This window comes from Salvia hispanica, chromosome 2 (assembly GCF_023119035.1).
Source record: "Salvia hispanica cultivar TCC Black 2014 chromosome 2, UniMelb_Shisp_WGS_1.0, whole genome shotgun sequence".
Classification (NCBI taxonomy): Eukaryota; Viridiplantae; Streptophyta; class Magnoliopsida; order Lamiales; family Lamiaceae; genus Salvia; species Salvia hispanica.
Genome location: NC_062966.1, coordinates 28,567,135 through 28,708,410, shown reverse-complemented (window position 1 = coordinate 28,708,410; position 141,276 = coordinate 28,567,135). Strand labels below are relative to the sequence as shown.

The following is a 141,276-nucleotide window of genomic DNA, read 5'->3' as shown; positions in this document are numbered from 1 at the left end:
TAGCACCAGCACAATCCGTAATAAATTTTTGGTGTACTGGATCAAGTTGACGATTTAATCTCATGAACTTCTGGTGTTGTACCAAAACCATGGGGTGGTTGTGTTCTTCGTTCAAGTGTTGAATGACATAACCACGGTCAGAATCGAATTTGAATGCAACCCGAGCATTACATCCACATTTTTTCGATTTACGTCGTCGTTTGGGTTGTTCATCGCTAAATTTATGCTCACCTTCTCTGTTACACACCATGTAAAACCATATGGTGAGATCATCAACCTTCTTTGAACCGTTCTTCCTTGTGTCAAAATTGACACGGCGCCCATAGTTCTCGTAGAACTCAATGGCGTTGTCCAATGTGGGGAAGCTACGGCCAACAAAAGGTTTATGCTCTATAGGGCATTCTGGTGTATTTAAATCTGAAATAATTCATAATCAAAACACACATAAAAACTAACGATGAAGTAAAGACAAGTTTCCATCTACTGGATTTAGAATGATAATAGGTCATAATAGGATGAAATCGCGGCATACAACAAGTTCAATTGTCTTATACGAAAATGGGTCATACTAAACACAAATCGAAGCATAGCGGAAAAATCGATCAAATAATATAGGTGAAAAGATTCATACAACAGAAGACAATGTCAGTTCATAAAAACAAATATATAAATTGGAGCAACACAAACAAATGAAAATAAAAACAATAACCATAACTTGTATTATCAAGAACGTCATCGGAGTATGATCAATTATCTACGTGATAAGTAGAATGGGTGTCGGATTCCATCGACGATGATATAGAATTGAAAATGGAACAGATTAATCTGGAACACGATTGGAGTTGGGATCTGCCAACGACGATGATATAGAATTGAGAATGGAACAGATTAATCTGGAACAAGTATAATGGAAGTTTGATGGTACAGTGGCCGAAGAAGATGAAGATACGAAGGAGATGATTTGTTAGTGGAACAAGTATAATGGAATGTTAACTCATAATCACGCATATGATTTGTTAGTGGAAAGAGAAATTGCAAGATTATAGGAGTTGACATAATAATCGAGATGTAGCTAATGACTTTAGTAACCTTATTGGTTTTTTAGTGAATAAAATAATAAGATTTAGTGAATTAATTGAGCCATTAGATGTTTTAATCTCAAGATGATCTCGTCAGATCCTAAGGCTGAAAGTTGGCCTGTATTTCTTTATTTAAAGTCATTTTTGTTTTGATCAAAATCCTATATATATATATATATATATATATATATAGGATTTTGATCAAAACAAGAATTGGTTTAAATAAAGAAATCAAGGCCGAATCTGGTCCTTAGGATTAGTTCAGATCATCTTAAGATTATACGATCCAATGGCTATATTAATGTCTTAAATATTATTATTCTAATCTCTAATAATCCTCTAAGGTTATTTATGTCATATCATCTAAACGTCTGTTATGCAATTCCTATAATTTTGCCTCTCACTAACAAATCATATGCGTGAGTGATGAATTATCATTCCTAACTTCTACTCTTTCATATCTTCCATATTCATCAGACGATCTTCCATTCATCTTCCATTAATCTTAATTCCAAGGAGATTTATTATTCTTGTGCAATTAGTGTCCAGGTTTTGTCGTTGTGTCGTGTTCTAGATCAATCTGTTTCATTTTCAATTTTATACCATCATCGTTGGCAAATCCCATATATACTGCAAGTTAATACTCTATACCATCGTTTCTCATATCATTTTTCATTTCAGCCGGCGGTCATAATCCTAACCTACAAATATGGCATCCGACACACATTCTACTTCGCACGTAGATAATCAATCATACTCCGTTCTTGAGAATACATGTTATGGTTATATTTTTTATTTTCAATTTTTTGTTATGCTCTGATTCATATTTTTGTATTTTTGACTGTCATTGTCTTCTGTTTTATGAATCTTTTCACCTATATTATCTATCTGATCGATTTTTCTATTATGCTTCGATTTGTGTTTAGTATGACCGATTTTCATGGAAGATAGTTTGTACGCGTTTTATGCCGCGATTTGTCTTTATTATGATCTATTATCATTCTAAATCCAGTAGATGGAAACTTGTCTTTACTTCATCGTTAGTTTTTAGGAGTGTTCTAATTATGAATTATAACAGATTTAAATACACCATAATGCCCTTTAGAGCTTAAATCATTTGTTGGTCATAGCTTCTCAACATTGGACAACGCCATTGAGTTTGAAATCTCCTCTAGTTAAGGTTGTTCATGTTGTCCAATGCCAAGATGTAGCAACGCATGTTTATGTTGCTGAGAAGAAGAAGGCACAAACAATTTTGTTGGGAGAGATTTTGGGTTTGTACCAAGCTGTATGTGTCGATATTGATCAAATTCATGAGCTGACATCTATAGTTCGTGAAGCAAGACAACAGATTTTCGTCGACGGCGTAGTAACGTTTACAGCCCAAAAGAAGAAACTAATTGAAGAAATTATGAAGTTTGATACCATGTATTTTGTTTTTGAAGTAACGACAGTTTAAGTTTTTTTTTAGTCCATTTTATTTGCAATGTCACGTTGTTTGAAATTACTCAATTCATTCAGATTTGTATTATGCATTCTGGTACTCAGTAGTTGTTTGTCATGACTTGAATATGGGATTATTATGACTCAATTTACCCATAAGTTTCCATGACCCAAATATGCATCTAGTATGACCCAAAAGAATAGATGATGTTTTGGGTATTATAACATTATTCTTGTACTCAGTAGTTTTATGTCATGTCTCGAATATTCGATTATTATGACTCAATTTACCCATATGTTTCTATGACTCAAATATTCGTTAGTATGACCCAAAAACATAGATGATGTTTTTAATATGTTTAAAACATGAGAACAATCGTGTATTTGGTTTTTTTTTAATATGTTCAAAACATGAGAATATTCTTCGGTCACACTAATATTCAGTTTATTTGATACAAACATTTTGATCAAATTGTATGAGACATTCTGGTACTCAGTAGTTTTATGCCATGCCTCAAATGTTGGTATATTATGACACAAATTAACTTAACAATGCTATGACACAAATATTCATTTACTATGACCCAATGTATCGAGTAATGCTCATCACTTGGGCTATCATCTACAAGAAACAAGAGGAAAGCATTCCAAGGTCATTGTAATGGAAGTTTATCTCATCTTACAAATAATATATAGTAACAATGACATCCAGAGGACATATAAACATGATTTAAAAAAGAGAATTACAAGCTCTAAACATCGTTTCATTAAAATAGTGGTAATCTAAACATCCTTTCGGTGCTTTTGGGATCGGCGGTATCTTCTTCTTCACGTCGTTATCTGATACACTACGCGACATCCAACCAATTGAAGTGAAAATTTTGCCAGATTTTGTCAATTTTAAGTCAATCGTTGTACGAAATCATACTAACCTTTTCCGTCATGCCTCGCCGATCCAGATGCTCGAGTGTCGACCATTGTTGAAGTAGGCTTTTGGATCACCCTCCTCGTCGATTTCAGAATCGTATTAGTATGACATAACGTTACTATCAATTATCTTTGCCCACTTTTGCCTCCAAATTCGATGGATCAAGACGAGGTTAATACTCTTCAATAAACAACAACAGTGTAGTTGAGATAAAATCACAATCAAATCAAGTCATGATTTATTTTGTCTAACATTTTCCACAATTAGTAACATCTCTTGCATTTGCTACCCCTTTTTCACTTTTTGCAGTTTTTTTTTGTGATGCTGTACATGAAGCATCAATAATTTAGTGTTTAACATTTACACAAACAAAGCAGATTATGAAAAAACACACGAACAAAAAACAGAGTGCACAAAAAAGAACTAAAATTTCATTCCTTCAAATAATAACCCAGATAATGTAGTCGACATACCTTCTAGTCTTTAGGTTTTACCGGTGCCTTCTTCTTCCCAATATTTCGTTCATGGACTAGGTTACAGCCAACCATTGGAATTGAATTCTGGGTCATATTTGAGTTGAGTTTCGGTCAAATTGTAAAAAAAAAAAAAAACTTACAAACCTTTTCCATCATGTGTCGCGGTTCCAGAAGATCTTGTGTCCACCATGGTTGAAGAAGACGCTCTACAAATCGTGCTCGTCAAGTATGGGTTTAAAGTCGATTTTGATGCCCAGACGGATCCTTCGTCGCCGAAAATATAGTTTGAGTTTAGTAGGGTTTGGGTGATTTTGACGCAGAGACGATTTGGGGGATTTTGATTCTAGTCTGTAGGGTTTGCTGATTTAGTGATGTATTTTTGGTGAGAGAGAGGAATTGAATGGCGTGGGAATCGAAGAATCAACTTAATAGCGTGTGGAGTAATAATCCCAATTAATCCGCTCTTAAAAAACGGAAGCACGGTTCATTATATTTTTGATCCCTAAATTACCCTTACATGACACAGATCGCTCCTATTATGACCCACAGAAAACGTTGACCAATCCAGATCGTGGCCATTCATATCCAGATAATCTCCAAATCTAACGGTGGGTATATGGTCTGTATTTCTATACTTAGGGGCTTATTTTGATAGATGAAAACCCTATATATATATATATAGGGTTTTGTTAGGTTGAGATTATTTAGCTAAATTGAGAAATGAGATGCAATATGGGTCACTAATCCACAAGATTAACAAAATGTCAACAAATACCACATTATGTCAACAAGGGGGTATAATTGTCTTTTCATTAAATTGTGTTTGAAATCATTTTCTAAAATCATCTCTAAAACTCTAGCCGCAAAGTCTTCAAATCTTCAACATTCAAATCTTCAAATCTTCAACATTCAAATGTTCAAATGTTCAAATCTTCGAATCTTCAACATTCAAATATTCAAATCTTCAACATTCAAATCTTCAACATTCAAATCTTCAAATCTTCAACATTCAATAAAATAACACTTATAATTCACATATCAATACCGAGAATATCGAATGTCAACAACACGTATTAAAATGTCAACAACTAAAAAATAACACTTAAAATTCACATATCAATACCGAGAATATCGAATGTCAACAACTCGTATTAAAATGTCAACAACTAACAAATAACACTTACTATTCACATGTCAATATCGAAAATATCGAATGTCAACAACTCGTATTAAAATGTCCATAACTGACAAATAACACTTATAATTCACATATCAATAGCGAGAATATCGAATGTCAACAACTCGTATTAAAATGTCAACAACTAACAAATAACACTTATAATTCACATATCAATAGCGAGAATATCGAATGTCAACAACAAACATTATTTATGTCAACTACAATGTCAACAACAAACTTTATTTATGTCAACTACGATGTCAACAACTTCATTTATGTCAACTATTATGTCAACAACAAATATTTTCATGTCAACGACGTATATTATTTATGTCAACAACAATGTTTTACTTATAATTCATGTCAACAACAATGTTTTACATATAATTTATGTCAACAACATTTTTCATAAAATTTATACCAACGATCTATATAATTCATGTCAACAACAAACGTTATTATGTCAACGAGCTATATAATTCATGTAAAAAATAAACATTTTCATGCCAACAACTTATATAATTTATGTCAATAATACTATTTTAGGCAATATCACAAACACCTTATCTACACAACTCAAAAATTCCAGCAACATAATCTAATTAAAAACTGCATTCATATATTTCACAAATTTCATCGTACAATTAAACACACGCAAATTTAAATCTACAAATATTGACAAACACCAAACCCAGCATGGCTCCGAACAAATACACAAAAAATACAACCTAAACTCAACCCTTCTCACCATCACCCACAACTCCATCTCATCCACAACTCCCACACCTTCCACAACATGACTCTCCACATCTTTCTCCACCACCAATCACACTATTTCTATTCAATTTTTACAGTAAACAAACACTTCATTTATTGCTCAACATATGAACACAACAATCACTTATTATCTCTTTGCATCATCAACAATCATATACCACAAAAGTAGATTCTCTTTGCATATGTCAACAACTAAAAAATAACACTTATAATTCACATATCAATACCGTGAATATCGAATGTCAACAACTCGTATTAAAATGTCAACAACTCACAAAATAACACTTATAATTCACATATCAATAGCGAGAATATCGAATGTCAACAACTCGCATTAAAATGTCAACAACTAACAAATAACACTTATAATTCACATATCAATACCGAGAATATCGAATGTCAACAACTCGTATTAAAATGTCAACAACTAAAAAATAACACTTATAATTTACATATCAACTACGATGTCAACAACAAACATTATTCATGTCAACTACGATGTCAACAGCAAACATTATTCATGTCACCAACAAACGTTATTTATGTCAACTATTGTGTCAACAACAACATTTTACAAATAGTTAATGTCAATAACAAATATTTTCATGTCAAAGACCTATATTATTTATGTCAACAACAATGTTTTACATATAATTCATGTCAACAACATTTTTCATAAAATTTATGCCAACGACCTATATAATTTATGTCAACAACAAACGTTATTATATCAACATCTCATATTAAAATGTCAACAACTAACAAATAACACTTATAATTCACATATCAATAGGCAGAATATCAAATGTCAACAACTCGTATTAAAATAACAGTCTTTCTGCTCGTACACGTACTCCTGCGCCGATTTATTCAGCAGCATCACAAAGATCGAGTGATTCAGCAGGAATTTCTTCAAAATAACAGCAGGAATTTTCAGCTCTAAACTAAAATTTAAAAAACATTGCTATTTATTATAACTTTCGATGGTTGAGAATCGGAGAAGCAACTGAAAAGGGGAAAAATTCCTAATTCACTGGTTAGGAGTATCTAAGATCATAACCACACAAGCAATAATTTCATCGATCGATTGAAAATTCTCAAACACAAAATCAAAATAAAAAATGAGGAATCATGTGGATGCAAAATTAAACATGAACTCCACATTTGAAATCAATTTCGGCTGGAGAACGTCACCTTATCACCGGTGGTGGCGGCTTCCTTCTTCGACGCCGTAAATGAACTCTTATCTTTTCTCTTATCCTGATTAATTTGTTGTTGCCTACTCTATAGACTGCAGAAACAATATCAATAAACACAAAAAAAATATTAAGATGATCATCAATTGAATATAGATATATGTGATTCGGATTAGTAGATCGCGAATTTAAAAAGTGATTATTTGATTAAAAGTGAAGTAAACTGTACCTGCACATGAAGATATCGTGGCCAGGGATGAGGCGGCTGTTGCAGAAGGAGCAAACCCTCAGAAAACTAGCATAGATTTCCTTGGTGGCATGAGCAGGAGCCAATTCAGCAGCCTTGAACTTCTTACTCTCTGTTTCCTGAAAACATCCAGCTTCGTCTTGAACTGAATCATCGATGACTTTCTCACACTGAAAAGCATCTTCTTCGAATCCGTGCTCTCTCCTCTGAAAGCCTCCCTTCTCCTATGCGCCGTCAGCAGCTGCACCGTCCAGATTTAGATCTCATCAATTGATTCACAATCGATCAATCCAGATTTAGATTTTATCGATCCAGATCTAGAATGGATCAATTGATCCAATCGAAATGTTTGATCGATTGATTTAGAAAATTGAGATTTAGATTTGATGAATTGATCCAAACGAAATGATCGAGGTATAGATATGATCGATTGATTCAGAAGAAGATTGAGATTTAGATATTTGATGAATTGATTGGAGATTTACCTTCTGCTGGAAGGTGATGATAGAGTTGCCGGCGGCGTCGAGCAAGATGCGGCGGTCGTGGAGGCTGAAGACTTTGCCTCTGATCTTCGAGCGCGGACTGCAGCTCCAACAATCTACCGGCGAGATCGAATTTCTCGTCCTTGACGAGGCGACAGAGCTCTCAAGTGGACTGATCGACCACCGCCACAGAGGCGCAGCAGAGGCAGTGGCTAACGGTGGTGGCTCCGGTGGCGGAGGGCGGTGCGGAGTGAAATTTGTCGAAGATTGGATCCAAACTCCGTCGATTCTACCTCCGTCTTCCCCGCCCCGTTGACCGGCGCCGGATCCTCCTCCTCTCTGGTGCATCACACGGTGGCGCCGACTGTTTTGATCTCCCTCCCTGAGAAGGCTCAGATCCAGGCCACGCCGGCGGTGGTGTCGACGGCGAACATGTGCTCAGCGTGTGGGAAGAAGGTCGGGTTGCCCTTGTCCATCTACATTGATCAGAATTGATCGATTCAGTGAGATTTGGATTTTGATTTTGATTCTAGAGAGAGAGTACCTTTTTGGATTTGGGGAGGTGGAGAGTGAGCGGCGTTTCTCGGCTTCTGGAGGCAGGTTTTGAAATCAAATTACCATTATGCCCTTTCATAATAAATTAATCTAAAATTAAAAATCTGGACCACTCATTTAATAAAAATGAGTGGCTGATATTGCATCTCATTTTTCAATTAGCATAAAAAATCTCAATTGATCACAATCCTATATATATATATATAGGGTTTTCATCTACCAAAAGAAGTCCCTAAGTACAGAAATACAGACCATATATGAACCGTTAGATTTGGAGATTAATGGCCATGATTTGGAATGACTCATCATCTTTGTTGGGTCATAATAAGACGGATTTGTGTCATGTGAGGGGCAAATTAGGAATCAAACAAATTAGGAACCGTCACCTACTGTTTTAATGGGCGGATTTTATGGGATTTATTAATATTGACAGCAATCTACATTTTCATTTCCTACGCTAGATATTAGGTGAGAGAGAGAAAAGGTTTATCATTTCTTCAAAGCAAATAACACAAAATCATTCACTCCTAAACAAAAAAACCCCAGTAATTTATTTCACACGCTTCAACGAAATCGGCGATATCTCTCAACAGCGACGCTTCTTTAGCGATGACGACCACTCGCTCTGCCGGAGAAGGGATCGTGGATGGTAAAGGTTATTAAACATTCTAATAATTTCTATTTTTAGTTTTGGGTCAAAATTAATTCACGATTTCTGGTATTTTTATTCGCTATCCATAAGTTTATGAAAGGATGAAGGTGAACAAGAAAGAAACACAAAACAACCTCCGAAAAATGGTATTTGGCCACCTAGATTTGGGTCATTTCGGTGTCGATCGTTTGGATTTTTAAATTTTGCCCTAATTTTCTAACCTTGTTGTGTTTCGAATAGCCGCTCAATCTGGTTGGCGAACTTTGAAGAACAATTGAGAGGGAATCATTAATGGCAAAGGCGAGGCCTAAGCAAATATGAATGGTCCTGAAAAAGATACTTACCGATATGTCTTTTTCAGTAATGGAGAAATGTGAACTAAACTTTAATATTTTTTGTTGGAAATGGGTAACAGAATTACCTAAGAATGTCTCTCAAAAATTTCATTTCATATACATGAAACGTATTAGGTCATATATGTAACAGTTTTGTGTCATGTTTACAAACTGTTATTGTTTCTATAAGTTGCATTCAATTTGGAATCACCTAAAATAAATGTATGGTCACTGATTAGCATTGGAATAGTTTTATGGGTTATGTAGTATAGCAATATATGAATTAGGTCATGTTTGTATCACTTTTATGTCATAAGTGAAATATATGAATTAGGGCATGTTTGTATCACTTTTATGTCATAAGTGAGTGAAATGTTTATTTTCTCAGATGGAAGTCAACATGGGTGAGAGAAGGCTATTGGAATTGTGGACTATCGACTAGATATAAGGGCGTGCTTCAGTATTTAAGAGCTAAAAACTATTGTGTTGAAGTTAGCTGAAAATAATCACAGCTCCCTTTCCAATAAAACATTGACATCCAAAAATTATGCAACGGACAACAAGAAAATGATGATCGATGTTGAAAAGATGGTAGCAAGCTACAAAGCTTTTGTAATGGCCATGTCATAAATTTTGGATTTAAAGTATGTTTCATTGATATAATTATGTGCGTATTTAACATATGGATTTTCAAACATTTTATTTCATCAATGGGTGATACTTTAAAATGACATTGGATTTTATTGTTTCTTCAAATTAGATTTTCATATGAATTATTTTTCAGACTCTATGACCAAGATAAAATATGATGGTTGTTTGATCTCTTCTAAAAAGTAAAAACACAGTATAAGATGACTCTATGTCATACTTCGTAGATGTTAGAGTCATTTTTGAGCAAAAAAGATAAAAATAAAAATCATTAACTTGTGAGAAAAAATTGATTATGTAAATTAGCAGTTCATGTCATAATATATGCATGTAAAAGTCATAATGAGCATAATCAGGAAAAAAAATAATAGTATCTGAGAATTCATACATTGGGTCATAATAAATGAATATTTGGGTCATAGCATCGTATGGTCAATTTGTGTTATAATAAACCAACATTTCGGTCATTATATAATAGAATGTTCATACAAATGCCAAAACCATGGGGTGGTTGTGTTCTTCGTTCAAATGTTGAATGACATAACCACGGCCAGAATCGAATTTGAATGCAACCGAGCATTACATCCACATTTTTTCGATGTCGTCGTTTGAGTTGTTGATCGCTAAATTTCTGTTCACCTTCTCTGTTACACACCATGTAAAACCATATGGTGAGATCATCAACCTTCTTTGAACCGTTCTTCCTTATGTCAAAACCAACACGACAACCATAGTTCTCGTAAAATTCAATGGCGTTGTCCAATGTGGGGAAGCTACGACCAACAAAAGGTTTAAGCTCTATAGGGCATTCTGGTGTATTTAAATCTGTAATAATTCATAATCAGAACACACCTAAAAACTAATGATGATGAAGTAAAGACAAGTTTCCATCTACTGGATTTAGAATGATAATAGGTCATAATAGGATGAAATCGCGGCATTCAACAATTATAACTGTCTTATACGGAAATGGGTCATACTAAACACAAATCGAAGCATAGCGGAAAAATCAATCAAATGAAGACCATGACAGACACAGATACAAATATATGAATTGGAGCATAACAAACAAATGAAGTAGAAAACAATAACCATAACCTGTATTCTCAAGAATGTCATCGGAGTATGATTGATTATCTACGTGCGAAGTAGAATGTGTATCGGATTCCATTTTTGGTGTTAGGATTTGCCAATGACGATGATATATAATTGAAAATGGAACATATTAATATGGAACACGCTTGGAGTTGGGATCTGCCAACGATGATGATATAGAATTGAGAATAGAACAAAATAATCTGGAACAAGTATAATGGAAGTTTGACGGTACAGTGGCTGAAGAAGATGAACATACGAAGGAGATGAAGTTGAGGAATGTTAAATCATAATTCACGCATATGATTTGTTAGTGGAAAGAGAAATTGCAAGATTATAGGAGTTGCCATAACAATCGAGATGTAGCTAATGACTCTAGTAACCTTATTGGATTTTTAGTGAACAAAATAATAAGATTTAGTGAATTAATTGAGCCATTAGATGTTTTAATTACAAGATGATCTCGCCAGATCCTAAGGCTGAAAGTTGGCCTGTATTTCTTTATTTAAAACCATTTTTGTTTTGAACAAAATCATATATATATATATATATAGGTTTGTGTTAAAATGACAACTCCTCTTAAAATGACACCGTGACACCAATTATACAAGCAATATTATAAACGCTACACAACAATATTCAATACGGTAGATAGCAATCTATAGATTGCTATCTAGCGTGTTGGATATTGCTGTTCAAGAAAAATTGTTGTATAAAGACCAGCAAATTGTTGCCCGTCTTTTTTGGGGGTCTTTTTTTTGCCACGCGGCAGCTTATTAGATACCCAATCCCCTGTACCAAAGGAACGGTCAATCATATACTCCCTCTCTCCCACAATAAAAGTCTAGTTTTGTTTCTGTCCATTCTATAATAAGAGTTCTATTTCACTTTTACCATAAGTAGACCACATACTCCACCAACTTATTCCACTCACATTTTATTACTCCTCCATCCCACATTACTTGAAACATTTCTTTTCGCCACGGGATTTAAGAAAAGTTGTGTTTAGTGTAATTAAATAAAGTAGAGGAGGGAATAAAGTAAGAGAAAGAAGAGAGAGTAAAGTTAAAGAAATAATAAAGTAAGTGTGATTAGATGTTTTGTTTTTCGCCAAAAAGAGAAATGACTCAAGTAACTTGGGACAATCCAAAAAGGAATACGACTCAAGTAACTTGGGACGGAGAGAGTATAAAACTAATATACATAAGTGGGACCCATATTTCACTAATGTATTCAACTCACTTTTTCTTATACCTGTCTCCATAAAATGAGTATACTTTCTCAAGCAATCCACCACAATAAATATAACGGACTTGCCACAAAGTTTTAATTTGAATTGTTAAAGTAGTGTAGCCAATGCTGATCAATTATGTTCACTTGTGAAATTTTGTGTTTTTCTATTTATCTTTCTCTCTCCAATGTGGCATGAAGCTCTACATATAAATCTAGAGATATAGTATTGGTGAAGTGGTGATATTTTGATTAAGAATGTATGTGAATTTCACAATTTAATTTTATCTATGATTTGTTTTGGTGATATTTATTTCCATATAATATTAGATTTGATTTGGTAATATTTATTTCATACTACTCCTCAATCAAAAATACAGAAATAAAATAGTGAAATTAGCTCTATAATCCTAATAAAATCTCCTCAATCTTTATCATTATTTTTTAAATATTTCATACAAACTAGTAATATTTATATTCCAACTACAAATCATTGTTATTACGGTTCTATAGACAAATTTTCAAAGAGAAAATTCATATATATTATTTACCTTATTATATTACTTAGTATTTACTTGAGTAAAAGCCAAAATTGGTCCTGAACATATGGCCATTTTGGTTTTTAGTCCAAAACATTATCTTTTGAATTTTTTGGTCCTAAACATATGGAAATTTTATCATTTTGGTCTTGGACTAACTGTTCCGTAAAAAACTAACGGTCAACTGGTTTAATCCCGATTTTGACGAAATTAAACTTTTAATTATGATTTTTAACTCCCTAATTAATTCCCTAATTATTTTTATAAATATTTTTATAAAATTAAAATTAAATAATATATAAAAATTGCTCCCACTAAAACACAAAACACGATAAAAATTGCTCCCACTAAAATTAGAACTGCCGTGGCGATTTCCAGTCGGAGGAGGCAGATTTTGAGTCGAGGGACCGGATGTATTTTCATCCGAAGGAGCTCCATGCCTGTGTAGATCCTCCTTCCTCTTCTCGAACTTCCACTGTGAGTCGCGAGGCAGCGTGTTCAATAGACAAATTTTCAAAAAGAAAATTCATATATATCATTTTACCTTATTATATTACTTAGTATTTACTTCTTTAAACTAATAGTACTAGTATATTTTCAATCAAAGGGGAGAGATCAATTGCTAACTCATCATTTAATTGCTAACTACAACTAATTTAAGGCCATAAGATTTTAGAAAACGTGTGGTCTACAATTTGCCACGTGTAATTTTTATTTTTATTAATTAAATTGAAAATGATTAAAAAAAACTCCAAATTAGGGTTTTTGATGAAAATGTGAATATAGTGTTTCGAAAATATCAACACAATGCTTTGAGAATGTCAACACAATTTAGGTTTGACATTGTATATGCTTTATATTGACATATTATCTTAGCTGCATTGACATTAACCTGTGTACGAAAAATACGAAAATTCTAGATTTTTTTTTCAAATTTTGACGTCGGAACATATGCATGTAGTATATTGTTGGAATCCTTATAAAATTATCTTTAATATGATATATGTTATATGAATTTAAAGTTTTGGGATTTCTTTTAAAAGTTAGTTATAACTAACTTGACATTAATACCCCTATTGATATTTTTTGGAATTAATCATATGGCCTTATTGACGTTTTTTTTTATCGTATTGACATTTTGTGGTTGATGATCTAGGTCTTTAATTTGAATATTTAATGGCTAGTTGTAGTTAGCAATTAAGCATTGAGTTAGCAATATAACACTCCCCTTAAATCAAATGCATGATTTACGGTTCCAACTAAAAATCACGATTCTATATAAAATCATTTAAATTCTTTTCACACTCCATAATCCATTAATTTGTCTTATTAAATATTTCCTCTCAATAAAAATGGCTGCGTGTTCTGTAACACACTAAATCTAGAATTTTTCCGGCAGAGACGACTGCTACCATCTTCGGCGCTTTATTAATTGGTAATATGTTTTTTGTTTTTCATCTGGCAGTTTTGTATCTCTCTGTTTTAGTAATTGTTAATATGTTTTTTGTTTTTCGAAATTTCTTAGTAATGAGTTAGGGTTTTAGCTTAGCCCAAAATCAATTTTGCAAGTGTAAATAGTTATTGAAATCACAAAGTTTGGTCAAAATCTGGTGTATCCCACAAAGCTTGAAATCCACTAATTAAATCACGTTTTTTCTAGTTTATCCCATTTGTCAAATTTTAGGTGGAATTTTTATTGACATGGATTGAGATTTAAATCACTAAAAAGATGTGTGGATAATCCTATATCTTAAAGTTGACTTGAAATTTAAAGATGGATTTCAATGTAGAGATGCAAAGATTCCACCTAAAATTCGACAAATGGGATGAATTATAAAAGTTGAAACTTAATGATTTAATTAGCGGATTTTAATCTTTAAGGGTAGACCAGATTTTGACCAAACTTGGTGATTTAAATGGCTATTTACCCATTTTGTAATTACCATTGTTTTTTTTCTAGCGTGAAATGAAGAAGACAGCAAAATCCGAAATAGGGGAAGACTTGTTTCGAAATCTACCATCTGAAATCGTATCAGATATCCTATCACGACTCGATGTTCGTACTGCTATGAGTGGCAAGTGTGTTTGTAAGTCATGGCTCGATCTGCTCACTACACCTGAGTTTGTCAAGTCCCATCTTTCTAAATCCGTCCCATGCCTCACTATAACCGAGCTTAATCTTAAATTGAAATCAGTGACGTACAAAATGGTGATTGAGCTCGATTTCAACTGTGATTGGCATCGTTTGAATACAGTCTTCCACTTTGATCTCCCTTTTCGCATACTAAGTCATTGTTCAATCAATGGTTTGATATTTTTGAAAAACAACCTTGATTGTATCCTGTGCAATCCAATCACTCGTGAATATATAAAGCTTCCTTGTCCTAGACAGCCTTCCACCGTAACTAAATGGGAGATTTATGGATTTGGAGTGAGCAGAATGAGTGGCCAGTATAAGTTGGTTAGGACTTCCGTGCTACAAAGACCTCCGCATTTAAATTTTGTTGAATCTGAGTGCCAAGTATACACTCTTGGAACTGGATTGTGGAGAAGAATCGGCGAATGTGGCCAATTTGAACATCTTGTGGAAAATTCAGTGATGGCACTTGTTTGTGGAAATCTTCATTGGTGGTGGAAAGGTACAGGTGCTTTAGTCCCCACACAAATTTCTCATCTTGATCTTGAAACAGAATCTTTTGGTGCTATTTCATGTCCTTCTAGTGATGATGGTTACAAAGAAAGGTGCCTATCTAGTCTAAGGGGTTGCCTATGTGTTTGCGACAATAGGAATCTGGTGATTGATATATGGGTGATGACGGAATATGGAGATGAGAAATCTTGGACAAAACAGTTCAGAATGCTCAAAGATAATGTTTGGGGTAGTTTAAAACAACTTGACTCTATTCAAGTTTACAGAAATGGTGATATGTTAATGACACGTAGAACGGGTAAGCTGTTATACCACTCCAGCAACACTAAAACTGTTAAACAAGTTAAGTTTGATTCCGACTACAAACTTATCTACCAGATTAGGCTTTACACTCCGAGCTTTCTTTCTCTCAAGACTTTTGCTACCGAAAATGTAAGAGCGTTTACAATGGAGTTGGGAGGGGGAGGCGCGCCCGGTGAGGCGCCGCTGCGTTTATTATAATTATATCTGATTTTTGCAGCTTTCTCTCATGATATGAAAAGCCATATAAGATGGAGACTGGTGTGAGAGTATTTTAGTTTTAGTTATTACTGTATTTGAATTACTTGTTTTAATCAATTTGCCTGTCCTTTTTTAATGTTTATTGCTCTACTTGACTTAAGGGCTTAGCATGCTTTTGATTACTCTATAGTGATAATTTATAATTTTGATAGTCATAAAAATTGATACCCACCTAATTGATTGAATGAATATTCATAAATTTCGGTTTATATGGTGTTGTAATACTTAGTTGTCAATGAAGAGTATTAGAGCATCGGTAACAGTGCCCGATTCAACAGGACGGGACACCGTTTATTAAAAAAATTGATCCACCTAATTGATTGAATGAATATTCATTAATTTCGTTTTATATGGTGTTGTGATATTTAGTCCTCAAGTGGATACTAACTCCCACTCCTTTGCTACTCTACCACGTCAATTGTAGTGAAAAACTAATAACTTTATTTATTCTTGCATGCTCTATCCATGCATAAAAAATTGACAAGTTTTACCATTTTAGATCGTCTATTAAAATTAGACTAATTAGTTTAAAAATAGAAAGTTTTTAACAAATATTGATCCTACACATCATTCTAAATATGCATCCAACAATTCACTAACACTACTTTCACCATATTTTTCCTGTATCTCTTATTTTACCAATTATGTATTAAAACTCGTGTCATTTACAACTTTGTCTATTTTTTTTTGGACGGATGGAGTATTAATTAATAAATTTTCATTTATTCTATGTTAATTATACTCATTTTTATAAACTAAACTTAAGAAATTTTTGGGCCTACCGACACAAGCAGAGCAGAGAAGATAAAAGGAAAATAAAATATTTAATGAATAAAAAAAACTTTATTTCAATTGAAAAAGATAAAAGTAAAAACTGTAATTGGAGAACTTTAAATTTCATCACATTTCGACACAAGCAGAGCAGAGACGAGACGACTACCCATCTTCATCGCTGCAGCGGTACCATTTTGTTTCTTGCCTTACTGAATTTACTTAATTAATTTTTAATTACTGAAGTTTTTATTTTTTAATATAATGAGATGTAAATAAGTTTTGAAGGAAATATATTGTAGGGTAGATTCCCTAAACAGAAATTGATACATTCCTAAATAAATAAAAGTGGGCGTGTCAAAGTTTTTTCGTTGTTTATGATATTGATGAATGTAAGTGGTGGTTTAATATTAATCAACTTTGAGAAACGCATAGCTAACATTTAAATTAGTGGTTGATCATATTTTTCTTGATGTTGGACTTCCCATCTTCTTGATATCATATCCGATTTGAAATAATACAGTTTCATACTAATATTTCTTTTGTTGATCATATTTTCCTTCACATCTTCTTGATATTATTCTATCCGATTTGAAATCATACAACTGTTTGGGTCTAAATAGGGAATACTTTTTCATTTCTAAGTCTTACGTTTGGATAATTTTAACCAAAATTTAGTAAAATTCTAACAACCACAGCATATATACCAAAGAACATGTGCCAGTAAAACCCAAATTATTAAACTCATAGCTTCAAGATCAAAACAACCCAAACAATGAAAAGATCTCTCGCTAAAAATTTGAGATGCCATTAGTTGCGTTGGAATATTTTAAAAAGAAAAATGTTTTAGAGACATAATGTCTCCGAGCCATAATGCCATAATGAGGTTAAAATTATAATCTTATACTATATTATATTTTTAATTAAATCTACCATTTTTTACATCAATCTTTTTGCCCTTACATCTTAAATAAGGATGTGGTAGCTTAATTATGGAATATATATAAATGTGAAAGATATGATTTAAAATTAAAATATATACCTAAAGAAGTAGAATATTAGAGAAATGGGAGATTTATTCATAAATATTTTATTCAACGTAATGTTCCAAAACTAAGGGAATAAATTATGAGATTTGAACTTAATGAATAAATTATTAATTCATTTTATAAAAATACTAATCCTATATTATTTTCTTCTTTTTTCTTATATAAAATATTAGAGTTTTAAGCTCCATTCAGTATATCATTAAATAAATTAATAATAATAATAATAATAATAATTGACTTTATAATTTTTATTATACTACTTCTTTCCTTTCCAAAATTTTAATTTATTTAAATTTTTTATTCTTAGAACATTGCAATCGAACTTTTTATAAATAAATAATTACAAGGCATTTTCTCTTTTGCTTTATAAATAATTGAGTTATTAGCTCAATTCACTATATCATGAAATAAAATTAAGAAAATATGTATAATATATTAATACTAATTGGGTGTAGCTTTTTTTATATCATACTTACTATTCTAAATTATTCAATTTTAAAAATTTAATTTATTCAAATTTTTAATTTTTGAAAAATTATTGTCGAAACTTAGTCAAAATAAATACAATACTAATTGAATTTATTATTTTTATTTTATGTATTTTATAATATTAGTACTCTAGTTTGATTTTTGAGTATTTATTTTTATGTTATTCCTATGTAAAATATATAATATACTCTATTGAATTTCACCGTTAGCTTTATTATTTATTATAGAAATTAGATCACCCCCTAATGATTAGGGCTGGGGAAAAATACCGAAAAATGATATATCGCTCGTATCGTATTGAAAAATATCAAAAAATTATCGAATTTTCGATATGATACGATATTGTATCGTAAGTTTTCGATACGATAACGATATGAATTTCCTTATATCGCGATATATCGTTTTATATCGAAAATACTATATATATCGAAAATTTTCGATATATATCGAAATTTTCGATATATATCGATATTTAACGATATATCGAATTTCGGTACGATATATCGAAATATCGATACGATAACGATATGAAATTTTTTTATATCGAAATTCGATATATCGAAACTTTTGATACGATAACGGTATGAAATTCTTTCATATCGATATTTTCGATACAATACACGATACAATGTTTTCGATACGATATATCGTATCGACCCACCCCTACTAATGATCATGCTAATTGATTTTATCCAAAAATAGCGTTTGGTTATATTTTTCCACATATAAAATATAATTATGGCATAAAGACATGAGAGTATTATGGCATGATGACATTATGTCTCTAAATCACTACTCTTTTAAAAATTCATAAATTAGAGAGGCAAATAAAAATTTCCTTAAATTAGAAATATATTAAAAATTGTTTCCCATAATAACTTAAATCAAAGAAACATTATATATTACGTCCCAAAATTACTTAAATTAGAGGAGAATTGAAAATTGCATCCCAAAATTTCAAAAGCAATTTAAAATAGGAATAAAACAATATAAACATTAACATTGCGTCCCATCATAGCCTCTGCCTTCATCCACCCCATCTCCGCCGCCGTTCCTTCACCGTGATCCACCGCCGGTAACGATCGCCTTCCCTGTGTTATCCAAACATCTCCGCCACTTAAGCAAAACGCTTATTCACTAAGCTTATGGAGAAAAAGGTGAAATTTTTCATTCTCGATTGGATTGGTGTGTTGAGATCGTTTTTGTTGTGTTTGGCATCATAAATGTTAAAACGATTGAGATGAATCGATTCAATTCGGGAAATCGAGCTTGATCTCATGTTTCAATTATAATTGATTTCGTCAGATGAATTAGGTTCAATTCGTTCAATCAGGTTCAATCAGGTCGAGCTTAATCTCATGTATCAATTTTTGGGAATACAATATGATGCTTCAATTGTCTGATCTACAATTTTTTATTCAAGTTATGTAATCATAATTTGTATAATAATTCAATGGATATTCCTCTTGCAAAAGGAGACATGTCAAAATTGTGGAGTTTCTCATTAAACATGGTGCTAGAATTGGTTTAAAATACTGAGGAATTCGCTAAGTTGCACTTTGCAGCTCTAAAAGGTAAGTTATTTTGAAAGACTTTGGTAATATTGTTATATGCTCTATTGTTTCATTGTTTGACATGATAGGGAGCTTATATACTTATTTATGAACTAACTTTCTTAAATCATTAGATTTGCGAATGTGAATAATAGTTTGATTTGTTTAGATATCAAGTTTGGTGATTTAGTTAATCATACTGATATGATATTGAGTTTTTGTACTCCCTCTGTCCCGCTACAAGTGAGGCGCTCCAAATCGGACATTGTTTTGCAAAAATAATAATAAATAGTTAGAGTAGAGATAAAGTAAAGTAAGTAAGATAATAATGTATGAACGACTCTCTTCTATATTATTATCTATCTTACTTTAATTTTTTTCAATTCTAACTATTTATTATTATCTTCATAAAAACACGGCCAGAAAGAAACGCCTCACTTGTAGTGGGACAGAGGAAGTAGTAACTTATGTGTTATGATACATTTCTTATATCAACCTATGATGTAATCTCGTGAGATTAATCCCTTCATTGCTTTCCATTTCGCAGCCAATTTTTTTATTCCTAAAATCAATTTTATAATTACCACTATTTTTTTTCTAGTGTGCAATGAAGAAGGCAGCAAAATCCAAAATAGGGGAAGACTTGTTCCAATATCTACCATCAGAAATCATATTAGATATCCTCTCACGACTCGATGTTCGTACCACTAAGAGTGGCAAGTGCGTTTGTAAGTCATGGCTCGATTTGCTCACTAACACCCGAGTTTGTCAAGTCCCATCTTTCTAAATCCGTCCCATGCCTCACTATAACTGAGCTTAATCTTAAATTGAATTCAGTGACACACAAAATGGTGATTGAGCTCGATCTCAACTGATTGGCATCGTTTGAATACAGCCTTTGACTTTGATCTCCCTTTTCAAATGCCAATTCATTGTTCAATCAATGGTTTGATATTTTTGAATAACGACCTTGATCATATCCTGTGCAATCCAGTCACTCGTGAGTATATCAAGCTTCCTTGTCCTAGACAACCTTCCACTATAACTAAATGGGAGATTTATGGATTTGGAGTGAGCAGAATGAGTGGCCAGTATAAGCTGGTTAGGATTTCCGCGCTACAGACACCTCCGAATTTGTATTCTGGTGAATCTGAGTGCCAAGTATACACTCTTGGCACGGGACATGTGGAGAAGAATCGGCAAATGTGGCCAATTTGAACATCTTGTGGAAAATTCAGTGATGGCACTTGTTTGTGGAAATCTTCATTGGTGGTGGAAAGGTACGGGTGCTTTAGTCCCCACACAAATTTCTCGTCTTGATCTTGAAACAGAATCTTTTAGTACCATTTCCGGTCCTCCTAGTGATGATGGTTACAAAGAAAGGTGCCTATCTAGTTTAAGGGGTTGCCTATGTGTATGCGACAATTGGAATCGGGTGATTGATATATGGGTGATGAAGGAATATGGAGATGAGAAATCTTGGACAAAACAGTTTAGCATGCTCAAAGATAATTTTTGGGGTAGTTTAAAACCACTTGACCCCATTGAAGTTTACAGAAATGGTGATATGTTAATGTCACGTAGAACAGGTAAGCCGTTATACTACTCCAGCAACACTAAAACGGTTAAACAAGTAAAATTTGATTCACGCGACAAACATGCCTACCAAATTAGGTTTTACACTCTGAGCTTTGTTTCTCTCAAGACTTTTGCTACCGAAAATGTAAGAGCATTTACAATGGAGTTGGGAGGGGCGCCTCCTTAGGAGAATATCAGCCTCCAATGGCCATATATATCTGATTTTTGCAGCTTTCTCTCAAAGCTATATATTAGATGGAGAATGTTGTGAGAGTATTTTAGTTTTGGTTATTATGTTTATTTTAATTACTTGTTTGATATCCCAAAAACAACTTGTGCTACGTCATAAGGACATCCCACTGCACAATAGCAGACATCCCCAAGGACATCCCGGCGGACAAAAACAATATCAAAATTCACAAATTCACAAATATGCAATTTACGGAATTAAAATTTCGACACGGATACGAGGAAAATGCAACTATTTTATTTCAAAAACCAAAATCGGAAATCGGGATGTCCGCTGCATCACCACAATAGTGGACGTCACGACGGACGACCCGACGGACATCCGTGCTCAGCCGCAAATGAGCTCTCGTCCTCCCCCGACTTCTGTGTCCGCCTCAAACATCGCAATAGCGGATGTCCCGTGCGGACGACACGCTCGCCAGTCGGAAGTCCGCCAGGACATCCGCTATTGCGGATGCTCTTATATTGTGTTGTGATACTTAGTCATCAAGTGGATACAAAGTCCCACTCCTTTACCACTCTACCACATCAATTGTAGTGACAAAAATAATAACTTTATTTATTCTTATATAGTCCATTTGTCCATAAAAGTAGATAAATTTTACCATTTTGGGATGTCTATTAAAATTGGACTAAGTCTAAAAATAGAAAATTTCAAACAAATACTGATCCTACACATCATTCTAAATATGGACGCAACAGTCCACTAATAATACTTCTACCATATTTTTCCTCCATCTTACTTTACCAAATATACATCATTTACCACTTTGTATATTTTTTTTGACGACTATGTTAACTATACTTATTTTTGTAAACTAAAATTAAGAAATTTTTGGGCCTACCGACCATGATTTTATTTACGTAATTTTCAATATTTAGGATTCAAATTATTTAGTTTTTAATTTTTATGATTTAAATTATATAAATTTTTAACTTTTAGGAATTTGTAATGTTTTTTAAATTTTTTTAAATGAAGTTTAATCAATAAATATATCCAATATGTCATATGTTACTCGCATTTTTTTTAATATTTTGATGTCTTAAACTACTTCATTATTTTTATTTTAAGTACGAATTAGGGCCCTTTTTTTAATTTACTTCTATTAGAGTTAATTAAGTGTATCCTTATTAATTTATCTCATTATACTTAAACACTAAAAACTTAATCACAAATTTACGACCTAAAAAATGCGAGTAACATAGGACGTGAGAGTATTAATATGATAATAAAATATGAAATACTACCTCCGTCGCTTAAAAATAGAACAATTCAATTTTTGTCGGTCCCTTAAAAACACAAACTTTCTATTTTGAAACTACTTCTACTATTTTATCTCTTTACTCATACTTCACCAATTGTGTATTAAAACTCGCACCGTTTCAAAAGTTTCTATTTTTCAAGGACAGGGGAAGTACTCCCTTCATCCATGAGACTGGCATAAGTTTTAAGAAATTTTTTAACTTTATAAAATAAAATGGATAGAAAAAGTTAGTAGAATGTGAGATCTACTTTATATATTCCTTTTGGGCCACTCTAAGAGAACCATTTTCCTTTTTGTGATGTCCCACTCTAAATAATAATCCCCCCGTCTCAATTAAGTCGAGTCGTATTCCTTTTTGGGATGTCCCAACTAAGTTGAGTCATTTTCCTTTTTGACAAAAAACAAAATATATAATCATTCTTACCTTATTTCATCACCTATTTTACTCTCTCTTTATTTCTCCTATTTTATTCCTCTCTTTTACTTTTCAACACAATATCTTAATCTTTGTGCCCAAAAGATTTGTCTCAACTTAATTGGGACGGAGATGGAGTACTGCATTTCTAGTTCTAAAATCTCGTGCCGATCTAAAATGTTCCAATTAGAGTGAGACGAATTGAGTATTGATTTTATAAAGAAATATGAGTAGAATCAATTAGTAGAATATGAGGTCCACTTATCAAACCTTCTAAATATGAAGTGAAACATTTCTTGGTGGATAAAAAAAAAAAGGAAAAAGAAATATTTAATGAAAAAAAAACAAAAACTTTATTTCAATTGAAAAAGATAAACGTAAAAACTGTTTTTTTCGAAATTTCTTAGTAAATTGTTGCTTGTTTTGCTCAGTACTTGGAATATAGTAGCATCCATATATCTATTTTGTTTCTTGCCGTACTGAATTTGCTGAATTAATTTTTCGTGTGATGAGTTAGGGTTTGAGCTTAGCCCTAAATTCAATTTTAAAATTACCACTTTTTTTTTCTAGTGTGAAATGAAGAATGCAGAAAAATCCGAATTAGGGGAAGATTTGTTGCTAAATATACCATCAGAAATCGTATTAAATATCCTCTCACGGCTCGATGCTCGCACCGCCACGAGGGGCAAGTGTGTTTGTAAGCCATGGCTCGATCTGCTCACGACACCCGAGTTTGTCAAGTCCCATCTTTCTAATTCTCTCCCATGTCTCGTTGTACGTATTCAAAAAATCAAGGAATTAGAGATGGAAAAAATCGTGGATGGGCTTGTTGATCTCAATCGTTTGAATACATTATTCCACTTTGAGCTCCCTTTTCGCATGCTAACTCATAGTTCAATCAATGGTTTGATATTTTTGAAAAACGACATGGATCGTGTCGTGTGCAATCCAATCACTCGTGAATATATCAAGCTTCCTTGTCCTAGACGGCCTTTCTGTAAAACTACATTTGAGATTTATGGATTTGGAGTGAGCAGATTGAGTGGCCAATACAAGGTGGTTAGGATTTCCGAAGAAAGACCGCTACAAACACCTCCTCCCCATCAATATTATAGTGAATCTGAGTGCCAAGTATACACTCTTGGCACTGGACTGTGGAGAAGAATCAGCAAATGTGACGAGCTCCAACATTATGATGGAAATGCAGTGATGGCACTCTTTTGCGGAAAACTTCATTAGTGGTGGAAAAATACGGGCGCTTTAATCCCCACACAAATTTCTCGCCTTGATCTTGAAACAGAATTTTTTAGTACCATTTCGGGTCCTCCTTGTGATGATAGTTACAAAGACAGGAGCATATCTAGTTTAAGGGGCTGCCTATGTGTATGCGACGGCTGGAATCCGGTGTTTTATATATGGGTGATGAAGGAATATGGAGATGAGAAATCTTGGACAAAAGAGTTAAGGATGCTCGTGGATAACTATTTGGGTTGTTTAAGACAACTTGATCCCATTGAAGTTTTCGAAAATGGTGATATGTTCATGTCACGTAGAACGGGTCAGCTATTACACTACTCCAGCAACACTAAAACTGTTCGAAAAATTGATGATGATCTAATTGATTCGGACGATAAGATTTTCTACCAGATGAGGCTTTACACCCCGAGCTTTCTTTCTCTCAAGTCTTTTGCTACTGAAAATGTAAAGAGTGTTTACAATGGAGTTGGGAGGGGGAGGTGGCGCGGCCACCACCCCCCTCCGTTGGTGCTGGCTGGGCCGGGACAGGGGACGGGAGTCGACGGGTCATGGGTCTCTGTTGTGGCATCGCGATGGCCGCTCACTACGCCCGTTGCGGGAAGGCACACCATGACAGGAATAGGGTTTTCGTGCTTTAAATGTGGGGAGAGAGTGTCCATTGTGGGAGTTGTGTTCTGAGACAGAAAAATAGGAGAATGATAACGTGGTGGGAGTCTTGGCTTAGGGAGAAGCCTAAAGTTCATTATGATTTGTGACTATTTCTTAGAGAAAAACCCCATTTACCAAATCTGATTTTAGGTAGCTTCATTCGTGATATGAATATCAACATATTTGATAGAGATGGTGTAATAGTATTTTAGTACTCCTAGTTATTAGTTTATTTTGATTACTTGTTTCAATCAATTTGCCTTTCTTTTTCTTTTTTTTTATGTTTGTTGCTTCACTTGACTTGAGGGGTTGGCATGTTTTTAATTACTCTGAAGTTTTTTATTTTTTAATATAATGGGATGTAAATAAGATTTTTGGTTGTTTATGATATTGATGAATGTAAGTTGTTAATTTCTTTGTAAGTTGTAATTTCTATTCTTACAATTGGATAATTTTAACCAAAATTTAGTAAAATTCTAACAACCACAGTATATATACCTAAGAACAAGTGAACCATATAGCCCAAATTATTAAACTCATAGCTTCAAGATCAAAACAATACAAGCAATAAAAGGACCTCTTACCAAAAAAATGAAGTGTATGTAATAGTTTCAACTTTGACAATAACATAAAAAGCATATGCCACACTACCTTGTTCATGCAACGTCTTCGTTATGTATCAATGGCTCGGGTGCTCTTGTTCGAAGGCATCCTCATCTTGATTCATCTTGAGCGAGGGCATCCTTGTAGTTTAACTGGACGAGGTGATACTCAAACGGAATCTTTAATCTCCCATTATACGAAAAATCTACAGCGTTAGGTCTTTAGGGTCCTCGATTATCTTGGCCAGGGTTTGCAAGAAGGCTGCCAGATCAGCACCATATATCACGCGATGATCTGCTGTTACATTTACCTAGCAGAGTCGAGAAGTTCTTAGTTTAGGTTAATCACATTTAAAGTTTCAATATAACTGGATATCACGAGCGTGATCTTACCTGCATCTGAGTTTTCAGTCCGATCCGGCCATCCTTTGTACCAACAAGAGACGGTTCAGAAGCACCGACAGCCATGATTGCACCCTATGGAAATCACATATATGGTTCGTTATTTCCTAATATGGTGCAGCAAAATGATATTTCTACGGGCAACACAATAAATTCTTTCTCGAATTATGTATGAAAAGCTTACAGTTCCCGGTGGCAAAATAGCATCAAAACGATCCACGCCAAACATTCCGAGGTTAGACAGTGTGAAAGTTCCTGTGAAGCAATGAGACAGCCATGGTAAGTGTAAATCAACTGCAACGAGCGGATTTCAACCAATGAGGTTAACAAGTTACCCGAATTATATTCTTGGGGCTGGAGCTGCTTCGCTCGTGCCTTATCAACCAATTCCTTCCACTTTCTCGATAATGAATAAATATCAATCTAAGACGAAAGGGGACGACAAAAAGGATGAGCAAAAGTGAAAGAAGACAGCCAACACAAAAAACTGTCCAGGAAACTTGATAAAAGACAAGAGAGTATTATGGACCTTGTCAGCATCTTGAAGTACTGGTGTGATCAAACCACCGTCTATGGCTACTGCTACTGCAATGTTGATATGACTGTTATACGTAAAGCTCTTTCCGTCTCTGCAGCTGGAGTTCACAACAGGGTGCTGGACCAGAGCAAGTGCCGTTGCCTTGGCTAGCAATGCTGTCATAGTCACTCCTTTAGACTTGATCTGATAAGGAATCGGGAAATATTACAACAAGCCATACAATCTGATCCACAAAACCGAGAAAACAAGCATTTCTAAGAAGCAAACCCTATTGAAATTACACCAATTCGATCAATTCCCAAACCGATTTTGTCTATGCTGCAAATTATTCCCTCTTGTGTCATTTTCATAAAACTTGTTTCTTCAACAAAAAGCAAATGAGATCATGTCTTATATCATCTATATAACTGCTCAGTCTTATACTAACTTCAACAAACTTATCTAATCCATCAAAAACTGAAAAGACAAGCATTCCTTTGAAGCAAACCTATTGAACAACACCAATTCGATCCATTCCCAAACCAATTTTGTCAAGGTCAAAAGAACTGCAAATTATCGTAACCCTGAAACTCATTTCTTCAATAAAACTGCAAACGAGGTCATGTTTTATATTGTCTATATAAACTTCTAAGCATTTCATCACACATTTTCTCAAGAACTCCTACTAAACTTCTAAATACTCTTCGGCTCTTCCTCTTATTCAATTTACGAACTGAGTTAAGCTCCTATTCACATAGAAATTATCTAAAACCTCCACAAAATCGAAACTTTAATAGTAATTCACCAAGAATTGATCTAAAACCTCCACAAAATTGAAACTTTAATAGTAATTCACCGAGAAAACGAAAAACTAAGCAATGAAATGAAACACCATTACCTTCTTGTATAAAGCATCAAGAGCATCTGTTGTGAAAGTATACCCCACTCTGAATGTCGGCACGGCCAAGCTCTCAACCATGTTCCTACTCACAGCACTCTGCATCGTCGTGAATGGCACCACGGAGCCCAATTCCACGCCACTCGGTGTAGCCACCGCAGCTGCAGCAGCCACCGTGGCAACCTCATTCACAGCAGCCTCCACATCCTTAGCCACCACTCTCCCATTTGGCCCGCTCCCAACAATTCCCTTCAAATCCACCCCCAAATCCTTCGCCAGCTTCTTCGCGTAAGGCGACGCCACCACCCTCTTCCCCCCTTCAGACGCCGGATGCACAGCCGACCCCACAGCAGCCGAATTGCTGCTGACACTAGCTACAGCAGCAGAAACTGGGCTCGGCATTTCATCAAGCACCGTCGGGGCATCGTTGCTGCCAGCAGCGGCGGAGGCTGCTGAAGGGGCGGGAGAAGACGACCTTTTCGATTGGGCGAGGGCGATTTCTTCCTCAGTCTCGGCGAGGAAAGCGATGGTGGATCCAACCGCAGCTGAGAGGCCCTCGTCGACGACAATGGCGGCCAAGTACCCATCGTAAAACGACTCCACGTCCATATCCGCCTTGTCGGACTCAACCACGACGACTGATTCGCCCTTAGCAAGCTTATCCCCTTCCGATTTGACCCAAGACACGATCTTTCCCTCCGTCATCGTGGAGCTGAGCGCCGGCATGAAGATTTCGCGGATCTTGGATTGAATCAGATGGGCCTTTCGGGGGAGGTGGGCGGCGCCGCCAAGGCGGCGGCGGAGGGCGGGACGAGCGGTGGGGACGAAGGAAGTGTGGAGAAGGTGGGAATGAGCCATGGTTTTAGTGAGAGAGAATTGGGGAGAAGGCAGAGAATGTGTTTGATGAAATGGGTGTTAGAGTATTTGCTGTGAAGAGGGAAAAGAAGAGGGAAAAAAAGAGGGTATTTTTCTTGAATTCATCGAAGGAAAGGAGGCGGATATTCCTAAGCTCAACTAACTTTACCGGTAATGTCAAGAAATAATGAAGAGAGTGTGTAATCTGTGTGTTCATTTTTTATTTTTTAATTGCAATTTATTTTATTTTGTTCATTAATACTCTCTCTGTCGGCGAATAGGAGTCATGTTTTGTCATTTTAGTCCATCCGCGATTAGGAGTCCCAGATCATTATTACTATAAATGGTAAGGAGTCATACATTCTACTAACTCATTGCACTCATATATCATTTAAAACTAATACACACAAGTGGGACCCACATTCCACTTATTTTCTTCCATCCATCTGTGTCGGATGGAAATGAGACTCCTATTCGCGGACGGAAATTGTAGGTTGAGTGTGAAGTAGATTATGGTTTACCTAACTTTAACTTTTGGGTTAGAGCATATGAACTATTCATAACATCTTTTTTATTCCGATAATTGATTGATTATAATCGAATAACCAATGAAAACATTAGGTAATGATCATGTTAGTTTCTAATTTAGACTATGGTCTCTAATTCAAAACTTGGTGCTCTACAAAAGTATTCCATGAGCATTAATGAGTTGATGAAATGAAACTCCAATACACAATTGATGTAGTAATTGAGAAACTAGAGCAAAATTTGAAACATTTGTAACCGTAGAAGGTACAAAGTTGCACGGTTGCACCTCCTTTTACTCGACCACGATGGGAGTGAAAACAGAACTACGAGTATTTTCTATCCTATTCTGCTGTAATTTTATAATTGGTTAATCGACAAATTAATTCGAATTATTAACCGAATCGACTGATTACTTAGTGTTAATGTTTCTAAGCACTTTTGTATTTATAAATAATATTTTATATTTCTATTAAATATTATTGTTTTCAATAAATTTGAGGATTATGAAAGTTTTTCATTTCATAGCTTTAATCATATGATTAATTTTATAAATCAAGTTTAATTTTTATTTTGTGTTAAAAAATACCTCACTCAATAAGTAGTGAATTTTTTTTTGTGTCAAAGAAAATAATACGAACATAGAAGATGAAAAGACCTTCTTTTGAAAGGCATAGTAAAGGGCTCTTTTCAAACATGCTATGAATCTCATTTAGGTTCGAAATTGTGCTTGATATACTAGTTTCACGAACTTATAAAATTGAATTATCAAAAATGTTTCACTCAAAAGTGGCTAAACCTAGATGACACATTTTAATATTCAACTTAAAAGAATTGATCATGACACAAGAAAATGAGGAATTTAAGCCCACCAAGCAGGCGCAGCAAGTACCATGAAATAAAAGACGTATCAGAGTATACAATTCCTAATTGGATTTGTCAAACCAAATTCAATTTTTTTTTATAAATATAGGTTTAATATATAAATTGTCTAGTACGAAAAATATGGCACCATATGACTACCCCAACTTGAATATAATGTGAATTTAATTGGATTGCTTTGAAAATTAAAACGCACGTGGATAAATAAATAAACATGCCTATGAAAACTCCAAAGTGGCACTTTCATTTTGATTTTTATTCCGAAAATAAAATCTCGAAAAGGGTTTTCGATATTCTTGATGAAATCTTATCCACCGACAGAATATTTCTTTTTACCTTCGAAAAATAGAATACATTTTCTCATGTAATACTATGAACTTGTTAAAATGAATATTTAGTCGATAGAGTAAATGAACTTGCAATGATAGTGGAGTACTATTAGTTTGAAAGTTTGCGTAGTACTGGAATATGTAAAAAAAAATCAATTTAAATTGTTAGAAATTTGGAACGTGAATCCTATTTTTTTTAAAAAAATTATGAAAATTATGTGGTTACAAGACTAAGCTAGAAATTTTATATGCATTGGTGTCAAACAATAATGCTTTGGTTTTTGGATGTTTTTGTTCATCCCAACTCTTTTAAGCATCACCGGTCCCATTCATTAGAATTTTTGGTATCACCCTATTTATTTTCAAATGTCCCTTTATGCGAACTTTGGCTTCATGCCAATTCATATGTTGGATCCGACATGGTGCAATTACAAAAAAAACTTTTAATTAACTGATAACAGTATATGATGGCAGACGTTTCACTGTATTAAACCCTACAAATCATATTATCGAATCGAACTATTGTACAAGAATTGTAGCTCAAAATAAAATAAATTGATGAGAGTTACTTGAATAAACACATAGATTTGGACTTAACATTATTCCATCATTTCAAATTCCCAACGAAGTCAATGGTCGCAATCAAAAGAGAAAAAGTCTTGATCATATTGTATTAAATTCATCCGACTTAAATGAAGTCGTTTTCAACCCCCACTTGTATTATTCTAATACATACAAGCTGTGTTTAATTTTCTTTTAATGATCAAATTTACCTTAATTTTTTAGTGATTTTTCTTTCTATTTTTGATTAAGTTAATTTACTTCATATTTTGTAACTTTGTCAACCATATCCCAGTAATTTCATTTTATTAATTCTAGTTTAACCTATGCAATTTGAATTAAATTTATTATTGGAACTGTCAAAGATATGACACGGTCTCCAAATAAATTTAATGTCAAAATTATAGAAAAGACTTTATATTTACAAGAATCGATGGAGAGAGTGAGATTTAGAGAAGCATCCAGGTTGGTTGGAAGATACCCACTCCCAACTCAAAGTCAAGATCGCAATAATTCAACTTTTTAATACACAAAATTACACTAAAATAGAGGCAAAGTATGAATAGATTAATTAAATGAAACTAGCAAATAGTTAAAAAGAGTAAAGATTCTCAATTTCGATTTCAGAAAATTTTTAATAATCCGGATATTTTTCAGATAATGTGTCCAATCAATTACAATTACAAGCAATGACAAATTAAAAATTCTCAATTTCAATTAAAAAAAAAAATCAATAATTCAAATATTTATCAGATAACGTGTTCAACCAATTACAATTACAGAATAAATATCCAAAATAACTAAATTTATAATCGATTTACAGAGCCCAAAGAGTGGTAGCAAGTGGTAAAAATAAATAAATAAATAAATAAATGGTGTATTAATTTATTGAGCCAAAAAATATAAAATTTGTGCAAGAAATTAAGTAATGAATTGACATCCATGGTGAGAGATGAGATGGTGATATATATATATGGATTGACTTTCAACTTAGAAAGGATCTTTCTCAATTTGCATCTGCCTTCTCTTTAATCTAGTGAGTTTCTATCTATTTTTAGCTGTCTTGATTTTGTTGGATCACTGCTTTTCTGCTACTCCTTTTTGGGTTCTTGATTTTATGCTTTGATTCAATTGCTCTTGAATTTTATGCTTTGAATTTTCTTGATTTGTTAGCTTTGATTCTTGAATTGCTTTGCTCTGAGCTGAATCCCCTGATTTGATCGAAAAAGGAATTAGGATGTGACTCTGAGTTCTCTGAGAATGTTGGGAACTAATAAAAAAATAATCTTTTTCTTATTTAGAGAATAAATATATGAAATCTGTTTTTCTATGTTTTGTTTGGTGATTTGGGATTTCTTGTAGTTGAGAAAAGAAACAATGAAAAACAGAGATCCTTAATTTCCTCTTATTAAGTTGAAGCAAATTTACTTCTATTGGTGTTTATCTTATAGCTTGGCAGTAGAAATCAATGATTGAATAAGTAATATAAGTTCCTAATTACAAATTGATAGAATATTATTTGGATTTAGCAGAATGATTTACTTTCTCTTTATCTGGTTTTGCTGAGGGAGCTGATTTTAGGTCATTTTGATTCTAATTGGGGATAATTTGTCAAACATGGTAAAGATGCAAGCTTGATTTGTGGATAACACCCTTCACTAGGTAGAGATTATTAGTTTTTCTCGAAGCTCTTCTCGTTCGTGTCGTTCCCCATCAATTCGAAATCTATTTGCTTCCAACTATCTGCATCTTTGAAAGGCTTGAAATTCATGCTGCTGTGGTTGTGGAAAGTCGTTGAGGCGTGCTTGTCGTGTATGCTATTCATCGCCGTGTTGGTTTTTGGTTTGTTTATCACCTGACTTCTGCTAAAGCTTTTGCACCTTTCCTACTATGATTGCAGATTTAGTATCTCACGTTGCGAATTCTAAACTTAATATGGACCCCGACGAGAGGCTATGTGCAGAAACGTGGGCAAAGTCTTCATCGGGTCATGAATCACTCAACACGGATACAAATAACCGAACGTTCACAGATTTTGATAGACACCACCCGAAGTGGGAAGAATCCTCGTTCAATGGCTGCGTTGTAAGGACTTCAGGCCAACAATTTTCTGGTTTCGAAGGGTCATTTGCGTCTGACGTTGATAGCCAGAGGCAAAAGAAGGATCTTCATGGTAAGCAGATACCCGAGGCTCATGGGTCGGGTAATATGCAGAATTGGGATCCGAGCGCCATGCTGAACAATCTCTCATTTTTGGAGAAGAAGATTCATCAGCTGCAGGATTTGGTCCAGTTAGTTGTCGGGCGCAGAGGCCAAGCTATGAACCAAGCTGACGAGATCTTGGTTCAGCAACAGCAGCTTATCACGGCTGATCTCACCTCGATTATAGTTCAGCTGATATCCACCGCAGGGAGCCTTCTCCCGTCTTTGAAGAACTCCGAGAGTTTGGCAAGCCAGCTCGGCCAATTTGGTGGGATCACGACTGACAATGTTGTCCATAACAAGATGGAGGAACGCCATGATCCAACGGGCGTTTCTGAGGATCATGAAATGAAGAGCGATGACGATGCTGAGGAAGGAGAGAATCTCCCTCCTGGCTCGTATGAAATCCTGCAGCTCGAGAAGGAGGAGATTCTTGCGCCTCACACCCATTTCTGCACGATCTGCGGGAAGGGGTTCAAGAGAGACGCCAATCTACGGATGCACATGAGAGGCCATGGAGACGAGTACAAGACTCCGGCAGCCCTAGCCAAGCCCCATAAGGAATCGAGCTCGGATCCGATCTTCATCAAGAGGTACTCCTGCCCTTACGTCGGCTGCAAGCGCAACAAGGATCACAAGAAGTTTCAGCCTCTTAAGACGATCTTGTGCGTGAAGAACCACTACAAGAGAACCCACTGCGACAAGAACTACACCTGCAGCCGCTGCCATGCGAAGAAATTCTCGGTCATTGCAGATCTGAAAACGCACGAGAAGCATTGTGGGAGAGACAAGTGGCTTTGCTCGTGTGGCACGACCTTCTCTAGGAAGGATAAGCTCTTCGGCCACATTGCCCTCTTTCAAGGCCACACCCCGGCCATCCCTCACGAAGGAGCCGGACCGTCTGATCAAGGGCAAAGCAAGAGTGAAGCAACAAATAAAGTCGAGCAACTGGACTTCAACTCGTGTCAAGGTTTAATGGAGGTAGAAAGGTCCCGAGACGACCCATCAAACTATTTCTCGCCTTTGGGTTTTGACACGAGTAGTATGGCCGGATTTCAAGAATTCCCCCGACCTCTATTTGAGGATGCAGAGAGCTCCTTCTCGTTCTTTCTCTCTGGTTCTGGCAACTACTCTCCGAAGAATGGAAGGTACGCTGCTCCAAACGATCTTGAATGAGCCGTTCTCATTCTCGGTTAACGTAGCTTTAAGTACTGTGTATCAATGTGTTATTTCTTTGACATCAAATAAATCTTTCTGTAGAATTATTTCCATGGTGATCTACCAATTCTGCTCTTTTCATCAATGAGAAAAGCATTTAAATTCATAATTTTGCAGATTCTTGTAATTATATGTATAAAAATGCTTTGTGACAACAGATCAAAGTAAAACTTCCATTTCCTTATATCTATTACGAAAATATAGTAACATACATTGAGCAATTGAGAAGCACTCAAATTTAGGGCATAAACTCTCAGCAGCCTAAGCTCTCATCTGTCTGAAATTGGAGTTGTGCAGCAGTATCAGCTTCAAACCTTTAGCTCCGTCTCCCGATCTTGTGGCCTTCTTCATGGGGCTCGGGTAGTATTTCTCCTTAAGGACTGGTGCGAAATTCTCTTGGAGAGCTGTCGGAATACAAGAACCTCGCTGAGAAAGGGTTGACAAGACTGGTGCGAAATTCTCTTGCTGTTTCGCAGATGACACCCTGCAACGGATCATAATCAGTTGGACGCGTTTGCAAGCTCAAACAGACTGTTTAAAGGAACTGTATATAGATAGAGACGCGCTTACCTCGGCCATGGCTTTGATCTTTAAAGTGACATCATCGCTGAGAAGGACAAGTCGCCGGTCCATTGCTTGCTTAAAGAAGAGAGCAGATTCGAGGATGTGGTCTGCAGCGGTTGGAGTGACGATTTCTTGCAGAGTATAGGGAGAGAAGGGGACTGAGCCAACAGAGAATGCACATTTTTCCTCGCTTAACCAGCGGGCAGAGGCAGCAGCAGGCGGAGTTGGTGGGACGAGCCTGCTCTCCTCTGCTGAGCTCTGCACGTGAGTCCAACACGTTGTTGAAGCCATACATTCTTCAATCCATTGCAGCGCAGAAGAAGCCTCTGTCATCCTTGATAGGAAACTAGCACGCCTCACCATGCAGTCGAGCTCCCTCAAAACTGAGATTCAGAAGAGAAATGCATAATTCATCTAAATCGAAGAAAAGTTTCATTTTTACAAAGGAGAATGCTGGATCAAATCATACCGATTCTTGGAATGACCAACGAAGTTCCTCGGAGACCTCTCAACAGCTGCAGCTCTCTCCTCGACTTCTTGTTCAGCAGACAACCAGTGTCTACTACAATAATCCACCTGTTCCCACTCGCCTTGGAGTGATCAACACATGTTCCTTCTCTCTCCGTGCATTCACGAACTGGAGGTGTCGGTGTGGACTTATCATCACCGCTGGAAACCACAGGCAGCGGAAGAAAAGGTTCCCTTTCTGCTGCCTTGAAATCACAATGGCTTTTGGAAGCTGATTTCAGTTCCTGTAGAATAACGCGACGATCTATCTTCAAGGGCTAAGGTTTATGCAAGTTCGAACGCCTAACTTCTCGAGAGATCCCAACATTCTTGATGGACTTAAGCAGATGGTTGTTCGGAGTCATGTTCTCCTTGTCTGAAGTAAAACTTTCATAGTCTGAGACTGATTCACTCTTCAAAGCCTGGTCGAATTTCGATCCCAGGGATCTAACTAGACAGGAATCGGGGGAGGCGTTCTCCTTCTTCGGGGTGAAGTTCTCTTCATCCTTATTCTGACTAGAACCACATTGATCTTTCACCATTGGTTTATTCACACGATCTTCATAGAGAAGTGATCTGACCTGCGTGCTCATATGAATGCTCGTGCAGGCCGCCTTGGTTCTGCTGGTTCTGATTTCACCAAATGTTCATACCTAACCTTTTCTCCGAGTTGATCTCAGAAGCCTCCACGATTTCCGTCAATGGAATGCGGCCTTGCTGACTGCTGTAGAATTCATTCTCATCGTTGCATATCTCAGACGGACTGACAACCTCCACTTCATCTTCTGGCCGTGGAGTCGTTGTTGCCTCGTCACATATCGGCCGAACCTCCATAGTTTCACCTAGATCATTCCCTTCATTATCCTGAAATTCAAAATGCATAATGCATAAAAGATTAAATCTTGACATTTACAAAAAAAACCACATCCCTAAACCCAACCATATTACATGATCTCTCACCTCTTCTGCTTCTTCATCACCAGAAAATGATGCATCCAACGACAACAGCTGACCACCGGAGATTTCATTTTCATCATTGAACATTTATATGATTTATATCATTGAACATTTTCATCATCCAACAGCTGACCAACGGATGAAATGAAAGTGAGGTTGCAAAAGAAGAGGGAAACTGAAGTAGTTGGGTGTATGATTTATTATTCAAAGTTAGGCGATAGGCATTTAACTCTATTTATTATTTACGAAATAATTTATAATATTTTATATGCGTGCTATAATGATTGAGATCGTCTCATAAATCAATTAAAACAGTAATCAACAGTAGCATCAAAGTTATTCAAAATTGACAATATTCGGTTGAACAGATTCAGCTGCACAGCCTACACTAATCCATAATTTTTAAAAAATAATGCGAAAACCTGAACAAGCATATCATCGATCAAGTTATGTGCAGTGAATAGCGATTTCTCAAATACAAATGCAGCAAACAACCAGCACTTCCAAATATCCACTACAGCATTACTCAGGCAGCCACAATTACTCAACAACGCCAGAAAACGAAACAAATTCGAGCTCTCTACTTTACAAAAATTCGAGGCAAATAGCTAACCTGAAACGCGTTCAGTGGCGGTAGCTGAAGAGCTGAGTCCGGCGACGGTGGTGGAAACTGGAAAGCGGGCCGGGGGTGTCGGATTTGGCGGTATCCACCGGCGCCGACTGAAGTACTGTGAATTGAAAGCTCCATTTTTTCAATGGATCGAATATATCTGTCGGTGACCCGACCCGACCCGACCGGATTGGGAAATGGGGTATATGGAATATTTACAAACAAAGGCCCAAAACCTTGATAATAATAGGCCTACTGCAAATTCCTATCATATTTTAACCAGTGTAAATTTTAGTTTTATTTTCTTAGTGCGAAGCACTTTGTCTAATTATGTTCGACTAAAAATGATAGTAGTATGAGTAATTTTTTATGAAAGTGTTGATAGATACGGTCTCCTTTACTCAAGTACTTATAATGATATGTTCATAACAAAAGTACTAGCTATGGTCTAGTATGTAATATTAATATGTTCATAATACTAGCTAATTTTTATTTATAAGTATGGATAACTCTTCTCCTTATCAGGTTTTTAAAGAGGATAAGTTACTAATAACTAATATTGTATGGGCTGGTAGTAGAGCGGGTCCAAATTGAGAATGAGTTTCTTTAATCCTACAAATGGAAGTCCGATGTTTATTCAAACCCACATCGATGATGGATCTCTTGTCTCTAGTCTTGTCTATCTCACGTTTGAAAGTCCTATGTATTCCAGCTCACACATGCGCTGGAGCGTGTTAAAGTGAGTGACCCATTTCTAAAACTCCCTCGGTCCCACTTTAACTCGCACGCGATACCAAGTACCACTAGTTTATAAATTCATTAGAGGCCACAATTCTTCAGTTAGCTCATCACAATCAAGCAATACGGTTGTTCTCGCTGCGGTCATCACACGGCATATAGTGTTTGTTTTTATGTGAACATATAATTGTATTTTGATAAATGCTTTACATTTTGAAATTTGAAAGTTACAAGTTTGGAATTGAATTAAACGCATTTTGTTATTTTGACCCATTTAATATAATTAACACATTTTTTTTCTTTTATTTCTATTTTATATACTCTAATTAGTTGAGCTTTGTAGTTATTATCAAGACTATTATTGTATTACCTAATTAGGGTATATATTATTGTATTACCTAATTAGGGTATATAATTGTTTTTTAGAATTTATTATCACTTTTAACAAATAATTTTTTTGAAAAGGTTTATTACATAAAAATTGATTGTTAGAGTTGAAAAAGTCTAAAGTAGGATATATAATTCTGATTTTTTTTTGTCATTTTCAGAATTATTACTATCAAATATGATGTGTTATAATATACTAATAACTTCTCAACGTATATTTTGGTCAGATAATTAAGTATGTATTTTAATTACTACTACTATATAGATTGATGCATTATGTGTGGTGTAGAGCTATATTGAAGTAGTCTTGAAAGCATATAAATTGTATTCATGCATGCCATTGCGTTGACTTCACTCACCCGAAACAGACTCGACCTTTGTTTGTGGAAAATTCATAATAAAACAAACGATGATATTATAGCTACCATACAACTAAAAGAAGTTGATAGATTGAAAGCTAAATATGAATATCTTATTCACTCACAATAAATTTAGTTTTTAACGTACAAATTACAGCTTAAGTACATGTACACCTATTGCTAGGAGTATAATGATCCTACCAACTAAACTACCATTTGTTGCCATAAGATTAATTAGATTTGGGTAGGATACTTGTCCTTTTTAACTAATCTAATATATATAATTGGACCCATATTTTCTTGATAGGAGTATTATTTTTTTACTAAAGTCCATAAGTCCTAGATAAACATTAAATGTGTTAGCTTCTTGTTATAATCATATGTTTTCTTTCATATTTAACGATTCAATCATAAATTAACGCTAAACCACGAGTTAAATATGGACCAAAAACTAACACAGTTAAAATGTGTAGGTCCAAATAGGTGTCTTGTGATGTACGAGACCAATTTTGGACTTTAAATTGCGACTTACTATTAATTTTTGACAGAACCGCAAAACATGGACAAAAACATATTATTAAGAAGAGTAAAGGTCAATTTTGGTCCTAAACATATGACCAAAATACAAATTATGTCCAAAACATTCACTTTATGAAAATTGGGTCCATAACAAATGAAATCTTTGTCAAAGTGGTTAATTTTTTACGGTTCCGTCAAAAAACTAACGGTCATGCCACTGTGTAATTAGCGTCGAACGATAGTTTTTTGACGGAACTGTCAAAAAAATGACCACTTTGACAAAGATTTCATTTGTTTATGGACCTGTTTTTCAAAAAGTGAATGTTTTGGACCAAATTCGTATTTTGGTCATATGTTTAGGACCAAAATTGACCTTTACTCTATTAAGAACCAAACATTTTTTAGAGCAATACTAGCCAATTATGGACTTTAGTCCATATATAGTCATTTCCATATCCACTACAGTTACACAAAAAATCTATCACATGAAACCATCCATGGAGATTTGCATGTTTTATTTTGGTGTTTTGTTGTTGATGTCAAGCTACTTATCCCTCACCTCTTCCACATCACACTTCAATCTCACCACCGATCAATACGCTCTCACTATTTTGAAAAACTCCTTTGTTTCCGATCCTAATGCCATCTTGCATAAAAATTGGTCAATTCACACTCCCATTTGTGGATGGATTGGTGTGTCTTGTGGCATCAAACACCAAAGGGTTACTGCCCTAAACCTCTCAAGCTTCGAGCTCCAAGGCACCATCCCTCTGCATCTTGGAAACTTAACGTTTCTTCGGGTTTTAGACATCAGCTCCAACAGTTTCACGGGCGTCTTGCCATCTGAGCTGTCTAAGCTGCGACGTTTAGAACTGATAAACGTCGCAGCTAACAACTTCACCGGAGAGATACCACCATGGTTCGGAGCCTTATCCCAGCTCCGACACGTGGATTTGAACAACAACAGCTTCTCCGGCAGAATCCCTTCTTCTTTATTCAATATTTCGAGGCTTCAGAGTCTGAATATGAGCCTCAATCTTCTCGATGGAAGCATCCCAAACAACATATGCAATATTACTTCAAGATTAAGAGAATTCAATGCCTATAAGAACCAACTTGAAGGGGAAATTCCAAGAAATATAGGCAAATGCAAAGAGCTTGAGGTGCTGCAATTGCAAAACAATAGTTTCAACGGCGATATACCGAGTGAAATTGGAAGTTTGAGTATGCTCAAGATTTTGTATCTAGGGGAAAACGAATTCAAAGGTATATCGCAATTAATTCTTTAAATACACTCTTTTGTTTCACATGACTATATGATTTAAATGCAATTTCATGCATAAATCGTTTGATGATTTGATGTTTTCAGGTGGAATACCAGAGCAATTTGGCAACCTCACTTCTCTGAGAGTGCTACACCTTGGGTATAATCACTTGACAGGCATGTTTTCGAATTGAATAAAACACCAAAGAATTTTATTTGATGTTTAATTAAGTTTTACCGAGATTGGCTTTTTTAGTATTCATCAGTACCTTTGATATAATGACTTTTATGTCTCATATAGAAAATCAGCTAAAATTTATTTAAATTAAGTTACTAATTTTGCATATTTATAAACTTTTTTTAAAAACTTCTGTTTTTCGCAGCTCAGTTCCTCTTTCGTATTAATGCGTAGTTGTGTACCTCTCACATTAAGGGTCTTCACAAAATTACATTTTAAAATTTTGAGCAAAAATCGATTTTAAACCTATTACAAATCCAGTATGTTATTCTTGTTGTGAGGGCAAACAATTCCCACATTAGAAAATGAACAAGAGTTACAAGCATGTAAATGGGCTACTGCAACTCTATTAGTATTAGGCCTTTTGGGGAGTACCCCAAGAGCAAAACCGTGAGAACTTTGCCCAAAGCGGACAATATCATACTAATGTGGAGTTCGGGTGTACGCCACCAATCCCCAACACTCGTAAATATATATTTAATAGCCAAAGTCACAATATTTTCAGGCAATTTATTGATTTATTATGATTTTATGAATCGTTTTTAATGTTTTCAGGACTTTATGGATTGGACTTTATTTGTGTTTTCATGATTTTGTAACATTTTAGTTAATCGAAAGTTTTGACTCTCTAACTATTAAGTGAATAAAATTTATATACTCCCTCTGGCCTATTATAAATAAATAATTTATTATTGAATGAAATTTAAGAAAAACAATATTTATTGTGATTATTAATTTTTTTTACACAAGATTTAAGAAAAACAATATTTATTGTGTTTAGTGTAAAAAAATAAAGTAAGAGAGATAAAAGAGTACTCCATTCGTCCAATAATAGATGACATAATTAGAAGATGACACAAAATTTAGGAGATGTTATTTTATGTGTTAAGTGGAAAGAGAAAATATTATATTTATATTAACGTGAGAGAGAACCTTTTCAAATAAAAGAAATGTGACATCTTTTATGAGACAAAGTAAAAAAAAAAACGGGTGACATCTATTATGGAACGCGGGAAGTATTAAATATGAGAAATAAAATAATAGAAAATAAATACGTTATTTTTAAAAAATAAAATAAAAACTAATCATTTATAATTGAATATAAAGAGTATATAATGGACACAATATTTTTTCAATTCTCAGCAAATTACAAGATTGCCCAACTTTTTGGCTAAAGCAAAACGTTTAAACGTTTTAGTGCTTTTACTGTCTATCATCTTATTTTGATCATGCCCTCCGCCAGCATAGAAAAGGGGGTACAATTGAACCCCAAATCAGTTAATATTACTAACATAGTATTGAGATCAATATTAAAAAACTCATTGGTGGTGCATTGGATGTCGTGGTCTCTACTCTAAGTGGATATCTAAGTTCTATTCTTCCTTGTCTCATCCGTCTATGTTCCTATTTTTCTATAGTTTATCGTTCTGTGTCTCTATTTTTGTATAATTATCTGCTGTAGATTTGTTTTTAAGTTATTTTTTTTATGTTCTTTCTTTGTTACTATTTTGTGGTAGTTTATATTTAGTATATAATTTATTTTACCTTATTTATATTTTAATGTACTATTATTTTTGATAGGTTGTATGTTTATTTATTATACAATTTGTACTCCAATTTAAAATGTTTGGATCCGCCACTGTCCGTACTGCGATCAGATTCCAATTATGTGGTAATTTGACGATTTCAGGTGGAATATCAAAGCAAGTTGGGAATCTCACTTCTCTGATAAAGCTAGTCCTTGCAGATAATCACTTCACAGGCATGTGTTAGTTGAATAAATATAATATTGCTTCTCTTCACTATAATCTGACATATTATATCATTTTGAGTTTGTTGTAGTTTAATACTCTCTCCGTCCCAGAAATTTGTCACCTATTTCCGATTTCGTCTAACCCTAAAAATTTATCACCTTTCACTTTTACCATTTTTCGTAGTGGACCCTACATTCCAGTAACTCATTCATACTCACATTTTATTATAAAACTAATATATAAAAGTATGACCCATGTTAAGGTTATTTCCCTCAACGAATATCGACGGCGATGCTCGTCGACCTAAAGTAACGACCGACGCCCTTCGTGAAGGGACGAGCAACGGAAGCGTGCGTGTAAAATATCAATTCAATTAAATCAAATAATCAAGATCTATTTAGTCGATTATTTAGACAAATTCTATTCGCGCAATTATTATATGTATCATACTCATAACTCAAATAAATCATGCTTTAAATTAATTAAAACCTAAAACATGCTTTTCTACGGTTCAACTATTTTACCTTGATGATTCTCCAAAGAATCGAAGATAGGTAACGCCTTCTCCATGTGAAGATCTTCAGTATTAAACCACAGATCTTCTGTCTGTTTCCCGGACTGTAAAATGATATCAGGGTGGACGAATCTCACCAGTGTACTAGGACTTAAATAAAGAAGACGGTAAACCTATCTCACGGAGGAGAGAAAAATCGCCCCTTTTCTATGTAGAGAAGGGTACGAAAATTTTGGAAGGAAACAAGTGTGTTTTCTGTCTCCTTTATTCTCCTATTTATATTAAGTCACATATTGGGCCCAAACAGAGATCTATGGAAGGCTTTGGATATGGCCTCCTCCAATTAGCTGTTATCTAATTAAATTGCACCCCTACTTAATATAAGCTTTTAATTGGAATATTACAAGCAGCCACTACAGAAGTAATATTGCACTCCCCATCCAAATCCGAAATTATAAGTAATCCGGGATTCCGTTGCTTGTTATTTATTTCTCACGCTTAAGATAGAAACAACCATTAATTAATTAATGTTTGCTATGGACTTAATTAATTAATATCTTATTAACTCCAACTAGCTAGGTTCCGAATAATAAAACCTTATTTCAAGCTCCTCTTGGGGATGTTATGAAACGAGACTCACATCGCGCACGATTCAATATAATAGCAATTCTAGCACCGCTAGATATTAATCACCACTACCCAATATATCAGGCTTATTGGGTTGCGAAAAACCCGCACCATTTGGTAAGTCAAAGTAGTGCATAATCAATTCCGTATTCTCAATGCTAACGTACATTGATTAAGAAATAATAATTATCAAGACCTCGTCTTTCAGTAGATAGCATAAAGACACGTCTCGCTGGTAGATCCAATTCAGTGCTATACCACACCAACGTCTACTTATTTCAATAAGGCTTAGAAATAATCGGACTGAAATTGCAACTTTTCACGATAGGTAGTCTAAGCCTATCTAGGTTGTGAAATACTTCTTTTTCTTTATTCAGAACTGACCGTGTTACCTTAAAGTGGGCGTCGCCCACAACCGGTCTACTAAAACAAAGACTTAGACTTTGTTAAGTTACTTATACATTTAATCATGTAATAAACATCCAATAAATGTAAAATATAACAACATTATGATAAAAATAATCTGTTATTCATTGGAAAATAAAATAAGAGTTTTAACAGTATTCAATCACTCGAAAGGTGATTTATAGTATACAAACTCTAACACTTCGTTGGGTCGTCGGTGATAGAAGGCGGTTGTGCGCGGGAGATCCTCCCGTCGGGCAGCGACAATCCTAGGTTTGTGGTATTTGCTTGTCTCGCAAGTTTAGGGCAAAAATATGTAATTCTTATTCAATGAATTCCTTTCTCACAAAATCCCTATTTATATATCTAAGGATCCTAGGGTTGGTTCGACCTCCTAATCATCTAGGGAAAGAACCAACAATGAAAACCCGAAACATAGTTTATAATTGCGCTCGACTCTAATTGGCAATAAAATAAATAATAAAAGTAATTAATAAATATAACTACTTTGGAACGTAGTCACCGAATCTATTCGGTTGACGTGTGTTCCGCTTTGGTTTAGTCTTCGCAATAGACGCCGGAGCTTGCGCCGACATGACTTGCGCCTCTGTTGATGTGCTCGCCGCTTCGCTGGCTGCTTCCTCGTCAAGCTCCTCCTCTACCGGCGTGGTTTGGATGACTTCCTGTCGTTGAGGCGTATCAACTCCCTCCCCGATAGAAACCTCCTTGTCCTCAAGGAGCACATTTGGAAATTTATGACGGACTACTTCTAGAGGTTCCTAAGTTGGCGACTCTGACCCATCTAACCACCGAACTAACATATGCTCCTTCGGTTTGCCGTTATGCCATAACACACGCGTGTCCAACACTCGCACCGGGTAAACTAGTCTGTCGCCGACGAACTCTGTCGGAAAACTCACCACTGGTTCCTCGTCCTCCACAGCTACAAACAGTCGCAGCAAACTAATGTGAAACACATTATGAATCCAGCATCCCTCCGGAAGATAACCGGGCCGATGCAGTAAATGACCTCAAAAGGACCATAAAAACGACGTGACAGCTTCGCAGAGAGGGGGTGTACCACCGAATATTGCCTGTAAGGCTGCAACTTCAACCGCACCATGTCGCCCACCTTAAATTCCACATGGCGACGATGCTTGTTAGCACTCTCACGCATTCTTTGCTGCGCTCTCTCCAGATTGCGGCGCAACTGTACCAGTAACTCGCCGTGTTGATGAATTAACTCAGTGGCTGACGTTGGAGTAGTGGCTGATGGTGGCGCAAAAATCAATGGTGGCGGTTCCCTACCATACAACGCCTTAAACGAGGACATTTTCAACCCTTCGCGATAAAGCAATTTAGGGCCAGTTCCGCCAATGGAATGAAATTCGCCCACTTACATGGCTGATCTGCCGTAAATGCTCTCAAATATTGTTCGAGAACCCTATTTCTCACCTCCGTCTGCCCGTCCGATTGTGGATGATACGTTGTCGATAAATTTAATTTTGTTCCACTTAGGCGCATAATGTCCTCCCAAACTTTATTCAAAAATATCGGATCTCGACCGGAAACCAGTTTCTTAGGAAATCCATGGTGACGAACCACCACATTAATAAACAAGTGCGTTACCCTCAATGCGTCGAAGCTTGCCCTCAAATGGGCAAAATGTGCGTACTTCGACAACCTATCCACCACGACCATAATAGTAGTGTAACCTCGCAACGGGGGTAAAACTGTGATAAAGTCCATCGATACTTCCTCCCTTACCTGCGACGGAACCGGTAGCGGTTGCAGTAGCCCGGCGGGCTTCTGAGTTGAGTACTTGGTCGTTTGGCAGGTGACGCAAGCCTCGACAAACTGTTTCACCTCCTTCCGCATATTGGGCCAATAAAAACTTGCTGCCACCAGCCTGAAAGTGCGGAGGAAACCCGGATGTCCGGCTGCCGGAGAGCAGTGATACTCTTGCATTATTGGGCTGCGAGCCAAGCATCTTGAGCCCACAAAAATTCTCCGCTTGTGATAAACTAACCCGTCCATAAAGGACAAGTGTGGTGAATCCTTGCCTTCCCGAATGGATCCTGTGATCTCCCGCATTTCTGGCAAGGACTTTGTCTTGTTTCGCAACACTTCTAGCAGCTATGGTACCGGATGCGCAGCTGCCGTTAGTAGAGCGCAATCGTTCAACCCGGCGTTCGCATCCTCGGCTGCCAACAATTCCTCACCGAACCGTGTACCGAACCGGGCGTCTTCACGTCGCGAGAGCGCGTCTGCTGCACGGTTCGTACTCCCCTTCTTGTACTCGATCTTGAACTTATAGCCCATGAGCTTTCAAACATAGAGTAGTTGATATGGGGTCTGCACGACCTGCAGGAGCAACTCTTTCAAACTCTTCTGGTCGCTCCTAATAACGAATTCGCGGCCCAACAAATATTGGCGCCATATTTGAATGGCCTCCACAATAATACTCCCTTCGTCCCGGCTAAGATGACACATTGCTTAGCCGGCACGGGATTTAGGAGTTATTAGTTAAAGTGTTTAATTGAAGAGAGAGAATGTGGGTGGAAGTATTAAAGTAGAGAGATAAAGAAAGATGAATATTTTAATAGGAGTGAGAAAAAGTGGTTGAGTGTATTTATTGGAGAGAGAAGGTTACCAAAAAAGGAAATGTGTCATCTTAGTTGGGACAGACTAAAATGGAAAACGTGTCATCTTAAGCGGGACGGAGGGAGTATATAACTCTTTGTGGTATTTAGACGCGACACGGCGTCGAGGACCCAACCTTCTGCTAAAATAGGCGATAGGATGGTTGTCTTGAATGAGAACCGCCCCAATCCCCACATCAGATGCATCAGTTTCGACGTAAAAAGTCTTCTCGAAATCTGGTAAACGCAGAATTGGTGCCGTGGACATGGTCGTTTTTAGATTTTCGAACCCCTCATCGGCCGCTGCTGACCACTCAAAAGCATCTTTCTTGAGCAAATCCGTGAGTGGTGCGGCAATCAGCGCATACCGCGAAACAAAACGCCGGTAATAACCTGTCAACCACAAGAATCCACGCAGTTGCTTTACGTTTTCCGGCTTCGGCCAAGTTGTCATAGCAACTAACTTTGTCGGATCAAGTGTCCCAAATACTCAACCGTCGACTTGCAGAACGAACTCTTAGATAATTTCACAAAAAACTTGTTGTCGCGAAGGATAGTTAATACTGCTGCTAAATGTTGGCTGTGGAGTTCCTCATCTGGATTGTATACGAGAATGTCGTCAAAGAACACGATTACACACTTTCGCAGCATCGGTTGAAAAATCGCGTTCATGGCTTCCTGAAAAGTAGATGGTGCATTCGTCAATCCAAATGGCATCACCAGAAACTCGAAGTGGCCCTCATGGGTTCGAAATGCCGTTTTAAAAATGTCTTCATCATGCATTCGGATTTGGTGGTATCCCGCGCGTAGATCCAGTTTCATGAAGACCCTTGCCATGCCCAATTCGTTAAAAAGTTCATCCTGTTAGAGTTTGTAAACTAGAAATCACCTTTCGAGTGATTGAATACTGTTAAAAATCCTATTTTATTTTTCAAATGAATAAACAGACTATTTTTGTCATAATGTTGTTATGTTTTACATTTAATAGATGTTTATTGCATATTTAAATGTATAAGTAACTTAACAAAGTCTAAGTCTTTATTTTAGTAGACCGGTTGTGGGCGTCGTCCACTTTAAGGTAACACGGCCAGTTCTAAACAAAGAAAAAGAATAATTTCACAACCTAGATAGGCTTAGACTACCTATCGTGAAAGGTTGCAATGTCAGTCCGATTATTTCTAAGCCTTACTGAAATAAGATGACGTTGGTGTGGTATAGCACTGAATGGATCTAACAGCGAGACAGTCTTTATGCTATCTACTGAAAGACGAGGTCTCGTAAATTATTTCTCAATCAATGTACGTTAGCATTGAGCATACGGTATTGATTATGCACCACTTTGACTTACCAAATGGTGCGGGTTTTTCGCAACCCAATAAGCCTGGTATATTGGGTAGTGGTGATTAATATCTAGTGGTGCTAGGATTGCTATTATGTTGAATCGTGCGCGAGGTGAGTCTCGTTTGATAACATCCTCAAGAGAAGCTTGAAATAAGGTTTTATTATTCGGAACCTAGCTAGTTGGAGTTTAATTACTCTATGAATAATAAATAAGATTTTCTTGCTGAGTCCTCTCTTGGAATAAATAAGATATTAATTAATTAAGTCCATAGCAGACAATAATTAATTAATGGATGTTTCTATCTTAAGCGCGGGAAATAAATATAAAGTATTGGAAACCCGAAGTACTTGTAATTTCGGATTTGGATGGGGAGTGCAGTATTACTTCTATAGTGGCTGCTCGTAATATTCTAATTTTTAGCTTATATTAAATTGGGTTTAATTTAATTAGTAAAAAGCTAATTGGATGAGCCCATATCCAAAGCCTTCCATAGATCCCGACCCAATATGTGACTTATTATAAATAGGAGAATAAAGGAGACAGAAAATACACTTAATTGTATTCTCAAATTTTCGGTCCCCCCTAGTCCTAGGAGTGGTCGAATTCTTCTCCTCCGTGGGAAAGGATTTCTGTCTTCTCTATTTAAGTCCTAGTGCGCTGGTGAGATCAGCCCACCCTGATATCAGTTCACAGTCCGGGAACCAGATTCAGAAGATCCGTGGTCTTGTACTAAAGTTCTTCACGTGGAGAAGGCGCTAGCTATCTTCGATTCTTTGGAGAATCATCAAGGTATAATGGCTAAACCTTAGAAAAACATGTTTTAGGTTTCAATTAATTTAAAGCATGTTATTATTTGAGTTATGAGCATGATACATGTGATAATTACGCGGATAGAATTTGTCTAAATAATCCGCTAAATAGATCTGAATTATTATGTAATTGATTTATGTGAGCGCTTCCGCTGTCAGTCCCTTCACATCCGCAGTTGCATGGGAAATGGTCCGGCATTGTCTAATTATTCAAAGCTCGGTAATCGATGCAGAACCTGAAGGTGCCATCTTTCTTGCGAATCAGCAACACTGGTGATGAGAATGGATTGTTACTTCGTTGGATGATACCCTGTTCCAACATTTCGCTAACTTGCCTCTCTATCTCGTTATTTTGGAAGTATGGGTAGCGATACAGACGAACGTTAATGGGGCGTGTTCCTAGAAACAGTGGACACGTTGATCAAATGGGCGACTAGGAGGCATTCCGGCCGGAATGCTGAAAACCGTCCGGAAATCCCCCAAAACGGCAGCTACGCCCGCGGGTAGACCCTCTGGAAATTCGTCGTTGCTGCCTTGTGATGGTGTTGCTACCGCCGGTTCCAATAACACAATCTCATAACACTCTTGCGTAGGGATTAGCGAGGATAAGGACTGTAGGGATACCCGACGCGTCGGTGGATGAATGCCTTTCAGAAGAATCGGCTTGTCCTCATGTTTGAACTCTACCTGCAAAATCAGCTGTGACCTTACCCAAAGATTCTAACCAGTCCATCCCCAAAATAATGTCGTGGCCATGCACCGGCAGAATATGAAGGTCAATCTTAAAAATAGTGCCATGTACTTCGAGTGATGTCTGCTTCGATGTGTGAGTACACAATAGCGCCTCGCCGTTTCCTACGTACACCCGAAACGAAGTGATGGGTGAGACCGGAAGGTGAAGTCGTTCCGCGATTGCCGGGTGCATGAAGTCCCTATCACTTCCTGTATCAATCAATATACACACTTCACAATCTTGTATTAGCCCCACAACCTTTAATGGTCTCGAACGATGGCCCGCATCCATCGCGTTGATATGTTATATATCCGCATACACAGTTTCGTACAACCTCTGTTCCACCAATCAACCAACGTCCTAATACTTTTCATCGTCCTCATCTGCGTAGCATAATAAACGCTGCTTGCATACATGGCCAACGATCCATTTTTTCGGGCAATGCCAAGGCGTGAACGTTCCACTTTCTCTGCCGGTGAGACTCAGATTCTTGGCAAATGCGGTTGTTCTGGGGCTCAGTTCGCCGATCCTGTGGTACTGCACCCGGGGTAACTGTATGCGAGTTTGGCTGTGCTGCTGAGAATCCAGACTATCCTCGAGTATCGCGTTGCTGCCATGTGCGATGATTATTATTTGTCGTTTGCTGTGACGATCTATCGGGCTGTGTTGCCGCGAACTCCAAGGTCAGCGCCATCGCTTCAGCGAGGGAGGACGGCCGATGCAGCCTCAAACACTCCTGCAAATCCGGTTTGAGGCCGGCGACAAACAGGGTGAACAGCTCGGACTCCAGTATCCCCTGAATCAGAGGCGGACATATGCAGTGCCATGGGGGTCCCATGGAACCCCCAACATTTATATGTTTTACTATATATATTTTAGGTTCATGCGTTAGTGCAAGTGGCTGAGAATCCAGCCTTCAACTTTTGAGGTTTAGGGTCGAATCTTGTTAGGGCCACAGTTTCTTCACTATGTTTCCCATTAGATTTTTTTTATTTTGTCAACTCTACCTTTTTCTTCAAATAGACAAGCTAATAGTTTTAAATTATACACACTACGCAATAATTATTTTATTTTATTAACACTTACCATTTTTCAACTACTTTTAACGATTATATGTATAAGTAGTTATTGTCATCACCCTTTTAATATTCTGCAACTGTTAATACTCACTTTGTTCAATAGTAGTGGATGCATTTTTTTCCAGCATGGAGATTAAAAAAGATTGTATTGAATAATTTAAATAAACGAATAATACAACACGAAATGAAAAAGGTTGAGAGATGAAGAGAGAATAAAGTAAGAGAAAGTACAGTTAAGTGAGAAAAAATATGTGACTTTTACTAAAAAGAGAAATGACTTCACTACTTTGGAACGTACCAAAATGACAAAATAACTATACTACTATGGAACTGAGGGAATAGTAATTTGGACCCCCAGAGTCGAAATCCTGCGTCCGCCACTGCCCTGAATTCAATTTTGTTTAAGTATTTCTCGAATGTGTCGTGATAGTCCGCTACTAATCTTGTTTGTGTAAGTTTTGCCAGTAGACCAAAATAATTTTGAAAACTCTGTGGGTCAAAGTGATGCCATACATCCTCCAGAAACTCCTGCCATGTGGCGAAATCATTGTCTGCACAATAATTGAAAACCCATTCCGAGGCAGGTGGGTTAAATAGATAGCATGACTGCGTAATGTAAACGATGGGCCTGAGGCATCATAACGTGATCGAAGTAGTACTTAACTCTGGAGATCCAATTCGCGGAATCGGAGCCATCGAACCTTGGCAGTGCCATCTTCACCTTATAGGGTTTATCTTACCCCGATGCATGTGGGTTGAAACGCGAAGGAGGGTCCCAACACGACGCCTGACGGTTGATTGGCTAATCGTAACCTCCAAATTGATGACGATTATTATGAGCCTCCGGTGGATCTCAACACGACGACATCCGCTCCCTTTGCTCGCGGTGACCCCAGTCGTCTGAATGATGATCGCGCGGCCCATAACTAGGGTTCCTGTTTCGTAAACCCTTCTCCAAAACTCTCATCCGACGGGCTTCCTCACCATCCGAATCTTCCGCGTCATCAATCCCTTATCATATATCTTGGAAGCGTGTAGCGGTTGGGTCAATATTATCGAACTTGCGATCCGTCTCCTCCCTCCAAGATTCAAACTTATCCAATCTATCCAATACACGATCTAACTTTCCCCCAATAGAGTCATCTGTTATCTGATCATCCGTAGGTCGGCCAATCACCACCCCATTGTCCTGATTAGCACGGTTGAAACCCCCTTGATCGCGACGCCCCTTGGGGTAGTTGCGACCTGACGATCCATTCAAAAAAGTATCCGGCCGGGGCGCCCAGGCCGATTTTTCCGTTATTGTAGTAACGCTTCATGAGTACACAGGTGAAAGCACCAGATGTTAAGGTTATTTCCCTCAACGAAGATCAACGGCGATGCTCGTCGACCTAAAGTAACGACTGGCGCCCTTCGTTGGGTCGACGGTGATAGAAGGCGGCTGTGCGCGGGAGATCTTCCCGTCGGGCAGCGGCAATTCTAGGTTTATGGTATTTGCTTGTCTTGCAAGTTTAGGGCAAAAATATGTACTCCCTCCGTCCCATTAAATATGCAACATTTGCTTTTCGGCACGAGATTTTATGTAGCGTTGTTTTGTAAGTTAATGAAGAGAGAGTAAAGTAAGAGAGAAGAAAAAAGTAGAGAGAGTATTGTTTCCATTTTTAGAAACATTTTATTTTTAATGGGACAGACCAAAAAGGAAAACGTTTCATTTCTAGCGGGACAGAGGCAGTAATTCTTATTCAATGAAACAAAAGCCCTATTTATATATCTAAGGACCACCCTAGGGTTTGTTCGATCTCCTAATCATCTCGGGAAAGAACCAACAAAGAAAACTCGAAACGGAGCTTATAATTACGTTCGACTCTAATTGGAAATAAAATAAATAAAACTAATATCCAAAATGAATTACTCAAAATAAATAATAAAACTAATTAATAAATATAACTACTTTGGAACGTAGTCACCGAATCTATTCGTTTGACGTACGTTCCGCTTTGGTTTAGTCTTCGCAATGGACGTCGGAGCTTGCGCCGACGTGACCTGCGCCCCCGTCGATGTGCTCGTTGCTTCGCTGGCTGCTTCCTCGTCAAGCTCCTCCTCTACCGGCGTGGTTTGGATGACTTCCTGTCGTTGAGGCGGATCAACCCACATGCCACCAACTTTTTCAACCCACTTTCTATTACATTTCTTAAAACATGTGTCGAGTCAAATGGTGACGAATTATTAGGGACAGAGGGAGTACTATTTTTAATAAGTGGACATCATACTCTACTAATTCATTATAATTAAAATAAAATGAAAAGTAAAAGAGAGAATAATATAGAAGAGAGTCTATTCTACATTATTCTCTCTCTTATTTTGTTTTTCTCCCCATATAACTACTCCATTTATTAACATTTTCACAAAACACGTGCAAAAAAAAGAGTGTCATTTACACCAAGACGGATGGACTATTATACAATTAATATATACTGGTATGACATATCGACTAACTTTTTCAATCATTTTTTCTATAAAATTAAACAATAATGATCTTATTCTAACCATTCTCATTCCCATTAAATTTTATGTTTTCAATTCTGTGTTATATGTCAGGTAAATTACCAGAAGGACTATTTAATTTCGCTTGGCTGAGTTTGCTTGCTGTTCCAATGAATTCCCTATCTGATGCTATTCCACCACTCATCTTCAACATATCAACCTTGCAAACATTAGACCTTTCATACAATCAGTTTTCAGGTACCCTTCCTTCAAACATGGGACTATCACTTCCCAATCTCCAAGTCCTTGCTTTACAAAGCAACAAACTCACCGGCCCCATTCCTGCCTCTATCAACAATGCTACTCAGCTTCATATCTTAAACTTGCAAGTGAATTCATTCAGTGGCTCCATTCCCAGTTTTCCTAGTTTAAGGCTCTTAACCATGTTTGTACTCAGCAAAAATAACTTGAGTGCAACCCCGGAAATGAAATTTCTCTCATCATTAACTAATTCCCAGCACCTAAAGGTTATTGAAATAACAGGAAATCCACTACTGGGTTGTGTTCTACCAAATTCCATAGGAAATCTATCCAAGTCCCTTGAGGCTTTCTTGGCGCACAACACAAGTATGAAAGGTGCCATTCCTTCTCAAATAGGAAACTTGACCAATTTGATAGCTTTACTTCTAAGTGAGAATCAGTTGAGTGGACCAATTCCGACAACAATAGGAAATTTGCAGAAACTTGGGAGATTATCCCTTTTTCTGAATCAGTTGCAAGGATCTATCCCGCTCGATCTTTGTCAGATGAGTGAGTTAGCAGAGGTGTACATTGGCGACAATGAGCTCGAAGGTCCAATACCAGAATGTTTGGGAGGAATGCAATCGCTGAGAGTTATTCGCTTTGACTCAAACAAGTTGAATTCCACCATACCTTCCAATTTCTGGAATCTCAGAGACCTCATCTTTCTAAACTTGTCCACAAACTATTTGAGCGGTCAGATCTCACCCCAAATTGGAAAATTGGAGGTAATCAACAATGTAGATTTCTCGTTTAATCAATTTTCCGGTGATATTCCCAGCTCAATCGACCGTTGCCAATCATTAGAATATCTAAATTTGTCGAATAATAACATCGGTGGTTCCATGCCTCAATCACTGGGAAATATGAAAGGCTTGACAACACTGGAATTATCTAATAACAGTCTTACTGGATTAATACCCAAATCATTACAAGATCTCAAATTCTTGGAGTATTTCAATGTGTCATACAACAGATTGGAAGGGGAAATTCCAAATGGGAGCTGTTTTTCCAGATTTACTGCTCAATCATTTGTGCACAACTCAGCTCTTTGTGGTCCAACAAGATTTGAAGTGCCGCCTTGTCCAGAAGTTGATGGAGGATCAAAATCAAAGGGTGTTGCTCGATTAATGAAGTACATTATGCCTCCTCTCGTTTCAGCTATGGCTGCAGTTATCATTGTAGTTATTCTCATAAGACGATGCAAGCCTGTGAAAGTGAAAATTCCAGTTTCGACTTCGTTGGGTAATCCTTGGAGAAAAATCCCATACATTGAACTATCGAGAGCAACAAATTCCTTTAGTGAGACAAATCTACTTGGGAGAGGAAGCTTTGGCTCAGTGTTTAGAGGGGTATTTGATGATGGACTGGATTTTGCGGTGAAAGTGTTCAATATAGAGTTGGAAGGAGGTAACAAGAGCTTTGAAACTGAAAGTAGAATACTAAGCACCATTCGGCACAGGAACTTAGTTCGAGTTATTGGTTGTTGCACCAACATGGATTTCAAGGCTTTGGTTCTTCAGTTCATGCCGAATGAGAGTTTGGAGAAATGGTTATACTCGGATAACTATTGTGGAGATATTGTACAATTGTTGAACATCTCAATCGATGTTGCTTTAGCTCTGGAGTACCTTCATCACGGGAACACGTTCCCCATTGTGCATTGTGATATAAAGCCGGGCAATGTGTTGCTCGATGAAGATATGACTGCTCGTGTTGCTGATTTTGGTATTGCAAAGCTCTTTGATGAGGGGGATGCAATGATCCACACTAAAACACTTGCTACAATCGGCTACGCAGCACCAGGTGATGTTTTTATAAGATCATATAAGAATATAATTTTCTTTACTATGTATGTTTGTATATATGTATTTTCACATGAATTGTTTTTTTATAATCGTAAACTTGTGATTAGAGTATGGGTCGGAAGGAAAAGTTTCCATGAGTGCTGATGTGTACAGTTTTGGGATAATGCTGTTGGAGATGTTTACAAGAAAGAAGCCAACAGATGATATGTTTGGTGGGGAAATGAGCTTGAAGGAGTGGGTGACTGAATCATTACAAGCCAATGACATCTATCAAGTATTAGCCCCTGCTTTGCTTCCGGAACAAGATCGAAATTTCGATATGAAGATGAATTGGATGACATCGGTGTTTGAATTAGCAATGAAATGTTTGGCCATTTCACCCTACGAAAGAATCAACATGATTGAAGTAACAGCCACACTAAAGAAGATCAAAGCAAAAGTTGCAACGAGGGTGACCATAAGGTTTCATCACCATGCTTTGTGATGAGATGAGGATTTTGTTACAAATGGTTGATGGTAGCCGTTTCCATTTTTAGATGTTCTTTGTAAGTGAGTCGAGCGTGTGATAAGCTCCTTCATGGGTTTTTATTTGTTTGCATATTCTTGTAATTATATGTATTATAAATGCTTTGTGACAACAGATCAAGTAAAACTTCCATTTGATTATATCTATTGCCAAAATATAGTAAGTAGTAACATACATTGAGCAATTGGGAAGCACTCAAATTTGGGGCACAAATTCTCAACAGCCTAAGCTCTCATCTGTCTGAAATTGGAGTTGTGCAGCAGTATCAGCTTCAAACCTTTAGCACCGTCTCCCGATCTTGTGGCCTTCTTCGTGGGGCTGGGGTAGTATTTCTCCTTAAGGACTGTATCATCCACACAAGTCCAAGTAGGCCCTCTTGGAGAGCTGTCGGAATACAAGAACCTCGCTGAGAAAGGGTTGACAAGACTCGTGCGAAACTCTCTTGCTGTCTCGCAGATGACACCCTGCAACGGATCATAATCAATTAGACGCATTTGCAAGCTCAAACAGACTGTTTAAAGGAACTGTATATAGATAGAGACGCGCTTACCTCGGCCATAGCTTTGATCTTTAAAGTGACATCATCACTGAGAAGGACAAGTTTCCCGTCCATGGCTTGCTTGAAGAAGAGAGCAGATTCGAGGATGTGGTCTGCAGCGGTTGGAGTGACAATTTCTTGCAGAGTATAGGGAGATAAGGGGACTGAGCCGACAGGGAATGTGCCTTTCTCCTCGCTTAACCAGCGCGCAGAGGCAGCAGCAGGCGGAGTTGGTGGGACGAGCCTGCTCTCCTCTGCTGAGCTCTGCACGTGAATCCAACACGTTGTAGAAGCCATACATTTTTCGATCCATTGCAGCGCAGAAGAAGACTCCGTCATTCTTGACAGGAAACTAGCGCACCTCACCATGCAGTCGAGCTCCCTCAAACCTGAGATTCAGAAGAGAAATGCATAATTCAACTGAATCGAAGAAAAGTTTCATTTTTACAAAGGAGAATGTTGGATCAAATCATACCGATTCTTGGAATGACCAACGGAGTCCCTCGGAGACCTCTCAACAGCTGCAGCTCTCTCCTCGACTTCTTGTTCAGAAGACAACCAGTGTCTACTAAAATAATCCACCTTTTCCCACTCGTCTTGGAGTAATCGACACATCTTCCTTCTCTCTTCGTGCATTCACGAACTGGAGGTGTCGGTGTGGACTTATCATTACCGCTGGAAACCACAGGCAGCGGAAGAAAAGGTTCCCTTTCTGCTGCCTTGTAAACACAATGGCTTTTGGAAGCTGATTTAAGTTCCTGTAGAATGCCACAACTATCTATCTTCAAGGGTGAAGGTTTATGCAAGTTCGGACGCCTAACTTCTTGAGAGCTCCCGGCATTCTTGATGGACTTAAGCAGATGGCTGTTCGGAGTCATGTTCTCCTTGTCTGAAGTGAAACTTTCATTGTCTGAGACTGATTCGCTCTGCAAAGCCTGGTCGAACTTCTCTCCCAAGGACCTAACTAGACAGGAATCGGGGGAGGCGTTCTCCTTCTTCGGGGTGAAGTTCTCTTCATCCTTATCCTGACTAGAACCACATTGATCTTTCACCATTGGTTTATTCACACGATCTGCATCGAGAAGTGATATGACCTGCACGCTCATATGAATGCTCGTGCAGGCCGCCTTGCTTCTGCTGGTTCTGATCTTGACGCCTTCGGATTTACCCCTCCTCGACCAAATGTTCATACCTAACCTTTTCTCCAAGTTGATCTCAGAAGCCTCCACGATTTCCGTCAATGGAATGCGGCCTTGCTGACTGCTGTAGAATTCATTTTCATCGTTGCATATCTCAGACGGACTGACAATCTCCACTTCATCTTCTGGACATGGAGGCGTTGTTGCCTCGTCAGATAACGGCCGATCCTCCATAGTTTCACCTAGATCATTCCCTTCATTATCCTGAAATTCAAAACGCAGAATGTATTAAAAATCAAATCTTGACATTTACAAAAAACCACATCCCTAAATCCAACCACATTACATGATCCCTCACCTCTTCTGCTTCATCATCACCAGAAAATGATGCACCCAACGAAAACAGCTGACTACCGGAGATTTCATTCTCATCATTGAACGTTTTAGATGCTTCATTTTCATCATTGAACATCTCAGACTTCATTTTCAGCGTTGAACATTTCAGGTGAGTGAGTGTTGTCTACCTCTGCAGCCGTTTCTTGCACGGACAAACCTAGATCCTCCTCAGAGAATTGCCACCTTATAGCTTCTATTTCGTCACTCAGATCCCAGCCACGAGACAGATGATTCTCATCCTGAAAATCAGATACCAAATCAGTCAGATATCCCAAATCACAATAAGAACATCCATGTTGAGATACAACTATTTAAAGTAGACTTTTAAGCTGCCTGATCTGCTCCTTGTGTGTCTTCATCGACAATGTCCAACGCATCCAGCTGAGGTACAAACGGGTCGTTTACCTCATAAGCAAAGCTGATCGGAACCCAGTCAAGTCTGTACAATCTACTTGACTCCCCGAGCTTCAGCGTGTCGCCTGGAACTAGCTCCATTGTGACCCCCGGCTCGATTCTTTTCCCAGAAATGCAAGTCCCATGGACTGATTCAAGAAAGGCAACAATTCAATAACGAATACAGAATAATAAACACAACAATCATATCAATTCACAAACTGTAGTGTTAGATTGTTTCTATAGAGATTAGGAAACCTACACGCGCACACAATTGGAATCTCTACAATTATCAAGAAGAATTTAGGGCTTTCATTTCAAGAGTTTACCAACAAAAACCCAAAACTAATCAAGATTAAGAACACACACACACACACGACAAGATTATGGCCTCAATTATAGTTTAGACACACACAAATAACCTTCTGCAATTGAAATTTTCGATCAAATCAAAACCCCTAATTTTCCCCCCAAAAACAGAGCATTGTGATCAAAATGTTTCAATTCAACTAAAGAGTTTCTAAACAAGTGAGCAAAAACTCAATACCACCAAATTACACAAACAGATTTAATCAGTTTCAAACACCAAAACACGCAGTGGAGGTTTACTCGATGATAAATCGGTGACGAAAAGAGATCGAGAATCAGGCTTCGAGTGAATGCGGAGATGGAATCTGCTGATACTCGGGTGCTCTAGCTTGATATTGCAATCGGGGTGCCTCCCCACCAGCAATACCTCTTCAATTTCCGATTTCTGACCGGAAATTTCCCCCGAAGAAGATGAAGAAATCGGAGGAGGATTATCCAAAACGAAGATATTCTTCAGTATGCAGTCGTTCTTTATGACTGTGAAAACCGGGATTTGCCTCTCCTTTGGCTTCAGTTGTTCTTGATTCTCCGCCATTGTAGAGAGTAGGAAGCTGAGTGAAAAATGGGGTTTTTATATAGTTGGGAATTTGAAATGAATCGTTTGAAAATGGTTACCGTAGGAAATTATGATTTCTTTGACTACAATTTTAGCTCTAATTTTGTGCTATTTATAATTTCATTATATTTCTTAAATTGAAAAAAACAAAAGTAAACTGTCATTTACTAAGATTTATTTATTTTAATATTTCGTGGTCTTCAATTTTCTTATATTTATGATAGTCCAAGTTCGTAAATTTCGTTCCAAAAACAGCTTATATATACTTGGACATTGTTACTTTGTAAGTAACAAGTTTGAATTTGTATGGGAGTAGTAATATTTATCTTTTTTCAATTATTTTAAAAAGACTAAAGTTCAAAATCAATCTCTTATATTTGCTCAAAAAATCTTTTTTGTGTCACGATTGAGAATAAAAAACCAAAGATTTGCGAGAATTGTGTGGCATATGTGTTTTCCAAATGGAAAGTTGAGGATATGGGCAAAGGCAGACATTTTATGCTGGGTTCAAAATTGATCTCCTATATTTGTGATAGGTTTATGAGGGTTTAGGGTGGTTTAGGGTCAAAGTATTGAAACATGATCAAATAATTATTTGATATCATAACAATAATCATTTTAGTCATAAGAACAATAATCATTTTATATTCGTAACAATAATCATTTTAGTCATAAGAACATTACTATTTCACAAACTATCTCGGACTATAAAAAAGAAACTAAACTAAATTATAAATATTGGTATTTATAGACCACGAATATAGGTATATGTCATATTCCCACAAACTTTAACATTAGTCTAAAATATCCCACATTTCGATATCACGTGTTTCTTAGATGGCAGACTATTCTTCGTCTCCTAGGAAAGAGTTCAATTTCAATTTAGATACTTTAAAAAAAAAATCTATTACTGATATTTATACACATTACCCACAACATATCTTATACTCAATATATTATTAACTCTACATATACATAAGACGGTGTTTACTTTTATTTGGCAAGTGTATTAAGAGTATTTTATACTCTTTGATGTTGTTCAGTTTACAACTCTTTGTTTTGTAAAATTATATCTCGAGATTAAATATGTACTATATTGCATTTAGTTTATGAAATTTACAATATAAGCTTAGACAAATAATCATATGATAATTAGTCATAGTCACTCTCCTCCAACTAAAATAATCTCGCAACTCAATCATAGACCACATCTCATGATTATTTTGTATATCAAACTAGACATCACTTATGTCTCTAAAAATAATATTTTTTTTTTCATTTTAATTAGTACCTTAAAATTAGTTCTTTTTCATTTTTGAAACTTTTTCACTATAGTATTATACTACTTCCTCCGCTACAAGGTAGTTGAGTCATTTCTTTTTTGCACCCGTTTTGATAAATAATGATGAAAAATTAAAATGGAAGGATAGTAAAGTAAGAGAAAAAATAATGTGTAGATGACTTTTCTCTACATTATTTTCTATCTTAATCTATTCTTTTTTCACTTTTACTATTTATTATTATTTTTTTAAAAAATAAGTGAAAAAAATAACGACTCAACTATCTTGGGACATAGAAAGTATACTATTATCGGACTATTTATGAATATTATTTGTACTTTACAAATTTTATATGTATAACTTTTCCTGAATATTTGAAGTATTCAAACACAACTGTTTGGTGATAGTAATTTGATTTGACAATTGAACCTTCGGACAATATCGGTCCCCAATTTTCCCATATGTTACGTAAACTGAAATACAGCTTTTCATGAATGGATTTTAATTTAAATGTTTCTCTAAATAATTTATTTATTTATATTGATCGCAAGCTAAAAGTTTCTACTGCCATACATAATTCTTGCTTTCATTTCGTATGATTTACACTCCACGACCTTGACTTCACAACAGATTATAAATTGGTTTGAGTTTTTGGAATTTTGAGATAGTAATAGTCGAAATTAATTTGAACCTCTCCTTATATATATGGAGTATAAACCATTCATTTACATACCCACAATTGTTATACCAAATAGAACTAGTACATGAAACCATCCATGGAGATTTACTTGTTTTATGTTGGTGTTTTAATGTTGATATCAAACTACTTTTCCCTCATCTCTTCCACACCACTCTTCAATCTCACCACCGATGAATACGCTCTCACAGTCTTAAAAAACTCCATTGTTTCCGACCCTAATGCAATCTTGCACAAAAATTGGTCAATTCACACTCCCATTTGTGGATGGATTGGTGTCTCTTGTGGCACCAAACACCAAAGGGTTACCGCTCTAAACCTCTCCACCTTTGAGCTCCATGGTACGATCCCTCCACATCTTGGAAACTTATCGTTTCTTCAAGTTTTAGACATCAGCTTCAACAGTTTCACAGGCGTCTTACCGCCTCAACTGTCTAAGCTGCGCCGTTTAGAACAGATAAACGTTGCAGCTAACAACTTCTCTGGAGAGATACCATCGTGGTTCGGAGCCTTATCCCAGCTACAACACATGAATTTGTCCAACAACAGCTTCTCAGGAAGAATCCCTTCTTCTTTATTTAATATTTCGAGGCTTCAACGTTTGAATATGAGCTTCAATAATCTCGATGGAAACATCCCACCAGAGATTGGTGACCTTTCTTCACTAAAAGGAGTTACTTTAGAAAGTAATCAGTTGAGTGGGTCCATACCGTATACTATCTTCAACATTTCTTCGTTGATCACAGTCAATATTGGATATAATATGCTTTCAGGAAAGCTCCCAAACAACATATGCAGTAATACTCCAAGATTAAGAGGACTCACCGTCTATTGGAACCAACTTGACGGTGAAATTCCCAGGAATATAGGCAAATGCAAAGAGCTTAGGGTCCTGCAATTGCAAGTCAATAATTTCAGCGGAGAAATCCCGAGTGAAATTGGAAGTTTGACGATGCTCAGAGCTTTGTACCTATGGAGAAACCAATTCAAAGGTATATCATCTTGCAATTAATTCTTCTTTTCGTTTACTTGATAAAATTTGATTGCCAATTCATGGATATCGATTGGTGATTAAATTTGATGATTTCAGGTAGAATACCAAAGCAAATTGGGAACCTCACTTCTCTAACAGCGCTGTACCTAGAGTCTAATCACTTGACAGGCATGTTTTCTAACTCAACTTTGATTGAACCCAGAAAAAATAATCTTGGCTTAATAAAAGGCGGTCTTGTTTTATGAATTTAATTTCTGTTAGTATGCTTTGAATATGTTGTTTGCCGCTAGCCAAGCGAGGTTTAATTGTCTTATTGTCTTAGGCCTTAATTGTCTTATTGGGCCTAGCCCGTAGTCTGTATCCCTATTTATATAGAAGTAGGGCGCATAACTCAGTAATCCGACACAACGTTGGTGACCCATATAAATCTATGTCTCTTTACGTTTTCTTGATTACACAATTACTCAATTCTGTCACAACAGTTTCCTTCTTTTATCAACATATATGGAGTATTAGTTTTCTATTTTTTTTTAATTACAATTCACTTAACCTAAACTTTTGCTTTGTGCTATTAAATGTACAATATATGACTAGAAGGCCAATTCTTTGGTGTGAGATGAGCGATCACCAAAAAATATTTATGGCAGGTGAATTGCCAGAAGAGCTTTCTAATTTGGCATCCCTACGTTTTCTCATTTCGGGCAATAATTCTTTATCCGGTGCTATCCCACATGCCATCTTCAATATATCAACCTTGCAAGCATTAAGCCTTCAAACGAACCAATTTTCGAGCACTCTTCCTTTAAACATGGGCGATTCACTTCTCAATCTCAGACGCCTCGCTTTACATGCCAACAAACTCAGCGGCCCCATTCCTGCATCTATCAATAATGCTTCTCAGCTTAGTGAATTGATATTGCAACAAAATTCATTCACCGGCCCCATTCCCAGTTTCGCTAGTTTAAGGTTCTTAACCTTGTTTGTACTCAGCGAAAATAACTTGAGCGCAACCCAGGAAATGGAATTTCTCTCTTCATTAACTAATTCTCAGTATCTCCAGGTTCTTCAAATATTAAACAATCCACTATCGGGTGGTGTTCTACCAAATTCCATTGCAAATCTATCCCAATCTCTTGAGTTTTTCTTGGCGCAAAACACAAGTATTAGAGGTGTCATTCCTTCTCAAGTAGGAAACTTGTCCAATTTGATAGAACTAAATCTATTTGGCAATCAGCTGAATGGATCAATTCCGGCTACGATTGGAAATTTGAAGAATCTTGGGAGATTAGCCCTTGTTTCTAATAAGTTGCAAGGATCTATCCCCGTAGAGCTTTGTCAGATGAGTGGTTTGGCAGAGCTGTACTTGAGCTACAACAAGCTCGAAGGTCCAATACCAGAATGTTTGGGTGTAATGCATAGTCTAAGAGTGGTTGAATTTGACTCAAACAAGTTGAATTCCGCCATACCTCCCAATTTCTGGAATCTTGAAGATCTCGGGGGATTAAACTTGTCCTCAAACTATTTGAGTGGTCAGATCTCATCTCAGATTGGAAACTTGAAGGTAATCAACGAAATGGATTTCTCCTTTAATCTATTTTCCGGTGATATTCCCAGCTCCATCGACCATTGCCAATCATTAGAAAATCTCATTTTGTCAAACAATAAATTTGGAGGATCCATCCCTCAATCGCTGGGAAATATGAAAGGTCTGACAAAACTAGATTTATCTAATAACAGTTTTACTGGATCGATTCCCAAATCATTACAAGATCTCAAATTCTTGGAGTATTTCAATGTATCTTACAACAGATTGGAAGGGGAAATTCCAAATGGGGGCCATTTTTCTAACTTTACCGCTTTATCATTTGTGCACAACTCAGCACTTTGCGGTGAAGCGAGATTAGAAGTGCCACCTTGTGCACAAGTTGAGGGAGGAGCAAAATCAAAGAGTGTTGATCGATTAATGAAGTACATTTTGCCTCCTCTCTTTTCAGCTATGGTTGTAGTGATCATTGTAGTTATTCTCATAAGACGACATAAGCTTGTACAAGGGAGAATTCCGGATAATACTTTGCTAGGTAATTCTTGGAGAATAATCTCATACATTGAACTATTGCGAGCAACAGATTCATTTAGTGAGACAAATCTACTTGGGAGAGGAAGCTTTGGATCGGTTTTCAAAGGGATATTTGATGATGGATTGAATTTTGCAGTGAAAGTGTTCAATATAGAGTTGGAAGGAGGTAACAAGAGCTTCGAAACTGAAAGTAGAATACTGAGCACAATTCGACATAGGAACTTAGTTCGAGTCATTGGCTGTTGTACCAATATGGAATTCAAGGCTTTGATTCTTCCGTTCATGTCGAATGGAAGCTTGGAGAAATGGTTATACTCAGATAACTATTGTGTAGATATTCTACAATTGTTGAATATCTCGATTGATGTTGCTTTAGCTTTGGAGTACCTTCATCACGGTAATACCTTCCCCATTGTGCACTGTGATATAAAGCCGAGCAATGTGTTGCTCGATGAAGATATGACAGCTCGTATTGCTGATTTTGGTATTGCAAAGCTCTTTGATGCAGGGGAGGTCATCATCCACACTAAAACGCTAGCTACTATCGGTTATGCAGCACCAGGTGATGTTATAAACAAATAATTTTCTTTACTCTGTATGTTTGTATATATACATGTATTATCATATGAATTCATGTTTTTGATAATTATATACTTGTGATGCAATTAGAGTACGGATCACAAGGAAAAGTATCAACGAGTGCTGATGTATATAGTTTTGGGATAATGTTGTTGGAGATGTTCACGAGAAAGAAGCCGACAAATGATATGTTTGGAGGCGAAATGAGCTTGAAGGAGTGGGTCAGTGAAGCACTAGAAGCAACTGAAATCTATCAAATAGCAGCCCATGCTTTGCTATCAGAAGAAGATCGACAGTTTGATATGAAAGTGAATTGGATGAAATCTGTGTTTGAATTGGCAATGAAATGTTTAGTCATTTTGCCCGATGAAAGAATCGACATGGTTGAAGCAGCAGCCGCACTAAAGAAGATCAAAGCAAAAGTTGAAACAGCGTCGCGCAAGTAATTTTCACGACTAATGGTCAAATATAAATAGTTTCTTTTTATGTTTTTTGTTGTTTAAATGAATCGAGCATGTTAGAACTCTTTATAGGTTCTTCTTCTTTTACTTTTTCCAATGTTGAATTGTGGGAAAAGGACATAATTTTATCTATTATTTATACTCCCTAGTCCCTCCGTCGCACCTATTGTCCCATCCAAAGTGACTCGTTTATATAAGCATGCTGAAAAACTGAACAAGCATTTCATCGAACAAGTTATGTGTAGTGAACTTCATATTATGGTTTCTCAGGCAGCCCCAATAATTCAAACAGCGCCAGAAAACGAATGAATTTCGAGCATTAATTTTAGGGAAACAACTAACCTGAAGCGCAACTGGAGACGGGCGAGTCGGAGTCGGCGGTGAAGTGAATTGCGAGCTTCCTTTTTACTACTTCCTCTGTTCCTTTAATATTGTCACATTAAAAATAGTAAAAATTGAAAATATTTGTATTGGTTAATCCGAACTTGACCCGACCGGGTTTGGGTAATGGGCTATAAATAAATTTGGAGGCCCATTTTTGAAGTGTTGGACTTGCAAATTTTCAGAGGCCCAAAACCTTGAGAACTAACCTACTGCACATTCCTATCGTATTTTAACCACTTCCTATAATTTTATTTTTATTTTTGTTAAATTATAATCTTAATAGAAAACATGAGTTCATATATAAATATTGTTAAAATAAATGAAAGTACCGCTGATATGAAAAAATGACCACATATTTCAAATAATTGACATTTCTTTTATGGGACATCCACATATTTGATCTCAGTTCCACACAAGATTCCACATTCCTTGAGTGGCAGTGGGATAAGTAGAGAGGAATTTGAAATGATCTCATTTTGTTGTTTTTGGATGTTTATAAAAATAGTTCCATTTCTATAAATAGAAAGTTTCTCTCTTATACTTTAATAATTTTTTCTTCATATCTCTGATTTTACCTAATTTTTCGTCTTATTTTTTACCGTCTAATTTTTTTTAAACTCGTACCGTTCACAAATAGGACTATTTTTTGTGGACAGAGAAAATAGTATTGATATGAAAAGTGAAATCATACTTATTTAATTGTCGGATGAGATTGGGTATCTACTATGGTGGTGTTCGGTTTTCTAAGATAAAATAATACCAAGATACAATCTTGGATTTTGTGAGATTATTTTAGTTATATGGGTTAGAAATGACTAATTATCCTATGATTATTCATTTATGATTGAATTGTGGTGTTGAATCTCATGACCAAATATACTACAAATTTAATCCCGGATACAATCTTGCAAACCGATCACCCCCTATTTGTATCACATTTATCGCATGCACAAGCACTTAATTAATTATTTTAATAATATTTATTATGACAATGCATTATAAATTAATACTAACATTTATAAAAAAAAAAGTTATAGTATATCCTACTTAAAAATTTATGAACTCTCATAATCATTTTTTGTAAATAAAGTCATAAAAGATAATATATATACTAAAATAACAATCTTGATAATAAGGAGTACAAAGTTGAACTAATTAAAATACTCTCTCCGTTATAAGGTAGTTGAGTCGTATTTCTTTTTGAGTTTTACTAAGATAGTTGAGTCATTTCTAATTTTAACATTTCATGTGATCGTGTTGACATTACAAATATCATTGTTAACATATTGTACAATATCTACTAAGTTTACAATGTCAACATGAGAATTAGTAACAGATCACACCCCTTCAGTCTAATTTCCATAAAAACTGTTAGATACTTGTCACTTTAAATAAAAAAAAAACATCATTTTACAGGCTTCTAAAATACAAACAAAATTTTGATATTGGGCCTTCAAAGATTTATAAGCCCAAAAACATTCCCAAATTGGGCCTTCAAAATATTCCACTCCCAATACATTCTATCGTCGCTGCCGGCCTCAGCTCGTCTGCCAGCGCCACTATTCGCGCATCAGGTTAGTTGTTTTCCCTAAATTAACGCTCGAATTTTGTGTAATGTATTGATCGAATTTATTTCGTTTTCAGGTGTTGTTTTGGTTATATGAACTTTACTGCACACAATCTGTTTGATGAAATGCTTATTCAGTTTTTCAGCAGAGTTAAAAAATTATGGTCGTCTACCGATTATTTTATCTGAGTCGGTTTAAATATTGTTATGAAAAAGTGAATCTTTCATGTTACCATTGATTGTTATTTAATAGATTTATGAGATGATCTCAATCATAATTTTTAAATTTAGAAGGAAACGATTGATATCGACCATTAATTGTAAAAACGGATAAGAGTTTGAAACTAAAGTACATATTGTGTGACAAACTATTTTCTCAAGTGATGGTAATTGCATGTTGTTGACTCCTTGTCACTCTTGTTTCAACTTTTTCTTTGATCTTCTATAGTGTGGATGCCGCCTCAATCATGTTGATTCTTTCGTCGGGCGAAATGGCTAAACATTTCATTGCTAATTCAAACACTGATGTCATCCAATTCATCTTCATATCGAAATGTCGATCTCGTTCTGGTAGCATAGCAGGGGCTAATACTTGACTAATTTCATTGGCTTGTAATGATTCAGTCACCCACTCCTTCAAGCTCATTTCCCCACCAAACATATCATCTGTCGGCTTCTTTCTTGTAAACATCTCCAACAGCATTATCCCAAAACTGTATACATCAGCACCCGTGGACACTTTCCCTTCCGATCCGTACTCTAATAACAAGTTTACAATTATAAAAAACCTTATTCATACATAGTAAAGAAAATTATTTTCTTATATGATCTTTTATAAACCTCACCTGGTGCTGCATAGCCGATTGTAGCAAGTGTTTTAGTGTGGACCATGGCCTCCCCCTCCTCAAAGAGCTTTGCAATACCAAAATCAGCAACACGAGCAGTCATATCTTCATCGAGCAACACGTTGCTTGGCTTTATATCGCAATGCACAATGGGGAAAGTATTGCCGTGATGAAGGTACTCCAGAGCTAAAGCAACATCAATTGAGATGTTCAACAATTGTAGAATATCTCCACAATAACCATTCGAGTATAACCATTTCTCCACACTTCCATTTGGCATGATTTCAAGAATCAAGGCTTTGAATTCCATGTTGGTACAACAACCGATTATCCGAACTAAGTTCCTGTGTCGAATGGTGCTTAGTATTCTACTTTCCGTTTCGAAACTCTTGTTACCTCCTTCCAACTCTATATTGAACACTTTTACTGCAAAATACAGTCCATCATCAAATACCCCTCTAAACACTGAACCAAAGCTTCCTCGCCCAAGTAGATTCGTCTCGCTAAAGGAATTTGTTGCTCGTGATAGTTCTATGTATGAGATTATTCTCCAAGGATTACCTAAGGAAGTTGGAACTTGAGTTCCCACTCTTACATGCTTCCATCGTCTTATGAGAATAACTACAATGATCACTATAGCCATGGCTGAAAAGAGAGGAGGCAAAATATACTTCATTAATCGAGCAACACTCTTCAATTTTGATCCTTCATCATCTTTTGAGCAAGGCGGCACTTCAAATCTTGCTGGACCGCAAAGAGCTGAGTTGTGCACAAATGATAGAGAAGTGAAGTTTGAAAAACAGCTCCCATTTGGAATTTCCCCTTCCAATTTGTTGTAAGACACATTGAAATACTCCAAGAATTTGAGATCTTGTAAAGATTTGGGAATCATTCCAGTAAAACTGTTTTTAGATAAATCCAGTGTTGTTAAGCCTTTCATATTTGCCAGTGATTGAGGAATGAATCCTCCAAAGTTATTGTTCGACAAAGATATGGATTCTAATGATTCGCAATGGTCGATGGAGATGGGAATATCACCGGAAAATAGATTAAAGGATAAATCTATTCCGTTGATTATCTTCAAGTCTCCAACTTGAGGTGTAATCTGACCGCTCAAATAGTTCGAGGACAAGTTTACAAAGACGAGGTCTTTGAGATTCCAGAAATCGGAAGGTAAGGTGGAATTCAACTTGTTAGTTCAATCATTTTCAGCAACTGCATTCCACCCAAACATTCCGGTATTGGACCTTCGAGCTCATTGTTGCTCATGTACAGCTCTGCCAAAGAACTCATCTCACAAAACTCGAGCGGGATAGATCCTTGCAACTGATTTTCATAAAGGGATAATCTCCCAAGTTACTTCAAATTTCCTACCGTTACCGGAATTGATCCACTCAAGTGATTATTATGTAGTTGGATATCACTCAAATTTGCCAAGTTTCCTATTTCAGAGGGAATGACCCCTCTGATACTCGAGTTGTGCGCCAGGAAAATCTCAAGCGATTGGGATAGATTCCCTATGGAATTTGGTAGAGCACAGCCCTGTAGCAGATTTCCCGATATTTCAACGACCTCTAGGTGCTCGGAATTAGTTAACGAAGAGAGAAATTCCATTTCCGGGGTTGCGCTCAAGCTATTCTGGCTGAGTAAAAACCTGGTCAAGAGCCTTAAACTAGGGAAACTGGGAATGAAGCCAGTAAATAAATTATCTAGCAAGAATAGTTCTTCAAGTTGAGAAGCGTTGTTGATAGAGGCAGGAATTGGGCCACTGAGGTTGTTAGTATGTAAATGGAGGTATTGGAGATTGGGAAGTGAAAGCCCAATATTTGAAGGAAGAGTACTTGAAAAGTTGTTCCATGAAAGGTCTAATAGTTGCAAGGTTGTTATGTTGAAGATACCAAGTGGGATAGAGCCAGATAAGTTATTACCTGACATAAGGATACCACTCAGGTATGCCAAATTAGAAATCTCTTCTCGTAATTCACCTGTCGATTTGACATGTGACTTAAATTTCTTACTTGAACTAAATATTCTAAAATTAATTAGACCAGTCACGACTCATTTTCCACTGTCAAAATTTTCTTTCTATGTCTCTCTTATTTTATCAATTTTGCATTAGGACTCGTGCCGTGCCGTTTCAAAGGTTACTAATTTTAGGGGACGAATGGAGATATATATCTATATATATAGAAAGAAAAAGTGATTGAGTATTATTAGTGAAGAATGAAGCAACCTTATAAAAGAGAAAAAACTTATCAAAATGAGAATGAACTTTTTTTGTAACATGGACCATAATGGAAAAAGAACATTATTCTTATGGGACGGCAAGAGTAATATTTTTAGAGTTATATATTTATATTCAATAATAACAAGTACTACTCCTTGTTATATAAAAATCATGTGCGTGATATTATATAAAATATATAAATACATATAGTCATCATTTTTTTATGGTTCCGTCAAAAAACTAACTCCCATGCCTACTGTGCAATTAGTGTTAACCGTTAATTTTTTGACGGAATCGTAAAAAAATAAACTACTTCGTTGACATTTTTATTTGTAAAAGACCTGTTTTTCAAAAAAGTGATGTATAGAATCAAACTTGACCTTTACTCTAAATTTAAATTAATAAAATATTAATGAATTTAGGCTAACTATGCTTTCAAAGGATCTCTAGTAAAATGAGAAAGGAAAAGTTGAGAATGATCTAAAATATGATATTTTTTTGAGTTCAAGGATTTAAAAGATGCAAGCTCTATTTTACAGGGATTAAATTTCAATTAGAAAACATGCCTGTCAAGTCATTATACTCAAAGTTTAGCACTTCCAGCAAGGTAAGGTTCCCAACTTGTTTTGGAATGCTACCTGAAATGGCAATATAATTATACTCCCTCCGTCCACAATTAAGTGTCCAATTTCTAAATGGCGCGAATTTTAAGAAATGTTAAGAAAAGTGGGTGGAAGAAAGTTAGTGGAATAGAGGTTCCACTTGTATATATTAGTTTTGAATGATATATGAGTAGAATGCTTTAGTGGAATGTGAGATCTCTTAACCTTGGAGTATTACTGCATATGTTGTTTGGGAGCTTTCCTGATAGCATGTTTCTTCTGAAATTGACTATCATCAACGAAGAAATGTTGAAGATAGTATATGGTATGGATCCCTCCAACTCATTGCTTCGTAAACTAACACTTTCCAGTGAAGAAAGCCCGCCTATCTCCTCTGGGATGTTTCCATCGAGAATATTAAAGCTCAAATTCAGATTCTGAAGCCTCGAAATATTGAATACAGAAGAAGGGATTTTTCCTGAGAATCCGTTGTCTGACAAATCCATGTGTCGGAGCTGGGACAAGGCTCCGAATGGTATCTCTCCTGAGAAATTGTTAGCTGCGACGTTTATATCTTCTAAACATCGCAACTTAGACAGCTCAGATGGCAAGATGCCCGTGAAACTGTTGGAGCTGATGTCTAAAACTCGAAGAAATGATAAGTTTCCGAGATGTGGAGGGATGGTGCCTCGAAGCTCGAAGCTAGAAAGGTCTAGGACAGTAACTCTTTGGTGTATGATGCCACAAGAGACACCAATCCATCCACAAATGGGAGTGTGAATTGACCAATTTTTATACAAGATTGCATTAGGATCGGAAACAATGGAGTTTTTTAAGACAGTGAGAGCGTATTGATCGGTGGTGAGATTGAAGAGTGGTGTGGAGAAGGTGAGGGAAAAGTAGTTTGATATCAGCACCAAAACACTAAAATAAAACATGCAAATATCCATGGATGGTTTCATGTGATGATAGTTTTTTTTTAACAATTGGGGGTATATAGAAACTGTTGAAAAGTAAAATGCGAAAAATAAAAGATTATTGCAAAAAGTGAAAGACAGGGGAACTATAAGACTACATTGTGAGACTACATTGTGATTGACTTGAACTATTTTTCTGTTCAATATGGTTAGATCATTTGATTCCAAACTTGATAAGGACTTGAGTGCTTTTATAATTATATAGACATCAGTTTAGAGGATTGGAGATAAATTATAAATCTACACCCTACTTTTGAATTTATGAACTCTAATAATCAATTTTGATTCCAAACTTGTAACTTTCAAATTTGATAATTTAAAGCATACACATGTGCCGTGTGATGACCGCAGCCTGGAGTTTAAATAAACTCAAGAATTATGGCCTCTAATAAATACATTAATTTATTATTGTCAACGCGTCTTGTAGCTTAGACAATACAAAAAGGAAAATTGTGTATATACATACTAGAATTCCTAAATGTAAAGTGACCTCAATTTATTAAACATTACAATTTGCAGCAGCCCCCTCTCAAGTTTGTGGTCTAATATCACTAATATTAGTAAATATTACCATTACACCTAAAGCTTGTCCCACCAGTTTCTGTGTCAAATATGTGAGTGAGAATAAAAATAGAGAAGAGTAATAAAAAAGAATCATAGTAAGGATATATAATTTTTATTTAATTTCTTAAGTACTCCATTTCTTAAAATAAGCACATATACTAAAATTATTATCACTAATAAAGCAATGTTTTTAATCACAAGAAGATTCAATTACATGCGATCAAAATTTTCATATCAACTGTACTTTTTTTCATTATAACAATATTTACAAGGTACACTTCGCACTAACGAAGAAAAATTAAAATAAAATTATTCACAGTGGTTAAAATACAAGGAGTTTGCAATGGGCTTGTTATTCAAATTGTGGGCCTTTTAAGATTAGTAAATCCAAAACAACACCAAACTGGGCCTCTAAATATTCAACTAGCACATTACCCAATCTGGTCGGGTCGGGTCGGGTCGAGGTCAGTCAATAACCGACATATAATTTCGATTAAATATATTTTTTTTTTTAAAAAGGAGCTATTAATTTGCTCCGCTGCCGTCACGGGCCTCAGCTCCTCATTCACCGCCGCCATTGATCGCGCTTAAGGTTAGTTCCAATTTAATTCATTTTCAGGTGTTTTTTTGCTTAGATTTGTGAGAATGCGGTTGCTTTATTCATTGCAATACAAATTTAACCTATAAAAATGCACGTATTGACTGCAGATTGTTTGTGTGTTGTAGTTTTATAGAATAAGAAGTTATAGACTGATCGCCCATAACCTGCTTGTCAAAATGACCCGGATTTCTTGAATAAAATTTTAACTAATTTGAGAATGCTAAACATAATCAAACTAGGAAACATAAACTAAACATTCTAATAGATTACTAAAGAAAAATTTGAAGGAAATAAGGAAATTGTTTGACATCACTTTCAGTCTCTTAATGTGAACACTCCCGCTCAATTCGAGCAAACAGAGAGTACAAATTCCCAACTTATTCCGGAGATTCGAGAAGAATTGATAGCTTAATTTTTTCATAAATTATATGCCATCTGATCCACCGAAGCTACATGTCTCAATTCAATTTCTTTCACCACCACCTTGTCCCGAACGAAGTGAATGTCGAACTCAATATACTTCGTTCTCTCGTAAAACTCTTGGTTGGAAGCAAAGGCTATCGTACTAAGGTCATCCACCCAGATCTCCAGAGCAATAGAAGGCTTCTTTTTTAGTTCAGAGAGGAATGAAGTGATCTAAGCAGTTTCGGAGAGATGCTGGATTGATTCTTAGAACACCAAGGAATCATAATCTTTCCATAATAAGTTAAGTAATCAAGAGCATTCGAGAGAAGCTAGAGTTCGGGAGAAAGGAAAGATTTTGTATTGAGTGATCATAATCTTTTGCAAGATACATCCCTTTGTATAGACTCCCGATTTGGTTCAAAGACTACGACATGGGAAAAGAACCAAACAAAGAAAAACCCATGAAGGAGCTTATTACACGCTCGACTCATGTACAAATAACAACTAAAAAAAGAAATGACTACCATCAACCATTAGTAACAGAATCCTCATCTCAAGTAATGGTAATTGTATGTTATTGGCTCCTTCTCGTCACTCTTGTTTCAACTTTTGCTTTGATCTTCTTTAGAGTGGCTGCCGCTTCAATCATGTTGATTCTTTCGTCGGGTGAAATGGCCAAACATTTCATTGCTAATTCAAACACTGATGTCATCCAGCTCATCTTCATATCGAAATTTCGATCTTGTTCTGGAAGCAAAACAGGGGCTAATACTTGATTGATGTCATTGGCTTGTAATGCTTCACTCACCCACTCTTTAAAGCTCATTTCCCCATCAAACATATCATCTGTCGGCTTCTTTCTTGTAAACATCTCCAACAGCATTATCCCAAAACTATATACATCAGCACTTGTGGATACTTTTCCTTCTGATCCGTACTCTAATAACATCACAAGTTTATGATTATCAAAATAACCCAATTCACAAGAGATTACATACATACATACATTCAAACGTACAAAGTAAAGTAAATTAATTCTTTTATGTAATTCGAAAACATCACCTGGTGCTGCATAGCCGATTGTAGCTAGTGTTTTAGTGTGGATCACGGCCTCTCCTTCATCAAAGAGCTTTGCAATACCAAAATCAGCAACACGAGCATTCATATCTTCATCGAGCAACACATTGCTTGGCTTTATATCGCAATGCACAATGAGGGAAGTATTACCGTGATGAAGGTACTCTAGAGCTAACGCAACATCAATTGAGATATTCAACAACTGTTGACAATCTACGCAATAGTTATCAGAGTATAACCATTTCTCCAAGCTTCCATTTAGCATAATTTCAAGAATCAAGGCTTTGAATTCCATGTTTGTACAGCAACCGATAACTCGAACTAAATTCCTGTGTCGAATTGTGCTTAGTATTCTACTTTCAGATTCGAAGCTCTTGTTACCTCCTTCCAACTCTGTATTGAACACTTTCACTGCAAAATTCAGCCCATCATCCAATACCCCTCTAAACACCGAACCAAAGCTTCCTCTCCCAAGTAGATTCGTTTCACTAAAGGAATCTGTCGCTCGCGATAGTTGGATGTATGATATTATTCTCCAAGGATTGCCTAACCAAGTAGAAATTGGAATTCTCACTTTTATAACCCTCCTTCGTCTCATGAGAATAACTACAATTATCACAACAACCATAGCTAAAATGAGAGGAGGCAAAATGTACTTCATTAGTGGAGCTACATTCTTTGAGTTTGATCCTTGATCAACTTTTGGACAAGGTGGTACTTCAAATCTTGCTGGACCGCAAAGAGCTGAGTTTTTCACAAATGACAGAGCAGTAAAGTTGGAAAAACAGCTCCCATTTGGAATTTCCCCTTCCAATCTGTTGTAAGACACATTGAAATACTCCAAGAATTTGAGATCTTGTAAAGATTTAGGTATCACTCCAGTAAAACTGTTATTGGATAAATCCAATGCTGTCAAGCCTTTCATATTTCCCAGCGATTGAGGCATAGATCCTCCAAAGTTATTGTTCGACAAATTTACGTATTCCACTGATTGGCAACCATCGATTGAGTTGGGAATATCGCCGGAAAATAGATTAGAGGAGAAATCTATTTGGTTGATTACCTTCAAATTTCGAATTTGAGGTGAGATCTGACCGCTCAAATAGTTTGAGGACAAGTTAAGAAAGACGAGGTCTTTGAGATTCCAGAAATTGGAAGGGATGGTGGAATTCAACTTGTTTGAGGCAAGTTTAATCACTCTAAGTGATTGCATTACACCCAAACATTTTGGTATTGGACCTTCGAGCATGTTGTTGATCAGGTTTAACTCGGCCAAACTACTCATCTGACAAAGATCGAGGGGGATAGACCCTTGCAACTGATTATGAGCAAGGGATAATCCCCCAAGTTTCTTCAAATTTCCTATTGTTGTAGGAATTGACCCGCTCAACTGATTGCCATTTATATGTAAAAATATCAAATTGGTTAAATTTCCTATTTGAGAAGGAATGGCACCTCTGATATTTAAATCTTGCGCCGAGAAAATCTCGAGAGATTGAGATAGATTCCCAATGGAAGTAGGTAGAACACAACCCAGTAGTGTGTTATTTGATATGTCAATATCCTCTAGATACTTGGAATTAGTTAATGAAGAGAGAAATTCCATATCTTGGGTTGCTCTCAAGTTGTTGATGTTGATGAAAAACTTGGTTAAGAGCCTTAAACCAGGAAAACTGGGAATTAAGCCAGTGAATGAATTCACTTGCAAGATTATTTCTTCAAGCTGAGAAGCGTTGTTGATAGAGGTAGGAATGGGGCCGCTGAATTTATTTCTATGTAAACCGAGGTATGTGAGATTGGGAAGTAACAGCCCCATATTTGAAGGAAGAGTACTAGAAAACTTGTTCCAAGAAAGGTCTACAACTTGCAAGGTTGATATATTGAAGATGACATGTGGGATAGCTCCGGATAAAGAATTATTTCCCAAAATAAGGAAACGCAGGGATGCCAAATTAGAAAGCTCTTCTGGCAATTCACCTGCCATAAACATTTTTTGGTGATCGCTCATCTCACTCCAAAGAATTGGCCTTCTAGTCATATATTGTACATTTAATAGCTTTAAGCAAAAGTTTAGGCTAAGTGAATTGTAACTAAAAAAACAGAAAATTAATACTCCATTTTATTAAGCCAATATTATTTTTTCTGGGTTCAATCAAAGTTGAGTTAGAAAACATGCCTGTCAAGTGATTAGACTCAAGGTACAACGCTGTTAGAGAAGTGAGGTTCCCAACTTGCTTTGGTATTCTACCTGAAATCATCAAATCTAATTACCAATCGATATCCATGAATTGGCAATCAAATTTTATCAAGTAAACTAAAAGAAGAATTTATTGCAAGATGATATACCTTTGAATTGATTTCTCCATAGGTACAAACCCGTGAGCATCGTCAAACTTCCAATTTCACTCGGGATTTCTCCGCTGAATTTATTGACTTGCAATTGCAGGAGCTCAAGCTCTTTGCATTTGCCTATGTTTCTTGGAATTTCCCCATCAAGTTGGTTCCTAAGGACAGTGAATTCTCTTAACCTTGAAACATTACTGCATATGTTGTTTGGGAGCTTTCCTGATAGCACATTATATCCAAAATTGACTGACATCAACGAAGAAATGTTGAAGACAGCATATGGTATGGATCCCTCCAACTCATTGCTTCGTAAACTAACACTTTCCAGGAGAGAAAGCCCACCAATCTCCTCTGGGATGTTTCCATCCAGAATATTGAAGCTCAAATTCAGATTCTGAAGCCTCGAAATATTGAATAAAGAAGAAGGGATTCTGCCTGAGAATCCGTTGTCCGACAAGTCCATGTGTCGGAGTTGGGATAAGGCTCCGAACCACGATGGTATCTCTCCGGTGATGTTGTTAGCTGCGACGTTTATCTCTTCTAAACAGCGCAACTTAGACAGCTCAGGTGGCAAGACTCCCGTGAAACTGTTGGAGCTCATGTCTAACACCCGAAGAAACGACAAGTTTCCGAGATGTGGAGGGATGGTGCCTTGGAGCTCGAAACTCGAGAGGTATAGGGCAGTAACCCTATGGTGTTTGGTGGCACAAGAGACACCAATCCATCCACAGATGGGAGTGTGAATTGACCAATTTTTATGCAAGATAGCATTAGGATCGGAAACAATGGAGTTTTTTAAGACAGTGAGAGCGTATTGATCAGTGGTGAGATTAAAGAGTGATGTGGAAGAGGTGTGGGAAAAGTGGTTTGTTATCAACACCAAAACACCAAAATAGAACACAAAAATCCCCATGGATGGTTTCTTATGCTAGTTCAATTTGGTGTAACAATTGTGGGTATGTAAATGAATGGTTTATACTCCATATATATAAGGAGAGGTTCAAATTAATTTCGACTATTACTATCTCAAAATTTCAATTTAGTTTTTTATCATAAACTTTAAATGTGGTGAAAAATATAACTAACTTTTAATTTGTACAAGTATATTTCCCACAAATTCAATTTAGTCCAAATTTTTTCCTACATGACGCATCCAGGCGTATAAGTCATCTGACCGAGACGATTCCCTTGAGCGACGCAGTTTGTAGGATAAACTTATAATGTTTTAAAAAAATACATAAACTTTAATTTGGCGGAAAATTTAATCCTAATAAATTTACTACTCCCTCCGTTTCTTATTAATAGAGGTATTTCTTTTCGGCATGGAGTTTAAGAATAGTATATTAAATGGATGGTGGAAAAAGTAAGAGGGTATAAAGTAAGAGGGTATAAAGAAAGAGAGATGAAGAGAGAATAAAGTAAAATGGAGAATTACTTTTTATCAAAAATAGAAATGACTCAATTAACTTGGAACTTTCTAAAACAGAAAAATGACTCTATTAACATGGAACGTAGGTAGTACAAGTTAAAGATTAGTGTATTTTCTTACCATAGTTAAAATTTGTGGTAAAACCCGAATTTCCCAAAAGATGGTGTATTTTTTTGCTGTTAGCCGTAATAAGTATTAATACGCACATTAATTCAGGCGTTGTTCAATTCGATAGATTAGATAAGATAGACTATTATGACTATTGTTTGGTTTGGTAGATAAGCTCGATAGTTAATCTCTGGATAATGTTTCCTAGGAATTAGTCATAGATTTTTATAATAACCAACTCTATATATTGTCAAGAAAAAAATTCAGAGAATAAATAGCCTACCGGATGCAAGGTCATTCTGAAATACAATAGGAGATGTTGCAGAAAGTTGCAACAATAAATCCAAATTGAATAAATAGAGGACTTGGTGAAATAATGTAGCTGCCAATCAATCATATTTTTTTAGTTTTATGCAACTTAGCATAGTACTCCCTCCATTCCATAAAAGTTGAGACAAAAATTTTGGACATGGAGGTTAAGAATTTATATTAAATAAATAGGAGAGATGAAAAAAGTAGAAATATAAGAGAGAGTAAAATAAATGATGGAATAAAAAAAGATTGATTAGATGCTTTGTCTTTTGTTAAAAAAGGAAATGATTCAACTTTGTTGGAACGAACTAAAAATGAATACGACTCAATATTTTTGGAACGGATGGGGTACTAATTAAAATTTTTGTTTTGTATTGAATTTTCCACAAACAAAGAGAATTCAGCGTCGAATCGGTCGTCGTGACTCTTAAATTTCTCACATGCATGACTACAAGTCTACTTCAAGTCAACACACAGTGGATATTATTTTTATGTAAGAATTCTTTTGTCTCTTAATTATCTCAAAACTAACTATGCGTTCGGAAGTTAAACTTTAGAGAATTATGCATCACTAAAATTTAAAATCGAAAAGCCGAAACCATACTTCTTTAGTTACAGGATGATATTCAGTATCCACTGCAGTCTATTGGTATCTCACTAACCTTTAACTACCGCTAAACTATTAGTACTAGTAATTTACACATTGTAAAAGGGGAATTTTGGAAAAATAATACACAAAATTGTCATTATGAATTGTTTTAATAAAATGAGAAAGTGATTTTTTTTGTGTGTGATAATTAGTGGAAGCAGAAATGAATTTTTTTTAATATAATAAGAGGGTCATTATGAATTTCTTAATAAAATTGGGGAAGTGAAAAGGTTCCATTACATTTAGATAATTAGGGTAAGTGAAAAGGTTTCTGAAAATAATTCAATCTTTAATATACATGAATGTGAAAATTTTCGCATGTTTCCAAAATTATTATTAATTAAGTGTTATGATATACTCCTGTGTCCTCTAAAAATCTAATTTTATATCATTCCATGTTCTTTTTCTAAGATATTATTTTTGCATCGCACTACCACAAAGTTTTCAACGTTATAGTTTGAAGTGATGATAATGATATTTTGTCATTTGACAATTAATATGTTAAGCTGTTATTCTAAAGTAAGATTATAATAATTAGTTTAATTTAATTTCCTATAGTTCGATTATATTTTTAGACTTAAATTTTGTTATATCCATATAATTAAAATTATTGTCAATATTAAATATGTATATTTATAAGTTTGTAAAAACATAAACACATATAAGAACTTATATGTGAATCGCACAGGTGTTGCACTAGTATTTATTATAGAGTAAATGTAATGTTAAGTCCTAAATATATGGCTAAAATACGAATTCGGTAAAAAACATTCACTTTTTGAAAAACGGTTCCATAACAAATGAAATCCTTGTCGGAATGGTCCTTTTTTTACGGTTTCGTAAAAAGACTAACGGTCATGCTACTGTGCAATTAGTGTTGACCGTTAGTTTTTTGACGGAACCGTCCAAAACAAGGCCTACTTCGGTGACATTTTCATTTGTTATGGACCTGTTTTCAAATAGTGAATGATTTGGGTCAAATTCGTATTTTGGTCATATATTTAGGATCAAAATTATCTTTACTCATTATAATACTAGTTTTATTTTTCTATTTTCAAATATAAATAAAAATTAATTTCTTATAGTGTGACTTGTTATTTTACTTCATCCATGGTTTCTCCTAGTCTCCTATATTTTACAAATTTTGCACTTAGGCTCTTGTTGTCTATTACCAATGAGGCCGTGGATGGATGTGTAGTATACTTGTTAATCGAGGTGTACTTTTCGGCGCGAAGTTTAGGAATAGTATATTAAATGGATGATAAATAAAGTAAGAAAGAATAAAGTAAAAGAGATGAAGAGATAATAAAATAAAAAGAGAAAGTTACTTTTTTTGCCAAAAATTAGAAATGACACAATTATCTTGAAACTTCGTAAAATAGAAAAATGACTCATGGAACGAAGGAAGTATTTATTGGCGATAACTATAAAATTTGAAAATTATATACCACCCACTCTTGAATTTATCAACTCGGATAATCGTATTTTAACACATAAAACCCAATATTATCTTAGGGGTGGCGAAACGGGTTACCCGCGGGTACCCGCACCCGACAAGTCGGGTACTCGTACCCGATTATAGCCATATTGGTTGTCCCAATACCCGCCCCCCGACATACCGGGATTACCCAATACCCGTGTCGGGTATCCCGTATCCGACATTGCGGGTACCCGTACCCGACCCGAAATTCTGAAAAATTTGAAAATCATAATAACCGTCAATGTTCCCTACTTTACTTTATTAATATCAATGGTAAACGTTGAATAGATTGAAAATAAAAGTGAGGGAATACTCTATAACTAGTTCCGGTGAGTTTTCAATTGTATGTTTGTTGGAATATAAAAATATTTTAAAAGAACAGTTAGATTATAAACTCTGACTATTTTGCCTTAATAGAGGCATTTCATTTTCTTCACTCATTTAAGAAATATAATAATATAAATACTCTTTTCTACATTATTATCTCTCTTACTTTATTTTTTCTCCGTTCTTATTTTAATTTTTCAAAATGAGTGCGTATATGGCTATTATTATTTACCTATTTAATTTTTTTCCCTACTTTAACTATTTGAAACACCTCTATTAATTTGGAATGGATGAAGTACTAAAAGATGGAATATGGCTAATACTAATAATAATGGGTATTATCGGGGCTAACAGGTATACCCGCGCAGGTAGTGGGTCTTAAAGATGGTAATCGAGAGAGATATAGAAAGATTGGATAGACATATTGATGTAGAAAGCAAAGAGATTGTATTTCTTGATGAGAATGATATGCTCATCTCCCTAGTATTTATAGGGAGATTTGAGTCTCGTTAAATACACCAATAAATGAGTATTGGAAACACACTACAACTTGGAACTCTACACATAATAAATGTGGGCGGCCATTTATTCTTCTTCCTTTTTCCAACACTCCCCCTCAAGTTGAGCAACGGTATCGCCGATACTCAACTTGCCCAGAAATTCTTTGAAGACTTTAGGACACAATGCCTTGGTCAGTATGTCTGCAAGTTGTTCCTCAGATCGAACAAATGGAAATTCGATGATGCCGCCTTCGAGTTTTTCTTTGATAAAGTGTCGATCAACTTCGACATGTTTTGTCTTGTACAGGATTCTCTGAAATGCTGATTGCTGCTTTGTTGTCACAAAAAAGTTGACTTCTCCGTGTCGGTGGAAAGCCAATTTCTGTTAACAATCTTCTAAGCCAAAGTATCTCCATAAAACCACTTCTAATCCCTCGAAATTCGGCTTCCGCACTTGATAGGGCTACAACTTTATGTTTCTTGCTCCTCTAAGTGACCAAGTTACCCCCAACAAAGGTGAAAAACCCTCCAGTAGACTTTCTATCGACTGGATTACTTGCCCAATCGGCATCGGTGTATCCATCGATTTCCAAATCTTCTTTCTTTTCTAAGAATACCCCATAACCAGTTGTTCCTTTTAAATACCTCACAATTCTCATGACAGCATTCATATGATCTTCCTGCGGTTGATGCATGAATTGACTCACAATGCCAACTGCATATGAGATATCGGGCCGAGTATGAGAAAGATAGATTAGTTTTCCTACTAACCGTTGATACCTTTCACGATCTGCAGGTTTAGCTCCATCCACAATTTTCAACCCATGGTTAGGTATCATTGGAGTTTCAGCAGGCTTACAGTCAAGTAGGCCCGTTTCAGCTAGCATGTCAAGTACATACTTTTTCTGTCTTAGGAATATTCCGTGTTTAGATCTCAACACTTCAATTCCTAGAAAGTACTTTAAAGCTCCAAGGTCCTTCATTTCAAACTCTTTGAATAGATTCTCCTTCAAACTTTGGATTTCTTCAGCATCATCTCCTGTGATGATCATATCGTCAACATATATGATTAGACACGTCATCTTGTCATTTCTCTTCTTTAGGAATAGTGTGTGATCTGGCAAAACCTTCCAAACCACACTCTAGGTGATTGCTTCAACCCATAAAGGGTTTTTCTTAGTCTGCACACTTGCCCTTTTCCAAATTCTTCATAAAACCCTGGGGGAACTTCCATGTATACTTCTTTATTTTTCTCAAGTTCTCCATGAAGGAAGGCATTTGTAACATCAAACTGGTATAACGGTCATTCTTTACATGCAGCTACAGATAGAAGAGTTCTTACTGTATTAAGCTTGGCCACAGGGGAGAAAGTTTCTTCATAGTCTACTCCATACACTTGAGTATATCCCTTAGCAACCAATCTTGCCTTGTATCTCTCGATTGAACCATCTGCACGTCTTTTTATGGTGAAGATCCAACGACATCCAACTGGTTTCTTTCCCGGAGGTAAAGTACACTTTCTCCCATGTTTCATTTTTTATCAAGGCATCAATCTCTTTCTTCATGGCTTCCCTCCAGTGCTTATGTTTCATTGCCTCTTCGAAAGACTGTGGAATCTCTTCTTCTTCATAAATTGCAGCTTCGAATGCCCTAGCCATTTCGGTGAGGTGGACCTGAGTAAGATTTGCCACAGAGTATTTAGATTTTCGCTCCTTCCAGTCTGGTGAGTATCTTCGAGGAGGAATGCCTCTTGTACTTCTGTTAGGCAATCTGCCGTCCCTGTCTCTTGTTCAGTAGGTGGCTCATCTGTATCTGAATTGCTTTTGGTTTCCCTGTCACTGTTAGTGGTTTCAGGTAAGGTACCAATATTGGGATCATAAGTATTTACCTCAGGATTCAAGGACTGGTCAGATAGCTTGGCAGTGCTCTGAAGTGGCATGTGTTGTTCTTGGGAATCTGACTGCCCGGTGTTACTGCTAACTTCCTCTGTTGGACCGACTTCTGTGACAGGATTTGGCTCTGGTAGGCTAGGTTGGTTGTTTTCCCTTTGAATATCCTCCCCCTGAATGGTTTCTCCCCACAAAGGTAGCCAATTTAGTGCGTCACTGTTTGGGCTTCCTGTCTCACTCTCCCCCTGACCGCTAGATTGGCTATAGAAGTATTCATTCTCAACAAAGTCACAATTCATAGTAACATACATGCGATCTGTCGACGGATCATAACATATATACCCTTTTTGATTTTTCCCATAACCCAAAAAGACACATTTGACTGCACATGGTGAGAATTTATCACGGTCATGTTTGGGTATGTGAGCAAAAACTGTGCACCCAAAAATTTTGGGTTCAAGGGCGAGAGATGATGGATCGAGTTTTGGTAAGAGAAGACTTCTAAGGGGGTTTTAAAGTTTAGGATTCATGTGGGAAGACGATTGAGGAGGAAAACAGCTGTTGCGATGACTTCCGGCCAAAAGGATTTAGGGACACTAGACTCTATAAGGAGTGCACGGGTGATCTCAAGGATGTATCGATTTTTTCGCTCGGCTACCCCATTCTGTTCGGGCGTATAAGCACACGAAGTTTGGTGGACAAGGCCCTTTTCAGTGAAGAAAGATGTCATCCTAGAGTTCACGTATTCTCTCCCATTATCGGATTTAAGGATTTGAATTTTTGAGTTATACTGGGTTTGGACAAGATGATAGAACTCAGTAAATTTCTCAAAAACCTCTGATTTTGTTTCCGAAAAATAAATCCAAGACATACGTGAAAAATTATCAATAAATAACAAAAAATATCTAAAGCCTTGTCCTCCAGTAACTGGGGCAGGACCCCACACATCAGAGTGAATCAACGCAAACGGTGATTTTTCTCTAGTATTGTTTAATTTGAAAGAATGTCTGTGACTTTTTGCCAAAACACAGGTTTCACATTTCAAAACATGTGTAGAAGAAACTAACTCGGGAAAGAGTAGACGAAGATATCCTATAGATGGATGTCCTAACCGGCGATGTAAGAGCCAAATCTCTCTGTCAGTCAGTCCGTGAGTCAGCATCGCAGTACTCTGTTGGGCTATCTCATCCACGTAGTACAGTCCATGTCGCTCAGTGCCACGCCCAACTATCGTCCCTGTCTTGATATCCTGTAACATACAAAAACGGGTTTGCATTAGCAATTTGCAGTTGAGATCTCTTGTTACATGACTAACAGAAAAAAGTTTGTGGGACAATGACGGAACATAAAGGCAGTTCGAGAGGTGAAGGGTTGGTGAGATAGTGATCGTGCCCACCCCTTTCACTTGTGCTAACTCCCCACTGGCAGTTTGAACAGAAGTTTTTGTGGACTGGGAGATATCAAGGAAATCGGATGCATCGAAGGACACGGTATCGGTTGCCCCACAGTCAAAAATCCAGTGGTAGTTTAGGTCCTATGTGGGAGGATGATGAGTACGCAAGAGGCTGGAAAGAATTTATACACGGATGGATGGCTAAAATTCAAAAATATGGGATGTAATTTTTGAATTTTCGAAAGATGGAGGGATTTTTTCAGAAATTTTGACCATTTGGGGGCTTTTTTGATATTTTTTGGACAGTTGAGGTATTTTTTGATAATTTTGGATTGATTGAGGATGTATAGTGGAAGAAGGTTGGAGGTGGGGTATATTTTGGGAATGTCTGAGAGTTTGGGGACAGACCATTTTGCAAAGTGAGAGATGAGTGGGGTATTTTTTTAGAGAGGCTTGGACTTGGGGGTGCATTTGGCAATTTTTGATGAGGGTTATCCCACTCAACCGTAGCTTCTGCCCCCATCAAAACAACTTCTGCCTCAACCACAACTTCTTCAAATTCGTGATTTCCGACGGGAAGCTGGAGACCGGTTCTGACGGAGTGGGAGATCGGCTTCTTCTTGGGGCAGCCGGCCTTCCTCCACGCGGCGCCTTGTCTTCGTCGCCGACGCTGTACAGCCTCGCCGCACAGCCTCCGCCGCCGACCCTTGGCTTTCTACCTGCATAGCCTCCACCGCCGACGCTGCTTTAGCCTGCGATGGGTGTTGCTGCCGTCTGGTGCTACTGCTTCCGCCGTTGCTGTTGTCTGTGACGGGTGGCGCTGCAGACTGGTCGCCTACTACAGCAGCCACCCGTTCACCCTTGTTTTTGACAAACACGGATTTTGCATGTTTTTAAGGGCTAGATTTGACTCGTTTTAAATGTCAATCATGCAAATTATGTTCTTAAATTGCATATGTTATACATTTGGTATTTTTGATGTGTTTGTTGATAAATGATAGAAAAAGATAGAAAAAAATGTGCAAAAAGGCCAAGGTGCAGCAGCCTCTGTTCGAGCCCATTCTGCCATCAGATTTGGAGTGCAGTGATTTATGCATATCATTCTCTTCCTCTTCGAAAGAGCTTCGCGTGGATATCTCGCACGTCTTAATCAGAGTTCTGTGGAGAAAGTTATGTCTATTCTACGAACGTTGCGCAATGCAGTCAAAGCTGGCGGGAATTTAGGCGGAAATTCACGGAAGAAAATAAATTATTATATTGGGAAGCCAAATCTCTCCCATATCTTGAAGGCCACGAAAATTAACCTTTTTCCAGCCTATAAATACCTCTAAACCTAATTTTAATCTTCATCTCAGAGCCTCAAATCCTTCTCTGTCTCTACACCTTCTTCCATCTCATATTCCACACATATATTCCTCCACCTTCCATTGGAGCGGAGCTCTGCAGATCCAGGCAAGAGAAGACTGAAGATTGAAGATTCAACCTTGGGTTTTATCTATTTCTTTCATGTCTCGTACTTTATTTGTAGTTTTACTTGTCTATGAGTAGAACAACTTTTGTGGATTATTTTGGTGAAGATATTAAATTGATTTTCCTTGTTAGCTCTTGCAGTTATTTGATTTATCCTTGTGCCTTCTATATTCAATTGATTAGCTACCTCTTGAATACATGTTAGAGTTTATTAGAGTACTCGGGAGACAAAATAGTTGACTTGGAAAAAGGATAATTCGCACTTTAATTCAATAGAACTCGGGAGAGTTGAGGTTTCACGTAAGGTCATTGGTCTTAACGACCTTTTAGGAGTTAGGTCTAAGAATTAGAAGGGGACTTCAATTATTACACCTAATCTACGGATTTCTCACCTCGGGAGGGGGTTTAATCTAGTTAAGTGACCGACTTAATAACTCTAGAGACCGTAATTCAAGGAGGTCGATTGTGTTTTGGATCCTAAAATTCTACATCATTAGCCTGCTTTGTATCATATGTTTTTATGCTTTCTTTTATTTGTTTATTTATTTTATGTCTAGTTTATAAAATCAAACCAAAAACTATGTGTCTCTAAATAGTATGTGATGCTTAGTATATGGTAGTCAGTTGCAATCTTATTCCCTGTGTTCGATATCCCGGTACTGACCTTTAGCTATACTAGATCTACCCTGTATGCTTGCAGGTATTTTTAGTGCTAATAAATAGTGCACCAGTTTTCTCCGGCGTTGGTGTCTGGTGCTGCAATAGCCAGTGGCGTTAAACCATTGTATACCCATGTTTGCATTCAACGAGGTTTGAGGCAGTAATCCTTCGGTTGTTCGCCGTTGTCTTTGCTTCAACAATGCGTTTGGACCCTACGCCGAGGTTTTTTGGTTGGTAGGAATTTTGGGTTTGGTTTTTGTTGGCTTTATACAAATCAATTAGATTTGAGATTGTCTCGATCAATAGTTCGAGATTTTGTATTTGGCTTACCTCCATTGGAGGTTTTTTATTCGTTTCCTGCTCTGATACCATCTTAAAGATGGTAATCGAGAGAGATATAGAAAGATTGGATAGACATATTGATGTAGAAAGCAAAGAGATTGTATTTCTTGATGAGAATGATATGCTCATCTCCCTAGTATTTATAGGGAGATTTGAGTCTCGTTGAATACACCAATAAATGAGTATTGGAAACACACTACAACTAGGAACTCTACACATAATAAATGTGGGCGGCCATTTATTCTTCTTCCTTTTTCCAACAGTGGGTATACCTGCTACCCGCAAAATTCTAAAACACACTACCCGATCCCGCCCTATTTCCCATCATCATCGAGTAGCGGGTACCCAATACCCGGCGGGTAGCGGGTCGAGATGGGAATTACCCATTACCCGCTACCCATTTTGCCACCCCTAATTATCTATAAATGTGGCAACACATTAATTAGGTACTCCACAAAGCAATTAAAGTAAGTTCACAGTGTAAATTAATAAAGTACTGTTATATATATTGAATGTTAAAAGAAAAAATAAAAAACATTTATAAAAAGTGAAAATAGTAGCACTACGTACATAAAGAGATATAGTGCAAAAAATGATCCAAATTCATTTAATTTCATTACAAATTTTAAAACTTTATGCACGCGTGATAACCGGCATACAGATTGTGAGTTGTGACATCACATAAAAAATAAAGGGAAAGATGATGTGACAAAAGTGGTCTAGTTAGAGAGATGTGAAGAGGAGCATTGAAATTTCAATCCAACACCACCAAGGAAGACTTATATCAACGCAATATTTTATTCATTTTATGTCACAAGCCTACCGACAACATGTATAAATATCTACTGAGTTTACGATTTACATCCATGTGCAAGACTTTCCAGTCAATGCGGGTCTTCCTTCTATCAGATTAAATCAGGGGTAAGGAAAACTACAGTAATATCGGTTTTATACAATGTTTTAAAAATTGAATTGACCGGCGACTTATGGTCATTACTGGTTCACTGGTTCAACCGGTTCACTGTTCGAACCATTGATTGAACCCAATGGCGGATCCAGAAATTAATAATCGTGAGGTCGAAATAAATGAAATAACTAATATCTATGTTCTGTTGTAATAGAGTCATATTCTTTCGACGCGAATATTAAAAAAAATGACTTTGTTATAGTAGAACATTCTAAAACGAAAAATATTTCAACTATTTGAAACGTTAGGAAATATATATTTAAATAATTATTTTAAATAAAAAATTATTAAAATTTAAATAGCACTGTGTTATGTACAGTGTTATGCTGTACATGATAATTGGATTCAACTGAGTATTCAAAATCTGAAAACAATTAAATATAATTTTATTATTAAATTTGTCATATGATAGTTTGGATATATTTAATAAAATCACCAAAAGTCAAAATATATTCAACTAAGATAAGCAAAGTAATGAAATCAATAAACAGTATATTAATTATTATGTTTATTTAAAATATGATAAAAATGAATTTACGGATTAGAGAAAAGAATAATACTTATTGATTAGTACTCTCTTACTACAAAGTTGAAAAAAGAAAATGATAAAAATTTCCTTATAGAAAAAGTAAAAATATCATATTAATGTTGAAACTTATGCTACAGTTTTCGTATTCAATGTTATGAAGAATTAATTTAACATTGGAACTTATATTAAAATACAAGGTAAAAATGAATTGGGATTTAACTAATTTGTAATGAAGAAGACCCAATTAATATAAAACTAATATAGGAAACAAAACCCCTTCTTCTCTAAGCCGCCAGAACTGATATTGACGACGGGGCGGAGATGTAGAGACTGTGGGGTCGGCGGCTGATTGAATGTGTTTTCAGGCTATTCACCGGAGCTGGCGGTGGGGTCGGCCGACCCCACCTAGATCCGCCACTGGTTGAACCGGAATAATAATAAACACGTATATTATATATTATTATATACATATAATAACATATGTGAATAAAAATAAAAAATAGCCTTATAAAAATATTAAATGAAATATTTGGGGACTGCAATCAAGATTTTTCCACGCACTACCATGCCATGCTTGTCACTTTGTCAGCTTGCATTAAAACTTGAGAGTTCAAAAACCAAAATACATGAGACCAATAGCTACACAAGTCTTGCAACAAGTCTTTAACAAAATATATGAGTTTATCAAAATACCAAACTACTGACTCAAAACAAAATACTTATCATCTCAATCACTTTCATTTCCAGCATTAAGATTAAGGCAACTAATGTCACAAAAACAATCGTTGAGGCTACTAGTATATCCATTATCAAAAAGTTTAATGATTTAGTATAAGAATATTTAGTGTTTATATTTTCCCAAGATGGCCTTGTGGTGGAGTGGTTTAACTTCTACTAATTAGAGTGGAGGTCATGAGTTCAACTCATTTCAACAACAAAAAATTTTGGAAAAAAAACAAAAAATCGATTTCCGATTCGATGTCGGACCGGTCCGACCGGCCGGTTCAGGCGGTTCTTAACGGTTCAACAGCACACTGGTTTAAATAGGTGAACCGGACCGGCCTACCTACCGGCTCGCGGTCGGACTGGTCGAACCGGCCGGTCCGGTCCAGTTTTTAAAACATGGGTTTTATCATATTGGAAAATATCAAATTTTTGGTATACCTTGATTTTTGATGCGGTATAATATCTTACAGAAATCTTTCTGTAAGGTGACAATATAAATTTTCATATACCGCGATATATCTGAAATTCACTATATACCCTACTCACGGTACATACCAAAAGTATGTTACCATATACATGGTACATACCCAATTTGCGATATACATCGTAAAAAATAAATATACTTATATTTAAAATATATTTAAGATTCTATCCGTCCAAAAATAAATATACCTACCGGCTCGCGGTCGGACTGGTCGAACCGGCCGGTCCGGTCCAGTTTTTAAAACATGGGTTTTATCATATTGGAAAATATCAAATTTTTGGTATACCTTGATTTTTGATGCGGTATAATATCTTACAGAAATCTTTCTGTAAGGTGACAATATAAATTTTCATATACCGCGATATATCTGAAATTCACTATATACCCTACTTACGGTACATACCAAAAGTATGTTACCATATACATGGTACATACCCAATTTGCGATATACATCGTAAAAAATAAATATACTTATATTTAAAATATATTTAAGATTCTCTCCGTCCAAAAATTTGAGAATTGATACGGGAGATAAAATTATTTCCATTTTAGAAATCGTTTCATTTTTAATGGACAATAAAAAAAGGAAAACGTTTCATTTTTAATGATACAGATGGAGTACGATTGACTCATGCTAAATTTGCAATCAATATGTCACCCACAAGTATATGGGGTATGTAGCACGTGGCAAGTTGAAATTGTCGATCCTCGAAGACTAAATGCCGGCTTGAGTACTACGATCCAAATTTGAACACTATCTAGACTAATAAAAGGGGTTTTTAGTTTTTCTTAAACTACGAGCTAAGAACAAAGAACAAGTAAGCAAATAAGAGCAAATTAGGAAAATAAAGCAAATAAAAGGTAGTTTTCACACAAATTGGGAAGATAGGGATATGGATCTGTCGGTATGGATCACAGGTGTCACCTAGGGATCATGCTCATCTATTGAGTCTCATGTGTGGCTAGGAAAGTCGGGTTGATTGGTTAGACCCCCTCGCGAGTGCATCTAACGTATTGATCGGCCTCTAATGTAGGAGTCTTCTCCCTACACTTCAAGACCGACTCCTAAGACCTACGGACCCAAGCCCTCTCTCTAGCTATGCATCTCTCGATAACATAAAACGCACGGAGTTGTTGATTATTTAACAATCTAATCAAGCATTTCTCAATGACAATAATTAGAACAAGAAATATCCAATTGGTAGCTAAGCAATTAGATAATGAAAAAACTCAATAACCAACAAAACCATCAAAAAAGAGATAGATAAACACAAATCAAGGTTTAACCCATGGATTCCATACAAAGTTCACCAATATCCCTAATAAAGACTTAGTTACTCATAGTGGAAGCTAAAACAAAAGAAAATACAAGAACAACAAAGGAAAACATGATCGGAATGAAAAATAGAACTCCCTAAGGTGGACTTGATGTTGGGGAGAGTCTTCTTCTTCAATCTCTTGAAGATGGAAGCCTCCTTGCCTTCAATCCTCTTGAATATCTCGATTCCTCTCTCAATTTTCCAGTGGGGGAAGTTAGGGTTTGAAAATGAGTGAGAACCCTTTTATACTCGGAGTGAAAATCAGGATTAAGTGAGCAATTATTCAAAACACCCTGCCGGGTGATCTGTAAGTGACGAAACACCCGACTCCCTGAAGCTCGACTTCTTCTTCAAAACACCCGATCGGGTTTTCCGGAAAATGGGAATCACCCGGTCGGGTTTTTCTTCTGGAGCCCGCATAGTTTCTGCAAAACACCCGACCGGGTTTTCCGGGAAATAGGAAACACCCGGTCGGGTTTTCTCTCTGGAATCCTCGTCAAAATTCAGCTTCGGCTCGTTTCAACCTGATTTCATCACAAAACTACGACAAACCCATTAACTCGCCTAATTAGTGTATATGTGGTGAAAAACCTATATTAAACACCTTAAATCATCAAAAGCACTCTCTAATCACCCATAAAACAAGCCTAAACTATGAGTTTGTCAACTCCCCAAACTTAAACACTTGTTTGTCCCTGAATAAGAAGAAGAAAATAAGAAAACTAACTCATGTTAGGATGTTGGAGTGTCATCATTGCCTCAGTAGAAATAAAGTAATCAACAAGTATCAATGGCCTCGTAGACAAGTATAACATTATAAAGTATTGCTTCAAGCTACTATCATGTAATCAACCTTGCCAATTTGCCCTCACAAGGAGAAAATGCAATGTGCATTTTAGAAATTTCATTCACTCTCAAAGTATATAGGCTCATGACATAACTTTCAAATCATCAAGTCATGCATAGTTTACCATAGGCTTGCTCGAAATCTACACTATCCTCTACTACGGTGTGACTAAAGATCTAAGGTCCGAAAGGTCTTCTCTATAGGTTGTAATGTAGGCTCTTTGGATAGGTGAGGTAATTTTTGGCTAAAGTGACTTTAATCCCCAAGATACGACATATTCAACTTCACCAACTTTCTTCCCCAATTTTAGCTAGTTCTAGGCTTTGTCTAGACTCTTCTCACCTATCAACATTCCACTTTTGTCTTTTTCAACATTCAAGGCACCATTTTCACCAAAAACCAATTATTCACCATTTTTCACTTTCATTTTTCTTTTCTTGGATAAGGCTCCAAACCACGATGGTATCTCCCCGGTGAAGTTGTTAGCTTCGACATTTATCACTTGTAAACGTCGCAACTTAGAGAGCTCAGATGGTAAGACGCCCGTTAAACTGTTGGAGCTGATGTCTAAAACTCGGAGAAAGGATAAGTTTCCAAGATGTGGAGGGATGGCACCTTGGAGGTCGAAATTGGAAAGGTCTATGACAGTAACTCTTTTGTGTTTGATACCACAAGAGACACCAATCCATCCACAAATGGGAGTGTGAATTGACCAATTTTTATGGAAGATGGCATTAGGATTGGAAACAATGGAGTTTTTTAAAGCAGTGAGAGCGTCTTGATCCGTGGTTAGATTGAAAAATGGTGTGGAAGAGGTGAGGGAAAAGAAGTTTGATATCAACACCAAAACGCTAAGATAAAACAAGCAAATCTCCATAGGTGGTTGCATGTGATAGTTCTTTTTTGTGTTAAATTTGTGGGTATGTAGATGAGTACATATAGAAGGAAATAGGTTGTATTTTTCAAAATATTTAAGATCATTGTAGCTAGTATTTGAATGAGAATAATTTTAATTGTGCATGATGGGTCCTCTCTCTTTATGTAATTTAAACCATGGAAGATGCCAAAAAATGTTGTTAGGGACTTAACTGCAATGTTTTATTTCTAAACATCAATTCAATAAAGGGTTAGATATTGTCAAAAAAAAATGGTAGGGATCTAACGTATGATTAGTCTTGGTATATAAGTTTTAGCATTCCCCCTTTTAAGAAATTAATTTCGGGCAATCTAAAGCCAATTTATTTTCAGACAATCTAAGGACAGATTAATCTTGGGAAATCGAATATCAATATACATTGATATGAAAAGCAATTATTTTAATTCCGGCCTTTTCTGAAATTCAGTAGGAGATGTGATACGGATATATCTATAGAATATTTCTCATATCTCTATTGTTATTTTATCATATCTTTTTCATATCATTATTATCTTATTCACCAAGTTAGGTTATTCATAGTAGTATTATAAATAAGACTCCATATCATTATTATCTTATTCACCAAGTTAGGTTATTCATAGTTATAAATAAGACCTATTGTTATTCTCATTAATCAATCAAGAAATACAATTACCTTTATCTTATTTTTATCGCTTATTTCAGTTCGGTATTGATCTTGGTTTGATCGAAAGACAAAGCTCTCGCGACTACCTCGTCTACCTTTTATCCCTCCGACGATCGCCTCCGCGATGCCAGAATCTTGTTAAGAGAAATCATCTCTTAACAATTGTTGCACAAAGCTTGGATAATATATCCAAATTGAAAAAAAAAAAAAAAAAAAAAAAAAAAAAAAAAAAAAAAAAAAAAAAAAAAACTACCGCCAAATTGGTTTGCAGGAATCAATTAGAAAGTTATGCTTACACTTAATCATAAAAATCATGAGATTAATACAGATTTCCTTAACATTGTAGTTCATATATATATCTTGTTAATTAGCTGTGAATTAATATAGATTTCTTTAACATTTTATCAAGAATTTCAAATGGTCATTGGTCATGGACGTTATTTATACTTTTGTTAGTTATAAGTATATTATTTGTGTAATTAATCTTATGACGATGAATGGTAGTTTAGTTAATAAGATGATTCTCCTTTAACCAATAGATTAGGTGATGAGAAACTCCAAAATTAGCCCAAGACTTGTTCTTGTAAAAGTAACACAATTAAAACTACAAGCATTACTGTAACATCCCAAAATATGCTTAAATAAAATTTATTATTTCAATAAAGAAATATCTAGATTATGACCAATAGATACATATTTTGAATTAAAACTGATCATTATTGATGGAGATTGAGCTTTATTTTAAAAATAGGAAGTCTTTGGTATTAAGAGTTGAAATTAGTGTATGGAATATTGTGAAGAGAGAACTAAAATGATTTTTGATGATGTAAATTAATTAGAAACAATACTCCTAAATTGTTGATTTTAATACATACGTCTTGTATACTCCACAAAAGTGCCGATTAGTTTTAGTGGAGTTAAGGAATTGTTTAGTTCTCAACTTATTCTTCAAATAGAAAAAATGGTCTAGAAGGTGGATAATATTCTAGTACTATTATGAAAACAAATTGAATGACACGTCAATTAAAATGGAATTATCTACAGGAAAATATATAACCATGTGTAGTAATATATAACTAGACACTTGTCTTTAATATATAACTAGACACTTGTCTTTATACTAACCACATAATTAAATAAAGAATTGTTGTACATCCAATCTGGTGCTGCCATGTGGCACAAAACATGCAATATTTTAAACACAAAAATGCAATCTAGTTGTACATGCATTTTCGCAGATTGCATTTTTGTTGTATGTAAATTGCATTTTATAGTTAGACATAAATTTCTTATTATGATTTGATTACATATAAAGGTTGATATAAGATATGTATTCTAGGATGTGAATAGACATAAATTTCTTATTATGATTTGATTACATATAAAGGTTGATATAAATTATGGGGAATTGATATGAGACCAGTGAAATTGTTTTTGTTTGAATAATCGTGATATCAAATGGTGACATCACTTATTCGGTGGATTTCTTTATCGAGTAAGAGGTGTTACAAGTTTTGGTATCAGAGCCTAGGTTTAGGCGTTCCTAAATTCAAGATGAGGTCGATATGTGATTAATAACATATTACATAATATGTTAGATTATTTCCTATATCGATGAAGTGATGCATATTCTAATGTATACCTATTTTAACTATGTTAAAAGAGATTTTACATATAGTGAAGACAATGAGTTATCAAAGTACGAGATATATCTTCTTATATGTGACTGATGTAGTGATTTTGCAGATTCGGTGAATCCATATAATTCAAGTTTCAGTAGCATTCTCTTATCCGAATAATCTATGTGATTTTTATGTTATGTGCTCTTATGTGTGATAGATGTGATTATGTGTTTAGAATATGCTTAATAAATTATATATTGTATTATACGATTTGAGTGAACATAATGGGGCCATAATTGCTTGAATTTCATTCTAGTGATAATAATATGAAAGTGGATATGTTGTGAACTGGAGTAGGGTACTATGCATTGATACTTTATTTTCTTATGTAAGTTAATTATAATGGTTATATGCTTATTGATATACTTAACTATGATTAATAATATAACCGAGTATGGGTGCTATGCGTTAAATATGAAATTGGAAAATCAGATATGACTTTCTAGTCATAGCACATTTTTTTTGGTTGATATATGATTATTATGTTAAGACAAATTATGGTTTAAGTTTTACGAAATTATAAATGATTTAAAGCTATATGAAGTTTTATGAAATAATTATATGAGATGTTGTATCTAAGAATACGTGGATGGATTAATGCAATGTGATAGTATTATGTGAATATATGTGTTAATGAGTGAGATGATGAAGTCCCGTGATTATATATGACTTATGTGACTATCAAATTCATCCATATTATTTAATATGGAATTGGAATCTAGAACTTGAACGAATGCAATATAATTAGTTGGGGATTAACCAGTCAGTAGGTTAATTGAATTTATGTTAATAGTTAAATGGCATGAAATAAGGTATTAAAAGATCTAATGGCATGAAATAAGGTATTAAAAGATCGAAGTTTGTACTATGTGCTAATAATTGAGGAGTAGTAATTAAGATACTCTCCATCATGTGAACTCGTTGCTGTTATTGCCTCTCCGGCACGACGTTGCTACGCCGCTGACCTCCTCCGTCCGATGTGACCTATCTCCATCTTCCTTCTCTTCCAATCTCCATGAAAGTGGGATTTAAAGCATAAAGTTCAACATGCTCAATCCCAAAGCTTGTGAAATTAAGGTGACTATTGATTCTAACTCACTTATGCTATCCTCTGTTATTGAATTCAGAATCAACGTGGTTGAATCTCAACTCTTGTGAAAGAAATGAATAGGACTGAGTACTTACCTACTCTTGCTTTGGTGAGTTTGTTCTAGTTACTTGGTTTGGGCAATAATTTAGTCTCTAACCTGTAAATTGAATTTGAATTGCAAATAAAAGTCGAATTTGAGATGAAATAGAGAACTGAGTTTGGTGTATTTAATTGTGTTTGGAATTATGCTGATTGATAGGTGTAAATATGATTTTGTTTAGAACTTACGAAAGAAAGAAAGAAGAATTTGAAGCTTATGTTATGGGCTGTAAAGAACTATGGAGAAGATGATTATTGATCTAATGTTTTGGAAGAGTGTCCGTGAGTTAGGAAGAGAAAGAAAGGGGAAATATGTCTTGCTTGATCAATAATATAGTACACAAATATATTGTTGAGCATGAAGTGTTAGAGGGAATTACTCAAAATATGAAATACTTGTACTTTATATCGTCCTGCCGGGCTGTACCGGTTAGTTTCGGTCACCCCAAATTGATAAAATCCTATTATAAAATTTTCTTTAGACATTATCATCACTTACGAAGGCCCCTTCAGAATTTCAACTCATTTCCTTAACGTTTGCTATTATAAAAAATTCTTGGAAAACAGTCGCCAGAATCTGTCACAAGATGGCAAGCTGTAATAAAACGTTTATCACTCCCTAATCCCTTGGAGTTTTGGGATTTGCCTTTTTGTAAATTAAACTATACATCAAGAGTTTCTTGTGGTATAGGGCTCGACTCCTATGTTGCTCCGAGCAAAAACAGATTATTATTTAAAGATAGTGTAATGCAGTGAATTTTGAAAGCTCCAAAAATTGAAAGAAGAAATAAAATTATTTTTGCTAATTAAAGGTTATTCTTTTCTTTTTTTTTTTTTTTGGTTGGAAATCTTCTTTTGCGGGGGGCTAATTACATATATTTGTGAGGCAAACGTAGTTGTTCTAAAGAATTTTAGTTATCATAATACCTAGTCTTGTTGATAAAAATTGATGTGGAATATGCGTGTGATGATATAAAGGTGAACAAACTACAAATATTAGTTGAAGAAAGGAAAGTGGTGCATGGCTGAAAGGAATAGTGAATCAAGACTTTTGAACATTATGAGGTATAGGGTATCATGCGTTCAAACTCTTTTTCATTTTACTTAAGTTAATGGTATGCATAGGTCAACGAATTTTTTTTATAATATGCCACTGATGTAATTACTTGCAAATAATCTGATTGAATATGAATATGGTGTAATAAACATGAAAATGGGTATTCAGAGATTACGTTGCTAAGTTATATATTGTTATTGGTTGATAAGTGTGATGCAAATTGAGATTGATATGCTAAGGCAGTTTATGGTTTGAGTACTATGATGAACTTTGGGGGCACAATTGTTATGGATCATAGAATGGGGTAATTATTGACAAACATGAATTGTGATATCTGATATTGGTGTGATTGGAGGAATGCTATCTGACATGGTGTGATGGAAGGAAATGATATTGATATATGGTGTGATTGAAGAAATGCTATCTGACATGGTGTGATGGAAGGATACGATAGTAATGTATGGTGTGACTGGAAGAAATATTACGGGATATGATGTGATGGGAGGAAATGTTATACGACATACATATAATGGTGTGATTGGAGAAAATGGTGTATGATGCATGGTGTGAGTGGAGGATTCGATCAGGCCTTACGCTGGGGTATTTTGCTAAGTCCAAGTGCTCGTGTCAGTTGCTTAGCACACTTGGTGCATATATGTGCAATTATGTAATAATGTTTGTGAAAACATATGAGAATAAACACATGATAATGCATGATTTAGTATATGTGATCATACATGTGTTATGGTAGAATATTGTGTGAAATTTCGGTTATAATTCTGATATACCTTGAAATCTGGAATATGAGAGCGAGTTTTGCTTGAGTTTTAATACGTAAAAGTTTGGGTATGATGGGAGGATTCGATCTGTCCTTGCTGGTGCATTTGCTTAGCTAGTATATCTGCGCTTATCGCTAGGCACAGTGAAGGGATAATTATCTGTTATTTATTGCACCTTGCTAAATTTTGACATGTGATGAATTACTGTCTCATTATAAAATGCTCCAAGGTGCTCCGAATCTTTGAGAATAGTTATATGTTTGTTTTGACTTTGGAAATCTAATATCAAGTCTGAACATCTGAAATATGCAAGTTTTGCTCTGATGGTTGAATTGATAATGCTACTAAATTATGTCCAATAGGTGATAACATCATGCTTATGTGATCTTGATAAAACAATATATGATTGTGGGTTAATGTGACATTATTGACGTAATTAATATAGTACATATGTTATTGAATGTGATGTTAAATATGAGATTTGATGCGGAATATGTTGCTGTTCACTGACTTAGTTAAATTTCGAGGACGAAATTTTTATTAAGGGGGGTAGAATTGTAACATCCCAAAATATGCTTAAATAAAATTTATTATTTCAATAAAGAAATATCTAGATTATGACCAATAGATACATATTTTGAATTAAAACTGATCATTATTAATGGAGATTGAGCTTTATTTTAAAAATAGGAAGTCTTTGGTATTAAGAGTTGAAATTAGTGTATGAAATATTGTGAAGAGAGAACTAAAATGATTTTTGATGATGTAAATTAATTAGAAACAAAACTCCTAAATTGTTGATTTTAATACATACGTCTTGTATACTCCACAAAAGTGCCGATTAGTTTTAGTGGAGTTAAGGAATTGTTTAGTTCTCAACTTATTCTTCAAATAGAAAAAATGGTCTAGAAGGTGGATAATATTCTAGTACTATTATGAAAACAAATTGAATGACACGTCAATTAAAATGGAATTATCTACAGGAAAATATATAACCATGTGTAGTAATATATAACTAGACACTTGTCTTTATACTAACCACATAATTAAATAAAGAATTGTTGCCACATATATATATATATATACACGTTTCCATCACTAAAAGGGGGAAGGAGAAGAATCGGCCTCCATATCTCACACACGGGCAAGTAGGCTCCTTAATTCCAAGGTTAAGGCCGTTTTCCGATTAAGCGAGCAACGTATCACGAATATGGTGCTAAATCAAGGCACAAATCCTTTACCGGGGAAGAAGAAACCGGCCATAGCTGCTTCAATTCTCAAGCTTATCTTACTGCATTTCTTTCAACATTTTGGTGAATCGAAATTGTAATTGACGGAATAATGCAGAGTTGAGGTAGACCTTTGATCCTAGTCTATTTATATGACCCAAAATTGATTTAATATTGAGTTTGGAAATCCGAAAGTTTCATGCATCTCATGTTTGAATGAATGGTGATTAAATTCTTAAAATTGTTGTAGGATATATGATCATAATATGTAATTGTCATGTTTTCATAACTATTTTATTCAAGTTGATGAAATTATACAATTATATCTATAGGGTACGGATTGATAATATTAGCCTTAAGAATAAGCTGTTATTATATTATTAAATGGTTGAAGTAGCTACAGATATATATTCTAGGATGTGAATAGACATAAATTTCTTATTATGATTTGATTACATATAAAGGTTGATATAAATTATGGGGAATTGATATGAGACCAGTTAAATTGTATTTGTTTGAATAATCGTGATATCAAATGGTGACATCACTTATTCGGTGGATTTCTTTATCGAGTAAGAGGTGTTACAATTACAACAACAACATAAACAACATTACAACAAACATTAAACAAGCATTACACTAAAAGGATAGGTGTTCCATCCCACAAAAAGATAGAACAAAAATAGAATGGACGAGGGGATCGGAATGGAAGAAATTGAGGAGTGAACAAATGATCTCTTGAAGACCGAAGGACCTCCACCAAAAAGATGATGGCAACCCTTGGCAACTTTCATCCAAGTAACCATTTATATCGACTCACTCGCTAGCTACACGACACTAGGGTATACTTTCGTTCGAGCTCCGCCACTAAAGGTATACTCTTTCGAGCTCCGCCCCTAGGGTATACTCTCACTCAAGCTCCGCCACTAGCTATATGGTGCTAGTTGTGAATTTACCAAGTGGCTAACCCTGGGCCAACCACCAAGTAATCATAGCCCGGCCATGAATTTTTCCAAACATTCATCTCACCCAACATGGGGAGGGACTCTCACAAAGGAGACACTCTTTTTCTAAACTCAATCTAATTTCTAATCTATTACAAAAGATACAAAAGGCTCTATTTATAGATGTGGGAGATTGGAAGATGAAAAGTCACTCAACTAGGGTTAGAATATGAAAAGGCACTTAAAATAATTCAAAATCCCGCCTTTTGAATTCTTCTCGGACACAAATCGCCCGGTCGGTTGTTTTCATGCAACAAAACACCCACCCGCGTGAACTTTCTGGAGTCTCCTTTGCTTGACTGCGTGACTTTCGTAAAACGACCATAACGTCTTCATCCAAGCTCCGATTGAGTCGTGTAAGATACCCACGCGAAGCTATTTCGATGAGGAAGACAATGGTGGTCTTTGAAGAGCATTTTGACATCATAAAGATAGGCGAATCGTTGCTTAAATCTGACCCCAGTTGCGGCTTGGCTCATTATCACCCCTTCACCTCACTTTCCTTGGTTTAGCTCTACCCGGATTCGCATCATCCTTTCCTTCTTTTTGAAAGGATTTGTCCCCAAATCCGGTTCTTCAATTCTTCTTTAGGGCTATTACAACAAATACAACAAAACAACAAACTTTACAAGAACAAGAACTTGGCTCCGATACCAAATGATGAGAGACTCCAAAATTAGCCAAAGACTTGTTCTTGTAAAAGCAACACAACTAAAACTACAAGCATTACAACAACAACATAAACAACATTACAACAAACATTAAACAAGCATTACACTAAAAGGATAGGCGTTCCATCCCACAAAAAGATAGAACAAAAATAGAATGGACGAGGGGGATCGAAATGGAAGAAATTGAGGAGTGAACAAATGACCTCTTGAAGACCGAAGGACCTCCACCAAAAAGATGATGGCAACCCTTGGCAACTTTCATCCAAGTAACCATTTATATCGACTCACTCGCTAGCTACACGACACTAGGGTATACTTTCGTTCGAGCTCCGCCACTAGAGGTATACTCTTTCGAGCTCCGCCCCTAGGGTATACTCTCTCTCAAGCTCCGCCACTAGCTACATGGTGCTAGTTGTGAATTTACCAAGTGGCTAACCCCAGGCCAACCACCAAGTAACCATAGCCTGGCCATGGATTTTTCCAAACATTCTTCTCACCCAACATGGGGAGGGACTCTCACAAAGGAGACACTCTTTTTCTAAACTCAATCTAATTTCTAATCTATTACAAAAAATACAAAAGGTAAATAGATGTGGGAGATTGGAAGATGAAAAGTCACTCAAACTAGGGTTAGAATATGAAAAGGCACTTAAAATAATTCAAAATCCCGCCTTTTGAATTCTTCTCGGACACAAATCGCCCGGTCGGGTGTTTTCATGCAACGAAACACCCGTCCGCGTGAACTTTCTGGAGCCTCCTTTGCTTGACTGCGCGACTTTCGTAAAACGACCATAACTTCTTCATCCAAGCTCCGATTGAGTCGTGCAAGATACCCACGCGAAACTATTTCGATGAGGAAAACAATGGTGGTCTTTGAAGAGCATTTTGACATCATATGGATAGGCGAATCGTTGCTCAAATCTGACCCCAGTTGCGGCTTGGCTCATCATCACCCCTTCACCTCACTTTCCTTGGTTTAGCTCTACCCGGATTCGTATCATTAGGACTTCGGGTCATTCATTTTGCCAGAGTGTAGGTGTGTACATACGTTGTAATTTGTAAGCATCGTTTGTTTTGTCTTGAATTTTCCACAAACAAAAGTCTGAGTCTGTTTCGTGTGAGTGAATGCAACGCCAACGCCAACTTCTTATAGTTGAATGGAAGCTATAATATCATCGTTTGTTTTTTCATGAATTTTCCACAAACAAAATTAAAGTCGAGTCTTTTTTCGGGTGAGTGAAGCCAACGCCAAATCACATGCATAAACACAATTTATATGCTTTCAATTAAGAATACTTCAAATTAGCTCTACTCCACACACATAAATTCATCAATCTCTATCTCATTTTTCGTTAGTCTCTTTTGTGATAATATTCATCAGTAGTTATTTAAAAAAATATATCAAAATTATAAACCATATCAACTCTAGATAGTCAATTTTTATCTATTGAACCTTTTAAAAAATTATTCGATAATAGTTATAACAGATTCTACAAAATAATTAATATAGATAATAATAACTACAAAGTTAATTAATTAAAGTATACTCCCTCCATCCCACAAAAGATGTAACACTTTCCTTTTTAGTTTGTCCCGCAAAAGATGTCACATTTTCCTTTTTGGAAAAAATTCTCTCTCACGTGAATATAAAAATTATATTTTCTCTCTCCATTTAACACACAAAACAAAACCTCCTAAAATCCCTGTCGTCTTACAAGTGTGACATCTTTTGTGGGACGGAGGGAGTATAAAATAGTGTCAAAATAGCCAAATACGTTTGATTCGATTCAAACTTACAACTTTCGACTTTCAGAATGTATAGCATTTTATCAAAATAAATTACACATAAAAACAAAATACTAATATATACATATATGCCGTGTGATGACCGTAGCGAGACCAACCTTATTGCTTGATTGCGATTAGATTAAAGCATACGGCGTGAATTCACGAATTGTGGCCTTCAATAAATAAATGGTAATAGTTTATAAATGGCAATAGGGTCCGTCCACGAATAGGAGTCCGGTTCACTTTTATCGTAAATGGTAATAGGGTCTCACCTTCACCTAACTTATTCCACTCACATTTCATTTAAAACTAATATATACAAGTGGGACCCCTATTCCACTAATTTTTTCCACCCATTTTTCTTAACATTTCTTAAAACCCGTGCCGCCAATAAATGAGATTCCTAATGGCGGACGGAGGGAGTATATGTTGTGTGAAAAAATTATTTAAATTGAGATAGTTATAATCATTTAAAATTTGGAGATATTTTCTAACTAACTTTTTGTTAATTGACATTAATACCCCTAATTAACTTTTATTGTACACTTTATTGATACTCGTGGTTGCATTATCTTATACATTGATTTAATCCAAAGGCTATTGCTTAGTTACAGTTAACAATTTAAAAGTGACGTAAATAACACACCCTGTTACTCACTAGTGTAATGAAAAATTGGACAGCTCAAATCATAATTCGTTAATTGCCGGATTAGATTCGGTATTCCCAATTGCTCTCATTTATCGTATCCTAGCACAAAATTAATTATTTTGATACTCCTTCCGTCCCATAAAAGTTGAGACAAAACTTTTGGGCACGGAGATTAAGAATTTATATTAAATAAATAGGAGAGATGAAAAAAGTAGGAAAGATAAGAGAGAGTAAAATAAATGATGGAATAAAGTAAGAGTGATTAGATGTTTTGTCTTTTGTTAAAAAAGAAAATGACTCAACTTTATTGGGACGGACTAAAAAGGAATACGACTCAACTTTTATGGGACGGAGGGAGTACTACTTAATGTATGAAATTAATATTACTGTTATTTACTGAAAAGAAATACTTTTTAAATCCTAAAATTTATCAACTTCTGGCTCTCCAAAAGTTAATTTTTAAAAGATTATTAAGTCCAAAAAATCATACTCCATCTCCATCTATCAAACTTCAGGCTGTCCATCTGTCAACTTCATTTAGTTGTATAATATCATCGGTTGTTCTGACATGAAATTTCCACAAACAAAGGTCGAGTCTGGTGAGTGAAGGCAACGCCAATGGCATGCTTTCAAATCCACTTCAAAATAGCTCTACTCCACATTCCACAGGGTATCGATCAATCTGTCTATCAATTTGGGAGAAAATTCTTTTTTTTTCTAGGGCACTTTAAACATTTCATAAAAGGTGTATTTTGTTATTTAGTTCCCACAAAGGGAGCGACGCATGACGGACATGCGTTTGTTTTTACCGTAAGACGCATCTTCTTCATGCGTCTCTTCAAAAAACAATTTTTTAAAATGCGTTTTTCAAGTAAGACTCATAAGCATCATGCGTTTTTTAAGTAATCGTCCAAGACTCGCGGCTTCTTTTTCTTACGCGATTTGTTCTGGTCTGTGCAAGGTTGTTTAATTTCGTTGAGAGACGCATGTGGCTCATGCGTCTTTTATAAAAAAAAAAGTGTTTTTTTATCGAAAGTCTAAAAACGCATGTCCGTCATGCGTCACTCCCTTTGTGGGAGCTAAATAAGAAAATACACCGTTCATGGAATGTTTAAAGTGCCCTAGAACAAAAAAAGAATTTTCTCTCATTTTGGGTTGGATTCTTTTGTTAAAATAGTATATACTCGATCTCATAGATACATACAGAATTATGTGGAGAGCCAGTCACATTTCACTTTACCATAAATGGTACTCCCTCCGTCCCAACTAAGTTGAGTCACAACTTTTGAGCATGAAAATTAAGAAACTTTGTTAAAAAAAGAAGAAAGATAAAGGTAATAAAATAAAGTAAGAGTGATTGGATGTTTTTTTTGTCAAAAAAGGAAACGACTCAACTTAGTTGGGGCGGAGGGAGTAAGTATGACTCAGATTCCACTAACTCACGTCACTCACATTTTATTATAAAACCAATATAAAAAAGTGGTCCTCATATTCTACTAACTTTTCCAACTCATTATTTTTTTTACATTTCTTAAAACAAATGCCCACACCAAAGTGACTGTTAACATGTGATAGAAGGAGTAAAAGAGAAGAGAACATGGAAAAGCGAAGAAAGAATATAAAGTTCGAGAGAGAACGAGGTAAGAATAAATAAAAGTGCGGTTTTGGCTAAAAAGGGAATGACTAATTATAGTACGTCCCAAAAAATTATATTAATCGTTTATAGTGGAACGTGAGGAGTATATAAGTCCTAGAATTAACCATATCTTGAGAAGTTGTAAGTTTAGTGTTAGGGCATAATTGTTGCTAGGATTATGCACGAGAAAGTAATCTGATTTTTTAATTTATAAATTTAAGTATTAGTTTAATTTTTAAATAAATAGTGAAAGTCAAGAGAACCCTGAAAATTAAGAAAATAGGGCAACTTTCTAGACTTAATAATTTTGTTCGATCACTTGAGTAGATAGAGCTCAATGCTTAATCTTAGATAATGACAAGTAAGAGCAGAGACAGATGTAGGAAACATAACTCATGGATTGTAACTCATTTTTGAAGATAGTAGTCACCAAACCTCCAACTGAGAAGCTATTGTAATTTAGACCAAGAAGAGTCAAATTTGGGAAAGTTTTGGAAGTTGTCAGTTGCTAAGAGAGAGCGAGGAATGTTACCATAATAAATTATACATCCTCCCAATTTAGATGAAAAAGATTGGAAAGACATTCAAAGTTCAAAAATATACAAGAAAAAATATACAAGAAAATGAGGCTTTGAAGAAGTTAAATGACAATTTGACGTGAACCCTTCATAGTGAGCCACCTTGATTATAAGGTTAGCAAACGTGGATGGAATGGACCGGGATCCTTCAAAGCGCGCCTAACTCCGTAATCTATTAGCGATAACTATACAATTATTAATCTTATGACAACAAATTGTGGTTTAGTTAAGTAGGATCATTCTACTAATTTGTAAGTAAAAAAACTATTTAATCTAATTTATTATGTGTAAATAAATATTCATTTTTAGGTTTCAATCTATCAACTTCTTATAGTTGTATGGTAGCTATAATATCATCCTTTGTTTTTTCATGAATTTTCCACAAACAAAAGTCGAGTCTTTTTTCGGGTGAGTGAGGCCAACGCCAATCACATGCATAAATACGATAATTTATATGCTTTCAATTAAGAATACTTCAAATTAGCTCTACTCCACCCACGTAAATTCATCAATCTCTATATCATTTTACGTTAGTCTCTTTTGTGATAATATTCATCAGTAGTAATTAAAATATACACTTATTTTTCTCATACCAAAATATACGTTGAGAAGTTATATATTATATCATAATACATCACAAGTAATTTAGGGGAAAAAATATCAAAATTATAAATCATATCAACACTAGATAGTCAATTTTTATCTATTTAGGTACAATAAATATCTTAATAATGACTACAAAGTTCAGCTAATTAAAGTATATAAAATAGATTATGGAGTAGTAAATTATACTCCGTAGTAAATGGGTGATCAAAATAGCCAAATACGTTTGATTCGATTCCAAACTTACAACTTTCGAATGTATAGCATTTAATCAAAATACATTACACATAAAACCAAAATACTACATATATGCCGTGTGATGACCGTAGCAAGACCAACCTTATTGCTTGATTTGCGATTAGATTAAAGCATACGGCATGAATTTTACGAATTGTGGCCTTCAATAATAGTAATTATAATTTTATAAAGTAGTTCTTGATTGATAAATAAATAAATTATTCAGAGAAGCATTTAAATTACAATCCATCCATGAAACTGCACATAAGACATCCGTGCCGACGCGTTTGATCTCTCTGTCCAAATATATCAAGTTCCCATCACCAAAGAGTTGATTTTACGTTAATAAAAGTAGTTGAATATTTAATAGGGATATATTGGTGGGTAGAGATAGAATCTTAATGCATATATAGTTTTAATTTTAATAATTCATGATTAAGAAATATATTATTGGTGAAAAACGTAATAAATCACGTGGTAGAAATAGAACTATAAATAAGTTCATGTAATATTCCGAATTAAAAAGAAAATGTTATAGGGCAGTGTTTAATTTACGAATAAAATGAACTAATTTTTGTGAACATATCAAAATGTCAAATTAGACTATTTTTAGGAAACTGTCAATTTCTCCATATAAACAACACTTTTATTCATTAGAAAAATATTTATAGTTGTAAAAACATTACTCACGCAACTGTTCATTTTTAGTGAACAAAATTAGATAGAGTGCTTCGCACTATAAATATAAATAAATAAAATTACAGTACAAAGTGGTAAAATTTGCAGTGGGCTTAACATTATCAATGTATTGGGCCTTTGAAAATTTGTAAGTCCAAAACACTTCCAAATTTGGCCCATTTCCAAAACCGGGTCGGGTCGGGCCGGGATCGGTACCAACCGACAAATACGATCGACGTCAAGAAGGGAGAGAGGACAAATTCCCAACTTATTCCTCAGCTTCGAGAAGAATTGATAGCTTAATTTTTTTATAAATATAACTGCTATCTGGTGCACTGAAGGTACATGTCTCAGTTCAATTTCTTTCGACACTACCTGGTCCCGAATGAAATTGATAACTGATGGCAGGGGATATGGTCGAAACTTGAGACCTGCACGTAACAAAGAAGGAAAAAGCCGATGGCGTATAGGGCAGAGAGATCGAGAGAAGCTAGAGTTTAGGAGAAAAGAAAGATTCGTATTAAGTGATTGCTATCTTTTCCAAGATACATCCCTTTATACACACTTCCTGTTTAGTTCAGAGACTACGACATGGGAAAAGAACCAAACAAAGAAAACCCATGAAGGAGCTATAAAACGCTCAGTCTCACTTATACTGAACAACTAAAAAATCGAAAAGACGTACATGTAATAGAAATCATCATATCAGGTAATGGTAGTTGCATGTTGTTGATACCTTGTGGTCACTCTTCCTACAACTCTTGCTTTGATCTTTTTGAGTGTGGCTGCCGCTTCAATCATGTTGATTCTTTCATCGGGCGAACTGGCTAAACATTTCATTGCCAATTCAAACACAGATGTCAGCCAATTCATCTTCGTATCAGAATGTCGATCTCGTTCTGGTAGCAAAGCAGGGCCTAATACTTGATCGATTTCATTGTCTTGCAATGCTTCACTCACCCACTGCTTCAAGCTCTTTTCCCCATCGAACATGTCATCTGTCGGCTTCTTTTCGGTGAACATCTCTAATATCATTATCCCAAAGCTGTATACATCAGCACTCGTGGATACTTTCCCTTCCGACCCGTACTCTAATCACAAGTTTACGATTATAAAAAGCACAATTCATGTGAGAATACATATAAACAAATGTACTTAGTAAAGAAAATAATTATTTTATTATGAAATTTGAAAAACATCACCTGGTGCTGCGTAGCCGATTGTAGCTAGTGTTTTAGTGTGGATCATGGCCTCCCCTTCATCAAAGAGCTTTGCAATACCAAAATCAGCAATATGAGCATTCATATCTTCATCGAGCAACACATTGCTTGGCTTTATATCGCAATGCACAATGGGGAAAGTATTGCCGTGATGAAGGTACTCCAGAGCTAAAGCAACATCAATTGAGATGTTCAACGATTGTAGAATATCTCCACAATAGTTATCGGAGTATAACCATTTATCCAAGCTTCCATTTGGAATGAACGGAAGAATCAAAGCCCTGAATTCCATGTTGGTACAACAACCGATAACTCGAACTAAGTTCCTGTGCCGAATGGTGCTTAGTATTCTACTTTCAGTTTCAAAGCTCTTGTTACCTCCTTCCAACTCTATATTGAACACTTTCACCGCAAAATCCAGTCCATCATCAAATACCCCTCTAAACACTGAGCCAAAGCTTCCTCTCCCAAGTAGATTTGTCTCACTAAAGGAATTTGTTGCTCGTGATAGTTCAATGTATGAGATTATTCTCCAAGGATTACCTAGCGAAGTCGATGCTGGAACACTCACTTTTACAAGCTTTCGTCGTCTTATGAGAATAGCTACAATGATCACAACAACCATAGCTACAATGAGAGGAGGCAAAATGTACTTCATTAGTCGAGCAACATTCTTTGATTTTGATCCTTGATCAACTTTTGGACAAGGTGGCACTTCAAATCTTGCTGGACCGCAAAGAGCTGAGTTTTGCAAAAATGATAGAGCAGTGAAGTTTGAAAAACAGCTCCCATTAGGAATTTCGCCTTCCAATCTGTTGTATGACACATTGAAATACTCCAAGAATCTGAGATCTTGTAGAGATTTGGGTATCAATCCAGTAAAACTGTTATTAGATAAATCCAGTTCAGTCAATCCTTTAATATTTCCCAGTGATTGAGGGATGGATCCTCCAAAGTTGTTGTTCGACAAATATAGGTATTCTAGTGATTGGCATTCATCGGTTGAGTTGGGAATATCACCGGAAAATAGATTATCGGATAAATCTACTCTGTTGATAACCTTCAAGTTTCCAATTTGAGGCGAGATTTTACCGCTGAAATGGTTTGATGACAGGTTTAGATAGACGAGATCTTTGAGGTTCCACAAATTGGAAGGGATGGTGGAATTCAACTTATTTGAGGATAATTGAATCTCTCTCAGCGATAGCATTACACCCAAACATTCTGGTATAGCCCCTTCGAGCTCATTTCTGTTCAAGTACAACTCCGCCAAATTGCTCATCATGCAAAGATCTAGGGGGATAGATCCTTGCAGCTGATTATTGTAAAGGGCTAATCCCCCAAGTTTCTTCAAATTTCCTAGCGTTGCCGGAATGGATCCACTCAACTGATTGTCTAGAAGTTCTATTTCAATCAAATTGGTTAAGTTTCCTATTTGAGATGGAATGGCACTTCTGATATTGGATTGTTGCGCCAAGAAATACTCGAGATATTGGGATAGATTCCCAATGGAGTTAGGTAGAACACAACCTAGTGGATTTCCTGATATATCAATATACTGCAGATACTGAGAATTAGTTAATGAAGAAAGAAATTCCATATCATGGGTTGCGCTCAAGCTATTGTTGGAGAGGGCTAACAAGGTTAGGAGCCTTAAACTATCAAAACTGGGAATTGAGCCGGTGAATGAATTCGCTTCCAAGATTAATTCACGTAGCTGAGAAGCGTTGTTGATAGAGGCAGGAATGGGGCCGGCGAGTCTGTTGTTATATAAATAGAGCAGTTCTAGATTGGGAAGTGACAGTCTCATGTTTGAAGGAAGGGTACCAGAAATCTGATTGAATGAAAGGTCTAATATTTGCAAAGTTGATATGTTGAAGATGAGAGGTGGGATACTGCCAGATAGGAAATTACTACCCACAGATAGCACACTCAGTGATGCCAAATTGGAAAGCTCTTCTGGTAATTCGCCTGCCATATACCACAGTGTTGGAAATGTTTTTCCTTGAAAATTAATTTGAATAGTGGCAAGGTTATATAACATATCACTTAGTTGGTACGACGTTTCTATCAAAAGATTGGATGTCCAAGGTGATTTATTATGAATCCAATAAATTGTCAAAAAATGAATAAATTGCCGAAAAGTATTGTGACTCAGGTTATTAAACATATAAATACATATTGGATCACTACTGAATATTAGTAGTAAAATTAGTATAGCTAAAGAATACAATCATCCCTACCAAACATGCTATGAATGTATATAAAACAGATTTTGTATTTCTTTTGGTCCATCCCTATAAATAAAAACTTTTCATTTTAGAAAACTTCATTCTCTCTAATGAGATGAGACTAATTTTCCACTAACATACTTTTTTGTTCTATCTTTCTCTTACTTTCTCTAATGAGATGAGACTAATTTTCCACTAACATACTTTTTTGTTCTATCTTTCTTTTACTTTACCAATTTTTATTAACCCAGCCGTTTCTAATGGTGGCCAAGATCAAATAAAACAGTTCTAATCAGTCATTATGCAATTATAAGATTTTTGTTCGGTTAGAAGACATGCCTGTCAAGTGATTATGATCAAGGAGTAGCCCACCTCTCAGAGAAGTGAGGTTCCCAACTTCTTTTGGTATCCTACCTGAAATCAAATCATCAAATTACCAAATGATATACTATATGAAATGACATTTATACTATATTAAGGGGGTGTTCGGTTGACGAGACTAAATCTCATGATTAAATATGTATCATGTTTGGTTCATAAGATTGACCCCCACAACTTAATCCTAGATGGATAGTCTCATGATTATTAGTTATAGCTTCCTCCCTCCAACTAAAATAATCCACAACTTAATCCTAGATGGATAGTCTCATGATAATTAGTCATGACAACCGAACACCACCTAAGTATACTAAAAGAATGTATTTAAAGAATTAACTGTGAAATATTCATACCGCTGAAGTTGTTGACTTGCAACTGCAGGAGCTCAAGCTCTCTGCATTCGCCTATATTTCTTGGAATTTCCGCATCAAGTTGGTTCCAATTAACAGTGAATTCTCTTAGTCTTGAAGTATTACTGCATATGTTGTTTGGGAGCTTTCCTGATAGCATATTTCTTCCAAAATGGACTGTCATTAGCGAAGAAATGTTGAAGATCGCATATGGTAAGGATCCCCGCAGCTGATTACCTCGTAAACTAACTCTTTCCAGTGAAGAAAGGTCACCAATCTCCTCTGGGATGTTTCCATTGAGAATATTGAAGCTCATATACAGCCTCTGTAGCCTCGAAATATTGAATATAGAAAAAGGGATTCTGCCTGAGAAGCTGTTGTTATTCAAATACATGTGTCGGAGTTGGGATAAGGATCCAAACCACGATGGTATCTCTCCGGTGAAATTGTTAACTGCGATATTTATCACTTCTAAGCGTCGCAACTTAGACAGCTCAGATGGTAAGACGCCCGTGAAACTGTTGGAGTGGATGTCTAAAACTCGAAGAAACGTTAAGTTTCCAAGATGTGGAGGGATGGTGCCTCGGAGCTCGAAGTTGGAGAGGTTAAGGGCAGTAACCCTTTGGTGTTTGGTGCCACAAGAGACACCAATCCATCCACAGATGGGAGTGTGAATTGACCAATTTTTATGCAAAATTGCATTTGGGTGATCAGAAATAATGGAGTTTTGTAAGATAGTTAGAGCGTATTGATCGGTGGTTAGATTGAAGGGTGATTTGGAAGTGGTGAGGGAAAAGTAGTTTGATATCAACACCAAAATACCAAAATAAAACATGTAAATCTCCATTAATGGTTTCATGTGTGTGTAACAATTGGGGGTATAGAAATGACTATTTATAGAAGGAAAGGTTCAAAAAAAAAAAATTAATATTAAAGGTGGAAGTGTAGAATTTGAATGAAAATGCATTTACATGTTTTAATTTACACATTGGTGGTTGCTTGAGTTGATGGATCAAATCAAATTGAGTCTTGAAATAGTGACATGAAAGAATGTTGATAAATTCTTGATAAGGATTTTAGTGCTTTATAATTGTTTAGCCATCAGTTCGGTAAGGGTTGGAGATAAATTATCTATACCCTACTTTTGAATTTATCAACTCTAATAATCAATTTGATTCCAAACTAGTAACTTTCAAATTTCAGAATTTAAAGCATACATGTGCCGTGTGATGACCGCAGCGAGACCAACCTTAATGATTGATTGTGAAGTGAAGTCATGAACTCAAGAATTATGGCCTCTAATAAATACATTAATTTATTATTAAGAGAAACAATTTAAATTTGCAATTACAATCAATCCAAGAAACTGCTCAGAAGACTTCCATGTCAACGCGTCTTGTAGCTTAGAAAATACAAAACACTAGAATTCCTAAATGTAAAAGTGACCTCAATTTATTAAACATTTTGCAACAGCCCCCTCTCAAGTTTGTGCTCTAATATCACTAGTGTTAGTACCATTACACCTAATTAAAGCTTGTCCCACTAGTTTCTGTGTCAAATATGTGAGTATGTGAGTGAGAATAAAAATACCGAAGAGTAATAAAAAGAATCATAGTAAGGTACTAAGGATGTACTCCCTCCGTCCCATTTAAAATACAACATTTGGAAATCGGCACGAGATTTTATGTAGTGTTGTTTTGTGAGTTAATGAAGAGAGAGTAAAGTAAGAGAGATGAAAAAGTAGAGATAGAGTTGTTTCCATTTTAGGAAACGTTTTATTTTTAATGGGACAACCAAAAAAGGAAAACGTTGCATTTTTAATGGGACAGAGGGAGTATATTTTATTTTAAAAGGATGTGATTGAAATATATGGGTTCCATCCTAAAACTGATTGGTGATAGGAGGAGTGGCCTATGAGATTTATATATTAGTTTCAGTTTTCTTTTGACACTGATGTGGGACAGTTATATACTTCCTCCGTTCCATAGTAACGGAGGAGTTTCGTTTTGAGCACTCATTTTGAAAAAATAATAATAAATAGTTAAAGCGGAGATAGAGTAAAGTAAGAGAGAAAATATTGTAGATAAGACTATTCACTATATTATTCTATCTCTTACTTTACTTTTTCTCCACTTTAACTATTTATTATCATTTTTTCAAAATGAGAGCTCAAAACGAAATGCCTCTATTACTCTGGAACGGGGAGAATATTATTTTTCTAGTTTCGATTGCCAACAGGATGTATAGTGATAAAAAGAATCATAGTATGGATGGTTTCATGTGATAGATTTTTTTGGGTAACAACTAGGGGTTTGTAAATGACTATATATAGAAGGAAAGGTTCAATTTTTAGGTTCAATTATATTTTTTAAATAATCCCTCCATCGGTAAAAAAATAGTCTAATAATGTCATTTTGGGATGTCCAAAAAAAGTTAGATTAGTCCCTTTTTGGTCCATAACATATGACGATTTTTTTATTTTGGTCAAGAACATTATCTTTTGAATTATTTGGTCCATCACAAATAAAAATGGGTCACATTTAGTCCGAATCTGACAGAACTATTAAAATTTAACAGTCAACGATTTTTAAATCAATTTTAATCTGATTAAGTTAATAATTATATTTAATTAATGTCTAATATCTATTATCTAATAAAATTGGGGATCCACATCACCTTCGCCGCCAACATCTCCGTGTGCCGGCGCTTGGCAGACACCAAAGGGCCTAACCTTCCTTGGATTCGACGACGGTTTCAAGCTCAGCTACGACACCAAGAAATTCATGACTAGTATACGAAGCAACGGCTCCAAGGCCTTGAGAGAAGCCATCGCCGCCGCAGCGGAGGAGGGCCGCCCCGTCACGTGCCTAGTCTACACGCTCATCCTCCCCTGGGCGACCAAGGTGGCGCGTGAGCTCCACATCCCCAGCGCGGAACTCTGGATCCAACCCGCCACCGTCTTCACCATATACTACCACTATTTCAACGGATTTTCCGACGAAATCACCGAGAAATCGGATAATTCAGGTTGGAAAATCCAAATCCCTGGAGCTCCGCTGCTCTCCAAAACCGACCTTCCCTCCTTCCTCCTCCCTTCGTCCTCGGAAACGCATAATTTTGCGTTTGCGGCGTTTAAGGAGCAGTTCGACTTGCTCGACGCCGAGTCGGGCAAGCCCAAGGTGCTCATGAACACCTTCGAGGCGGAAGCGCTCACCGTGTTCGACCGTTACGAGCTGATCGCAATCGGACCGTTGATTCCCTCCGCCTTCATCGGCGGAGAGGCTCCGTCGGAGGAAAAGTTGCTCGGCGCCGACCTCTTTGAGAAATCCGAAACCGCAGTCGTCGGTGGTATATTTCTAATATCTAATTAACCCTAACCTAATTAGATATTAGACATTAATTAAACATAATTATTAACTTAATTCAGTCAAAATCGATTTAAAAAATGTTGACTGTTAAATTTAAAGAGTTCTGTTAGATTCGGACTAAATGTGACATATTTTTATTTGTGATGGACTAAATAATTCAAAAGATAATGTTTTGGACCAAAATCAAAAAATCGTCATATGTTATGGACCAAAAATGGACTTTAGTCCAAAAAATTATCTCATTTCTAAAAATTGAAAGTTTTTCTTTTATACTTTATCTACCTTTTCTCTTCTCTTTCATATTTTATCTACTTTTTTTTTTCTCTCTCTCACTACAAAAAAATCATTATTTGTAGAATATAACTGTAACAATATATTCGCCGCTAAAATATCGGTGTGTAAAGGATTACACACCGATTAAAACTTGTGTCGTCCACAAATTAAACTATTTTTTTTGAACAGAAAGAGTATTAAAGATGGAAGTGTAGTATTTCGAATGTTGTTCAGTTTGATGGATTAAATTCCACAAGAAAATAGAACTTGTGGGTTGTAACTCACTGTTTGAAGAAGGTCATGGCCAAACCTCCAACATTCACTAACAAGTTAATGTGAGTTAACCAAGATGCCAATGAGTGCGATTTGGGAAAGTTTCGATAGTTGTCCAATTGCTAAGAGAGAGTAGGGAGAATGTCTGTTAATAAACGTTCCATTTTTGACTGACTAGATTTGGGAGAATGTTATCATAGTATAATGTGAAATCCACTTATTAAAATAGTCCTCCATCCGTTCCAAAGTAATGGAGGCAAAACTTTTCGGCACGGATATTAAGAAAAATTATGTTAGGTGAGTTAAGTAAAGAGAGAATAAAGTGGAAAATGAAAAATGTAGAGAGATGAAGATAGAAAAAAGTAAGAGAGAGTAAACTAGGTGTGGAAAAATGTGTTGACATTTTTACTAAAAAGAGAAATGACTCTATTACTATGGAATGGACGGAAATGGAAAAACGTCCCTATTACTATGGAACGGAGGGACTAAAAGTTAAATGGGAGATTATTGAGGACCGTTCAAATAAAAAGATATAAGACATTTATTGGGATCGGTGAGAGAATATGAGTAAATAATATTCGTATTTAGCTCTCAATCTATTATTCAACTTCTTGTAGTAGTTGTATGGTAGCTAGAATATCATCGTTTGTTTTTTCATGAATTTTCCACAAACAAAAGTCGAGTCTTTTACTGGGTGAGTGATACGAGCATATCTCCTAAAATATTCCACATATCTATTATTTAGTTAGTCATTGATTTCCCATATATTTTCATATATTATTAGGATCTTTATTTTCTTGTTCCCTAAATCAGAGTAGTTTATAAATAGGAGATATTGTATTCTTCTATGACATTAAGAAATTAATTATCCTTTTATTTTATATTTATGCTTTTATCGTAACATTCCTGGTTTGATCGACCGGCAAAGTTCCGGCGACTACCTTTTATTCCATAATTTGACGCCGGATTGTTCGACGGGCAAAAGCTCCCGCGACATTCGACGCGAATTATTCGAGTTAAGGAACTTCATCCTTAACAATCCGGCGGGCAATTTGGTGAAGTTCCTTAACTCGAATAATTCGCGTCGAACGTCGCGGGAGCTTTTGCCCGTCGAACAATCCGGCGTCAAATTATGGAATAAAAGGTAGTCGCCGGAGCTTTGCCGGTCGATCAAACCAGGAATGTTACGATAAAAGCATAAATATAAAATAAAAGGATAATTATGTTTCTTCAATGTCATAGAAGAATACAATATCTCCTATTTATAAACTACTCTGACTTAGGGAACAAGAAAATAAAGATCCTGGGAAATCAATGACTAACTAAATAATAGATATGGGGAATATTTTAGGAGATATGCTCGTATCAACTCCCCCACGGTTGAAATTCACCTTGTCCTCAAGGTGGAAACCACGAAACAACAAAGAGAGTCGAAAACAACAACTTCGGCAAGATATCTCCTCCTGGATCAAACGCATACCGAATGGTTGATGGTCTCCCTTCATTATTCCCATAAAAATACACCGAGGGAGGACTCTTGTTGAAAATTAGATGGCTCCATGTGTTAACCAATTCTTGAGCAATTTTCTGGTTGCTTCTGGTCTCCTCAGTCGGCTTAGACAAAAACATAATGTCCAAGGTCATTTTTCTTCAATTGTTCTCTTTGACCAAACTAATCCAAACTAATTAGAAGATCAAAGAAAATCCTCAGAATTGCAGCACAGACGTTAATGCTTGGCAAACTCCCATCAGGTAGTAGCTTGAGCCAATTCTTTAGGGGATTCAAAACTCCATTATCAGGCGGAGCTTCATCTTCTTCAACACACATGCACAAATTTATCTTTTGTAATCAAAATTGACTTCTTTCCCTCTACAGATTTCAATTCCCTCGCATCATCTTCCTGTGCTTCCAAATTCCCATCAATATCAACCTTTTCAACGCCATAAAAACGAGAAGAAGAATGTAGAATATTCTCCGAAGAATCATCAAATCCTTCCTCGACTCGATCACAGTTAAGAATCAAATTCTCTTTCTTATTACACTCCAAAACATCCCCATCTGAAGTCTTGGACAGAGCATAAGCCGACGAGCGATATTCCACTTGCCAAGGAAGAAGTGCTGATAGCGTATTTTGCGACGTAGCGTATGGCGGCTCGAGCGAAGCCTTGCTATTTCCTGATGGAGGAAGGTGCTGAACGAGGTCCCCAGACCCAAAAGTTTGGGAGCCGTAGGGCTGGGCAGGTTCAGGCTGCTCGGGAGGAAGCATGTTGTCGATGCGTCGGTCAGCTGCATCAAGGCGAGACTCCATCCTGTAGCACGCTTCCAACAACTGTTGAAGTTGTGTGAGAATCGGATTTGCCGTGGTGGTGGCTGGACAAGGCTGCCAAGAGGTGGGCTGTCTAGTGGAACACCCACTGTCAAAGGTGTGCGGCTGCGCCGCTGTTTCACGTGTTATGCAGTGCTGATTCCAACGTGAATTAGGGTCAAGGGGCAGTGGCTGATCATACGGCGAGAATCCCTGCTGCGTGCACAACCACGGCGGGTCCCAACAAGTGGGCGGTGGTGGAGAGTACAGAACTGGCTCGTAGGACGATGATTGCTGATATGCAGTTTCCTGGCGCAGCCATGGCGGATCCCATGAAGTGGGCTGACGGGCTTGGTAGGGATTGTGTTGTTGGTGGAGTCGCCCATCCTGTGGATGTGGTGGTTGTTGATCTAACGCTCTGATCGGATGGTGTGGGGGTTGATATGCAGGCTGCCATGGGTGGTAATCTGCCGGCCGGAGTTGATATCCAGTGTAGGTGTACGACATGTTGACGATGATTCGGAGGAAGAGATCACGATGAAAGCACCAAATTGTTAAGGATGAAGTTCCTTAACTCGAATAATTCGCGTCGAACGTCGCGGGAGCTTTTGCCCGTCGAACAATCCGGCGTCAAATTATGAAATAAAAGGTAGTCGCCGGAGCTTTGCCGGTCGATCAAACCAGGAATGTTACGATAAAAGCATAAATATAAAATAAAAGGATAATTATGTTTCTTCAATGTCATAGAAGAATACAATATCTCCTATTTATAAACTAGAACAAGAAAATAAAGATTCTAATAATATATGAAAATATATGAGAAATCAATGACTAACTAAATAATAGATATGGGGAATATTTTAGGAGATATGCTCGTATCAGTGAGCGAAGCCAACGCCAATCACATGCATAAATACTTTCAAGACTACTTCAAAATAACTCTCCTTTTTTTTACTTCAAAATAGCTCTACTTCAAACAAAATACGTCAATCTTGTGTTGGCCTGTTTTGTCAATATACGATGAGAAGTTAATATATCATAATACATCATAATTAATAGTACTTATTCTGAAAAATTAAAGGAATTAAAATTATGTATCCTACTTTTGAAATTATCAAACCTAATTAACACTTTTTTATCAAATGGAACTGTTCATAATTAAATTTATTTGAAAAAGGGGATAATTATATGACCTGATAAGTATGATAAAAGTATTGATAATGGTAACTACAAAGTTCAACTAACTAAATTGTAATAAAATAGAAATAAAAGGTAAAAATATATGTGTAAATTATGGTCAAATAACCAAATAAAATTATATTTCTCTTGAAAACTATAATACATATATGCCGTGCATGTGATGACCGTATCGATATCAACGGTGTCCTTATTGATTGATCGTGATGAGATTAAAGCATACGACATGAAATTAAGAATTGTTGGCCTCTAATAAAAATAATTACAATATTATAAACTAGTAATTGATTAATAAATTAGAGAAATATTTAAATTACAATCCTCCAAGACCATGCGACTTCCATGTCAATGCGTCTCTCCTCTCTGTCCAAATCAAATTGCCACCACCAAAGAGTTGCTTTTACGTATAGAATAATTCTCTTTCATTCCCTTTGAAATATTTTTAATGTAATTCAATATGAGTTTTAATAAAAAATAGCCGGATAGGAGATATATATTCGTGGGTAGAGAATGAATCTCAATTTGTATATAGTTTTATATTTCTAATAATGATTAATAAATGTACTTCTGGTGAAAAAAATAGTACTAGATCATATGATAGACCTATAAATAAATTGATGTATAAGAAAATAATAAGGCACTAGTGTTTATAATGAACTATTTTTTATTAAAATATAAATACATTAATGTATTATTACAATCAATACAAGAAACTGCTCAGAAGACTTCCATGTCAACGCGTCTTGTAGCTTAGAAAATACAAAAATTAAAGAAAATTGTGTATATACATACTAGAATTCCGAAATGTAAAGTGACCTCAATTTATTAAACATTACAATTTGTAACAGCCCCCTCTCAAGTTTGTGGTCTAATATCACTAGACACTAGTGTTGGTAAATATTACCATTACACCTAAAGCTTGTCCCACCAGTTTCTGTGAGAGAGAATAAAAATAGAGAAGAGTAATAAAAAAGAATAGTAAGGATATATGATTTTTATTTAATTTCTTAAGTACTCCATTTCTTAACAAAGCACATAAACTAAAATTATTTATCACTAATAAAGCAATGTTATTAATCACAAGAAGCGTCAATTACTTGAAACATGCGATCACAATTTTCATATCAACTGTACTTTTTTTCAACATATTAAAATAAAACTATTCAAAGTTGTTAAAATACAAGGAGTTTGCCATTGAAGATTAGTTAGTCCAAAACAATACCAAATTGGGCCTCCAAATATTCCACTAGCATATTGCCCAACCGGGTCGGGTCGAGGTCCGTCTATGCCCTTTTCGATGGTTGGTATTTGGTACTCCCTCTGTTCCATAGTAATAGAATCATTTTATCATTTTGGTACGTTCCATAATAATAGAGTCATTTCCCTTTTTAGTAAAAGTCAACACATTTTTCTACACCTGCTTTACTCTCTCTTACTTTTTTCTCTCTTCATCGCTCTACCTTTTTCATTTTCCACTTTATTCTCCCTTTATTTAACTCAACTAACACAATTTTTCTTAATCTCCGTGCTGAAAAGAAACGTCTCCATTACTATGGAACGGAGGGAGTATTATAGTTCAATAACCGACACATAATAATCGATAAAATTTAAATAAAAAAAAAAAAGGAGCTATCAATTTCCTGCGCTTCCGTCACCAGCCTCAGCTCCTCAGTCACCGCCATTGATCGCGCTTAAGGTTAGTTCCAATTAACTTCATTTTCAGGTGTTCTTTTGCTCGAGAATTGCTAAACTTGATTTGTGAGAATGGTGGTTGCTTTATTCATTGCGATAAAAATGCACGTATTGACTGCAGATTGTTGTTAGTGTTGTAGTTTTATAGAATAAGAAGTTACTATTATATAGACTGATCGCCCATAACCTGCTTGTCAAAATGAGCCCGGAATTTTTGAATAAAATTTTAACTAATTTGAGATTGCTAACATAATCAAACTAGGAAATATAAACTAAACATTCTAAGAGATTACTGAAGAAAAATTTGAAGGAAATAAGGAAATTGATACCGTCACTTCATCGCGTTCTTGATTCAGTCTCTTCATCACCATAGCAATAGAAGGATTCTTTTTTTGAGTTCAGAGAGGAATGAGGTGATCTGAGCAGTTTCAGAGAGATGCTGGATTGCTTCTTGGAACACTAAGGAATCATAATCTTTCCATAATAAGTTAAGTAATCGAGAGACGCTAGAGCTCGGGAGAAAGGAGATTTTGTACTAAATGATTATAATCTTTTGCAAGATACATCCCTTTGTATAGACTCCCGATTTGGTTCAAAGACTACGACATGGGAAAATAACCAAACAAAGAAAAACCCATGAAGGAGCTTAAGACACGCTCGACTCATTTACAAAGAACAACTAAAAAAAGAAAGGACTACCATCAACCATTAATAACAAAATCCTCATCTCAAGTAATGGTAGTTGCATGGTGATGATACCTTTTGGTCACCCTTGTTACAACTTTTGCTTTGATCTTCTTTAGAGTGGCTGCTGCTTCAATCATTTTGATTCTTTCATCGGGTGAAATGGCCAAACATTTCATTGCTAATTCAAACACTAATGTCAGCCAATTCATCTTCATATCGAAATTTCGATCTTGTTCCAGAAGCAAAGTAGGGGCTAATACTTTATAGATGTCATTGGCTTGTAATGCTTCACTCACCCACTCTTTCAAGCTCATTTCCCCACCAAACATATCATCTGTCGGCTTCTTTCTCGTGAACATTTCCAATAGCATTATCCCAAAACTGTATACATCAGCACCCGTGGATACTTTTCCTTCCGATCCGTACTCTAATCACAAGTTTCCAATTATAAAAAAACTTTTTCATGTCATGTAAGATTACCACATATACAAACATACATAGTAAAGAAAATTACTCCATTTTCTAATATTCTTTTAAAAACATCACCTGGTGCTGCATAGCCGATTGTAGCAAGTGTTTTAGTGTGGACCATGGCCTCCCCTTCATCAAAGAGCTTTGCAATACCAAAATCAGCAACACGAGCAGTCATATCTTCATCGAGCAACACATTGCCCGGCTTTATATCACAATGCACAATGGGGAACGTGTTCCCGTGATGAAGGTACTCCAGAGCTAAAGCAACATCGATTGAGATGTTCAACAATTGTACAATATCACCACAATAGTTATCCGAGTATAACCATTTCTCCAAACTCTCATTCGGCATGAACTGAAGAACCAAAGCCTTGAAATCCATGTTGGTGCAACAACCAATAACTCGAACTAAGTTCCTGTGTCGAATGGTGCTTAGTATTCTACTTTCAGTTTCAAAGCTCTTGTTACCTCCTTCCAACTCTATATTGAACACTTTAACCGCAAAATTCAGTCCATTATCAAATACCCCTCTAAACACCGAGCCAAAGCTTCCTCTCCCAAGTAGATTTGTCTCACTAAAGGAATTTGTTGCTCTCGATAGTTCAATGTATGGGATTTTTCTCCAAGGATTACCCAACGAAGTCGAAACTGGAATTTTCACTTTCACAGGCTTGCATCGTCTTATGAGAATAACTACAATGATAACTGCAGCCATAGCTGAAACGAGAGGAGGCATAATGTACTTCATTAATCGAGCAACACCCTTTGATTTTGATCCTCCATCAACTTCTGGACAAGGCGGCACTTCAAATCTTGTTGGACCACAAAGAGCTGAGTTGTGCACAAATGATTGAGCAGTAAATCTGGAAAAACAGCTCCCATTTGGAATTTCCCCTTCCAATCTGTTGTATGACACATTGAAATACTCCAAGAATTTGAGATCTTGTAATGATTTGGGTATTAATCCAGTAAGACTGTTATTAGATAATTCCAGTGTTGTCAAGCCTTTCATATTTCCCAGTGATTGAGGCATGGAACCACCGATGTTATTATTCGACAAATTTAGATATTCTAATGATTGGCAACGGTCGATTGAGCTGGGAATATCACCGGAAAATTGATTAAACGAGAAATCTACATTGTTGATTACCTCCAATTTTCCAATTTGGGGTGAGATCTGACCGCTCAAATAGTTTGTGGACAAGTTTAGAAAGATGAGGTCTCTGAGATTCCAGAAATTGGAAGGTATGGTGGAATTCAACTTGTTTGAGTCAAATCGAATCACTCTCAGCGATTGCATTCCACCCAAACATTCTGGTATTGGACCTTCGAGCTCGTTGATGCCAATGTACACCTCTGCTAACTCACTCATTTGACAAAGATCAATGGGGATAGATCCTCGCAACTGATTCCAAAAAAGGTCTAATCTCCCAAGTTTCTTCAAATTTCCTATAGTTGCAGGAATTGATCCATTCAACTGATTCTCACTTAGAAATAAAACTATCAAATTGGTCAAGTTTCCTATTTCAGAAGGAATAGCACCTTTCATACTTGTGTTGTGCGCCAAGAAAAGCTCAAGGGACTTGGATAGATTTCCTATGGAATTTGGTAGAACACAACCCAATAGTGGATTGGCTGATATTTCAATAACCTTTAGGTGCTGGGAATTAGTTAATGAAGAGATAAATTTCATTTCCGGGGTTGCACTCAAGTTATTTTCGCTGAGTACAAACATGGTTAAGAGCCTTAAACTAGGAAAACTGGGAATGGAGCCACTGAATGAATTCACTTGCAAGTTTAAGATATGAAGCTGAGTAGCATTGTTGATAGAGGCGGGAATGGGGCCGGTAAGTTTGTTGCTTTGTAAAGCAAGGACTTGGAGATTGGGAAGTGATAGTCCCATGTTTGAAGGAAGGTTACCTGAAAACTGATTGTATGAAAGGTCTAATGTTTGCAAGGTTGATATGTTGAAGATGAGTGGTGGAATAGCATCAGATAGGGAATTCCTTGGAACAGCAAGCAAACTCAGCCAAGCGAAATTAAATAGTCCTTCTGGTAATTTACCTGCCATATAACACATAATTGAAAACATCAAATTTAATGGGAATGAGATGTTAGTCGCTAATTTAACTTTAATAAAATCTAAAATTTTCGTCAAAACTTCATTGTTAACTAGGTTTTGACTTGATTAATGAGATAAGATATAGACCGAAACATATTTTACAATGTTCAAAATCAAAAACTAACACACTTAAAATGTGTAGGACTGATACGGCACCAACCCAAAGGGGCACCGGAGGTGACGGACGAGCCACCGGAGGATAGTAGCGACGAGGAAGGCACCGCAAGGGAGGAACCGAGAAGATCTTCAAGGCAGCCGAAGAAACCAAATTGGTTGTTTCTAGTTAGCATAGTATTTTTACCTTTTATTATTTTTATTATTATTGTTGGATTGTCTATTTTTGGAACTTTTGAGTCGAGAAAATTATAAGCTCCGTTTCGGATTTTCTTGTTGGTTATTTCTCGGAATGACCGAGTCTAACCAAACCTAGGGTCCTTAGAATTATAAATAAGGATTCTGTGCATTGAAACCTCAAGATTCAATACATCAGAATTTACCTAATTTTTCCGTATCTTCATTTTCTACACTTTCTCTTCTTGTCCATCCCTAGTTGGCCGAAACCCTAGGCTGCTCGATGGGGGAATCCCGCGAACGAACCTACCCTTTATCCGGCGATTTCTTGTCGCCACAAACCGATACGATACACCATCGTATCATCGGGTGCTTTCACCTGTTCTCTTCCTTCCACCGTGACTCTCTCGAAGATGGTTGTACCCAATTCAGGTATTGGCCGCACTGAGGCGATCGCCACCACCACGGTTCCACTGCTGTCGGGGGCGGCCCAGACCCGTCAGTGACTGTTCCCAACTAGAGCAACTTACCACCGCAATCAGTGAATTGATGACACAGATGGACGGGCCGGACTTGGGATTCGGCGACGCGTCAACCAGGATACTGTTGGAATCTATGCCGGTCAATGGACTTTGACTAAATTATAATTTCAACGAGACATTTAATTTTGTGAAATTAAATGATATAGCGTCGATCTACGTCCGGAGTAGATGACCGTGGTATATTTATTTTCTCAAATCCAATTCCCGGTGAGTGAGAAATAATGGATTAAAGTTGTGCAAAATTGCAAAACTTAATGAGCTATGAGAGAAGCTTAGGGAATAATTAAGAGAGTTAATTATCCCACATTGGAAGTTACAACCTTATTAAACTAGTATTTAATAAGAAGGATTATTACATGTAATAATTATAGTGGACTAAGATGGGCTGTGAGAGCCCACACGCGCGCACACGCGCGCCCCATCCGCGCCGCCGCGAGCCGCGAGCCTCGAGCCCCAGCCTGCACCCGCGCCCGTGCTCGTGCTCGTGTCCGTGCCCGTGCCCTTGCCCTTGCCCTTGTCCTTGGACTTGGATCTTGGCAATTGATCTTTGGATGGTCTTTGGGCTGTTCATTGGGCCTGGTCGTGGGCTTGGCCCAAGGCTAGTGGGTCTAGGGTCTAATTCTTTTTAGATCACCACCGTTTCCACGTCAGCGAGCCAAGCGGGATGACACCTCGACAGTATGACGAGGTAAACCAACGTGGCTGACACGTGACAGACAGTCCACGTCATGACAGAATCTAAAAGCGTCTAGATTCAACCTCTCTAGCTCTACGAGCGTGTAACGGCTCGTAGCGCCCGAACGTTACAGCTCGTAACCGACGACCGTTATGGTCTGGCATTGATGACAGCCATCAAGGCTGCGTTGACCCCTACAGTGGACTGAGCCTATAAATAGGCTAGTCATTCTAGCATTCTCTACACAGAAACTAGAATTCACTCTGCATCATACACTCTCTCCTCCCTCTGCATTGTTCTTCTGTCGAAGCTCCGCCCTCTCCCCTCCATCCAATTCGCCGGAGATCTGTTGATAGCGGTGCTGCTTCACTAGAGACGCAGCCTTTTTATCTTTGGAGACGAAACGCCAATCCGAAGAGCACTACCGGGGCGTATCTCGTCTTGCGGAAAGAGGCCTCCTCGACTCGGCTATTTCCTTTTCCTACGGTTTATAGTTTCGATTTCCGTTTGTAATTTTCGTTTCAGTTCTTTTCTGTATTCCTTCTTGGGTTGTATTACGCCCGGTTATCTCTTGTAACTCCATAAAACAAACAGATACGACCGTTGGCGGCGCTGCGCTTCTCTATTCCCTATTCGACGCGGACTACTGACCCCATGCCGATGTTTACATACACACGCACTCCATCGGTGGGACCACTCATCGGGGATACGTCTCTCCCGCCCTTTTCTTCAAGGTTTCAACAAACCCTAGGGCCGACTACCCCGACTACCTTTCCACAGTTCAGATTTACGGATGCCGGGAGTGCGATTACGACTCCTGTCAGGGTCTCGCAGTCGTAATCACAATCTTGGCTGCAGGACCAGCCTCCACGCCGACCACTGGATCGCATACCGTTACCAAGAGCCCAGATGGTGGGAGCAACGTCTTGTTGGGGCCCGCCGAGACCGACATAGACAGCCGGGTCCTTCGATTCTGATCATGTTAGGTTTGGTATACTGAAAAGCATGTTTCGAGCAAGTTTCACTCGAATAGAATCTTGCTTGTATACGTAAAACTCTATAATTCACTTTTAACCCGATTCAGTATTATTCGAGCAGTTTCGCACGAATAGAATCAGTATATTATTACATTGTGTTTGCTTGTGCATTTATAAGATGTTTTATAAACATTTAAATGTATATGAAGCAACCATTTAAATGATGTATTACATTAATTTTGTAGATTTGCCGTTGCATAATTTATTTTTCCGTTAACAAGAATTGAGGATATTTTTTCTCCATTTCATCAAAATTTAAACTCTCCCCTTACCCTACAAATTAGATTCATATGGTTCATGATTTCTTAATTTTTGGATGAATATCATGAATAAGAATAAATTAAAATAAATTTTATACTAAAATTACAATAATTTAGTAAGATATTATAGATTGGCTTTCTTCAAATTTGTAAAATACTAGTACTAGTATTAATTTGAATTGACTTACCTTCTAAAATAGAGAATTTTATATAATATTCAAACACTAAATTAACAGTTAGAGTTTCCTTAAAATTAATAAAATTCTAATTTTTAAATTCACTCATCCAATAGTCATTGTCACCAAATTATTTTTTATGAAATACTCCCTCCGTCCCAGATAATTTGGGACACTTTGACCCGGCACGAGTTTTAAGAAATCTAATAGAAAGTAAGTTGAAAAAGTTGATGTAATGTGGGTCCTACTTTTAAAGTGTTAGTTTTATAATAAAATGTGAGTAGGAATGAGTTAGTGGAATATGGGGTCTACCACCAAAAATGGTAAAAATGAAATGAGACAAATTATGTGGGACGGCCCGAAATGGAATACTGTGTCGAATTATCTGGGACGGAGGGAAGAATTTTTAAAAATTTGAATTATAAAAATGAATATAGGTATATATACTTATTTTTTTAGTATTACTCCTTTTCTAATGATAAAATAACAATTATTTGCATCCAATTATTTCGTTATTAAATAATCTTCAGGATTCTAAGTAATAAAAATAAATTCATGTATATATACTTAATTTCTTAGTGTTATCATCTAATGAAATAATCCATTCCCATCCAATTATTTGTAATTCATAAAGTTCTAAGTTATAAAAATGATTGCTTATCTATATTTAATTTCTTAGTATTATCATCAAACCAGATAATTATAGTCATACCCATTCAATTATTTAAATAGTTCTTAAAATTCTAAAGTTATAATGCTTAATTTCTTGGTGCTATCATCCAATGAAATAATTATAGTTATTCACATCTAATTAGATTAATATTAAATAATCTATAAAAATTATGAGTTACAAAAATGACTACATATATATACTTCATTTATTAATATTATCATCCAACGAAATAATAATTGTCATTCACATCCAATTAATTTATTATTAAATAATTCTTAAAATCCTAAGTTATAAAAAAGACTTGCATATCTATATACTCATTTCTTAGTGTTATTGTCCAACGAAATAATCATAGTAGTTATAATTCAATTATTTTATTATTAATAATTTAAAATTTATATGTTATAAAATGACTATGTACATATATACTTAGTGTTATCATCCAACGAAATAATCATAGTCATCCATATTTAATTTTTTAATATTAAGTTGTTTTAAAATTCTAAGTTATAAAAACGTGATATATACTATTCTTAGTGTTTTCATCCAACGTAATAATTATAGTCATTTAGATCCAATTATACTATTATTTAATTATTTTTTAAATTTTAAGTTCTAAAAATGAGTACATGACTTATTTCTTAGTGTTATCGTCCAACGAAATAATATTAGTAATTCACATTCAATTATTTTATAGTTAAATATTTCTTAAATTTGAAGTTATAAAAATGATTACATGTATATATACTTAAATTTTTAATGTTATCATCCAATAAAATAATATTAGGCATTCACACATTCCATTATTTTACTGAGCAATCCGTAGAATTCTGAGTTATAAAAGCTAAACAACTATGTGGATATAAACTTAATTCGTTAATGTGAATCGTCCGAGGAAATAAACATAGTACTTCGCATTCAATTATTATAGGAGTATTACTTAATAATATTTAAAGTTTTAAGTTATAAAAACAACTATTTTATGATTAAATAATTCCAAAAAATTATATAAATGCCACAACATTTATATATACTTCATTTCTACTATAAACACCTTTCGTGTTAGTTAAGAAAGAAAATATCATTAGTTATTTCTTAATATAAAAATATTCATCACTAAAAATAAAATAAATTATGAAACATTCATATATCTGTTTTTGAATATTTAATGAAAAAGGGAATAAGTTAAGGGAAAAAAATAGTATAAAGGAAAATAACATAAAAATAAAAAAATAAATGAAAAATGCTAAATCATTGTGGCTATAATATCTTTTTCTGTAGTTCACATTACAATTATAAAAATACTTTGTTATTTTAATTTATTTTTTCTTATATAAAATTATTGCATCGTATACATTGATGATTTATATGGCATGCTAATTTAGACTCAAAACAAAAATCAAACAAAATATGAAAACATAATACAAATGACAAAAAAGAATAGATATTAATTATAAAATGATCCAAATATAAATTTCTTTTTAAAATATATTGCACTTTACTAAATATGATCGTAATGATTTTATAATTAAATACATGAATTTAAATATGTAGTGTGTTAACTAATACTGTCATAAATAATTCACAATCTAAATCAACAAGATTTTCCTAAACTAATAGAATTAAAAACGACCAACATTAAATACTCCTACTAAGGAAAAATTAGTCATAAATTTATATTCTAAAAATGGAAACTAAATTAAAGGGTATTTTGTATATACAATTATTGTTAATTTATCTTTTCTCTTATATTCATTCAACTAACACATACCTGTCAAATGATTATCCGCAAGGATTAGCGTTCTCAGAGAAGTGAGGTTCCCAACTTGCTTTGATATTCCACCTGAAAAAGTTGGGTGATTTTGTAATTTGGTTGAAAAAAAATTAATCTTTTTATATAAATATTTTGAAATAAATAAATTTTGACTTATTAAACATTTTTAACAACATACGTAACCTCTTTGATTAATATAATAAGCAAAAGTGCATGAAACAACAAAAGTATTTTAATTAGATATAGTAGCAGTGAGAAAGTTAAGGAAATAATTTTTAGAAATAACTTTTTTACCATAAAATAGGATATACTTGCCAAATATTTAGTAGTGTATTATAAAATGTATTATGCTATGTATGAGGTGATCCCTTCTGATTATATATTCTTTATGTTCAAGTGATTAGTCTTAATTTTTAGCAAAAAAGTAACCTTTGTATTTTCTCTTATTTTATTTTATATATTTAACACTTTCTTCGGTCTCATAGTAAATGTCATACTTTCCTTTTAGTTTATCCGCAAAAGATATAACATTTCTTTTATTAAAAAAAATATCTCTCACATTGACATAAATATAATATTTTCTAAGTACGTCATCTATTATGGGACGGAGAAGAGTTTCTTTTTATCTATGGGACGGAGGGAGTTTCTTTTTATCTCTCTTACCTTATTTTTTTCCACTAAACACAATAAATATTGTTTTTTTTAAAATCTTGTATCAAAAAAATTAATAATCTCAATGAATATTGTTTTTTTTTAACTCTTGTACCAAAAATATTAATAATCTCGATAAAAATTGTTTTTCTTAAATTCCATTCTTACAAAAATTAATTATTTATAATAGGAGGAGGGAGTATATAGATATTGTTCACTTAATAGTAGAGTCAAAACTTTCGATTAACTAGAATATTACAAAATCATGAAAACACAAATAAATACCAATCCATAAAGTCCTGAAAAAACATTAAAAACGATTCATAAAATCCTAAGAAATCAATTAATTGCCTGAAAATATTGTGACTTTGGCTATTAAATGAATATTTACGAGAATTACATATTGGATTTGTAATAGTTTTAAATTCGATTTATGCTCAAAATTTAAAATGTAATTTTGTGAAGACCCTTAAAAAGGACCTGAGCTGCGAAAAAGAGATGTTTTTAAAAAAGTTTATAAGACATAAAAGTCTTTATATCAAAGGTACTGATGCATACTTAATTAAACATCAAATAGAAGTCATTGGTGTTTTATTCAATTCGAAAACATGCCTGTCAATTGATTATACCCAAGGTGTAGCATTCTCAGAGAAGTAAGGTTGCCAAATTGCTTTGGTATTCCACCTGAAAACATCAAATCATCAAACGATTTATGCATGAAATGGCAATTGAATTATATAGAACTAAAAGGTCATCCGTGGTCCTAAATATACGAAGATTTTACGATTTTGGTCCAAAACATTATCTTTTGAATTAATGCATCCTAAACAAATAAAAATGGTCCGGATTTAGTCCATTTTGGATGGAGCCATCAAATATTTAATGGTCAATGACAATTAAGTGAATTTTGATGGATTAACTACTTTTAATTAGAATATGAAGTAGGAGACCCCTCCATTTTCTTTTAATATTATAACCTAACATTTGTTATTGTTTTATTAAAAGTAGACTGGAGTCATTTGTGGTCCTAAATATTCTAATTAAAAGTTGTTAATCCAGTTAAAATTCACTTAATTGTCATTGATCGTTAAAAATTTGACGGCTCCATCCAAAATAGACTAAATCATACCGTTTTTATTTGTTCAGGATGAAATAATTTAAATAAATTTTATTTTGACTAAAATCGTAAAATCGTTATATGTTTTAGGACCACAAATGGCCTTTAGTCAATTATTATGTGAAACAAAAGAGTGTATTTGAAGAATTAATTGCGATATAGTACCTTTGAATTGGTTTTTCCATAGAATCAAACCCTTGAGCATACTCAAACTCCCAATTTCACTTGGTATATCGCCGTTAAAACTATTGTTTTGCAATTGCAGCACCTCAAGCTCTTTGCATTTGCCTATATTTCTTGGAATTTCCCCTTCAAGTCGGTTCCCAAAGGCATTGAATTCTCTTAATCTTGAAGTAATATTGCATATGTTGTTTGGGATGCTTCCATCGAGAGTATTGAAGCTCACATTCAGACTCTGAAGCCTCGAGAGATTGAATAGAGAAGAAGGGATTCTGCCGAAGAAGCTATTGTTATTCAAATACATGTGCCGGAGTTGAGATAAGGCTCCGAACCAAGATGGTATCTCTCCGGTGAAGTTGTTAGCTTCGACATTTATCACTTGTAAACGTCGCAACTTAGACAGCTCAGATGGTAAGACGCCCGTGAAACTGTTGGAGCTGATGTCTAAAACTCGAAGAAACGATAGGTTTCCGAGATGTGGAGGGATGGTGCCTTGGAGCTCGAAGCTAGAAAGGTCTAGGACAGTTACTCTTTTGTGTTTGATGCCACAAGAGACACCAATCCATCCACAAATGGGAGTGTGAATTGACCAATTTGTATGCAAGATGGCATTAGGATCGGAAACAATGGAGTTTTTTAAGACAGTGAGAGCATATTGATCATTGGTGAGATTGAAGAGTGATTTGGAAGTGGTGAGGGAAAAGTAGTTTGATATCAACAACAAAACACCTAAATAAAACATGCAAATCTTCATGGATGGTTTCATGTGAGAGTTTTTTTTTATTGTGTAACAATAGTAGGTAGGGAAATGACTATATATATACAGAAGGGAAGCCTCAAAGTTTTTTTAAAAATTACTCCCTCTATCCCGAAGTAGATGTCAAATTTGGGAATGCCGCAGGATTTTGGAAGATATTGTTTAGGGTGTTAAGTGAAAAGAAAATATATTCGAATATATTGATGTTAGAAACAAAAAGTTGATTGGAGTAGAATTGAAGAGAATTAAATGAAAATTGACATGAACAGTTAATTTCTGACTGAATCGTAAAATATGAATGAAAAACACATTGATTAGAATCAGAAGTGAACAGACTTAATGTGTAGAACCAAAAAGTTTTTTTAACAAATATACGAAACCAATTCTGGACTTTAGTAAAAAAATAATACTCAAGGAAATATGGGTCCAATTATTTTAGATTAGTTAAAAGAACAAGTATCCTACCCAAATCTAATTAATCTTATGACAACAAATAGTAGTTTAGTTAGTAGGATCATTCACTCCTACCAATGGGTGTGTACTTAAGTTCTACTTCCTCCGTCCCAATAAATATGAAACATTTAGAGAGTAAAGTAAGAGAGAGAGAAAAGTAGAGAGAGTGATGTTTCCATTTTAAGAAATGTTTCATTTTTAGTGGGACAACCTAAAAAGGAAAGCGTTGCATTTCTAATGGGACAGAGGGAGTAATTTGTACAGTAAAAAAAACTAATTTAATCTAATTTATTGTGAGTGAAAATATTTATATTTAGCTTCCAATCTATCAACTTCTTTTAGTTGTATGTATGGTAGCTATAATATCATCTTTTGTTTTTTTATGAATTTTCCACAAACAAAGGTCGAGTCTGTTTCGGGTAGAGTGAAGCCAAAGCCAAAGCCAATGGCATGCATGGATACAATTTATATGCTTTCAAGACTACTTCAATATAGCTCTACTCCACACACAATTGCATCAATCTCAATCTCATTTTGTGTTGAATTCTTTTGTTATAATACATCATAATAGTAATTGAAATATATACTACTTAATTATCTCAGACCATAATATACGTTGAAAAGTTACTATATATTATAATACATCATATTTGATAGTAATTATTCTAAAAAATGAAAAAAAAAAATCAGAATCATATATCCTACTTTTGAATTTTTCAACCCTTTTCAAAAAATTATTTGATAAAGTGATAATAAATTCTTAAAAATAATTTTATACCCTAATTAGGTACAACTATAGTCTTGATAATAACTAGAAAGTTCACTGATTAGATTATATTAAATAGAAATATAAGATAAAAAATACATGTAAAATATAGTAATTTGGTTAAATTAACAAAATGCGTTTAATTCGATTCCAAACTTGTAACTTTCAAATTTATCAAAATACAATTATATTTTCACATAAAAACAAGTACACATATGTGCCGTGTGATGACCGCAACGAGACCAACCGTATTGCTTGATTGTGATGAGCTAACTATTGTGGCCTCTATTGTAAATTATAACAATATAATTTTATAAACTAGTACCACTTGGTTAATATTCCCAGTTAGATTCACGTTCTATTATAAAACTAATATATAAAATTAAAATTCCATTCAACTAAAATTTTCAACTCAATTTTTTTTACACAAGTCAAAGTGAAACTTTAAGCCGTGAATGAAATGCATATTAGAATTGGGTCACTCACATTAACACGACCCTGCACAAATGGGTGGGCCGGAATGTACATTTTTATTTTTGGTAAAGTGTAAGCATTCCTTTTACTTTATTCTCTCTTACTATATTCACCGTCCACTTAACACACTATTTTTAAACTCCATGCTAAAAGAAATATCTTTATTAACATGGAACGAAGGGAGTATAAGACAATGTTTATAAATAAAAATGAACTATTTTTTTTAACATAACAAACATACTTGGACTATGTTTGGGAGACCGTCAATTTTTCCATCTCAACAACACTTTCATTCATATTATATATTTCTAAAAACAATTACTCATACAACTCTCAATTTTAGTCAAACATGATTGAATTTGCAGAAGGCTTATTAATTATTATTATCAAGGTTTTGGGCTTTGAAGATTTGCAAGCCCCATTACAAATTGGGCCCTCTAAATATTCCATATTCTCCATTTCCCAAACCGGATCGGGTCGGGTTCGGTACTATCCAATAACCGACAGATATATTCGATTCATTGAAACGGAGCTCTCAATTCACTGCACTGCCGTCGCCGGTGAACACCGCCGAATCCGACACGCCCGGCGCGCCTCCAGTTTCCACCACCGTCGCCGCACTCAGCTATTCAGCTACCGCCACTGATCGCGCTTCAGGTTAGTCGTTTGCCTCGAATTTTCGTAATGTAGAGAGCTCGAATTTCATTCGTTTTTCAGCGTTGTTTGAGTTATTGTGGCTGCCTGAGTAATTCTATAGTCGATTTTTGAAAGTGCTGGTTGTTTGCTGCATTTGTATTTGAGAAATCGCTATTCACTAAACATAATTTGTTCGATGAAATGCTTGTTCAGGTTTTCGCATTATTTTTTATAAAATTTATGGTAATCGGATAACTGTAGCTGAATCTGTTTAACCGAATATTGTCAATTTTGAATAAAAAACTTTGATGCTACAGTTGATTACTGTTTTAATTGATTTATGAGACGATCTCAATCATTATAGCAAGCATATAAATTATTTCATAAATAATAAATAGAGTTAAATGCATATCGCCTAATTTTGAATTATAAATCATACACCCAACTACTTCGGTTTCCCTCTTCTTTTGCAACCTCACTTTCATTTCATCCGTGGGTTCTCGCAGTTCATCTCGATTTTAGGTAATTTGACTTCCTTTTTCTTTGCAAAAATTTCTTGATTTCTTGTACTAGCTGGTTTTTTTTTTCTGGGTTCAAATGAATTTTTGGAACATTTGGTTGTTTGACTTTTGTTTTTTTTTTTTTTAATTTTTTTTTCTGGTTCTTGTATGATTGTATCTGGCGATGTATGCATTTGAGAATTGTTTGGTGAATTGTCAATTAACTTTTTCTGCGGTTTCGGTAGCTTGATTCCATTGAATTATCAGTTTCAGTTTACTGTGGTTCTTGTTGGTTTCTCTGATGGCATAATTCACCTACTATTTTCGTGTAACTGTTTATCTGTTGGTTTAATTATTAGTTTGGAGTTTTTGATATTGCGATCCCTTAATCCTTTGCCACAATGTAGAAATTTTAACCTATGAATATTGGTAAATCACTTCTCGTTTGTAGGAAATAATGCATATCTTGACTGCTGATTCTTTGAATGTTTGTAGTCTTATAGAATAAGAAGTTGTGGACTGTTCAAAATGATTATTGCAGATGATAGAACCAGCTCTCAATATTTCAGGATATGTATGTTATCTTTGTTGAAACATCGAGAGGGTCTGCAATCTTTCTTTCTCGGCATTTTTCCTGTTTATTGGATGGAAAATCTGTTCATCTCTTTATCAGAGTGTTTTTTAGTCGAATAGAATAGACTATGCTAAGGTAGATTGTATTGTTACTGTTTTTCTTTTTTTCTCGTCCTGTATGAATAAGAGATTGAAATGGCGCCCCTTATTCAGCTGAGAAATGTGTGAATACATCTTTAGTATTTGTAGTGATGACTAAATTTTTCTGCCTAACACAAGCCATGTCTCAATGACAATGTCGAACAGGATATGGCACACGTAGAACCTGAGAATGCAGACATGAATCTGTATCAAGTAAATAATTTTGTGAGGAGACCTCATATCCTGCTTGCTGCCAGTGGAAGTGTCGCTTCAATAAAGTTTGCTAATCTCTGTCATTGTTTCTCCGAGTGGGCGGAAGTGAAAGCTGTTGCTACCCAGGCATCTCTCCATTTTGTAGACAGGGTAGCTCTTCCCAAAGATGTAGATCTTTACACGGATGAGGATGAATGGTCGAGTTGGAAAAAGATAGGTGATAATGTGCTCCATATTGAGTTGCGTAAGTGGGCTGATATCATGGTCATCGCACCTTTGTCTGCCAATACACTTGCCAAGGTAAGCCACGATGTAGGCTGTTTAAATTTATTTGTTAACATTGCAACCCATCCATTACTAACGATATCTTAAAGAATCTTGTTACACTTGTTATTTTTTTTAACTGATAAACAGCCGGTTACTTCCATATTGAATGATCATTTGGGAAAAAGATTTAACTTGTTTTGCATAGACTTTGTTGATAAAAGTAAAATGACCTTTTTCAATTCGAATGTTTGGGAGCTCATTGTAGGCTATGGATATTTCTTAAGAATACAAGTATTATTTATTATTTGTTATCTTTCTTATAAGAGTTAATTGTATTTTACGTCCCTATCTTTGGTCAAATTTCAAAAATAGACCTTTTGAAAAAGTTGCAATTAAAGCCCAAGCCTGTATTTTATGGGCTCAATATTTAGACGTGGAAGGCCTGAAATCACCATCGTTTTGATGCTTGGGTGGAACAGATAATTCCACATTGGTTTTGGGTCTTCCACATGAGTATTTCGAGCCCGATGCAACTTTTCCAAAAGGTCAGCTTTTTGAATTATTTTGAGGGTCAACCCATTTTTGCAATTTGGCCCAAAGATGTTATTTGACTAACCTTTGTTCGACTTTTTTTTACTTTTCATCCTAAATAGATTGCTGGAGGTTTATGTGACAACTTGTTGACCTGCATTGTCCGGGCATGGGACTACAATAAGCCAATGTTCGTAGCGCCAGCCATGAACACCCTCATGTGGGACAACCCTTTCACTGAACGCCATCTCATGGCGATAGACGATCTTGGTATCTCACTCATCCCCCCGGTGAAGAAGAGGCTGGCCTGTGGAGACTATGGCAATGGCGCAATGGCTGAGCCTTCGCTAATATACTCCAATGTAAGACTATTCTATGAGTCTCGAGAACAATCAGGTGGTAGCAATGTTTAGTCTGATATATCACATCCATTTCAATGAGGAAATACCATCTCAAGTTTGTTAGGTCATGAACAATTTCTTACTTGTAGTGTGGTTTGTCAAAACTGTGATCTGTTAATTAGGAATTTAGTGTGTGCCATTCGAAATCGCGTGCTCGTATGTTGTTATAATGTTCTCTACTTGCCACAGTTATTCGAGAGATTTAGATTCATATTGTCAAAAGGCATAGGCCATAGATTGATTTTATATGACTTTTCATGTGTGATGCATATCTATCTGCTGTTGTGATGCAGTTTCCATAAATTTGTTCATTTGAATCTTAGGTAACATTTTTAGCAACCTTTTATCTATCATGTCTTCCATCAAATTGAATATTTTTATAGGCATGTATTGCAGTTTTGTTCCAGATATTGTATCTTAATGTGGATAAATATATGGAATGGTTTTTGTCGTTAAAAATTAGTACAAAAAAAAAAATGGAAGTTTCCTTTATATTCTTGGCCTAAGCAAATAATTTGAAAACCCAAAGCATGTTCTGTTCAAGATTTTGTACCAATATGAACAAATGGGCCAGCCCACATAGTAGTTTTTATTCACATATTGCTGTAAAAAAAATGTGCCCTTTTGTCATTTTTATGCAACTATAACATAGTAATATCAATTTAATTTGGTTGTAATTCACTAATTTGTTCCAAATCCTCTGATTTTAGGCCTAAATTCCTGCAAATCTTGTTGAAATGTGCTGTGTTCAAATCTTGTTTACATATGTTGAAATCTGTTTTAACAAGTATTGAGGTAACTCGCTTTATATATTACTCCCTCTATCCACCTTTGATTAAGTGTCACAAGTTTTTTTTTTTCATCATTTCACAATTAAGTGTCTTCCTTACTTTTTACTACAACTACTTTACTCTTTAAAGGACTAGTCGCATTCGGCAATACCTAAGATTTTCAGCGCCAACAAATATTTATATATCTACATGCATTTCGTAATTGCAGGTAACAACTTTTTTGGCTTATATACATATGAACCATGCATGCATCGAATATTATGAACTTTGCCAAATGTCCATTTCTTAGTCCAAGGGAAAAGAATCAAAGAAATATATGCTTATAGTGATTAAGACACTGGTTAACATATAGTTTGTCTTATTCATGTACTCCCTCCGTCCCATTGAAGATGATCCACTTTCCTTTTTGGTTTGTCCCAATCAAGATGACCCATTACTTAAAATGGAAACACCTTTATCTCTACTTTATTCCCTCTCTCTTACTTTACTCTTTCCTCTTGCCACACAAAATATAACTGCATAAAATCCCGTGCCGCCCAAGAAAGGACTCATCTTCCTTGGGACGGAGGGAGTATATAGTAATAGGATTTATACCCCCAACAAATCATACAACTTTGTCCTCATCTACACCCAAGGTCACGGAGGTGGGGTCGCCGGTCCGGTCCAGTCGGCCCACAAGAACATCTATCAGGCCACCACCGACTCTGCGTTCAATAGCTACACACCATGAGTATGCGTTCTGTTTCTTGAATCTGTCACTGCCCAAGATTATCCACTTTCTGACAAAGTTGGACACCAAGTTCCTTAATCACAACTAATAAAGAACATATATATGACATTCTTAAAATGATTTTCAAGTTGTTGCCGAGGTGGGACACCACACTAAACCAAACACTGTCTCTTTTGCAATTTTATAGATCCTCGAATTTGTAAAGGGACAACCAACTCACCTAAATGTCAATGCCGGATTAATACCAAACAACACGGATAAATTTTCTCAAATAATTTGATAGCCGGCATTGAGCATGAATATAGAGATGCATGGCTCAAACGGATTACACCGCTCGGCTAGAAACCAGACCATTGATCGTGTCAAGTCTAACCATAACTAGAACCAGAACCGTAAATCGGGTGTTAGAAAATTCAATTTAAAATTTTGTGACATTTCGATTCAAAATCGGAAAAGAGCAAAAATCAAGAAAATTTTGAGGAATAACCATATAAAACCGCTGGTTTGAACCGGAACTAGATCCTAGATTTTCGTTTAACCGGATTCAGCGGTTCGGCTGAGAACCAAACTGTTGATCATGGTTTCGTTCAAAACCATAACTGGAACCGTGACTTAGGTGATTCAATTTCGATATAAAAATTTAAAACCGGTCCAATTCTATCTTTCGCTTAACCAAAACCGACGATTCCAATCCGACAGCATCAAATCATGAATATCTATAATCATCTTCAATAGCGTTGAAATCTACGTCACGTGCGAGCTTGAAGCTGCATTCACATTTGATTTTTTAAGGTTATTTATATGCATTGCTTCATTCAAACGGCAATTTAGATCAAGGAATATTCAACATTTGTATTCGTTTGCTCTTCTAGATTTTCTTGATATTTGAAAATAAATAAATGCTGACAGAAGATAAAGTTATAATCAATTACATAGAAAATCGATTTTGTGATAAATTAACTATGAGATAAAAGTTCATAATTTCTTAAAGTAGGCCTTTAATAAGTGATTAAACTAATCAATTTCGTGACCCATAAGTCATCAATCCAAGGCAAGCATTTTGTCAACCGCCTTACAATAAAAATGGTTGGACAAGATTTGATCTCTAGTTCAGTCTTTAAAACTAGTTCGACATTGATCACACCGTGTGGTTTCATACCACCAGTTCAAGCCTCTCACTCAATGCGTCATTTATTTTCTCCCGCAAGAAAGGGAAGTTCGGGCTCCACCCTCTATTCTACATGTCAAGACAATATTCAATTCTCAAATGACTAGGATTGATTAGTTACTTATACTGTAAATTAATCGAATGAGTATTGAAATAAATTGTAGTACTAATTAATTTAGATATAGTTTATATATGAATGTCAATGGAAAATTAACACACTCTAATTCGGACATGAAACATGCCCAAATATATGCTTGTTTTCTAAGCATATAGTCAAAAATATAAGTGAAGAATATTAAGTATACATATAACTCCAAATACATAATTTGAAACATTAACTTCCAAAAGTTGTGAATCTTTCGATTGTCAAATAATTATATTGGACTTCTAATTAGCATTGTGCTGGATCACGAGCTCTTATAGTTTATAGTTAAAAGGATAGTTGGATCTTTTATTATATAGTATTTGACTATTTTCTATCAATATTATGCAACTACAATACAATCTCCCCTCAACGCTAATGACAAAGACATATTCCATATTCATGCGAATATTTGAGTATCAAAACAACAGTATACAAATAGTATGTTACATAGTTTAGTCCATGTTGTTATTATTATTTTTTATCCATTTAGTTTGCTTCCAATATATATTAAAAATTATTGTTGATGCCGTTCATTTTACGTATATATTACATAAAAATCAAATCTCAATTTACACAAATTTTCTATAACTTCAAAAAAATGAATAAAAGATCAAATCGATTCTTGAGTTTTATGTAATTTGTACAATTAATATCATGAATATTAAACAATAACATTTCCCACAGTATAATGCTCACATTAACTAGGTAATATAATAATTTTCTATATATACCCCACACTTATTGTAGGATCGGACACAGTGAAGAAAGTCGTCGCTAACAATGGATGACAGACAACGAACAGAGTGAACTCTAACCGAAGTCATATTTGATGTAACTTATAGATAGTCGGCGGTAAAGTCGATCGACTCGAGTTCAACCCCACCTAAATCCGCCACATTGTGGGCCCCCCAAAACTGGCATCTATATGCATGGAAAAAACAGTAGCTATATCAAAAACGCATAAAAAAAGGTCCATTTGATATCCATTATAGTCAAACAGAGAATACCAAACTCTGTAGCACTTTCCAACCTCTTTTTGTTGTCTTCTGACAACTACTCTTTTCTCGACGGAAAGTCAAATAAACTTGCATAAAAATGACATAGAATCTAGAAGGTTTTTTTAGTTTTTATCAATTCTTTTAGGAAAGAAAGAATCTCGAAGTTGGAACATGAGATTTTGTACAAATTGGACAAAGTCTCGAAGCCGACGGTTAGTATATTTAGATGCTTCAATTTTTCTTTATTTTTTATTTGTCGACAGCAAATATATACATGTCATTTCTTGACTTATCCGAACTGCCCCAACACAACAAAATACCATTTTGGTAAAATTAAACAAATAAATGAATAAAATGCAATCCAATTCTTGACCTTGAACGTTGAAATTTAAGCCCAAAAAGATATTCTTTTTCTTTCTCCATCACCATACGT

General features: G+C 35.7%; 16 protein-coding genes and 1 long non-coding RNA gene across 24 annotated transcripts; 7 read left to right on the top strand and 10 right to left on the bottom strand.

Annotated features, from left to right (window-relative positions):
- The first annotated feature begins 14,828 nt into the window (after positions 1-14,828).
- LOC125206715 (F-box protein At3g07870-like) lies at positions 14,829-16,013 on the top strand. Its single transcript, XM_048105954.1, has one exon. It carries the CDS (start codon positions 14,829-14,831, stop codon positions 16,011-16,013), a length of 1,185 nt encoding a protein of 394 aa, XP_047961911.1.
- Positions 16,014-25,865: 9,852 nt separating this feature from the next.
- Positions 25,866-28,748, bottom strand: LOC125207387 (dihydrolipoyllysine-residue acetyltransferase component 5 of pyruvate dehydrogenase complex, chloroplastic-like). Its single transcript, XM_048106699.1, has 6 exons — positions 27,767-28,748; positions 26,881-27,072; positions 26,687-26,774; positions 26,536-26,606; positions 26,343-26,426; positions 25,866-26,260 (listed from the first exon to the last, which is right to left on the bottom strand). The coding sequence occupies exons 1-6, from the start codon at positions 28,622-28,624 to the stop codon at positions 26,156-26,158; spliced, it is 1,398 nt and encodes a 465-aa protein (XP_047962656.1). The 5' UTR covers positions 28,625-28,748; the 3' UTR covers positions 25,866-26,155.
- A 3,095-nt stretch (positions 28,749-31,843) lies between these two features.
- Positions 31,844-34,447, top strand: LOC125204861 (protein SENSITIVE TO PROTON RHIZOTOXICITY 1-like). Of its 2 annotated transcripts, none has more exons than XM_048103616.1 (2): positions 31,844-31,954; positions 32,819-34,447. In XM_048103616.1, the coding sequence occupies exon 2, from the start codon at positions 32,854-32,856 to the stop codon at positions 34,294-34,296; it is 1,443 nt and encodes a 480-aa protein (XP_047959573.1). In that variant the 5' UTR covers positions 31,844-31,954; positions 32,819-32,853; the 3' UTR covers positions 34,297-34,447. The 2 variants fall into 2 exon arrangements, with proteins under 2 accessions (XP_047959573.1, XP_047959572.1); XM_048103615.1 differs by lacking the exon at positions 31,844-31,954 and adding an exon at positions 32,593-32,730.
- Positions 34,448-34,499: 52 nt separating this feature from the next.
- On the bottom strand, positions 34,500-37,114 carry LOC125206714 (FHA domain-containing protein PS1-like). The gene is made up of 8 exons (XM_048105953.1): positions 36,980-37,114; positions 36,789-36,866; positions 36,358-36,417; positions 36,063-36,273; positions 35,736-35,968; positions 35,372-35,687; positions 34,909-35,285; positions 34,500-34,822 (listed from the first exon to the last, which is right to left on the bottom strand). The coding sequence occupies exons 1-8, from the start codon at positions 37,112-37,114 to the stop codon at positions 34,712-34,714; spliced, it is 1,521 nt and encodes a 506-aa protein (XP_047961910.1). The 3' UTR covers positions 34,500-34,711.
- Positions 37,115-39,470: 2,356 nt separating this feature from the next.
- On the top strand, positions 39,471-42,295 carry LOC125204862 (LRR receptor-like serine/threonine-protein kinase GSO1). Of its 2 annotated transcripts, none has more exons than XM_048103617.1 (3): positions 39,471-40,245; positions 40,349-40,420; positions 42,172-42,295. In XM_048103617.1, exons 1-3 carry the CDS (start codon positions 39,477-39,479, stop codon positions 42,252-42,254), a joined length of 924 nt encoding a protein of 307 aa, XP_047959574.1. In that variant the 5' UTR covers positions 39,471-39,476; the 3' UTR covers positions 42,255-42,295. The 2 variants fall into 2 exon arrangements, with proteins under 2 accessions (XP_047959574.1, XP_047959575.1); XM_048103618.1 differs by having other exon boundaries at positions 40,349-40,403; positions 42,172-42,288.
- Positions 42,296-44,724: 2,429 nt separating this feature from the next.
- Positions 44,725-47,260, bottom strand: LOC125206713. The gene is made up of 4 exons (XM_048105951.1): positions 46,888-47,260; positions 46,561-46,816; positions 45,549-45,937; positions 44,725-45,122 (listed from the first exon to the last, which is right to left on the bottom strand). The coding sequence occupies exons 1-4, from the start codon at positions 47,258-47,260 to the stop codon at positions 44,725-44,727; spliced, it is 1,416 nt and encodes a 471-aa protein (XP_047961908.1).
- A 5,752-nt stretch (positions 47,261-53,012) lies between these two features.
- Positions 53,013-55,641, top strand: LOC125204859 (receptor kinase-like protein Xa21). 2 transcript variants are annotated; one of them, XM_048103611.1, is made up of 2 exons: positions 53,013-54,976; positions 55,086-55,641. In XM_048103611.1, the coding sequence occupies exons 1-2, from the start codon at positions 53,041-53,043 to the stop codon at positions 55,460-55,462; spliced, it is 2,313 nt and encodes a 770-aa protein (XP_047959568.1). In that variant the 5' UTR covers positions 53,013-53,040; the 3' UTR covers positions 55,463-55,641. The 2 variants fall into 2 exon arrangements, with proteins under 2 accessions (XP_047959568.1, XP_047959570.1); XM_048103613.1 differs by having other exon boundaries at positions 55,132-55,153.
- Positions 55,623-58,114, bottom strand: LOC125204860 (FHA domain-containing protein PS1-like). Its single transcript, XM_048103614.1, has 5 exons — positions 57,983-58,114; positions 57,540-57,816; positions 56,518-57,445; positions 56,055-56,431; positions 55,623-55,968 (listed from the first exon to the last, which is right to left on the bottom strand). Exons 2-5 carry the CDS (start codon positions 57,663-57,665, stop codon positions 55,729-55,731), a joined length of 1,671 nt encoding a protein of 556 aa, XP_047959571.1. The 5' UTR covers positions 57,666-57,816; positions 57,983-58,114; the 3' UTR covers positions 55,623-55,728.
- On the bottom strand, positions 57,902-58,874 carry LOC125206712 (FHA domain-containing protein PS1-like). Its single transcript, XM_048105950.1, has 2 exons — positions 58,580-58,874; positions 57,902-58,119 (listed from the first exon to the last, which is right to left on the bottom strand). The coding sequence occupies exons 1-2, from the start codon at positions 58,872-58,874 to the stop codon at positions 57,902-57,904; spliced, it is 513 nt and encodes a 170-aa protein (XP_047961907.1).
- Positions 58,875-60,855: 1,981 nt separating this feature from the next.
- On the bottom strand, positions 60,856-65,414 carry LOC125204916. The gene is made up of 2 exons (XR_007173668.1): positions 65,326-65,414; positions 60,856-61,764 (listed from the first exon to the last, which is right to left on the bottom strand). It is a non-coding gene; the product is annotated as an uncharacterized LOC125204916 (long non-coding RNA).
- On the top strand, positions 61,546-65,122 carry LOC125204915 (receptor kinase-like protein Xa21). Of its 3 annotated transcripts, none has more exons than XM_048103689.1 (4): positions 61,546-61,558; positions 61,646-61,864; positions 61,963-64,505; positions 64,613-65,122. In XM_048103689.1, exons 3-4 carry the CDS (start codon positions 62,297-62,299, stop codon positions 64,966-64,968), a joined length of 2,565 nt encoding a protein of 854 aa, XP_047959646.1. In that variant the 5' UTR covers positions 61,546-61,558; positions 61,646-61,864; positions 61,963-62,296; the 3' UTR covers positions 64,969-65,122. The 3 variants fall into 3 exon arrangements, 2 of the variants coding, with proteins under 2 accessions (XP_047959646.1, XP_047959647.1); XR_007173666.1 differs by lacking the exon at positions 61,546-61,558 and having other exon boundaries at positions 61,734-61,864; positions 61,963-64,340; positions 64,439-64,505; positions 64,613-64,675; XM_048103690.1 differs by lacking the exon at positions 61,546-61,558 and having other exon boundaries at positions 61,734-61,864; positions 61,963-64,340; positions 64,452-64,505.
- A 1,962-nt stretch (positions 65,415-67,376) lies between the features above and the next one.
- On the bottom strand, positions 67,377-71,558 carry LOC125206711 (probable LRR receptor-like serine/threonine-protein kinase At3g47570). The gene is made up of 5 exons (XM_048105949.1): positions 70,847-71,558; positions 69,160-69,707; positions 69,012-69,105; positions 67,780-68,928; positions 67,377-67,693 (listed from the first exon to the last, which is right to left on the bottom strand). The coding sequence occupies exons 1-5, from the start codon at positions 71,556-71,558 to the stop codon at positions 67,377-67,379; spliced, it is 2,820 nt and encodes a 939-aa protein (XP_047961906.1).
- A 1,972-nt stretch (positions 71,559-73,530) lies between these two features.
- LOC125206709 (receptor kinase-like protein Xa21) lies at positions 73,531-77,491 on the bottom strand. The gene is made up of 4 exons (XM_048105948.1): positions 76,579-77,491; positions 76,409-76,480; positions 74,218-76,209; positions 73,531-74,094 (listed from the first exon to the last, which is right to left on the bottom strand). The coding sequence occupies exons 1-4, from the start codon at positions 77,489-77,491 to the stop codon at positions 73,730-73,732; spliced, it is 3,342 nt and encodes a 1,113-aa protein (XP_047961905.1). The 3' UTR covers positions 73,531-73,729.
- Positions 77,492-107,847: 30,356 nt separating this feature from the next.
- Positions 107,848-112,478, bottom strand: LOC125204501 (probable LRR receptor-like serine/threonine-protein kinase At3g47570). Its single transcript, XM_048103177.1, has 4 exons — positions 111,534-112,478; positions 111,142-111,216; positions 108,554-110,542; positions 107,848-108,442 (listed from the first exon to the last, which is right to left on the bottom strand). The coding sequence occupies exons 1-4, from the start codon at positions 112,387-112,389 to the stop codon at positions 108,057-108,059; spliced, it is 3,306 nt and encodes a 1,101-aa protein (XP_047959134.1). The 5' UTR covers positions 112,390-112,478; the 3' UTR covers positions 107,848-108,056.
- Positions 112,479-114,313: 1,835 nt separating this feature from the next.
- Positions 114,314-114,901, top strand: LOC125206708 (UDP-glycosyltransferase 75C1-like). Its single transcript, XM_048105947.1, has one exon. The coding sequence runs from the start codon at positions 114,314-114,316 to the stop codon at positions 114,899-114,901; it is 588 nt and encodes a 195-aa protein (XP_047961904.1).
- A 6,251-nt stretch (positions 114,902-121,152) lies between these two features.
- On the bottom strand, positions 121,153-132,072 carry LOC125204773 (LRR receptor-like serine/threonine-protein kinase FLS2). The gene is made up of 6 exons (XM_048103502.1): positions 131,285-132,072; positions 130,615-130,686; positions 129,349-129,420; positions 123,343-123,864; positions 121,873-123,249; positions 121,153-121,753 (listed from the first exon to the last, which is right to left on the bottom strand). Exons 1-6 carry the CDS (start codon positions 132,063-132,065, stop codon positions 121,368-121,370), a joined length of 3,210 nt encoding a protein of 1,069 aa, XP_047959459.1. The 5' UTR covers positions 132,066-132,072; the 3' UTR covers positions 121,153-121,367.
- Positions 132,073-134,257: 2,185 nt separating this feature from the next.
- On the top strand, positions 134,258-137,257 carry LOC125203935 (probable phosphopantothenoylcysteine decarboxylase). Of its 3 annotated transcripts, none has more exons than XM_048102451.1 (4): positions 134,258-134,406; positions 135,765-136,112; positions 136,559-136,624; positions 136,733-137,257. In XM_048102451.1, exons 2-4 carry the CDS (start codon positions 135,768-135,770, stop codon positions 137,021-137,023), a joined length of 702 nt encoding a protein of 233 aa, XP_047958408.1. In that variant the 5' UTR covers positions 134,258-134,406; positions 135,765-135,767; the 3' UTR covers positions 137,024-137,257. The 3 variants fall into 3 exon arrangements, with proteins under 3 accessions (XP_047958408.1, XP_047958410.1, XP_047958409.1); XM_048102452.1 differs by lacking the exon at positions 134,258-134,406 and adding an exon at positions 134,780-134,907; XM_048102453.1 differs by lacking the exon at positions 136,559-136,624.
- The last annotated feature ends 4,019 nt before the right edge of the window (positions 137,258-141,276 follow it).

Excerpts from the sequence above, each read along its gene's own strand:
- LOC125204859 (XM_048103611.1), top strand. The coding sequence starts at position 53,041 with ATGAATTCCCTATCTGATGCTATTCCACCACTCATCTTCAACATATCA. Across the intron at positions 54,977-55,085 it reads AATCGGCTACGCAGCACCAG|AGTATGGGTCGGAAGGAAAA; the intron begins GTGATGTTTTTA and ends ACTTGTGATTAG.
- LOC125206708 (XM_048105947.1), top strand. The coding sequence starts at position 114,314 with ATGACTAGTATACGAAGCAACGGCTCCAAGGCCTTGAGAGAAGCCATC.
- LOC125204862 (XM_048103617.1), top strand. The coding sequence starts at position 39,477 with ATGGAGATTTGCATGTTTTATTTTGGTGTTTTGTTGTTGATGTCAAGC. Across the intron at positions 40,246-40,348 it reads AGGGGAAAACGAATTCAAAG|GTGGAATACCAGAGCAATTT; the intron begins GTATATCGCAAT and ends TGATGTTTTCAG. Across the intron at positions 40,421-42,171 it reads TGGGTATAATCACTTGACAG|GTGGAATATCAAAGCAAGTT; the intron begins GCATGTTTTCGA and ends TGACGATTTCAG.
- LOC125206712 (XM_048105950.1), bottom strand. The coding sequence starts at position 58,874 with ATGGCGGAGAATCAAGAACAACTGAAGCCAAAGGAGAGGCAAATCCCG. Across the intron at positions 58,120-58,579 it reads CGTCACCGATTTATCATCGA|TCCATGGGACTTGCATTTCT; the intron begins GTAAACCTCCAC and ends TTCTTGAATCAG.
- LOC125206714 (XM_048105953.1), bottom strand. The coding sequence starts at position 37,114 with ATGGAGCTTTCAATTCACAGTACTTCAGTCGGCGCCGGTGGATACCGC. Across the intron at positions 35,688-35,735 it reads TGCTTAAGTCCATCAAGAAT|CCCTTGAAGATAGATCGTCG; the intron begins GTTGGGATCTCT and ends CATAAACCTTAG. Across the intron at positions 35,286-35,371 it reads GTTGGTCATTCCAAGAATCG|TTTTGAGGGAGCTCGACTGC; the intron begins GTATGATTTGAT and ends TCTGAATCTCAG.
- LOC125206711 (XM_048105949.1), bottom strand. The coding sequence starts at position 71,558 with ATGGATATTTGCATGTTTTATTTTAGTGTTTTGGTGCTGATATCAAAC. Across the intron at positions 69,106-69,159 it reads ACTTGAGTGGATCAATTCCG|TTGCAAGGATCTATCCCGCT; the intron begins GTAACGGTAGGA and ends TATGAAAATCAG. Across the intron at positions 68,929-69,011 it reads CGAAGGTCCAATACCGGAAT|ACCTCGTCTTTGTAAACTTG; the intron begins GTTTGGGTGGAA and ends GGAATCTCAAAG.
- LOC125206713 (XM_048105951.1), bottom strand. The coding sequence starts at position 47,260 with ATGGCAAGGGTCTTCATGAAACTGGATCTACGCGCGGGATACCACCAA. Across the intron at positions 46,817-46,887 it reads GGGACACTTGATCCGACAAA|GTTATTACCGGCGTTTTGTT; the intron begins GTTAGTTGCTAT and ends TGTGGTTGACAG. Across the intron at positions 45,938-46,560 it reads ATCGCCTATTTTAGCAGAAG|CTGCGCATCCGGTACCATAG; the intron begins GTTGGGTCCTCG and ends TACTAACGGCAG.
- LOC125206709 (XM_048105948.1), bottom strand. The coding sequence starts at position 77,491 with ATGGGGATTTTTGTGTTCTATTTTGGTGTTTTGGTGTTGATAACAAAC. Across the intron at positions 76,210-76,408 it reads TGAGTCTAATCACTTGACAG|GTGAATTGCCAGAAGAGCTT; the intron begins GCATGTTTTCTA and ends TGTTTATGGCAG. Across the intron at positions 74,095-74,217 it reads AATCGGCTATGCAGCACCAG|AGTACGGATCAGAAGGAAAA; the intron begins GTGATGTTTTCG and ends TGATGTTATTAG.
- LOC125203935 (XM_048102451.1), top strand. The coding sequence starts at position 135,768 with ATGGCACACGTAGAACCTGAGAATGCAGACATGAATCTGTATCAAGTA. Across the intron at positions 136,113-136,558 it reads CTGCCAATACACTTGCCAAG|ATAATTCCACATTGGTTTTG; the intron begins GTAAGCCACGAT and ends TGGGTGGAACAG. Across the intron at positions 136,625-136,732 it reads CGATGCAACTTTTCCAAAAG|ATTGCTGGAGGTTTATGTGA; the intron begins GTCAGCTTTTTG and ends CATCCTAAATAG.
- LOC125204773 (XM_048103502.1), bottom strand. The coding sequence starts at position 132,065 with ATGAAACCATCCATGAAGATTTGCATGTTTTATTTAGGTGTTTTGTTG. Across the intron at positions 130,687-131,284 it reads ATGGAAAAACCAATTCAAAG|GTGGAATACCAAAGCAATTT; the intron begins GTACTATATCGC and ends TGATGTTTTCAG. Across the intron at positions 123,865-129,348 it reads TGCGGATAATCATTTGACAG|GTAAATTACCAGAAGGACTA; the intron begins GTATGTGTTAGT and ends GTTATATGGCAG.
- LOC125204861 (XM_048103615.1), top strand. The coding sequence starts at position 32,688 with ATGCTGCTGTGGTTGTGGAAAGTCGTTGAGGCGTGCTTGTCGT. Across the intron at positions 32,731-32,818 it reads CGTTGAGGCGTGCTTGTCGT|ATTTAGTATCTCACGTTGCG; the intron begins GTATGCTATTCA and ends CTATGATTGCAG.
- LOC125206715 (XM_048105954.1), top strand. The coding sequence starts at position 14,829 with ATGAAGAAGACAGCAAAATCCGAAATAGGGGAAGACTTGTTTCGAAAT.
- LOC125204915 (XM_048103689.1), top strand. The coding sequence starts at position 62,297 with ATGTCTCTTTACGTTTTCTTGATTACACAATTACTCAATTCTGTCACA. Across the intron at positions 64,506-64,612 it reads TATCGGTTATGCAGCACCAG|AGTACGGATCACAAGGAAAA; the intron begins GTGATGTTATAA and ends TGATGCAATTAG.
- LOC125204860 (XM_048103614.1), bottom strand. The coding sequence starts at position 57,665 with ATGAAGTCTGAGATGTTCAATGATGAAAATGAAGCATCTAAAACGTTC. Across the intron at positions 57,446-57,539 it reads GTGATGATGAAGCAGAAGAG|GATAATGAAGGGAATGATCT; the intron begins GTGAGGGATCAT and ends TTTGAATTTCAG. Across the intron at positions 55,969-56,054 it reads AGATCAAAGCTATGGCCGAG|GGTGTCATCTGCGAGACAGC; the intron begins GTAAGCGCGTCT and ends GATCCGTTGCAG.
- LOC125207387 (XM_048106699.1), bottom strand. The coding sequence starts at position 28,624 with ATGGCTCATTCCCACCTTCTCCACACTTCCTTCGTCCCCACCGCTCGT. Across the intron at positions 26,607-26,686 it reads GCCCCAAGAATATAATTCGG|GAACTTTCACACTGTCTAAC; the intron begins GTAACTTGTTAA and ends ATTGCTTCACAG. Across the intron at positions 26,261-26,342 it reads GACTGAAAACTCAGATGCAG|GTAAATGTAACAGCAGATCA; the intron begins GTAAGATCACGC and ends CGACTCTGCTAG.
- LOC125204501 (XM_048103177.1), bottom strand. The coding sequence starts at position 112,389 with ATGAAACCATTAATGGAGATTTACATGTTTTATTTTGGTATTTTGGTG. Across the intron at positions 110,543-111,141 it reads TGATCATAATCACTTGACAG|GCGAATTACCAGAAGAGCTT; the intron begins GCATGTCTTCTA and ends GGTATATGGCAG. Across the intron at positions 108,443-108,553 it reads AATCGGCTACGCAGCACCAG|AGTACGGGTCGGAAGGGAAA; the intron begins GTGATGTTTTTC and ends ACTTGTGATTAG.